At 45.9% G+C, this 142,847-nt stretch overlaps 6 protein-coding genes across 10 annotated transcripts in view; 2 read left to right on the forward strand and 4 right to left on the reverse strand.

The window, feature by feature from the left end:
* The first annotated feature begins 5,595 nt into the window (after positions 1–5,595).
* Positions 5,596–29,493, forward strand: LOC119813043 (testis development related protein). Of its 2 annotated transcripts, none has more exons than XM_042054996.1 (3): positions 5,596–5,777; positions 26,431–26,528; positions 27,231–29,493. In XM_042054996.1, the coding sequence occupies exons 1-3, from the start codon at positions 5,652–5,654 to the stop codon at positions 27,574–27,576; spliced, it is 570 nt and encodes a 189-aa protein (XP_041910930.1). In that variant the 5' UTR covers positions 5,596–5,651; the 3' UTR covers positions 27,577–29,493. The 2 variants fall into 2 exon arrangements, with proteins under 2 accessions (XP_041910930.1, XP_038184064.1); XM_038328136.1 differs by having other exon boundaries at positions 5,596–5,753.
* A 13,598-nt stretch (positions 29,494–43,091) lies between these two features.
* On the reverse strand, positions 43,092–70,111 carry Fbxo25 (F-box protein 25). The gene is made up of 10 exons (XM_038326552.1): positions 69,995–70,111; positions 65,346–65,486; positions 62,313–62,413; positions 61,139–61,188; positions 58,956–59,048; positions 55,878–55,971; positions 55,174–55,358; positions 53,029–53,211; positions 48,854–48,997; positions 43,092–44,034 (listed from the first exon to the last, which is right to left on the reverse strand). The coding sequence occupies exons 2-10, from the start codon at positions 65,477–65,479 to the stop codon at positions 43,945–43,947; spliced, it is 1,074 nt and encodes a 357-aa protein (XP_038182480.1). The 5' UTR covers positions 65,480–65,486; positions 69,995–70,111; the 3' UTR covers positions 43,092–43,944.
* Positions 70,112–83,814: 13,703 nt separating this feature from the next.
* Positions 83,815–89,387, forward strand: Coprs (coordinator of PRMT5 and differentiation stimulator). Its single transcript, XM_038327185.1, has 4 exons — positions 83,815–83,932; positions 86,494–86,560; positions 88,324–88,530; positions 88,961–89,387. The coding sequence occupies exons 1-4, from the start codon at positions 83,864–83,866 to the stop codon at positions 89,128–89,130; spliced, it is 513 nt and encodes a 170-aa protein (XP_038183113.1). The 5' UTR covers positions 83,815–83,863; the 3' UTR covers positions 89,131–89,387.
* A 2,131-nt stretch (positions 89,388–91,518) lies between these two features.
* On the reverse strand, positions 91,519–100,596 carry Champ1 (chromosome alignment maintaining phosphoprotein 1). 4 transcript variants are annotated; one of them, XM_038328606.1, is made up of 2 exons: positions 100,471–100,596; positions 91,519–95,091 (listed from the first exon to the last, which is right to left on the reverse strand). In XM_038328606.1, exon 2 carries the CDS (start codon positions 95,047–95,049, stop codon positions 92,674–92,676), a length of 2,376 nt encoding a protein of 791 aa, XP_038184534.1. In that variant the 5' UTR covers positions 95,050–95,091; positions 100,471–100,596; the 3' UTR covers positions 91,519–92,673. The 4 variants fall into 4 exon arrangements, with proteins under 4 accessions (XP_038184534.1, XP_038184533.1, XP_038184535.1 ...); XM_038328605.1 differs by having other exon boundaries at positions 100,448–100,574; XM_038328607.1 differs by having other exon boundaries at positions 91,519–95,094; positions 100,471–100,570.
* Positions 100,597–103,074: 2,478 nt separating this feature from the next.
* On the reverse strand, positions 103,075–119,899 carry Upf3a (UPF3A regulator of nonsense mediated mRNA decay). The gene is given in 12 exon segments (XM_042054930.1): positions 103,075–103,638; positions 105,336–105,469; positions 110,482–110,637; positions 110,726–110,781; positions 113,555–113,668; positions 113,794–113,889; positions 115,107–115,213; positions 116,305–116,411; positions 116,790–116,963; positions 116,965–117,018; positions 117,122–117,412; positions 119,810–119,899. Coding segments are annotated over 12 exon segments (1,386 nt in total). The 3' UTR covers positions 103,075–103,631.
* Positions 119,900–120,597: 698 nt separating this feature from the next.
* The window catches only part of Cdc16 (cell division cycle 16), a 23,057-nt gene continuing 807 nt past the window's right edge, over positions 120,598–142,847 (reverse strand). The window contains 18 exon segments of the mRNA XM_038326031.1: positions 120,598–120,897; positions 123,314–123,404; positions 125,117–125,252; positions 127,190–127,251; positions 129,516–129,579; positions 131,493–131,645; positions 132,561–132,655; positions 132,657–132,687; positions 133,427–133,500; positions 134,297–134,346; positions 135,508–135,587; positions 136,642–136,775; positions 137,481–137,572; positions 138,363–138,522; positions 140,159–140,299; positions 140,609–140,647; positions 142,102–142,199; positions 142,287–142,341. Of these exon segments, the coding sequence (XP_038181959.1) occupies positions 120,638–120,897; positions 123,314–123,404; positions 125,117–125,252; positions 127,190–127,251; positions 129,516–129,579; positions 131,493–131,645; positions 132,561–132,655; positions 132,657–132,687; positions 133,427–133,500; positions 134,297–134,346; positions 135,508–135,587; positions 136,642–136,775; positions 137,481–137,572; positions 138,363–138,522; positions 140,159–140,299; positions 140,609–140,647; positions 142,102–142,199; positions 142,287–142,341 (1,815 nt within the window). The 3' untranslated portion in view covers positions 120,598–120,637.

Here is a 142,847-nt window from a genome sequence, read left to right on the forward strand (position 1 = left end):
CTGGAGCACCCTTAGGTAGCCCTTGTCTCTTTTACTGAAAGTAACTCATTCTGGCTCACCACTTGAAGTTATAGTCTCCCTTAGTATACGACTCTCCCTAAAACTCCCACAGAGACACATAGACAAACCCAGAGGTCATACACTCCAGCTCTCTGGAATCCCCCACTCGGTCAAGTTGACAGCTAAAATTAACGTTTATAAGACCACACTGGACCCAGATGACATTTCCAGAACTGTAGCAGGGAAGAACTGTATCAAAGCTGGTAGCCAGAGACCATTACCCTGGAAGGAACTACCAGCAACAGGAAGGTTATGGTTTTGTCTGCACAGTTGATAGCTCTTTGAAGCTTTCTGCTAAGCTGCTACATTATTGTAAAAAAGAAACAAAGCATTGGTCTGTTCTCTCTTCCTGGTCCCTCCAACACTGGAGGAATTCCGGAGCAGTCTTCTGGTACCAGTACAGTGGCTTACTTGAATGCCCTGAGACTCCTGGAAAAGGACACAATTAGAAACACTATTATCAAGGCTTTGACTGGAATGGCTGTAGGAATGTGTCCACTGTGACTAGACCCTAAGGCTTTTGCAGTCCAGCTGAAGTTTTGGAGTGAATGTTTAAGCTGGTGTCTAAGGGGTAGGGTCTCAGAGCTGGGTGTGGCTCTCACTTCCCAGCAGGCAGGTTGAGGAAACTCAACCTTGGGAGACCTTGGGTCCAAGATAGGACAGGAATCCATCCCAAAGGCAAAGTCTGCTGCTGAATTCTTGACTTCATCTTGTAGTCCCAGGGAGCTTTCTGAAAGACAACTGAGTTTCCCTAGATATGTGGGGATGGGAAGTAAGGTTCCAACAAGCAAACTCAAAGCAGCTTTCTGATAAATTACTTCTCTTGCTGTGGTCTGAATGTTTTGTGTTATCCAGAAATTTATAAGTTGAAGATCTGATTCTCGAGGAGATGGTGTAAGGATGTACATATGGCCTTTGGTCACGGGATGGAGCCTCATAATGGCATTGGTGCCCTGAGATGGAAACACCAGAGAGCTGCCTGCCCTTTCCCACCCAGAACACGGAGAGGAGGCAACAGACTTTCCGACACCAGGGAGTCTGCTAGTCGCCAGAACTGTGGAAAAAAAAATAATGCATCAGTTCTCCTTTAGGCCACTCAGCAGAAGACGTTTCATGGTGGCGTCCTACACAGACCAAAGTACTACAGGCACCGTGTAAATGATTAGTCGAAATCTAACCAGAACGGGTTTATTCTGTGAAGGAAAAATAACCGAGACTGGGCAAGGATGCTGGGACGAATCTCAAAGTGCAGAGGTTGCTTTATTTTTGACCAACAAGGAGACTGCACAGAAAGATCTTGTTTCAGGGGAAAACTGCAGCACCCCACAGTGTGGAGTCTTGGTGTCCCCCAGTTCCACCACATCCACTGCAGCACCCCACAGTGTGGAATCTCTGTCCCCCATTGTCACCCACATCCACTGCAGCGCTGCAAACCAAAGCTTCCTTTTCCTACTTTACCCCCTCCTCACTTGGTGATTGCATGAAAGCTGCAGTTTCCCCAGAGTGGGGCCTGGATATAAACAGAATAGGCAAGCATTACAAGTTACCTTTAGACTACTCCGGTGTTCAGTACCAGGCCATGCAAACCCAATCTGAGATGCCCTATGGACTCAGATAGTACTTCACAACCACTAGTTGGATTTTTTTTTCTTTTACTTTTCTAGAAATCCCCTTCGTTAAATGCCTGATCACTGGGAAATGCCATATAATATCCCACACAACAATCTATCCCAGACAACAATGCCAAGGAGTGTCTAGTTGGTCCTTGGTAAACAAAAGTGGCCTGATGAGAAATATGTTCAGAAGGGACCTTGATGGTTCTACTTTGTCAAATGTGTCAGCATCTCTGAGCCCTTTGCTTCACGGATCAAACCCGTGAACTTGTTTCAAGCCTTTAGGGTCCCATATTAGCAAGAATCCTGTTTTAAAGCTTGCATGTTGGGGTGGGGAGGGTAATTGGGAGGTGCTCAGAGATAGGATTCTGTGTTTGCTACAGGCAAGGTGTTGGGTTCCATCCTCAACCCTGGAGTAAAGAATTCTGTTGATTCTCATCCAGAAGCCTCCTCATTCGGGAAGCCTGATCTGCTTCCTCATCCTTTACAGCCCCCAGGTGGTGTCTTCCCACCTTCCCTGCCTTCAGCAAGAATCCCATCTGGTCAGTTTAGCTAGAATGCCCTCCCACCGAGCCCCAGTCCCGCATCTGCTCTTAGTGATTTTATACATGTACGCATATATACACAAGCACATGCAGGCTCTCTGTGTCTAAATCCCTACTTGTTCTCACTGTATTGGGTTGGACCCACACCTTCCCTCTGGGAGAGCCCCCTGAGTGGTCCTATAAGCTATCGAGGTGGATCTGACTACAGCCATCCTCACTGCTTTCACAAGGGCCGTGAGCAATTTTTAACACCTTTAAAACGATGACGATTTTAAAAAAGGAATAAATATTACCCTCGGTAGTGAAGACCCGAGAGTGATTCATATAAGACACCAGACACAAAACGTGCTTTAAAAATAGCGTCTGCTAAGGAAGGGCAAATGTAGTTTCTATTCTTTTTGGTATTTTATTATAATCATATAATTTCCTGAGGAGGAAACGGAAAATAATGAAAAGGCCTTGGCCTTTGGCTGCTCTGGGAACATAAAGGGAGGTGGAGTTAAAGGAGGAAGAAGCCACTGGCCCTGGCTTGCTGGGGGGAGACCTTCAAAGGATGTGGGGGACTCTTCCCCTTTTGCAGACTGCTGGGATGAACGCTGCTCCAGCAGATGCTGCTCCAGTTAAGAATAAAGCAGTGCCCATCTCAAGTAATTAATGAGAGCAGAGGCCGGCTAAGGCCTCGGTGACTGCACCCCTGGGGTCATTGTTGCCTATGGGAAGTACGTTCCGGTTACCCTTGGAGGAAAATGACCTCTGTGCTTCATGCGATGGCTGTCTCCTCCTACCCATTACCCGTGAACACGGGTTCTCTGAAGGAGCTGTCTCCAACTTTTTTTTTTTCTGATAGATGGTTTCTCATAGCTTTAAAACCCACTCTGTAGACCAGGCTGACCTCGAACTCACTGAGATCGGCCTGCCTCTGCCTCCCCAGAGCTGGGATTAAAGGCGTGCGCCACCACCTCCTCCTGGCTGAGCTGTCTCCATCTTAAAGACCCTGCAACTGTTGCATAGAGTGTCCTGACTGTAGAAAGATGGAGTGTGTGGCAGGTTGAGAACCAACTTTATCCTGGGTTATTTTAGTCCTTTTAATAATCATTTACCTTTTGTATGAGACCTAACATTCCTGGGACTAGTAAGTAACTTTCTCAGATGTATCATTAAGCTGAGCAAACCTGTAGCCTCCTTCAACTTAACCCTAAAGCTAACAATGTTGACACCTAAGACTTTTAGAAGTAGCCCTTTACCTCACAACCCCGCCAATATCATTTAAAAAAACTGTATTGACTTATGATTTATTTTGTGACTATAAAAGTTTGTGTCACTTCTTCCACGGTGGGACAAATCAGCCAGCAACTTGAGTCTGTATCCTGAGCCATTTCCACTCATTTACCAGAAGTCCCTACTCTCTTTGGAGCAAGGGCTGTGTTGGACGAGTTCATTAATATCTCAGTCGGTGGAGCCTTGTGCATTTTGAATTCAGAGTGAGGCTTCACAATTGATATTTACTTAAGTCAAAAGAATTTCGACACCAGTGAATTCTATTTTATTCAATAAAGGCAACTCGGTCTACAGTTCACAGCTTCCTCCAACGGGGACGTTCAGGAAAGGATTGTTTAGCCAAGCTCTTTCTGGATCCCAAAATGAATTTGCATGTCTAAAGGTTGTTTTTATGATGCTGTATAATAATCCTCTTGCAAACTTGGACAACAGCAAGGCACACAGATGAGAGGATGATCAACCCAAATCAAGTTCGTGAAGCCTGAGAGAAGTCCTTCACAGGACCAACCAACCATGGCTACTTCCCTGCCTCTCCACTCCTAACCCGTCCTGCTTGTACACAAAGGAGCCTAGTGCCATTTAAAGTGTTCTAGACTTTAGCATTTCGGGTCTTATTTCTGAGTTCTTGGGGACAGTCCCGACCCTGACCACCTGCATTGTTTTTTTCCTTGCTTGCTGTTATTTACTGGAAAGTACCCTGTGTCTACTTGTTCCTTGTTGCTGCAAGCCCCAAGTTATCCTAGACAAGCCAGGCCCAAGCTGACTTGAAAAGGTTCTTATTGACTCTGTCTACTTTTAATGTTCTTGAGTACCCGAAGACCATGAAGAAGGAAGTTCTTAGTTTACCTGCAGTACTTGTTTTTTTTTTCTCACAAAAACATACAATTGTGGACAATTTTACTTATTTCTATTGTGTTTAGTGTACGGCTGAGTGTACGTGTAAGTGCAAATGTTTGAGAGGCCCGAAGTCAAACTGGTGTCTTTTACCCTTTCTGCTTTTTTTGGTGTGTGTTGTGGGGGGCGGGGGTTCAAGACAGGGTTTGGTTTCCCTGTGTAGCCCTGGATGTCCTAGAACTCACTCTGTAGATCAGGCTGGCCTCGAATTCACCACCCCCACCCCCCTGCTTCCACTTTAAAGATCTCTTGACCCAGAACACGAAGATTGACTACTCTGGCTGGATGTCAAGCTCTGGGTATTTCCTGTCTTCCACACCCCGCTGTGCCACTTCACTCAGATTTTTGTTTTGTTTTGTTTTGTTTTGCTGCTGGGGATCAGAACTCAGGCTGCAGCGGTCTGAGTGGCACCCTGAAAGACGACAATCTGTGCAAGAGGACCAGGGGAAGTCAAGGGTGAGGACCAAGTCCAACTGACACTGACAACTCACCAGCCTCATCTCTTCTGGGGCCCTGGACCCTTCCCTGGACTCTGGTTGACATCTGTCCATCACTGCATCCTAGTAGGCCCAGGACAGACCTCACGGCAACGGAAAGTGACCGTCTCCTATCCAGAAACAGTTTCTTTCCCTAGTAGCCACCCCAGGTGCCTCCCCTCCTCCGGTGGCCCATATCCATTAATATTTCATAGACCTTTTAGGATCAGCTTAGGACCCAGTCCCTTAGCCTCCGATCTGCAAAGCCCCGCCCTCGGCCCCCCGTAGCACAAACCGGGTGAGCATGCGTATTGTGCAGCCCCACCTCAGCGTTGCCTTGGTGATCCGAGATGAACCCCGCCCATCGGGCTGTGTGAGCGAAGGGCCGGGGGTCCAGGGGTCACTGGTGGGAAATGTCAAGTGCTTTTGGTGGGCCCGGGGTTCGTGGTCCCTGGGTAAAGGACCCGGCTGGCTGGGTTACCCTGGGGGACCTACTTAAGGAGGTTGGGGCGGTCCTGGGGAGGGAGGAGAGGTCAGAGACTGAGGGGGACACTGGCTGAGTGTCAGGGTGGAGGAGGGCCAGGGGGCAGGGGACTTGAGGGACTCAGCGAGCCGGCTGAAGGGCTGGAGGAGGGTCTGGGGGCGGGCCTGGGGGCGGGGAGGGGACGGCCACCCGCAACTGACCGCCCCTCCCCGCCCAGTCCTCCGCACTGTCCCAGAGCCGCGGGTCGAGCGTCCTCCCCCAGTCCGGGAGCGACGCTGAGTGGAGCCGCCGAACACACGAGATGTGGAAGCTGAGCCGGGGCCGGGTGCTTCTGGACGAGCCCCCCGAAGAGGAGGACGGGCTGCGCGGGGCACAGCCGGCTTCAGCAGCTGCCCCGGCGCCGGTGAGGGCACGCCTGGGGGCGCAGGTGCGGGCAGCGGGGTGCATCGGGGACGAGGTGCAGGTGCATGGGGGACCCGCGCCGAGTGCGGAGTTGGAAGGGACCCGACGCTTCTCGGGGCTATGAGGTGACTGGTCCCGCAGGGCTCCTCGGATTAGTGGCCCGTTCGTTGCAGGTCGCGGGCCCCAGAGCCAGTACGTGTGGATTACCGCGGGGCGCGCAACCGGGGTACTTTCCGTGCTGGCCGGCGGCACTACCCTTCGCTCAGCTGCCAAGGGCTCTAGGGTTCCCCCTGGGACTCCAGGGACGCGGGGTGACCGCTTCCAGGCCAGGTGTTTCTATTCCGGGGTGGGAGAAACAGAAGCCCTGAATCATGGTTCCCCGGGACGGCGGTTCGCTCGCCGGAAAAAGCTTTTGGTGACAGTAGCAAACGCAAAGTGTGCTAAATATTTATTTGCACCACACGTATTCCCTTTTTTTTAAAGCCTTTGATCCCCCCCCACACGCCGCCCCCTCCCCCGGAAGAAGAGATCAGAGTCCTTTGCACAGAAAAGGCTTTGACCCGACAAGTTTAGAGATATGCCTGGAATGTCTAGAATTTTTTAATTAAGGTGATCCCAGGTGGGTCTGTATGAATCTTCCCCACCCACTTTTTCAGTGCGGGTTTTCATTCCCTTTCATGTACTATGAAATTGAGGTCACAAAATAAGCCAATCTTAAAGTTCAGAGCTATTTTGTTACGTTTTTTGAAATACCTTGTGAAAACTGTGGATGATATAAATCTTTCTTTTGAGAACTTGGAAATAGTCCCGAAATTGCTTCTTCCCCTGTTGGAGCAAAATAACAGTTGTTAGGAATGAAGTTTCATTTAAAACATTTCTTGGGAATTTAGTAACATTGCCAACTCACAGACATTCGAGTTGATGACTGTAGGCATTTAATTATGGTTTCTATCTGGATCTACGCTTGAGAAGTTACCTTTTGGAGTTCCTAGTGCTTACCTACTTTTGATTAGCCTCCAAATTTTTATAGCTGAACGGCAACTCTTAAATGCAATAATGAACATCTGTTAGTGGTCTTTAAATGTTTGCTTATCTTCTAGCCAGTAATACGTGTTTAATATTCACAGTTCAATAGTACATTTATTTTGGGGTCTGAATAATATCCTGTTGTTTCTGCAGACCAGTTCCCCCATTTACCTGCAGGACGTCGCCATTGCTTTCAAACTTGACAGTTGGTACCGAAGCCTCTGTAAACGAGCAGGGTGGGCTTTCTGTAGAAACCATTTCAGCCCATTTAAGTTAACAAGAATGGGACTGATGGGCTGTCTGGCCAGAGTACATTTTGATCTGTTCTGTGTATGTGTGTATGATACATGTGTGGGTACGAGCAAGCATGCATGTGGAGGTCAAAGGACAGGCTTAGAGAGTTGGTTCTTGCTTCCCCCTTCTTGAGCAGGGCCTCTCCGTGTTTTTACCACCTCGGCCGCTTACTCCAGTCTAGCTGGCCAGAGGGGTTCAGAGCCATTCTCCTGCCTTTGCCCCCCATCTCCTATGGGAGTGCAGGAAGTACAGATGCACAGCTCCATGTCTGAAATTGACCTCTGGTCATCGGGCTTGCCCAGCAGGTACTTTCACCCACTACACCATCCCCCCTCACCCAGGTTCCTACGATCAGTGGGCGAGGAGCCACTGTTGTCCTGTCTTTGCCTGCTCTCAGTATTTCAGTGTTCCTGGATGTCAGACATTCTAGTCGGTGTATAATGGTATCTCACTGTGATTTTTAATCTTAACCCCCACCAAGATGTGGGGCATCTATTCTCATGTTTATTTGCCATCTGTGTGTCCTTTAAGGCGTTTGTCCCATTTTTACATCAGGTACTTTTTTGGATAAGGATCCCTTATCAGCTGCGTATCTTCAAACATTTCCTCCTCCTCCATGACTTATCTTCTCATGTTCTCCACAGTGTCTTTTTAAAAATATTTATTTATTATGTATACAATATTCTGTCTGTGTGTATGCCCGCAGGCCAAAAGAGGGCACCAGACCCCATTACAGATGGTTGTGAGCCACCATGTGGTTTCTGGGAATTGAACTCAGGACCTTTGGAAGAACAGACAATGCTCTTAACCTCTGAGCCATCTCTCCAGCCCTCCACAGTGTCTTTTTCAAAGTAGAAGTTTTTAATTTCAATGAAATCCAACTTGCCAGTTATTTCTTTCGTGGATATCACACCATTGATATGTCCAGCTTATCAGTTATCTTTTTCATGGCACGAGCCTTTGCTATGTCCAGCATCCATCTAAGTTAGTGCCTGTTATCGTCCAGTTGTGACCTGTGGCTTTGTTTGTTGCATTTTAAGGATGCCTATTCTATAATGTCGAACAGATGTTGCTGTAGAAAAATCGGTAGCTAGGCTGGGTGCTAAGCTATAATCTTGGCACTCCAGGGACAGAGGGAGGAGGATCACAAAATCAAGACCAACCTAGGTTATGCAGCCAAATGGGGGCAACTGACATTCTGAGATAGATTGGGAACTCAGGAGCATCAATCTAGACAAAGCCAACTTCTCTTAGAATGAAATTTTAAAAGCTATAACAAACCCATCATAAAACTGCTACCTACAAAATGTTTAAAGTGGAGAGAAATAGGAATTAATAATGGATAGGGTTGACGTTCATTTTCTCTCCTGTCTAAAAAACATTTTCTGATGTTCTGCTTTAGTCCTTTGACTCCTCCCTCCCCTTTAGAGAAAGTTTAGTGTTGGAGCATGCCCATGGGGAGCAGCATTCTGATTCTAGAAAGTGCTTGGTTTACAGCCCTGTTTGTCCTCTGCGTTCTCAAAAAGCAGGGTGTACAACTGAGGTCTGCTTCTGATGGTGTGTGTGTTTGCTCTGAAGAAAAAGTAGTGAGTAAGTGTGAAATGTGGACTCTCAGTGTAGTATACTGCTGTGCTCTGAGTAAGTGTGAAGTGTGGCACTCAGTGTAGTATACTGCTGTGTTCTGAGTGTGAACTGTGGACACTCAGTGTAGTATACTGCTGTGCTCTGAGTAAGTGTGAAGTGTGGACACTCAGTGTAGTATGCTGCTGTGCTCTGAGTAAGTGTGAAGTGTGGGGCACTTGGATTCACTACTACAGCTTGTTTTTACACGTGGGTACAAATCCTCTGCACTTCTTTAGGTTATCGGCTTTTTGTTTTTGTTGAAATAAACATCTCATGGGTAGCACTAATTGGACTTCAGTGGGTTGTCAAAACTATAAAGTTGGGAGGGACTGTGTTGGGGGTTATGAGTGTGAGTTAGAGGGGAAATGGGTGATATTGCATTTCATTGTTTACATGTACGAAATGTTAAAAAACAAAAATTGAAATAGAAAATATAAGATTAAAAAGAAAAGAAACATCTGTTTGCATTAAAGTATAACTCAATATAAATATGTAAGAAATACAATATAAAATTCAGTGAGGCTTATGAGGAGGATTGTGCATTGCAACCATTCCATACAGGGAGATATATTTTTTTAATATTTATTTATTTTTATTATGTATACAATATTCTGTTGATGTGTATGTCTGCAGGCCAGAAGAGGGCACCAAACCTCATTACAGATGGTTGTGAGCCACCATGTGGTTGCCTGGAATTGAACTCAGGACCTTTGGAAGAGCAGGCAATGCTCTTAACCACTGAGCCATCTCTCCAGCCTGGGGAGATATATTTTAATGAATCTAGTGTTTAGTTTAAAAATTAAAGTTGATGATGCATATAGTACAAGATTTCTGAATGTTGTCAGGCTGTCTCAACAGACGCATTATTAAGTTTTTTTGTATATCCATTAAACATGTATGCAGATCAGGAACATGCATTTACTTTTTGGCTGTAGACACTTAAGTGTGTCTTGAATTGCTCTCTCTCAGGATACCCAGACTCATGAAACACTTCCTGTTCTAGCACCACCAGCTGAAATCAGCTCAAGACTCGCCAGTATCTATTTATTTAATCAGGTCTCCCCTCAAAGATTGTGTGGTTTCTGAGTCAGTTTTTAAAACTCCTTTCCGTCCAGTTTTGTGGCAATACAGACAAGGGGATGTAGAAGCATCCAACATCAGCACCATTTCGACAAATGTCCTTACAAACAAGCTTTGGGGAAACTATGACACATTTCATGTTAATTCTTTGAAGGCTCAGGTATGCACACGTGCATTGAAACAAATCCGTCAACCAATCGAATATTTTAAAATCAGATCTGATGATGGGAAGAACCGACGTGACTTTGTCCAGATGGCACGCACCTTCCTTTCTGGGTGTCCAAGGGCTCTGCCGGAGGACGCTTGTTGGTGTGGATCTAGGATGGAAGGAGGATTGCAAACTGTAACATTGTGCTTGGCTTGACGTCTAAGTCTAGGAAGCCAATGCCGGGGTCCTTTCTGATGGAACAAAGTGAGTGTAGCCCTAAGATAGGATGCAGTCCTCCCTCTGTCCTGCCCCCGTGCCTCTGTAGCTAACCCTTCATTCCATTTCCCATGAGCTATTTTCATAAACCGAAGCAAATGCAAGTCCTTGCCAATGCAAGGTCAACCTGTGGATGCCAGGTGAAGATCTCTATCAGTGCCAAGTGCTTCTTCATTCTTCCGTCTGTTTCTGTTTTTGTGTTATATGATTGATTGTCTTGCCCCATCTGGGTGGCCTCAACCAAAAGATAAGCTGATAGCTTACACAGTGAGCACTTGTTTCCTGGGGTTCTAGAAGTCCCAAGTCCAAGATTGAAGTGTTATAGATTTTTCCTATTTATGTTGTATATGTCTTCATGTAAAAAGTTAGCAAGGCAAAATTATCCTTGTTCTCCTATAACCTGCTTTTCTCATTTAATATTGTTAAATAAATGTGCTGATATCTATTAGGAATCTTCTCGGGATTCTTGAGCTTACTGAGTTGGACTTTAAAATCGCTTTCTTTGCAGTTTTGTGTCAGTAAAAACAAGGAAATGTCGAGGAGGCCAGAGTGGCCTAAAACCGCATGTCCTGCAGGGCGGACTGGAACTCCCGCTTTCTGCATCCAGCCTCCCTTCCTCGGTGCTGGGATGACTAGCTCACACTGCCACACCAAGACTCTGTTTGGTAGTCTCCTTTCTAGACTTTGTGTGACTTCTGGAGCAAGAGCCTTTGGGGGTCTGGACCCCTTGGCATTTCAATTGCCTGCCTTTTAGAAGCACGACTGAGATAACATTTATATCACATTCTGCTTTACCATGAAATATGGCGGTGCCGTGGTTCTTAACGTGTTCACGGGTGCAGTCAGTCTGAGAACCTGAAAGAGTCCTGCCTTGCCTCTCCACCTCTCCACCCACAGTACAGGGAATTTCATGTACGTGGAATCATGCGATCCTGTGGGGTTTGTGGCTGACAGCCCCCCATCTGCTCTGCAGCTCAGGACTCCACTGGGCTTCCTTCATCCTTTATCCTCTGACAGGCGTTTGCATTATTTCTTCCTAACTGTCTGGAACACAGAGTGTTGGGATAACCGCTTGTGGACAAGATTTTTTGGTGACCTCTTCTCAGTTCTGGAGCCATGTTCCTATGCATGAAAAGGGCCCCATCTTAGTTATTGTCTCTGCTGCTGCGGTGAAACACCGCGACCAAAAAGCAGCTTGGGGAGAAAAGGGTTTGTTTGGCTCACACTCCCATATCACCACTGCTCATCATTGAAGGAAGTCAGGACAGGAACTCAAACAGGCAGGAGCCTGGCTGGAGGCAGGAGCTGATGCAGAGGCCATGGAGGGGTGCTGCTTACCTGCTTGCTCCCCATGGCTTGCTCAGCCTGCTTTCTTATGGAACCCAGGACCGCCAGCCCAGTGTGGCACCACCCACCGTGGGTGTAGCGCACCATGCCCGTTTGTGCTCTACAGCTCATGAACCGGGCAAGGGGCTGGAGATTGAAACACACAAAGACACACAGAGACACGGGTCAACCTTGAAAAAAGAATGCCCCCCCTTATTATGTACCAGAGCCACCTACATAGAGATCCTTAACTGATAGCCACGCTACAGCCAAACCCACCAGAAACCACTCCCCTGCCATCAGGAACTCCTGAGGGTCTCGTGCTCAGAGCAGCTGCAAGCATTACAAGTTGTTCACCAGAAATTCAGGACCCGAGGAGTTCACAGCTCCCAACACTAGGGCTAGGCCCACTTACCATCAGTCACTAATTAAGAAAATGCCCTACACTGGGATCCTATTGAAGCATTTTTCTCATTTGAGGTTCCCTCTTTCAGATAACTCTAGTTTGTGTGTCAAGTTGACATAAGACTAGCCAGCACAAGCCCTATGCTGATTCCCTGTTCGGTCACTGAGGAACTACCATCCTCTTTCCCAAAGGTTGGGCCAGTTTCCATCCCCACCAGCAGTGTGTGAGGATTCTGAAAGCCTTGTGGGGTTTTTTAATGTTTCCTTGATGACTCTTGAGACTTTCTATTTGGTCTTGACTCATTGAGAAGATGGAGTGACTCATATTTTTATTGTTGAACTATAAAGTTCTTGTACATTGTGGATGAAAGTCACCAGCCCTGCCTGTATCAAACTCTGCAGCCACTTCTCTCACGTTAGGCTGTCTCTCGATTCTCTTCATATTGTTTGAAGCACATTTTAAGTTGTTTTTGCTTCTGGTTTGAATATCTCTCCTGAGAATCACTTTCCAAATCCAGCACCATGGCCACCCTCATTGCTTGTCAGATTCTTTGTCCTTTCTTCTTTGCCCACGGTATGAAGTAAGGGTCTAACTGAGTTCCTTGGCATGGCGTCTACTTGTCACATTTGTGGAAAAGATGTTTCCATTTTTAATGACTTGTCATGGTACTGTTTTGAAAGTCAGTTGGCCACGTGCGTGCGTGCCACCTCTTCTGGACCTTCAGGGCACATGTGCCAGGACCTCAGTCTGATTACCACTTGTGCCGTAGCACGTCTTGAGATGAAAACCTTAGCTCTTATATATTCTTGTTTTTCTAGGCTGATTTTGCTGTTTGGAATGCTTTGTTATGCCATGTGCATTTGGAAGCAGCGGGTCACTGTTTGTAGAGAGAGGAGCTGATACCCCATAGGGACTGTATTGTCTGTAGATCAGCTTCTGGAACAATGCTGTTTAAGCATTGTTTTCAATCTTCTGATTCATAAAATATGAGATGAGATGAGTTTTTTCCATTTGTTTAGATCTCACAAAACTTGAAAATATTTTGTGATTTTCCTAGACTAAATATGAAATCTTGCCATCTTTATTTCTAGTTATATTATTTTAATGCAATCAGAAATAGCTTTAATTTGATTTTTACGTTCATTGCTGGTGTGTATAAGAGCAATATATTTTTATATCTTGATTGAATATCTGATGTCCTTACCTCTTTCATTAGTTGTAAAAAGATAATGCTTCTACACTTGAGGACAGTTTTACTTCTTTTGCAATCTAGTTGCCTAGTTTCTTTTTCTTGACTAATTGCCCTTTGGGGCCCTCTAGCTTACTGCTGAACAGGAATGGCAGGAGCCAGCCTTCTTTCTTGTTCCTGATCCTAGGGGAAGGCCTTCAGTATTTCACCACTGAGTGTGAAGCCAGCTGTGGTGTTTCTTAAATCTTCATTACAAGCTTAGAGCTGAGTATTTAATCATGAAAAGATGGTGGATTTTGTCATGGTTTTTTGTAATCTGGCCGTGTGAATTATGTTTCTTATTTTCTTGCTGTGGTATATAATTGGGTTCCAGATGTTTGCCCAACTTTATATTTCAGAATAGCCACTTGACCAAATGCATGATGCTTTTAATAATTTTTAGGTTTGGCTTACTAGGGTTTTATTTGGTTTTGTTTTTGAGACAGGGTCTTACTGTGTAGTCCTAGCTGGCACTGAACTCTCTATATAGACCAGGTGGCCTCAAACTCACAGAGATCCACCTGCCTCTGCCTCCCGAGTGCTGGGATTAAAGGTGTGCGCCGCCTCACTTGGCACTTCACTAGCATTTTGTTGAGGGCTTCTTGTGTCTATATTTATGACATATGGTCTATATTTGTCTTTTCCTGTGATCTCTTTGCTTTGGGTATCAACGTAATACTATCTTCACAGAATGAATTAGGAAATGTTCCTTTTTTATTTTTAGACTTTTTGAAGAATTACTGTTAATTCTTTACATAGTTGGTAGACCAATATTGAACAAGTCTGGCCTAGTGTTTTCTTTGGGGGCAGTTGTTTGTTTGTTTTTGTTTTTGTTTAGTCTTTACTAGTTCGCTCTCTTTGCTTGTTTTAGATCTGTTCAGATTTTCGATTTCTTGAGTCACGTTTGGTCCTTTGTGTGTGTGCAGGGTCTTCCCCATTTCGTCTTGTTATCTGTTAATGCTCTGTTACTTAATGTGTTCTGGAGTAACATTTCCTTTCTCATTCTTCATCTGAGCAATGTGAATCTTCCTCTCCTTAGTTTAATTTAATGTGTCCATTTTGTCGATACATTTTTGAGTCAGATTATCCATTTAGCCAGGCTGATCTTGAGTTTATAGGCTCAAATGATCCTCCTGCCTTAGCCTCCCAAGTAGCTGGGACCACAGGTGCAAGCCACTAGCATTCACACACATTTTTTTATTTCAATTTAGAAAAACGTTGGTCTTGCTGCTCCCTCTTGCATTGTTCTCTACCCATTCACGTCTGTGCTAATCTCTGTTTGTTCCATCCTGCCTGTTTTTGGTTTCATTTGCTCTTCTTTTTCCAGATCTTAAGGTAGAAGCTTAAGTTTCTGGTTTGAGGTCTTCTGTTTCCCTCAGTGTTTGCAGCTGTGTGTTTTCTGTGAGACGTCTTGGGCCCAGCTCTGACCCAGGGCTGGCATGCTTAGTCACCATTGGCTCTACAATAGTCTTCTTAAGAAGTGGAGATGGGGTTGCCATGGTTGCTGTACCTGTGTTGAGTGGTTCTCGAGGGCATGGAGGGTCGTCTAAAGATGTGTGATCATCCTGATTCCTCTGTTGTCTCATAAATGTGCACACCTTACTTTTTTGAGTTCATCTTGTAATAATAGGTTATTGCTGTGGTTTGTAAACATAAGCTACCTTTGGTCCGTGTTTTAGATATGATTTACCTTGCATTTTTATTCAACTGAATTCTTTGACTTACATTACAGTTAGGTTCATGTTCTAACTCTTTATAATATTGTTGCAAATAGTAAAAGTTTTAGTGTTATTGATTCCTAGTTTCATCTCTCACAGTAGCCACTGAGAATAGAACTTAGATTTTTTTTTTTCTTTTTTTGTAAGTGTACAGTTTGTGTTCTGAACTGGATTAATCTTGCACAAGGACACCTGGAGAAGAAGCACAGCCTGTGTTTGGTCTCTGCCATTTGCTGTGGGTGTCGAGTCCTGTAAGCGCCTTCCTCCTTCTGTTTGCAGCTCTAAGCTCTGTTCCTTTCCAGTCCCTGCCTGGGTGCCCTAGAGCGGGATGGAGCTTGGCTTTGCAGCAGGAAGCCCAGTGCGCCTGGCTCAGGCACTGCTGTCCCGGCCAAGCATATGAGCAGTGTTACTGCAGGAGGAAAGGAAGGATCCTGCCTAGGCAAAGTGAGCAGACTCTCGCCCCTGTCAGGGATAGATCACACAGACATGGTGAGTGAAGAAAGCGAGTTAATTTAGAAAACTGAAACTAAGTAACACTCTCCAGGCAACTTCAGGCAAAGGTGGAAAAAAGCTAGGAATACAGGACGATGGAATGAAGAGCTCAAAGGAGGCCGGGCCTCCTGCAAGTCAGCTCTGGCCCTGTCCGCAGCTCAGCTCTGCCGTGTGCAGCTCACTGTAGCTCTCCTACCAGAGTGGCAGGAGGTGGGCCCAGAGAACTGGAGCTCCACTCTGTAGGGAGCTCTGGTCATCATCAGTGCTGAAGGTGTGGGCTGGTCCTTACCGAAGGGTCTGGTGAAGTTTGCGCTATTGGTGGAAGTTTGGGGTCCTTCATTCTTTCCTACCTTCCCATTGTTGATATTGTTGCCTAATAATCTCTCCTTTGCCAGGCCTGTTTGGTCCCCAGATCTGCTCCCATTGGGTTTCCGTGCTCCTGTTTTGTTTTGTTTTGTTTTGTTGTTCTTTCTGCTTCCGCCTTACCTGGCACTGCAGTACCCTTTCCAGTTCATCCGACCCCACGCCCTCCAGCAGTTTCAATTTATTGTTTTAAGCCCAGGAAATCTGGATCCTTTTCCTCTCTCCTTTTATCTCCTAGTGAAATCAGCCAGACCTATTTACGTAATGCTTTGTTCAGAGAATATTTATGATCACTAGAAGCTCCCCAGCCAGCAGTGCTGGCCTTGCCTTGGCCCTAGGCAATGGGGGGCTGTGATGGACATCTGAGGGTTTCCCCTTCGGACTCGGTGTTGCTCATTCCTGAGTCCACTACTGTTTATCCTCTTCCTCCAGATGCCTGACTCCAGCTTCCAAGGCTGGCAGGTCTTCCTCTGATTGTGAAGCCTCATAACCTTCAGATCTCTGCCGTTTGACACTCGCCACATGCTACCAAAGGTGGCTGCCTTTCCTTGTGTGTGTCCCCGTGGTAGTTAATGTAGCGAAAAGCAGACAGTCCACAGTTTAAAGATCAAACACAACGAAGGTTTATTTCTTGCCTGGGGCACAGCCCTAGGAGGCCTTCTAGGTCTGGGGTACTCCTAGCTCCTTCTGACTTGCTTGCCAGACTGGTCTAGAGACCAGCCTCAGGAGAGCATGTGCTTCCTGGGCCGGGGTTTGGGCTTGCACATTCGCTCAAGAGGGCATGCAAGCTCCTGAAGCCTTGGCAGCTGTAAGGATGGGTGAGAGCTGTAGCTTCCTCCTAGTTATTTCCATGTTCTGAGTAATGAGAAGAATGACTGGGAAAAGCAGAGGGATGCTGGATCTGCCTAAATCTGTCTGTCTGTCTGTCCTTGGCACTCATGTGCATTCCTCTTCCATCTTACTTGGTCACTGTGCTACTGAACAATTTCCGTTTCCTTTCACAAAAGAAAGAGAAATCTAGAACACTGGTTTCTTGAAAAAGTAAGCCAGATGATGGTGGCACACACCTTTAACCCCAGCACTCGGGAGGCAGAAACAGACAGGCAGATCTCTGTGAGTTTGAGGCTAGCCTGGTCTACAGGGCGAGTTCCAGGACATGCTCCAAAGCTTCAGAGAGAAACCCTGTCTCAGAAAAACAAAAGTAGCAGCTAGTTTGAATCTTCTTTTTCCCCTGCCTGTAGGAGAACAGAAAGGACTTGTGACAGTGTCCTACTGGGAGGTTGGGGAATGGGCAGGAGGAAGACCAGAGTTCCCCCCCCCCACCCCAACAGAGGACTGTATGCTGGTGAAGGGCCTCCACATCCAGGAGCTGTCTGCTAGGAACTGTGTTTAGGAACTGGAGGTACCCCCTGAGCCTCAGGACAACCCTCTGATTCTGGGATGATGGTGGGTTTCTGTGACAGCCTGTGGGGCTGCTCCTGCTCCAGGCCACCTTGGAGATGCCCTGGAACAACCTGGGTTATTGATCTGAGGGTGTTTGCTCTAAGAATGGGGTTTCTATAAGCAACACCGAAGCCTGGGCTTCGAGAAGAGCCATTTTGTTGTCCCCAGTCTAAGCCTCCATGAAGTGCTGATTATCTCTTCCCATCCTGTTTCTGTTTAGTCTCTTAGCTGCAGGACGGGCTCCAGCAAATCCCCGCGCCTCTGTTCACCTTGAATAACTCAGTAGAAAGCAGTATCTCTCGTGGACTCTTTCTCTGCTCTAGAGCCTTGAGTAAATGCTTTCTGTGGGTAATGGCACTTGTCTACTTGTCTACTCACCCCCCACCCTGCACCTTCCCCCTAGACAGGGTTTCTCTGTGTAGGTCTGGCTGTCCTGAAGTTCCAGGACAACTCTGTAGACCAGGCTAGCCTCGACCTCACATAGATCTGCCCGCCTCTGCCTCCCGAGAGCTGGGGTTAAATAAAGGTGTGCACTGCCGCTGACATCTGCAGCGCCGCGTGTCTGCTTCCTTAGCTAGTTGTACTCTGTGGGTTACAAACATGGCTGCCATTGCTTGTTGTCTTTCTCTAACTCCCATGCTACCTGTGGTGTAGAATGCTGTTCCATGGACCAGTTCTGTCTGCTTGTGGAGGGTACTCACCTGACCAGCATAGCTCTCTGTGTACAGATGCCCCCCTCGCACCCTTGGGGTCTCGCCAGCACTGTACAGTATGGAGTCTGAAGACGCTTGCTATGACCTGGAGGCTACCCATGTCCACCTTCAACCATAAGTCATCTCACTGCTTCTAATGGAGCAAGACGTCCCTGAGATCTGCTCCAGGCTTTGTGGGTTATTATCAGACATCTGTGTATTTGGTCCTTTCCTGATCTGCTTTTCTGGCTGCATCTCTAACTGCATCTCATTGTTGCCTGTGTCCCTCTGTTCTCAGAGGAGAAGAAACTACCGCCGCTCCATCCTGCCCCTCTTGCCCATCCCTGCAGGTGCTCCTCCTGCCCCTCCCGCCCCTCCTGCCCCAGGCTGGCAGCAGTACGTCACCGTGAGTGAACACCCCGTGCCCGCAGCTAAAGTTTAGACATGGATGTATTTCAGCAGGTGCCTGTGCACTGGTGGTTTTGTATGTCAACCTGACACAAGCTAGAATCATTAGAGGAAGGAGCTTCAGCTGAAGACATGCTCAGTGAGCTCCAGCATCTTCTCGGTTAGTGATCAGTGGGGGAGGGTCCAGCCCATGGTGGGTGGTGCCATCCCTGGACTGCTGGTCCTGGAGTCTATAAGAAAGCAGGCTGAGCAACTCAATAAACTGCACCCTCCATGGCCTCTGCATCAGCTCCTGTCTGTAGGATCCTGTCCTGACTTCCTTCAGCGGTGAACAGCAATGCTGTAGTGTAAACCAAATCAGCCCTTCATCCCCAGCTTGCCTTCTGGTCATGCTGCTTTGTCCGGGCCATAGAAGCCCTCACTAGGACAGCCTGTCGCAGGGTCTGCCCTTAAAGAGCCAGTGCTCGCACATCTTTTTGTTGTTGGCCAATGAGGCCTCTGCTAACCAGTGCTGTAATTACTTTGTTTCCACACAATGGCCTGAGAGGTGATCTCCAGTCAGGCAAGGGTATCACATTGTCCCTCATTTCTGTTTTCCAGGCCCCCAGTTCTCTGCGGTTAGCCATCTTGTTGATTTCCCAGAGATATTGGCTGGCTGCCAATTCTCCCTTGCTCTCTCTTTCTCATAGTGTGTATCTGCCTGTCTTACACACACACACAACCATAAACACGAGAGCAGGAGACAGCACTCTCAGGTGCTTGCTCTGTTGAGCATCCTAACTGCAAGCCTCATATCCGAAGCCACAGCTCTTTCCCCTCTTGAGCTGCTCACACTGGCTGTGAGTCCATGACCCCAGGACGCGAGTATGTGCTTGTGTCTCAGTAGACGGGATCCTGGAAACTGCCTTCTCCACCTGGGATCCAGCACTACCTCTTGTTCTGACCCTAGCTCCGTGAGATCAGTCGTGGGACCATCCAACTCTGAGGCCCTCTCTTCTCAGATGTTCTGAGCTGGCCAAGGTCTCGTGAAAAGTCTCCGGTAGCCTGATACTCTGGTTCTGATAAAAAAGGCCTTGGGTTTCATTTCGCTGTTGACCTAGAATCCTAAGTTTCTCCAGAATACCCGTTTCTCACTAACTCGAGTCTTTGAGCCTAAGGCAATCTGATTTCCACATCCAGAACTTGGCCATCTCTCTTGCATCATGACCAAATAGCCTGACTGCGTAGGTGGCCTGGCCTGCCTGTGGTTTAACTATTGTTCCCACAGTGACAATCTTGTCCCCACTGATCATGGAGAAGAACAAGGGTGCTGGCAGCTCTTGACACCCAGGACAGTCTCAGGAAGGCTTGCTTCTACTCCCTCATGATCACCCCCTGGCATGGGGACTCTTCCTCTAAGGACATGTAAACAAACATCTACCTCCTTCTGATAGTGCACCACCCACAAGCCAAGGCACAATTCCATCAGAGTCCATCTTGGGGAGCCAGTATGTTTATTGAGCTCCCTTATAGGCATGGGTGACTCCAGAGAAGTCCCATCACAGCATGAATGATGACTCAGCGTGGCCGTCTGCCCAGATGGAGCCCCTCCTCAGGTAACTTTCCATACTATATATTTCAGCGTTTTCTGAGACCGTGAAGCTGGGAACAATTAGGGCAAAATCACATACAGCTGACTAGGAAATGCAGGAGGGAGAGACCAAAATCTCAAGTGGGAGTCCATCCAATGACTCCTTCTACGAGAAAGTGTCAACCTTCAACAGGCTCAATTCTGAGGGTCTCTTGCTCAGTCAGGGCTGCTTCCATGAAGATGATGGTGGTGTTCTTAGAGGCTAATGTTCCACATCCTCAGACAAACTGGTCTTAGTGCCCTAGAACAAGCTGCAAGGTGCATTTGTGTCCTCTCCTTGCAGACGTGATGCCAGACTATAGGTCTTGTATAGAAAAAGTTCTGGAGTTGAGAGGAGCATTGGCGGGGTGTAGTCTCAGGCAGCTTTAGCTCCATGGATGTCCGTGCCTACCTCGTGGAGATCAGTGCAAGGAAGTGTAGTAGCACAGGTATGACTGTGGGGGCAGCGCGTCCTCTGGAAGTTATGAGCAGTGATCCCTTCATACACCTGTCCCTGGGGGAGCGCCCAAGACCGCCAACAGGTGCCTGTGATAGGGTTTAACTGTTGCAGGGTATTTGTTTACACTGGATGAGGATGTGTCACTATGATTGCTTTAATAAAAAGCTAAATGGCCAGCAGCTGGCCGAAAAGGTTAAGCCAGACTTCCAGGCAGAGAGAGTAACTCGGGACGAATCTAGGGGTGGGGGAGATGCCAGCGAGACACTGAGGAAGTCAGACATACACTCAAGCCACATGGAAGAATATAGATTGACAGGTTAATTTAAGTCCTAAGAGCTAGTTGGGAGCAAACCTAAACTAAGGCCAAGCTTTCGTAATTAATAATAAGCCTTGTGTCATTATTTGGAGACTGGTGATCCCAAAGAAAGTCCAACAACAACTTACACATTGGGCACAGCAAGAGATTAGTATCAATTTATGTAATAAGTTGGCAGCACAACTACTGATGTCCTTTGGGCTTAGTGAAGTAGAACGGATTACTTGTATAATACCATGCTCTGTGTCAGCCTGATAACTGAGAATCTGACTGGTGGGTAATGCATACAGCATGGGTGTGCCGGAGAAATTGGTGATCCTATCCCGGGACTGGTGGGTAATGCATACAGCATGGGTGTGCCGGAGGAAGTGCTGATCCTATCCCCGGTGAGATGGATTGCAGCAGTTTGAGACTGCATTACTCTGCCTAGCATAGCTTAAAGCAATGACTGTATTTCTGGATTTCTACATGTAATTTGCATAGACCCCAGGGAACCTGTGGAAATCAGAACTTGAGATGAGAGAAGATTTCTGGGAGCCATTTGTGTCTGATGTCGTGGCTGTCCATGTTTCATAGTAACAACTGGGATGGTGAGGCTTAACAAGGACTTCCCAGCCGACCTCTGAACTTTAATATCTTAAAAATGTACTTATGTTAGGAACATTGGTGCATACCTGTTGAGTGAGTTGCTCAGAGGATGAGGCAGGAGAATTGCGAGTTTTAGGTCAGCCTGACCAACTTGGTGGAAATCTATCATAAAAAGGAAAAAAAATGTCTAGGGCTATAACTCATCAGCGGAGTGCTTGCCTCGCGTGAAAGGCCCAGATTCAAAGTGCACACACACCAGAGGATAAACATGAAGTTTTGTCGATAGTGTTGCTAGGCGTGAGAGAGGTTGTGTGGTACTCACGGGAAGACTAGAGCATCGTGTCTGTGTCCCGCTTGGACTTGTGATCATGTTCAGAGAGAGTGTCTACACAGCTGCCTTTATTCAGTGCAAGGCAGCGCTGTCTTGCCATCCTGACATAGTCTGCAGTGGGAGTTGATGCCGGGTACTCTGTGGACGGGCACCACATGGGCCTGTCGTGCTTGGTGGCACGGACTGCTAGCCACCCTCAGGTCTCAGGAAGGGGGCAACTTAGATCCCCCTGTGGCGGATGAAGCCTTCACATATGCTTCACTGAAATAGTGACCCCGTAAAACTGGAGTTTTGTATTTGCGGGAAAACAAAGAAATGCAATTGTTTTGGGCTTTGTAGTGGTGGCACTAGATATGATAAGTAGCACGACTTGGAAAACAAGTTTAGTAGTAGTGTTTTGCATTTGTGTGTGTGTGTGTCTGTGAGAGAGAGAGAGAGAGAGAGAGAGAGAGAGAGAGAGAGAGAGAGAGAGAGAGAGAGAGAGAGGAGACTGACTCACCTTGAGTCCTGGCTGGCTTTGTGCTTCTACCTAGCATTGGAACTCATTACTTCCCTTGGGGTCGGTTTTGAAACTTTCTTGGCTATTTCCCTGTGTCCTGTGTTCATGATGCACCCTTGGGCTTACAGGACTCTCCCTGGGTGCTTCTGCATCCTTGACAAGGCCCTCAGCTTCCCCTCTCCAGCAAGAGTCCCAGTGAGCTGAGTGTCCCTCCTTTCCCACATGTCAGGCCGACTACTCGGACTGAAGACTAGCTAGAAGAAACCAGCCTTCCCTTACCCTGATGGGACTCCCTCCCTTGTTTCTGGGGCCTTCCTTTCTTCTTGCCTTGCTGGCTGTCACTGCCACTGGTTTTGGTTGTCACTGATTTTCTGATTTGGAGGCTGCTTCTTAGGTTTGTCATGTCTTCCCTAAAGAGTAGCCAAAGGACAGATCTCAGAAGAGAATTTCTTAGTGGCCCACACAGTGGAGGGCATACACTTACCCCACCAAGGCCAGCTCTACCTCGTGTCCATGTCTTAAGCCCCTGAACATCTTCCCATACCAAAGGCCACCTGCTCTACCACATCTGTGGGATGTTCCTGTGAGGTTTTCCCTGCATGGAGCCCAGGGAAGGCTCCTCACAGAGGGGAGGTGTCTGGGTTTGGCATGTTCTTCCAGGGTCACCGGGGCAGTACAGACAGGTTCCACTAGCCTCATCAGGGACACTGCAACGTCATCTCTGCCCCCAGCAGTAGAAAGGGTCAAGATCCATCACCTCAGAAACCCTTCCGGCCTGTGTGTAGGCTGTGGAGGAGGAGGAGAATCACAGGACTGAAAGGTGCCTTGGTTGCTGAGTTGACTCACAGAACACGCAGTTGCTGTGGCAGGGCTGTGGGTACTGGGCCATTGATAGTCACCTACGCTGAGGGAGGACTCGTAGATCCAAGGGATGGGGTTGCCTGGAGCCCTTGAAGATGAGGGCTGCCCGCTCCCCCCAGCAGGTGACAGGTGAGAACGGTGCTATAGATGGAAATAGTCTGTGTCAGATGGAGGTCGGAGTGTGCTGTTTTAGAGCTCATGGCTTTTGAGGGATCCAGAAACTTCTGCACCACAGTAGTGGGGGAACTCAGAAGAAAGAAAGAGCTGTTCTCCCATATATCCCTCCACCCTCTGGAGAAGCTCGGGACCAGGGAGTCAGAAGCGTCGCCCTGCTCTGAAGAAATGCTGGGTACTGATGTGTGGTTAGAGCCATTCGCTCTTAACTCAGAGTGGAAAGTGTGTGGGCTAATGCTCCACTTCCAAAGCTATGATGGTGCTTTCATTGCCGCTGTGCCGTATAAAGTACTTAGCCTTCGGACTGGTGGCAGAATCCAGACTTTGCTCCTTGAGGGATGTGCCCTGCACAGGGACCAGAGAGCCTTGGTGCCTTGGTAACTTTGTATAAGTTCTTGTCTGGTATGTTTGATCATAGTGAGTTAATGTATATACCGATCTTCTCACGGGGCAGAGTAGTTATGGCCTGGCTGCAAGCTTCTGTCTGCTCCTTGTAGGATGCCCTCTGCTCCTGCTCCTGGGAGACTCTTTGTTGCCCAGTGTCCTCAGGTGTCTAGGACATGGATGGGGCTTGAGCCTCAGGGTCAGCTCTTCCCCAGAGTGTTCTCACTGACTAGTATCTGATCCTTGCTTGTGGTGTAGCTGTTGCCGGCTGCTATAGGGTCTCCAAAAAACAGAACTACCCCACAGGAAAAACATCAGCAGTGAGTCCTGGGGTCCCTTTTGGTCCAAATCCAGGAAAATGTATGACCTTAACAAACATGGATAACCCCTTCAGCCTGGGCAGACTTAACACCACACTGAGTGTGCCAGCTAGCAATCTTGGACAAGGTTCAGCGGCGAGGCAAGGGTGCCCCTCACTGAAAAGAGACTTAGAGAATGTCAAAGCCCAAATCCCTAAGACTTTGGGCATTTTGATTGAGAGTTGAGAAAACTATGACTGGGGGTTTTCTAATGTTTGTAGAGTTGATAAATAAGAATGCTAACGGGCCAGAGGAAGTGGGAGGAGACTTCTGGCCTTGAAACCAGCCCAGTGTGGCCTAAGCCATTCTGTTCTGCATGTAAATTCTGCTGCCCTTGGCATGGTGCATACTTAAAGTCACACCAGAGGGCTCTGGGAAGGTCCGCTGTCAGAAAACTTTAGCTGTTGAACAGGCAGGTGGACAGGAAACACCGCAGGCTCCCGCTGCCCCACAGCTGCCCCACAGCTGGCCACTGGCCTCCTTAACCTATCTGTATTCATTACAGCTGCGACCCCCTATTACTCCTCCAGTTCTCTGACCGTGGTTCGCTCTCCAGACTCTGGGGGACGAACATGGCTCGGCCTTCCTGAAGAGTGCCTTTTCCATTCGCTTGGTCTCTAGGAAATTTTCCTCTTTGGGTATATTTTCCCTGCATTTGTTCACTGTCCCTCATGGAGGCTTCTCGTTTAAAACCCATTGGCTGCAGGCTCCGTCCTAATAACGCCAATGCAAGCACACACTGGGTGGTAAGCAAAGCTCGTGAGGTCCCTCTCTTGCTTGGCTTGTCTTCCAATGCAGAGCAGCTCCCTGGCAACCATGGTCAGGGAGCAGTGGAATGTGCAGCCCCAGCTGGGGAGGGCCGAGCCAGTGAGTCAGCTGGCCTGGTCTGATGGAAGTTTGTGCTTCATGGGGTCCACAGGGGAGGGTCTGGGCTTGGTGAACATAATACCCCCAAAACTTGCTTCAGGCTCCCTGTGTGTCGTAGCTGCTGCTTCAGTCAAGTGACTTGAGGCCTCACGGTTCATGTCCTCACAGGGAGTCACAGTGTTTGTTTTGAGGCTCTCTGACTCGATTTCAGAGAGGTACTCTGGGGTCAGTTGGTGCTGGGCGCAGTGGATCAGGTCTGGACTCCATTCCTGATTCATGGAGACTAATGTAGCACCCTCACCCAGAGCTGAGGAGCGCAGGACACAACACCAGCCTCCTCAGCACTGTGTAACTTTTGCTGCTCGCTGGGTATCTACATAGGCACTTGGAATGGTTAACTGGTGTCCCGTGCCTAGGTTCTTTTCTGTTTTGTGCTGTAGTGGTTCCTTTGGCATGAGCACACCACTCAGGATCCTAACTCGACGGGTTTGGCGGAGGGTCTGACAGTTGGAGACAGACCCCTGCCAAGAGGGGATTCCTAAGGTCTAGACTAACAAGGGGCTGAGAGGGGAGTTGTGGTTCCCGGATACGTTTTGATGGTTTCCCACCTGTATGCCCTGAAGGGCTCACTGAAATATATTACATTGTCTCCTTCCAGAGGTCTCCACAGCCTCTCAGCTCCATTTTCATGATTCCCTTTTCTGTATTTTCTTCTTAACATTTCAAATTTTAAAGCCTACCGAGCCCTTTAACAGTTCCCTTTACTCAAACCAGCAGGGCTGATGATGTGGGGGCAACAGTTAGACTCCCAGGGAACACGGGCCTCTGCCTAGTAAGTTACTTAAGAAATAAATTTACAGTGATTTTCATTGTAAGACCCTGGTTTCATAAATGAAATGGTATAACAGGATATTTCCAGAACCAATAAAACATATTGTTTCTTTTCCAAAGCTTGTCTTTGTGGAGGTTGGGGCTGGTGACCCCCTGTAAATAGCCTTAGTCCCCTTCAGTGCCAGGCTACCTGATTCCTTCATGTGTTGTAATCTTCCTCAGGCCATAACTACGCTTCTTTAACACAACCTTCCTCAAGCAAAACATTATTATTGGCTAACACATTCCAGGATGTGGTTTCCTGGAACACGGATGCGCAGGTAGGATACAGTGTATGTAGCTGTGGAAGGGTCAGGGGCGTGCTTGGCCTCAGGCATTTCTGTCAACATGCCAATGAGATTGTAACAGGTCTGGAAATGCCCTTTGCCAGTAATGTCTCAGCCATGGTCACCAGCAAAACACATTCTTTCCATGTTGGTGGTGATGGTGTGAGCAACCACACGGCCAGTGCACTGTGGCAAAGCCCAGAATGCAGGTCCAGTCGTGTTTGGCACCTGACACAGGTGTTGCCCATTATCTCTTTACTGTGCTCAGGCCTTGTTTTTTAGTAGGATATGCACAGCCTTAGGGTACTAATCTAGGCTGTGTGTGTGTGTGTGTGTGTGCCATGTGGCCTAAGTGTGTCATAGGCTATACTGTTTAGGTGTGAGACAACCACTCTGTACTATTACCATGGTGATAAAGCCGCCTGGTGCAAGATCTTCCAAGCTGGATTGCCATCAGTGAGCCATAGACTGACCTGTGGGGGTCAGAAACTGAGATCTGTGGATTCATGGCTTCAGATGTGATGTGTGTCTTCACCTTTCCCCTATTCAGGGAGCAAGTCTCAGAGGCTGGAAAGAAGTAACTTCTCTGTTTAATAAAGATGACGAACAGCATCTGATCCAGACGTCCAAATCTCCCAAGTCCAAAGGGTGAGTCATGAGCAGCCATCTTGAGCGGGTAACCTTACCAGCAAAGAGAGTGCTGGGGAGTAGCTGTGTTTGCGGGCAGAGGACCCCCTGCAGCCGTGGGCAGCAGCTCTTCCTCACTGAGGCAGACACTGCAGTGCTGGGGCCGTGGTTTCCCAAAAGGTCCTCTTGGTCGTTCGGTGATGTGACGTTAGATCTCGGACCCCTGTGTCCTGAGTGATGCTGACATATAGTCAGTCAGGACACTGAGGTATTCTCCGTACCCGCCATTCCCTTTCCACAACAGAAGTCTTGAGCACTTCCTTTTCTTTAAATCGCTACTAAATGTCTGAGAGTAGCTTTCTCTGGGAGCAACCCTGCAGGAAACCCACTTAGTGAACAGAGTTCTTCTTATTTATAACCTAGACTGGTCCTCGGCTTTTCATGCCTGGTTTGCCTGTGTGCTCCCTCCTACAGCCTCCCAGAGCTGGTTCCCTGTTGCCTGTCTGGGAATCGGTCCTTTGCTCATGCAGCATGGAAAGTCGACGTGCGGCTTCTGTGAGCTTATGCTGGCTAAGTTTCCCATGATTTTTAATGTTCATATCAAGCTTAGGCCCAGGTTTCTATTGGCTTTCTGAGTAGTTTAAGGTTTTTAGAAAAGGACTTTATCAAAGTAACATTTTGATGAGATCACCGTGTGACCAAACCTGAACTTTTCACCTACAGAGGTAATCTACGACTAAAAGAAGAGTTAAAGGCAGAGAAGAAATCAGGATTTTGGGACACTTTGGTTCTGAAGCAGAATACCCAGCCTAAAAAACCAGACCAGATCGAAGGTTGGGAGCCCCCGAAACTTACTGCTGAGGACGTGGCAGCCGACGTCGAGGACGGGAGCAGCAGCTGCCCACCCTGGTCCGGCTGGGAGGATGATACCAAGGGCTCTACCAAGTACACCAGCCTGGCCAACTCGGCTAGCAGCTCCCGCTGGAGCCTCCGCTCAGCAGGGAAGCTAGTCAGCATCAGGCGACAGAGCAAGGGCCACCTCACAGACGCCTGTGAGGAGGTGGAATGAGCTAATGGACCTTCACTGTGACATCGTGTTGCTTCTAGGGTTCGCCAAGCCTTGGTGGCCTTCTCCTAGTGCGCCATTCATTTGTTGAGCCCTCTCATAGTCAAAGAAAGGGATCCACTGAGTCGCTTGTGTTCTGTGCTCCGTGACCCACGTGCGCCATGGCTTCCTGGGGACATCGGGCAGCCTGACTGCAGAAACACCCGCCCCCTGGGCGCGTGTCTGTTGAAAGGACATGTGCGTCGCTGGCGCTGTCCCGTGAGACAGAACAATGACTCGCAGCCTCCTCTAAGTTTCCCGCCAGCCTCAGTCATCTTGTCCCTGCATGTGACACGCGTGTGACACGCGTGTGATGACACGAGTGTGGGCGTGGCCTCAGTGGTACCTTCTCCCTTTGTCAGAACACAAGAGCATCTTCCGAAGGCGGCGACGGCCTTTCAGTTTAACAACAGGTTCATTTCTCCCTTGTTAAGACAGAAGCGAAACAGAATCTGGCTGCTGGAAGCGACTGAGGTGGCTTGAAGTAGAACGTCACAGCCGGCGTTGTGAGTGGCCCGCCTGCTGCTGGGGCGGAGTCACCTCCAGTGTGAGCTTGGGTGGCAACGGGTTCTCTTATGGAATTGTATTTTTGCTTTTGAACCTTTAAATACGGGATCTTTATTTTCTTCAAAACATGTTGATTTTCAAACTTAAAGATGAAAGAAATACTATGAGTGAATTCCAGTCACCCAATAATCTTAGCTTTGCCCCGAAAACACCAACCTGCTCGCTGTAGGGTTAAGACTGTGTATAACTTACTGAAGTGCCTCTTTTCTATGACTCTCAGATGTTTAGTTTTTCAAAACGAGATACTTTTATGATTGACGTTAAACCTGTAAGAAGTGTTACCCCCGAACCTGCTCTGCTTGTCTCACACTGCTGACTGTCCCTGCTTGTGGGCCTGTGGATTGGCAGGGTTGGTACCTCCGTAGGGGGCATTTAGCAACAGCTGGTGCACGTTGCTTTTGTTGTTCAGTTAACAGTGCTCTGACGGAGGTGGTGTATTTCTCTTCGTTTAGATTAAAAATGAACAGCCTCCCGTCACACTGCCCTTGAGTTTGTCCGTGTGAGCAGTGTTTCATGTACCTGGATGTCCCACTCAATGTTTCTTGTGGCACAGTGGAGTGGCCCAGTGCATACGTGGTGTCAGAGCATCTGTGTCTTTAATGGAACAAGTCTGCTAGGTATGCCCTTCTACATGTCTGTCCGCCGCCTCGCTAGCCAGCCACCTGTCACCATCCACCTGTCCACACATCAACTGAGCTGTGCATTTTCAAAAAAGTAGAATAAGTTTACCTAATGAGTTTTGAGAGGGCTTTACATGGTTTCAAATAAAAAAAAAATTGTTAACACCTAGAGACTGTGAACTTATGGAGATTTTGATTCATAATGCACAGTGTATAATTTCTACTGTAGCGTGTGAGCTAGACCATCTTGAAGTATTCTCAGGTAAACAGTTGAGGGCATGGGCTCTGACTCTCCTGTCTTCAAAAGGGGTAACCGCAGGTGAGGACAGAAGAGCAGCTCATGCTGACGCCCACAGCAGCAGCCCCTGGGTTGTTTGGCTGACTGCCTGTGGCCCAGGAATCCAAAGCCTTGAGAATGTAGGGAACGAGCTCTCGGACTCACAGCCTCTGCCTTCGCTGGGCCTGTGTCGAGGGCTAAGTGCCTGTAGCTCCCTGTGCCCGTGTACCTGGATGCAAGGGTGCATGTTGGCACAGGGACCTTTACACTGTTGCCTCTTGGAAGGTGAAGATGCACTGTACACCAGACTCGATGTTTTTTAATATAGAAAGATTAACTAAAGTGAACTCTTCTTCTGTTGTATCAAATTAAAATATCTTGTGTTTGAGATTTTTAGTGCAAATATTTATTGGTATGCTTTCAGGAGAAACTTTTTCAAGTAAAATTGCTCTATTCTGATGCAGTGTGCAATGCAGCTGCGATCTGGGCCGGTTCAGGAAAGGCACAGTCTCTACCTAGTATCTGTTCTGCTCTTTTTAACGGGGATGTGTTTGGCTCTCCGGGAGGGATAGAGTCTTCTTAAAGCTAAGGATTAAAGAAAAAACGAAAAGCTGCGTCCGTCTCCTTGATCTGCGAGAGCTGACAGTTGCTTCCCTGACCTTGTAATCCTCATCCTAAAATGTGGCCGTCCACCACTCCCAGCTGTGCTGTGCTGAAATTACATACATGGGTCTTTTCATATCGCTAACAATATGAGACTGTTACCTGGGGAGTGATGGGCACGGGGTGCCCTGGGCTGCGTCTGTTCTGCTGTCCTTAGTTAATGAGTTAAGTACTCCCTTAAGGAACTTGGTCTTCATCCAAGAAACATGAGCGTACCAGAGACAGCATGTTGCTCTTTACTTACCCACTCTTTTTAAAACATGACCGTTGGCCAGGCTGTGGTGGCGCACACCTTTAATCCCAGCACTCGGGAGGCAGAGGCAGGCAGATCTCAGTGAGTTCTAGGGCAGACTACTCTACACACTGAGTTCCAGGACAGTCAGAACTGTTACACACAGAAACCCTATCTCAAAAAACACTAAAACAAAAGAGACCATGCCTTGGATATTTTTTTCCAAACAGTGACCTTTATTAAGATTAATGGCAGCCAGGTGGTGATGGCGACGCCTCTAACCCCAGCACTCAGCAGAGACAGGCAGATCTCTGAGTTTAAGGCCAGCCTGGTCTACACAGTGAGTTTCAGGACAGCCAGAGCTACACAGAGAAATCCTGTCTTGAAAAAAAAAAATTAATGTCCATAGGGACTGGACCCCATGAAAGCTCCAGAAAGCCCGTGTCCCTTCTTGGCTATGGATGCTTTGGAGAAGTGGGGTACTGGGTTTCACCCCCTTTCTCCCAGCCCAGCACCTCTGCCATTCACCGCTTACCTGTGGCCAGGCTTGCACTCAGGGGTTGCCTCGGTGGCCCCAGGAGACTCCCAGCTGGCTTTGGGGACTAGCTCTCTGACTGTCTCGGCCATTCATCAACTGAGATTCAGTTGCCAGAATCAACCAATGCTGACAGGAAAGATGGCTTTTTTTTTTATTCTGATTAGTGTTTTAACACACTCAAAAACAATCCTTAGGTTTTGAGGAAGAACCCCAAGAATTCACTTTCATGTGCGGGTGTGAAGTGATGCGCACGCCTCGTGTGCCTTTTCCAGCAAGGTATGAGCCCCGACCCACCAGCCCACCGATTTGAACTCATTCCTCCCCAGGCTATTTCAGACTCAGCTCCAGTCGATTCCAGGGTTTAGGATTATAACCACAGAATGGAGACTACTGTAAGCGCTGGTCAGAAGTGTGCTTCATTCATTTCAGGTAAGTGGCTCCGGGACGGTAGTCCAGCAAATGGCCTCCTTATTTCAGTGATGGAGCTGCTGGCTCCTGTGTCTGGATTTCTGGGAGCGCCCAGGAGAAGATGAGCCCCTTCCTCTCCCTGGCCCAGTAACCATTAGGGAGGCTCACTCAGAGCCAGGCAAAGGCCTCATTCAAGTGGACATTCTACTCTGCAATTGTGCATGCTAACATTGTTACCTAATAGGGAAACAATATCATCTCCGGGTTGGTAGCTATGTTAATAAGTGCAAGGAAAGGAGCATGCCCTGGCCTGAGGGACACTTTCTCCAGAGCCCTGATGCTGAGGGACGCTTTCTCCAGAGCCCTGATGCTGAGGGACGCTTTCTCCAGAGCCCTGGCCTGAGGGACACTTTCTCCAGAGCCCTGATGCTGAGGGACGCTTTCTCCAGAGCCCTGATGCTGAGGGACGCTTTCTCCAGAGCCCTGGCCTGAGGGACACTTTCTCCAGAGCCCTGATGCTGAGGGACGCTTTCTCCAGAGCCCTGATACTGAGGGACGCTTTCTCCAGCCCTGGCCTGAGGTCCCAGAGCTGGGAAGAGGCCTATACAGGCCTGCGCGGAGGAAGTTAAACCTAAAGCTGGTGAAGCTGTGGATGTTTCCCAGATTTTGTCATAAAGAGCCAGGTGGTGGCGCACACCTTTAATTCCAGCACTCAGGAGGCAGGGGCAGGTGGATCTCTGTGAGTTCAAGGCCAGCCTGATCTATAGGGCCAGTGCCAGGACAGGCTCCAAAGCTACACTGAGAAATGCTGTGTTAAAAACCAAAAATAAATAATTTTATTTTATTAATATTGACTATAACCAATGGCTTTGTCCACTAAATATCAACTGCTAGGGCCAAGCCCTTGTGGAATGGGAGGATGCAGCCCACACCTGACAGCCTCCACTGTAATAACTAAGAACTCACTGGTTGAGTTTTGTTTGGCTTTTCACCTTGGATATTTATTTCCTCTGACACTGTGCTTTGGTAAGGGCGTGGGGAATCCTTGGTAGATGTCACAGCAGTGTGTGTTCAGTCTGTGGGCAGCCTGTCTGCATGACTTGTCTTCATTCCCATCATTCCTGGCTTCCACTGCTCTGGGTTTTTCCCCCCTGGGGACAGAAGGGACAGGCCTATAGGTACACTATCCTCAGGCTTCTAAAGAGAAGCCCAGAAATGTGGATGCTGGGGAAACACTCGCCAGGGAAGATCTGCCGCTGCGAGGTCATGGCCTGGCACCCCGGTGTGCCAGGAAGGTGTCTGGTGCTGAGCATCCCCTTGGGCATCACAGGGATCCCTTCCGGTTTAATCGCAGGGAGGAGTTGTGTCTTCTACTCTGCTATGGTTTTTCCAGTTCTGTTGGTAAAGGAGACATGAGCTATGTGGTTTGCCGCCAGCCATCACATTTACAGATGCAGCCCTGGGAGTACATCCCCCCGCCCCTGCCTGTGTCCACGACATCTTCAGCAGCCCCAGGTCCTCCCAATAGCTAACAGCCACCAAGGGCTGGTCCTGCCCTGGCTCTGATGAGGTGGATCATCAGCAGAAGATGGAGAGGAGCCACAGGGTCTAAGTAAGGATGACAGAGTCATCTGTAGGTGTCACCAGCCTATACTTCTCTGCTACACAGAGTCCTGAGAACATAATAAAAAAGGCTAGTGAGAAGTGACTTTAGTGATCTTACTGCAGCTTGATCCCATTGCAGCTAGCACACTGGTGTCTGGTGGGGTTTGATGGGGAAAAAAAAACGTTTTGCTTCTGCCTTCTTATGTACATTATGCTCTGACGTGGACACATCACAGTTGGAACCGAGAGCCCCCCCCCCACTTAGACCCACACGTGTTAAAACAACATGGCAAGTGACACATGAAGATAGGATCATGGGATGACTTTTTCCTGCTCTTTTGTTTTCTGGAATATGCTAACAGTGTCCTAGAAAGGAGCACAGAAAATATTAAGTGCAATGTGTTCATAACATGGGGTGTTTATTTAAATGTGACATTTGTCACTTAAACAATTAAGTGACTGAATGAAGCACGGGTTCCATGCGCTTCTAGAGACACGGCCCTACAGCCTGCTTATCACCTACAAAGATCAGTCCATACCCCAGCAGGCTTTGCACAGAGCTGGGTCCGTCTGGGCTGGCTGACTCTTCAGGGTCCACGCCTAACTTGCTCTGTGTTCTCACCATGGCTGTGCGTGGAAGCTGCATAGTGTTCCAACCTCCCCAGCAGTTCCCATTTGCCTCTGCTGAGCTCTGCATCCTACATGCAGTACTCCCTCCAGGCCAGAGTACAACAAGGCCACGTCCTGACCGCACCCTCTGGACTGACCCAGTGCAGAGAGACTGTTTTATTTCTTTAGATACACTGGTTTCTCTGGTACCCAGTAAAAATTATTCTGGAAGTTGGGAAATCTTGCCACATCCAGGGAAGGAGATCCTGGAAAGCGAATCACTCGGCTCTCACGCTGCAGAGACTCCACTGGCTACCATATCTGACGTCACCTTCCTCCAGCTGCTGCCGGGTGCAGAAGAGAGGTGCATCTGCACGAGGCACTGTGCCAAGCCACAGTGAGAGGTGGCATGTGGGCATTGGTGCAGGACATAATTGCTATGGATCTTGCTTAGGTTCAAGTTAAGCCAGCAGGTCAACCGCTGAGGTCGGTGTTCCCTTTGTGGCCTTGTGTGGAGATGCCAGCCATGAATGGGCATAGTGGAAGCAACCATAAGCCAGTCGTCCGGCAGGAAATCAGCAGCAGATCAGACACAGCCAGTCCTAAGCTTTTTGTGGATGTGGCAATTCCAGGGAGATTCCTCTCTAAGTGACTGGCTGGACTTGAGAGGCTGAGATGGAATTATGACCTCAAGGCCAGCCTGTACCACATAAAGCCTATCTGAAATACACAAACAAAAACCAAAGCCAAACAAAACCAAATAAGAAACACCAGTGATCCGTAAAATGATTGCTTAGGAGGCATCAAGTATGGGAAGGAGAGAAGGGTGCCCACTGCCAGCTTCCCGTGGATTGTTTCTCTGTCATCTGTATTGCATCTTTGGATGGGCAGAGTGTGGCAAATGTGGCTACAGACAGGGCCTGCTCTGTCCTCGGGACACTGGCGAGCGTTAAACGTGTACACTGCTGTCTATGATTTCACATGCCCGTTCTTCTCATACCATTAGACAGATAAGTGGTGTGTCCACTATGGGGAATAGAACTTTGCCTTGACCCTTTTCTCCCCGAGTCGGGGCTACTGATTTCCTAAGATTCACAGATGTTTTACATTTTATATGCAGAGCTCTGAAGCTCACTGGCCACTCCCTTGGAATTCGGCTTGGTGACCCCATGTGTTGTTGGGGGACCCTTATGTTCGCTTCCCTTTGGGTGTCTAGAGTCTCCCCAGATCTGGCTGGCTTTGCCTTGCCCAGTTTATGGTTGTGAGCCATCAGTCTGGAGGGGTGGGCTTGTGTACTTAGAAATCAATGTTTTAGCGTGATTTCAGTTGCAAATGAGATACCCTTAGTCATAAAAACGGGGGTGGAAGTTTAGCTCTCAAAACAAATGGTCGCATCTGTCCTTTTGGAATTGTTTAAGAGTCAATTTTCTCACCAAAGTCAGAATTAGTATTGAAGTTTTAGGGAGACACTTTTGTGATTTTAAAAATTAAACAATTTAAATATCAACTATTTTCAAGGAAACTAAAATTATATTAGTCAGGGTTCTCTATCAGAACAGGACCAATGTGACAGAAAAAAACATAAAATAATTTATTAAATCAGCCTATATTAAAATAGTAACAGCTGAATCACACCTGGAGGCTGAGGAAGCAGTAGTTGCTCAGTCTTTATAGCTTGGTGCCTTGGCAGCAGGGCTAACTCCCACGGCAGCTGTCTCTCATGGGGGTAACCCCATGGTTGCTCAATCCGCAAAGCTAGGTGCCTCAGCAGTCCCAATCTGGCCCCCAAAACCTGGAAGGTTCACTGGTTTTTAGTTCAGGACAGAAGCCTGGAAACACTCCTCTGTGAGTCAAGAGTCTCGGAACTTCGAGTCCCTGAGAAGTCCAAACAAAACAAAACAAACAAAGGAAAAACAAGCTACAGACTTCTGGTGTCTAATGGCACAGATGAAATACTCCCATTCTAAAAGGGAGGAATTGGGACATAGCAAGGAAAGTTTAGACCAAAACAAAAACAAAAGCCATTAGGGTAAACAGTAAACCCTGCAGCTTTCGGTCTGGCATCTGGGTTCGGAAAGGGCTAGGGGTCGGCATGCCTGCAGCAGCGTGGCCTCTCTCTTGGACTGGCTTCGTTCCTCCAGCTGTTGCCCCCTCCACTCTAGCACCCCTCTGCTTCCTAGGCTTCGCTGTCAGAGTCACACACAGTGCTGGGAATCCAACCTTGGCCTCAGCAGCTTTCTGAACCCTTGGTGAAAGCCCCATGATCCCATAACCCTAGACCTCAGTTGCAGCAACTGTTCTGAAGACTCTGGGCTAATCCAGGAAAAGCACTTCTCTATGGGACCCTCCTACAGCGGGGTGCCCTTGGAAGGGCTCAATGTCCAGTCACGCTTCTTTTCATTTTTCACTTTTTAAAATTATTTTTACTTTTATGTATATGAGTAGTTTCCCTGCATGTATGTCTAGTGCCCCGTTAGGTGCTTGGTAGAGACCTGTAGGGACCAGAAGAGGGCGTCAGATCCCTTGGAGCTGGAGCTACAGGCAGTTGTGGGAGTCCATGTGGGTTCTGGGAAGAAAACCCAGGTCCTCTGCCAAGGAGTTTCTGTTCTAGTATCCTGGAGCTCAATAGGCAGAGCTTTGCCTTCAAGGTGCCTGCCCTGTTGTCCTGTGCACTTGCGGGATTTCTCATCAACACTATCCATCTCTTCATCAGAGCTGCTTCATCGGCCCACACGTCTCTCGACCTCATCCCACTCCCTGGCCACTCCCCGTTTTTCACGTCTTCACCTTCCTCTTATGGTGAACCTACCTAAGAGCAGCGGCACAGCTTAGGGATAGTGCTGTGCTAAAAATTTCCTATGGAAAACTAAAATTTTAAATTTAGTCTCATCTTAAAAGTTCAGGCTATGAGCAGAATACAGACTCTTTGTCAGACTACAATAGGCATGGCCTCTAGCCTGACGCCTGACAGAGTCCCCATTTCCCCTCACTTCACACGAGCCTGGCCTCACTCTCCGTGTCTCTGGCAGCATTCATATCTTCTGCACAGCTACAAGGACAGCTCTTTAAGATCTGCTTACAGCATTCTGGGATTCCGGAGCCCGAGGTTCCACTCCTCCAGTCTTCTTGCAAACGAGATCCACAGACCACACGGTCACGCTTATCTCAGCAATACTCCCACTTCTTGGCATCAACGTATGTATCAGAGTTCTGTAGAGGAAAAGAACCAGTGTATGTGTGTGCGTGTGCGCATGTGTGTGCGCGTGTGTGCACGTGTGTGTGCACGTGTGCATGTGTGTGTGTTGGGGAATATTATCTTCAGGTGTGTGACTTTTGTTTATGCTACTTTTGATTAACTGTGAAGCTGTGTTTCTTTGCTTGTCTAAAACACCTGATGGTCCTAGTAAAGAGCTGAACGGCCGATAGCGAGGCAGGAGTGAGGATAAGCAAGGCTGGCAGGCAGAGAGAATAAGTAGAAGGAGAACCAAAAGCCAAGAAGTAGCAACGAGAGAACAAGGAAAGGAGGATATCAGGGCCCAGCCACCCAGCTACGCAGCAAGCCACGGAGAAAGAAAGAAATAAAGTTATGTGGAAAAAGAGAAAGCTCAAAGCCCAGAGGCAAAAGATAGTTAGGATAATTTAAGAAAAGATGGAAAGAAAGAAGCCAAGCTAAGGTCGGGCATTCATAAGTAATAATAAGCCTCTGTGTGATTTATTTGAAAGCTGGGCGGTGGCCCCCTCAAAAAGCTAACAGAGTAAAATATTACACTACGTGTGTGTGTGTGTGTGTGTGTGTGTGTTATACAAGTGGCTGTATAGACGGTTTATATGATAGGAGCTGAGTTGTCCAGCGATGGTTGTCTGCACACTGGAGAAGAAGAGAATAACTGCTGACTACAAAAGGCTGGATGTTTTAGCAGCTCCAAGTTTGGATGCTGCTATTGAATCAGCTTTTAGAAGGCCGAAGAAGCTGGAGTCTTACATCAGCAGAGGTTCCCAGCAGCAGTGACAGGCACACTCAATTAGACAATATGTCACCAGAGGGCAGTAGTGGTGCAGGCCTTAATCCTAGCTCTAGGGAAGCAGAGGCAAGCATGGTCTACATAGTCACAGGACAACCAGGGCTATACAGAGAAACCCTGCCTCAAAACAAAATAAAATTTACACACAGAGAAAGAGAGGGGGGGAAGAGAGTGAGAAAAAAGGAAAGAAAGAAAAAGAAAGGGAGGAGGGAGGAGGAAGAAAACGGCACAGCCCTTTATTCTCAGCCTTCTTCGGGTCATTCAATGGAATTCTCAGCTCACACTGAGGATGGGCCCTTCCCTTCTGATTCTCTCGGAGGATGCTCCACAGACACAGGTACACTCTTAATTAGTCCAGTGACGCTGACAGCCAAGACTGACCACCACACTCTATTTGTAAATAATACGGTTTAATATTTAAGAACCCAGAATTCACACAAAGCAAACAATTAAAGTATAAACAAATTTGCCGGATAAAAAAACCTGAAAAATTTAATTTCACTTTTTATGCAATAATCAGAAGATTCTTTTACAGTAATTAAAAAATGAAACACTTGAAATAGGTTGGAAGTCTTTGCCAAAATGTCCATTCTATCCAAAGCAATTTACAAATTTAATACGATCTGAATCAAAATTCCAGGGGCATATATTTTGCTGAAATAGAAAAATCTGTTCTGAAAACTTATGAAATCTTCGGACCACAAATAAGCAAAACAAAGCAATCTTGAACATAATCAAGTCTAGGTCTCTCACTTCCCTTCAGAACAAACTAAAATGCTAACGTCATCAAATCGTGATGCCGGCATGAGGACGGACTGGCCAGCTGAATGCAGACTACAAATAAACATGAGTGGCCAAGAGAGGGTCAGCAAAGGTGTCAAAGCTGTGAGGCACGGCCATCTTTCAAGGTGTGCCAGGGACACTGGCAGCCCACGTGCAAGGGATGACGTTGGAACATTTTTATACTATATGCAAAAGAAAAAATTCAAAACATATCAAAAACTTTTTTTAAAAAAATTGTGGGGTGTGTGTGTGTGTGTGTGTGCACATGCAGGTGTACATGTGGGTATGTACACTAGACCAGAGAGGCTGTTGGGTTCCCGGTTGTGAGCCAGCCACTGGACCTGAACCCACATCCTCTGCAAAAATGGTATGAACTCTTAACCACGGAGTCACCTCTCTGCCTCTAGAGCAAAGACTTGGCCTAAGCCCACAGAGCTGCTGAGATGGCCAAACTGGACTCAGCCACCCCACTAGGTTCGAGTCAAGTCCAGTTTGGTCAGAACTTCTCTCTTGTTTAGCATGTGCCACTGTGGGTACCACTTTCCACAGCTGGGGGTCTATTTCCTTTGTAGAAAAACAGTAAGTGGATCACGGAGTAGGCTTGTGGAGTAAAGACATAAGCAAGGATGCCCAGACAGGTGTGGGTAAAGTAGCAGCAGCCATGGGTTCCGAGACTCTGGGGCCATGAGATGGCCTTAATCCTGGCTTGTAAGTATCGGGTTGTGCATCCTAGAACCTGGGTCTGGCGTAGAATTAGTGAGATGAGTGTGCTTAGGCGTGACTGTACCAGTGGGGCCTGTAGTGGTAAGGAGGAGGCGGGAACGTGCCAGCGACAGCCCCTCCTTTGATAGTTAGGCCTTCATACTGAACGGAAGTCTTCATTACCCACCTGGAAGAGCAGACTCGCCCTCTTAAAGGGGAGCAGGACAAAATGGAATCGCCATGGGAAGGCTCTGACAGAACTGACAAGGGAAACAGCACCTCTTCGGGTAATTTTGACAAGAAAAAATATCAGGAATTATCCAAGTTCACACAACACACACACACACACACACACACACACAGTGGGGAGTGACAATTTCCAAGTTCATTCTTTCTTTCAAGGCTGTTTTTAACCTGATAACAAAGCCAGACAAAGACATCACAATAAAATAATGCTATAAGTGGTGGCACACACATTTAATCCCAGCACACAGGAGGCAGAGGGAGGCGGATCTCTGTGAGTTCAAGGCCAGCCTGGTCTAGAGCTAGTTCCATGACAGCCAGGGCCACACAGAGGAACCCTGTCTCTCAAAAACAAACAAACAAAACAAAACCAAAAACTATAAGACACTAGGGTAAAAAAAAAACCTAAACTTCACATAAAACCTCTTATGAACATATATGCAAAATGAGCACGCCAGCCAGCAAACTGAGTCTAAGCACTAATATGCAGCTTCAGAAATATGAAGTATGGGGTGGCCCAGCACCGTGAAATCCAGGGTGACAGCACTGGAAACCCAGAAAGTGCTTTGCCTACTGGTCCCAAGGGAAGTGTTTATTCCTCCTTGATTACGACAAAGAGCTTTGCTGGGTACAGTAGTCAGGGTTGGCAGTTACCTTTCAGAACCTGAAATGCATCTTCCCAGGCCCTCTCGGCTTTCGGTGCCTCAAGGACAAGTATCTTGTTATTCTTCCCATGGGCACATGTGACCTGGAGTTTCTTGGGCCACTTTCAATATGCTTGCTTTGCTTTGCATACTTAGTGTTTTAATGTTAGTATGAAGAGAGGCTCTCTTGGTGATCTCTTTGGTTTGGTGTCCTAAAATGCCTGTCTCTGGGATGGTACATTTCTCCTAACTCTGGGAAATGTGGCTATGGTCCTTTGGGAAATGCTTTCTGTGCCAAGGGAGCTTATTCTTGTGTGTTCATACAGCGTCGGTCTGACTTTTATAGCACTGTGTGTTCGTACAGCGTAGGTCTGACTTTTATAGCACTGTGTACTGTCTTGACATTCCCCCTATACCTAACCTTTGTTGTTGTTGCCTAGCGAGTCCCCTACTTCTCATTCAGGCTCGGCTATTCTAGTGCATCTTTGGCCCATTCTCCCGTTATGACTTCCCTTGGGGCTTTGATTTATTTTCACTTGCAGCATTTCAGACAGTCTTTCATCAGCAATCCTTCGTACTGAATTCCTCTTTCAAATCTTGTATCCTCTTCTTTACTTCATTCAGCTGTTTGTGTTCTCGGCTCATCTTTGCCAGGTATAGTACATGTTCATCTTTAATACCAACATTTGGAAGGGAGACAGGCGGATCTCTGTAAGTTGGAGGTCAGCCTGGCCTACATAGTGATTTCCAGATCAACCAGAGCTGCAATAGTGAGACCCTGTCTCAAAAACAAAATCTCTTCTTTAAACACAATTCATTACAACTATTTTTTTCAAGTTCTACCTGGAATATCATCTAACTCACTTTTACTGGATGCCATTATTATAGGCTGAGCAATTCCTGGAGGACTTATGTTGGCTTCTTACATGACAGCATTGGATTTAGATTTACACATCAGGGATTATTTCATGTTTATTTTACTGCTTAACCGACTACATTCTTCTAGTTGAAGTATTCACAAGATTCAAGTGGAACCTGGATGGAATATAGTTGGAAGTGTATACTTCAGAAAATGGAGTGAACACTCCTCAGTGTAGGAGCTCAGGGTGCCTAGTGAAGCCTGTATACTCCCTGAAGATTCCCTATCAGCCATGGCTGCCGGACAGTCCTACTATATAAATGCTGTGTTAGCCAACTTACAATAGTGGCACCTTGGACTTCAACAGCTGTTGGAATCCAAACAAGGACAGGGAGGGGTGGTTAGGAAGAGTTAATGAATGAACACAAGCAAAACATACATGAAACTCAAAACTCTTATTAAAGAATATGAAAGTTTATATTTATTTTGCCAAAAACCTGTTTTTTGATAAACCTTGTCTTATTCCTTTGCTGTGAAGAGACCATGACCAAGGCAACTTACAAAAGGAAGTGTTTAACTGGGGGCTTGCCTACAGTCTCACAGGGTTAGTCCATGATTACCCTGGCAGGGAGCATGGCAGCAGGCAGGCGGGCAGGCCCTGGAGCAGTGAGAGCTCTCATCTGACCCCAAGTTATAGGCAGAGTTGACGAGTATGGGCCTGGCAGAGGCTTTTGAAACCTCCAGTGACAAAGCTCCTCTAGAAGGCCACACCCACTCCAACACCTCCTGATCCTTCCCAAACAGTTCCACTCTCTGGGGACAAACATTCCCATATGTGAGCCTATGAGGGCCGTCATCAAAACGCCAGAGATCTGTATTTTCTAACTAGAAATTACAGATATAATTGAAAAGTGTATTTGGTTTTTTTTTCAATCTTTTGCATAAATTATACTGAAGTTTCCCAAAGGGTTGGGATTATAAAATGTTTTTTAAACACAGGGTAGATGCATGTTACATCCAAATCTGACAATCTATGTGCTTATGTACAAAGGTAATTTAATTTAAAACCAATTTTGTAGATATTTATAATGATACTGAATAAAATATACAATCCAAATCCTTGTGTGTGGCCTGTGTGTTCAACAGTTAAAATTTAGTACTAATAAGCAAGGACATTATATGAAATTATGCTAATGAAATACATGCTTCTTTGGTTTTAAATAGGCACACTGTATATTAATGTGGATATTTTTAACACTGATGCTTTTTAAATGCTGGCATAATATTTACTAAAGGAATAGGTGAAAGAGAGGAACACACAACTGGTCAAAATATAGAGAACAAGTGTCAGTGGAGAGCTCACCACAGGCGGACCCTGTTTCACGACCGTCACAGCAGAGGCAGAAGGGCCAGAGGTCGGGGAGGCCTGGCACCAAGGGCGTCTGAACAGGGCAGAAGAGAACCTGCACGCTGAACTCAGCCGCTGTGCTCTCCCACAAGATCAGGGACCTCGCCATCCCAGCACACAGTGGGAAGGGGTTCCTGAGCCTCTACCCCTAACTGAGGAACTATGGACAGGACATGGCTTGGGGGGGGGGGGAGTCAGTTTGCTTTAAGGCTGCAGCTCCTGGTAGGTTGGTCAAGCTCCAGTGAACAGCTCACCCCTGGGGGCACAGGAGCAGCACAAATGAAGAGTTGATGGGTGACTGACCATCAGAAAGAGTACACAAAGCTGGGGTGGTGTGGGGAGCTGGGGGTGGACCTGGAGGAGGACGGTGAATGGGATCAAGGTCCACGGATGGGATGCTCAGAGAACTGACATTTTCACAGAGAAATCAAGAGGCCATGGGCACTACTGTTCCCTGACTGCGAGATGTCTGCAGTCCCTGGCCTCAGGGGGACGAAACTATCACCCAAAGCCAGCCTTCCTTCCCTCATGTCATTTGTCATGCACACAGTCCCAGTCACAGGAGAAGTGACTAGTAATCCTCGTCGAGAAACTGGTATAGAGCCGGGCAGTGGGGGCGCACACCTTTAGTCCCAGCACTTGGAAGGCAGAGACAGGTGGGTTTCTGTGAGTTCCAGGACAGCCTGGGCTGTTACACAGACACAAAAATCCTGTCTCAAAAAGAAATACACACACACACACACACAGACCACATACATATATGACAAAGTCCCCAAAGAAAACAGAGAGGGTCACAAGAAACACATCCAAGAACTATGCAGAAGGTGCATTCTGTGGATGCTGCTTACAGAAAACCGGCCGCGCCCACCTGCTGTGTGAACGCTGCTGCTCCATTCACGTGGGTCTGTGAAATCGATGGAAACCAGGTTCTCAGACAGTACTGAATTCTCTGGTTATGAACGGCAGGCAGGATGTTGATGGTTTTAAAACATGCTCACTTTCGTGTGCATGAGACGGCTGGGCGTCGGTACTGTGCCAAAGCAACTAAGCTGGCAACTACAGACGTTGTTCTGGGCTGTGCTGTCAGCTGGGGGCAGTATGAGGCTGGAAAGGGAAATTTTCGATCCATATCTATAAAAATGCAGTTATGAATTTTAATGTCCTTGGAAAATGCTTTGGGCTCCCGACTCAACTGAAGATGAAAGTACACAGCAATGCACTATGGCCACCACTGCTGGGGGCAACCCTGCATATCCTTCTCAGCAAGCACAGTTATCTTCTGGGGAAAAACTATTCCACTTTCTTTCATATACCTTTATTTTCAAAAATTTTTAAAGTGCACATGCATTATTTTTAAAACAAAACAGCAATATTTTAGAGACAACACCATTCAGTTAGATGTAAATTTGATGAAGCTGAATCAGTAGATAAACATGGTTTATTACTTTACTCGTGAAAGTAATTCCTACATGTCGAGTTCAGGCCTCCCTAGGCTGTTTCCAGCTCCTTGGCAGAGGCCCTGTTCTGGTTTGGAGCCCACATCCCATGTATGGATGTATGATGGCCACAAGGCAGGGGTTCCCAGGAACACAGAGCCCGGTGCTAGCCATGGACAGCATGGGGTTCCCAGCCCTACCCACTGTAGTGAGACAGCATGCCAAGCAAGTTCCTCGGCTTATCTTGTGTTCAGTGAGGAATCATTTGGGCACAGCCACAGAGGTTGTGAAAATACATTTTAAGAAAAATAAATATTCTGCATAACGTATTTACAGGTTCAACTGTTCTGTCCCTCATCCCAATCACGAGACGACGGAAAACTCATCAGACAACTAAGAAGCACAACCCCGTGGTTCGTGTCAGTTCAGCACAGGATGTGGGGCTGAATATCCACAACTTTTTCTGATCCATATTTAAAAATATACAAAACTGCAAATGGCATTTGCTTGGAAGAGTTTCAAGAAAGAAGTACAAATGGCTTGTGGTCTCCACCTCACCGGTGCCGCACGACCACCAGAGTGTCTTCCGTGTCCTCGCAGAGGCACAGCCGGCCACAGCCCTGTCACCCTGTGTCACAGAACACGCACACCAACTACAAGACACACAAAAAGCACAAGGGACAACTGTGGATGAGGGTCCAGGGCTGAGGGCACCATTAAAACTTGAAGAGGTCAATGAAGTGCTGAGGGGACACGGGCGTAAAGCAGCTGTCGGGGTCAGCCGCGGTGCAGGGGTGTCCCGAGTCCTAGGAGAGGAGGAAGAGGAGGAGGAGGAGGGTCAGGACACACCATCACACTTTCACAGAGCCAGCGTCTGGATTTTGTTAAGTGGATCCCAGTCCCTCTCAATGCTACACAAATGGCTTAGCCGGGAATCAGTACCCGGGTGGCCCCAGGGAAGGCCAACAACAGGTGGCAATGCTTCATCTCTGTGGTCACCCTGTAAGACCTCAGCCTCCCCTGCCCATCCCTCCACATCCTGCCTCCCAGTTCCTTCTTCCCTTTGCAGGCTTCCAGGATGGTTGAGTAGTCTCCCCACAGAAAGGATGGGACGCCACAAGCACTGTCCCAAGGGTAGGGGTGCAGAGTTGGTACAATTATTTTAGTAGAAGCAACGAGAGAAATTTAAGATGTGCAGAAAACTAGCACCATCTGGAAAGGCTCAGTGTGGTTGGAGCTGCCGCTCTGGCCTCCAGCAGACCACGCTGAGGTGCAGGATGGTTTGTCAGTCAGCTTTCTGACATAAGTCTAACTGTGGTTAGCGAGAGCTGAACCTTATTAACGCTGCCACCCGACAGGGCAAGGACAGTACAAAGATGGACCAGCACACCGCCACAGGAAGTACCTTCAACAACCAAGCAAGTTGGTAGTCCTTGACACCGTGAAGAGCCAGCAAGGGAGCAGCAGAGGGAGGAAAAGAAGAGTCAGGGTTAGACGGAGCAAGGAGCCACCAGGCATTCAGGCTTGAAGCATATATTGTGAAAATAACTGAGACACTTGTGAGTAAATCTGATCACTATTAAACAGTATGAAAGGACAGCATCGCATTTACACAAGTGAGAGAACCTAGGACAAGGCCAGGCAGGGCGGCCAGTGCCTTTAATCCCGGCACTCGGGTAGTCGAGGCAGGTTGATCTTTTTGCGAATTAGAGGTCTATATGAAGACTTTCAGGCCGGCCAGGGCCACAGAGTGAAAAATATGTTTCAAAAAATAAAAAAGGAAGGAAGGAAGGAAGGAAGGAAGGAAGGAAGGAAGGAAGGAAGGAAAAAGGAGGGAAGAAGGAGGAGGAAGAGGGAAGAAGGGAAGGAAGGAAGGATAGGAGAAAGGAGGAGGAAGAGAGAAGGATGGAGGAAGGAAAAGGATGGGAAGGACGGGAAGGGGTAGGAGGGGGAGGAAGGAAGGAAGGAAAAGAATGGAAGGACAAGGGAAGGAAGAACAATAAGGCAAGGAAGGAAGGAAGGAAGGAAGGAAGGGAAAGGAAGGAAGGAAAGAAGGAAGGAAGGAAGGGAAAAAGGGAAGTAAGGAAGGAAGGAGGAAGGAAAAGAAGGAATGAAGAAGGAGGAAGGAAGGAGGAAGGAAAGAAGGAAGAAGGAGGAAGGAAGGAGGGGGAAGGGAGGAGTGGAAGGAAGGAAGAGGAAGGAAGGAGGAAGGAGAAAGGAGAGGAAGGACGGAGAAGGAAGAAGGAAGGAAGGAGGAAGGAGGAAGGAGGAAGGGAGGAGGAAGGAAGGAAGGAGGAGAAAGGAGGAAGGAAGGAGGAAGGAAGGAAGGAAGGAAAAAGGGAAGGAAGGAAGAAGGAAGGAAGGAAGGAAGGAAGGAAGAAAGGAAAAAGGGAAGGAAGGAAGGAAAAAGGGAAGGAAGGAAGAAGGAAAGAGGAAGGGAGGGAGCCTAAGGTAAGAGAAACCATTCCATTTCCCTTTAAGTTTTCCAAACTGACAATCTGGAAGGCCATACCACTTTTTAAAAAAATGAATAAAGCAGTCTCATATTTCCATGAAAAATATAAGATTCTGGGGGGAAAGCCCCTCATCTTTTTTATTGTTCTGGGGTCTGCTCTGTGAATAACTATGGAGCCAACTGTGCCAGTGTGAGGAACTCCATCTACCTCTGACACCTCATGTCTTACAGTCCACGAGCACCGGCTGGAGCTTCTGTGTGGCCAGCAGCCCTGAGCTAGTGGCTGCTCCTGTGCTAACTGGACCGTCCTTCTCTGCCCAGCTTAGGAGCAGGGTGGCCTTTCAGCTGTGCTCACGTGGGGGCAGTTCACAAAGACGGCCAATAGGGAGGGTCTGGGAACTCTGCCTCAACACTGGTTCTGGTCATCTAGCTTCTACTGCCTTCAGAGACCTCAGGGTCACTGCTAAGTGTCTAGCCCTCTCTTGGCTACTGAAATAACGAGACCAAAAAGGAGCAGAGAAAGGCCAAGTCCCCAGGCTGGCCCCCAGCCCTCTCTCGGGGCCCACAGTTTCTGACAGGCTTCCCTGTCAGGAAACCACGTAGTGACGGAGAGATACATGCACACACTGAATGGCCTTCTAAGGGTACTGGTAACCAGGCTGGGAACAACCGACTGGGTCTTGAGCAGTAGTTGGAATAATTAACAAGAATCACTCCAGTGTAGTGAACTAGAACTGATGGAAAACCAGCTAGGGAGGAGGTGCAGGGTCCCCACGGGGACAGGTGGCCACGGTGGAACATGCCAGGTACAAGACAAGGAGCAGCTCAGCCATAGTGCGGCTCTTGTCCATGCCCAGGTCCAGGTGAGGACGACCCATGCCTCTTCACACTCCCAATGGTCTTGAGGTTCTCTTAGTGTCCCAGTCAACAGTGCTTCCCAGGAAGCTGAGGCAGACACCACTAACATCAGGCACCATTTTCAAAGCCACAACACATTTCCATAGGTCAGGCTGCACATTGCCACACCTGCAGCACACTGGTCACCTGGGCCTCCCTGACCGCACGCCCATGCCCTCCCCAGGAGGATGCTGTTCTGGAGTGGCATCCTCGGGGATTAAGAAAGGCGGTCCTCCTGACATTTTTACAGGAACATTGGGAAACAGACCCTCCACGCAGCAGGGCCTCTGGAAGGACGGCAGGTGGGGAAGCTGTGCTAATATGAATGGCTTCCTGAAGCCTCAGACATCCTGCTGGGCTGGTGCCACCCTCCACCAACTTGTCTCTCAGAAAGGCAAAGACCAGCAGGGGTCTGCCCTTTAATGGCCTGGTCTGACTTTTCATAGCGAGATCACTATGGCAGGAGAGGCCAGTTCTTTGGAAAACTAAGTCATCTTTCAGGTAAAAATAACCAGAACTTGGACATTCCAGGGAAGCTGAGCAGCGCATTCTTACACTGCCCAACAACAGAGATGGCGCAGAGAGAGCAAATGTTCTTTGTGCTGTTTTCTTCAGTGGACAGGAAAAGTGCCAAATATCCTTAGATACTAGTCCAAGAAAAACACCAACTATCTCATGCAAGTCTTCAATCCCATGATCAGTACCTTCCCTCAGCAAGTATCCATACATTTAATACCTCTATAGTATAAAATACTCTCGGGAGGACACGAGAAGCCAGTTTCTAAGTGATGTATTGATTCAGAGAACATTACCAGCCTCACCCGCTCTGACTGACAGACTGTCTTCATCTTCTCAGAGCAGCAGAGAAGGAAGTGTCACCCGCTCTGACAGACTGTCATCTTCTCAGAACAACAGAGAAGGAAGTGTCACCCGCTCTGACTGACACAGACTGTCGTCAGAGCAGCAGAGAGGGAAGTGTCGCCCGCTCTGACTGACACAGACTGTCCTCATCTCAGAGCAGCAGAGATACAGATATGCTATAACCAGGATCCTACACTCGAGGCTGTCTGTCTGTATGCACAAAGTCACCAAGGAACTGAGGACAAACTGAACACAGAACCCTATTCTCAAGAGAGAATCTTCTAGAGAGGAGACTGCCTGCTGCGGAGACAACCGCAACTGCCTGTGGGGGGGACAACCTCCTTAGCTGTCCTGCTGAGGATGCCAACAACTACTGCTCAACGCCTGTCAGACAGCCCACAGTGACCTCAGCATCTTTACCCCTCTGCTCAGCTCTGAACCATCACAATAGAAGGTTATGCAGTTATAAATGGAGTTTGAACTGAAAAAAAATTAAAAATCTGTCAACAATTTGGAGCTTCTAACAAATTTAGATGGGTATGAAGCAAAATCTCTAAGCACATTTCTGCCTCTACCAGGGGGAAAAAGTGACACACAGGGCCCTCCTGTGGCGAGGGAAACAAGCTACTATAACCAGGACAAGATGGGCGGGGCGATCTTGAAACGGGCAGTGGACTGGAGGAGGGGCTCCTGATTTGCTGTTCGGCTATGAAAACTGCTGCTGATAGGGCCATCTGAGTTTCTCACTAAAGGGCAGTCTTGCCGGGCAGTGGTGGCGCACACCTTTAATCCCACCACTCGGGAGGCAGAGGCAGGTGGATCTCTGTGAGTTCGAGGCCAACCTGGTCTACAAGAGCTAGCTCCAGGACAGGCTCCAAAACTACAGAGAAACCTTGTCTCAAAAACCAAATAATTAAAAAAAAAAAAAAAAGAAAAAGAAAAAGAAAAAGAAAAATTACGGTCTTAGGTTTGCACATTTTGTTTGAAGCCTGTGCTTCCTGTGCCCACACTGCCTAACCTAAGAACTCAGCTTTGTGGGACGAGGCAGGAGGCTGGCCCTGACCCTCTGCAGAGTGGGCCTGCCTCCCAGGAAGACAAATGCAGGTTCCTCAGGCTAGACAGGAGCGCAAAGCCCCAGTCAAGATCGGATACTCAGGAGCCTTTTCTGCTCCATCAGACCTCCTAGACCTCTATCAGCAGCAAGGACAAGCATGTCAGGAGCTTTTAATAGTGATGGCATCACAACACAAGCGTGCCCTCCTGTGGATGCCCCACCCCTCCCCGGGGATAGTGGGATGCATTCCTAATGCTCCCATCACGAGCATCACTTCCCGTTCTTTCCTCACCTTTCTGTTTAAGACACAGACGGACAGTTTGCCCTCGCGTCCCCAGAGCACACGTGGAACCCTTACCTTCCAGAAGAGAATGCTGCAGTGGCGACAGAAATGGAGGGTGTCCCCGTACTGCTCTTTAGTGGGGTAGTACTTCTGCAGGGTGAAGTACATCAACTTCCACTCGATGTGACCTTTCTCTGAAAGGATCAAGTGCCTACAAAACTGAAACAGAAAACTCTGTTCAGAATATCAGATGATTTCTAAAACAAGCATTAAGTATGTATATATACATGTGTATATATATATATATATATATATATATATATATATATGGCAGAGCAATACATGAAACACTTTATGATCTGATATTAAACTCACTTGGATTAAATCAGTGAGGAACAAGTCAAGCAAACCATGGTGTCCCACACAGAGACAGACGGACGGCAGCTCTGGAACGAGGTCTGCGATGCTGTAGATGTCATGTATTTGCTAAGAGACTTGCACGCAGGATAAATAAAGAGCACCGCCTACTCAGTATGGATTATGGGCTTGAAAAAGCACTTCTACTGCCAAGACACACGAATGGTCAATGTCCTTATGACGAGATGCCAACCACCTGAGGTACCACCTGGTAGTTAGACCCAGGCAACAGCAGGTGCTGGGGAGGTGTGGGCAATCAGAGGCCTGGTTCTTCTGGTGGGAACGTAAAATGGTGTGGCCACTGTGAGAAAGAGTGCGGCCTCCCCAGGACTAACTAGAGCAACAGAACTGTGATTCCACTACTCAGAAATTAGTTTAGAGAAATGAAAAAAAAACCATGTCTACACACAAACTCAGTAATGGACGTCCACAGCAACAATCATACTAGCCACAAGGTGGAAGGAAAACCAGGCCCAGGACCAGATGAATGGGTAAACAAAACATGGTGTATCCAAGAAATGGAATCTTTAGTCCCCAAAGGAATGAGGCTTTGATTCCTACCATGGATACATCCTGAAGGGCATTATGCTGAGGGAAGGAGGCAGTCACAGGGCCTGACCGCTGCATAGTCTGCTCACACCACACACCCAGAATAGGAAGCCCCAGCAGACACAGGTTGCTTAGGGCTGGATGGGGCTGAGATGATGGCTGAGGGTACCAGGCTCCTTCTGAGACAACAATGATGTCCGGGAGGGGCCGTAGCGATGGCGACACAAACTGGATAGCATCTTAATGAAGGTGTTACCAAAAAAGTTTGAGCCATATAATTTGGGTCATGAGAAAATAAAGCACACGGCCAGGGCAGTTCTATGTGTGTGCTGTGTACATAGAGAGAACTGTGTGCTTGACAGGCCTTGTCCTTGCTCATTTATGCAAAGATGCCCTTGTCTAAGTTTGTTTCTGTTTTTGAGTGTTTTGCTTTTTATAACTAAAAATAATAACTTACACAACATGTAACCAGCCACACTTTTTAGGGGCTCTGCTTGGAAATGATAATGGAGCCAATGAGGGTATCTTATTTCTACCACAATTTGAAAAGCAAAAGGGGACCAATTAGAGGCCTGGCCATAGCAATCTCTGTGCCCTTTAAGCACCACAGAAACATCAGCTTCTAGAGACAAAACACCTCTGCCTTGTCTTCTCTCCCTGTTCACTGTTCATGCCCCACCAGTGTTCACAGGAGGGACACCCACATTCCTGTTCACAGGAGGGACACCCACATTCCTGTATGCTTCTCTCTGACCTACGGTGCCGGGTCTTTTTGTTACTCAAGTCTCACATTCACACAAGTGCTTACGTTAAAGGTGTCTTACCAATGGCCTCTTCTGATGTCACTACGTCAGTCAGTTAGGCCTACACAGCCTTCAGCTCCCGCTGAGGTGCTTCCTAACCTATACTGTTGGTTTGAAGGTAACTCTGACCTACGCTAGTCCTGAGAAATCAGGGTGCTATTGTTAGTCACTTATGAAGAACTAATAACAGCATCTTAGAGATTCAGTTTTGTGGTTCGATCAAGGAAATATGCACCAGAAGATGCACACGTAGGTGCTAAGCACAGATTCTAACCTAACTTCTTATGGAACGTAAATACTGGTGCAGCCAGACCCATAACCTCTTTAAAGCATCCTGTCAAGGAGCTCGGGGCTCACAACAGTCAGCAGACATCCTAAACATGTATTTCTATAAACACCGACCAGGAGCTCTGGTAGCCCAGCCTGAACAGAGGATGCAGGTTGCTAGGAGCCCTGGCCCCTCTCCCTGTGGGTATCCTTCGATGTAGGCTCCAGAGCAACTGAGTGATACGCAAGGCCCATCCCAGACATACTTTCATCCATCGTTTGTCCATGGTTCTATATCTTCCCTTCAAAGGATTATTCAGCCTCTCCCGAATTCCTGATGCCAACCCAAACCCAGTTTCAAAGAGGAGAGGGCAGAATCAAGTTGCCAGCCGAGAAAGTGGGAAAGACGGGAGTATGGAGAGACAGGATGGCTGATAATTCAGGGGTGCAGTGGACGTTCCCTCCTGCTCAGATGAACAGCCCAGCCCTCTTGCTTCTCCCAAATACCCCGCCCACAGTTCTCAGGCGCAGCCTCTGCAAACTCCCAGGCAATGTACCATCTGTCGTCCTCATCCGTCTTCCTTACTGGACTGCTCCCTGTCAGGATCCAGAGCTTTCTAAGCTCTCTCAGACCTGCGTGAGGTCCCTGTAGGCATTTCCTCACTCAGGGCTTTGTTTAGGCCTCTCCTGCTCAGACCTTGTAGTGGTATTTCATTTGTATTTTAATAAACAAAGTTTGCCTGAAGATCAGAAAAGCAAAGTAGCCAAGCCACTAGAGAGCTCTTACCTCTATGAAATCTTCAGACTGAAAGAGAGCGAGTTCCTGTCTCATTCCGCCTTATATTCCTCTCTAGTTTTGGGATTAAAGGTGTGCACCACTGCCGCCCAGTCTTTATGGCTAACTAGTGTGGCTGCTAGGATTAAAGGTGTGTGCCACCACTGCCTGGCCTGTATGGCTGACTAGTGTGGCTGTTTTGCATTCTGATCTTCAGGCAAGCTTTATTTATTAAAATATAAATAAACATCATTACAGACCTTCCCTGGGAAGAGCCAGCTGCCTCACCTAGGACCCTGGTTGGACATATACATATCCCTGACCACCGCCTTTGCCTCTCTAGTCTTTTAATTGGCCTCCTTATGACCACACAATGTTTCTTTCCAGAAAGATCCAGAGGGTCATTTAAAAGGTGCCATGTGGCGCACTCCTTTAATTCAAGCACTCGGGAGGCAGAGGTAGGTGGATCTCTGTGAATTCAAAGCCAGCCTGCTCTACAAGAGCTAGTTCCAAGACAGGCACCAAAGCTACACAGAGAAGCCCTGTCTCAAATAAACAACAACAACAACAGCAAAAGGTGCCATGTGTTCCAGATCATTCACTGGATTTTCTAAGCTAACTGGATGGAGTGTGGCTAAGACTCTTGATTCTTTCTTCAGATGGGACTGCTTTCTATGCTTGCCATGAAACAGGCACAATTTTACCCCCAACCTCACAATGCTCCTCTATCTTAGTCATGTCCAATCTACAAGATATACAACATAATGCCTGCCTGCCCTTCCTATCCCTGTATCGAATGGGCACTGTTCTACACAATAGGCCAGGGGTGTTAGTCTAGAGAAGAGAGTCAACTAGCAAGACACTGAGGACCTTAGCCAGTGCTACCAAGTGGGAAGCACAGGCCATACAAGACACGGAGGACCTCGAGACGGTGCCACCAAATGGGCAATATTAGAGCTACAAGACACGGAGAACCTCAGTATGGTGCTACCAAGTGGGAAACATGGGAGTTACAAGACATGGAGGACTGTGCCACCAAGCAGGCACCAAGTGGGAAGCGTGAAGCTACAAGGACCCGCTGACTCTTGCAGGACAACAGGCTGACAAGAGGCAGAGCTAGAATATGATTTATTAGGTGGAAAGAAGACCATGACCTTTGACCAGTAAATGTGATATAGTTCAGGTAATTATTCGGTACTAGGCCATTTTTAGAATCATAATTCCTTTTCAATATGACACATGAATCTTGTAATTGGTAGAAGAGAATTCAGAAGCAACTTCAGTCTACTCTAGTACTATCAAGTCTCTGGGTATGGAATACATATTCTCCCAAGATCACTGGAGCACCAGAGACCTGGATGGGACCAGCCGACCTGACTCACCAGGGACCTGGACGGGACCAGCCGACCTGACTCAAGGGCACCGCAGCACACACTCACCTGCTTCTCGGCAAAGTGGTACTGACATAGCTTCTTCCACAGCCGCCTATCTTCACTGAGCATGTACAGGGTCGGTGTCACCTGGCCCAGGGTGACAATGTCCCAGCCGTCTGAGAAACGGTACAGGATGTTGTTCAGCATGTGCAAGGGCAGGTCACTGAGTGTGAGGCCAGAATTCACCTGCTAAAAGGAAACACAACAGTGTCAAACAGGAGAGAACACAGTGGCTTCCTTCAACAAGAAATAATGGCCATGCTAGGCTGACACTGTCTGTCCTGTAACACTCACTTCAGTGTTACCCCACTACTGTGATTGGTGGTCTCAGAGGGCTGACACGTGCAGTTTCGTACTCACGAAGATGAACCCTTGGACATAGCCCAGCTCTTTCATAATTAGACAAATACCCAGAAAATGGCAGCTCTGAAATGAGGACTATAGCTGACAGCAGCCATGCTTTATGACAGCAATGGAAACAAGGGTCATAGAGTGGGCCACCATGCTGCATCCCACGACAGACACCATGTCTACAAGGTCCCCCGGCTTTATATGCACCAACCTTTTTCCTTTTTCTTTTTTTTTTTTTCTTTTTTTTTTTTTTTGGTTTTTCGAGACAGGGATTCTCTGTAGCTTTGGAGCCTGTCCTGGAACTAGCTCTTGTAGACCAGGCTGGCCTTGAACTCACAGATCCTGCCTCTGCCTCCTGAGTGCTAGGATTAAACGCATGCGCCACCACTGCCCGACTATTTGCATTCACCTTTAAATCTGAATTTTCTCTTCACTGACAGTTTAACATATGTTTATGATACATAATGTGGTGTCTGATTAACATAAAATAAATAAGCTTCTGTATCCCAAAAGAAAGTAGAGATGGAAAGGACACCCAACATGGAAGAGATTGCCTGCCGGTTATTCAGCTGACAGGGGTTAATTTACAAATGCTAGGAAATCACAGGACTCAATGATGAAGGACCCCAATAGATCCTATTTAAAAACGGATGAGTTAATAATAACATGTCTCAAGAGGATACACAAATAGTCAACAAGTATATGCAAACACTCAAAATTACTAATCATCGGAGAAATGCCAATCAAAATCATAATGAGGTACCTGCCTACACCAGTTAGAATGGCAATTCTTAAAACAGCAAAATAAATGCTGGTGACTGAGAGAAAGGGGAATTCTCATAGACTGTTGACAGAAATGTAAATTAGCAAAGAGAAGAGCAACCCTGAGGTTCCTGAAAAAAATAGAAACAGAATTACCATATGACCCAGCAAGGCTGCTAATGCATATACATCCAAAGGAACTGAAATCACTGTTTTAGAAGTGGGATTCACAGTAACTGAGACATGGAATCACCCTAGTGTCTACTGACACATGACTTATATGTTTTATATGTTTATATGAATGCAAATATGTTATATATGATTCAGCAACAAAACTAATGAAACACTATCATTTTCAGCAATAAGGATGGAACCATAGGTTATGCAAAAGAAGGCAAAAATAGTAAGACAAAATCATGTTCTAAATTACATGAAATGAAAAGGCAGAAGCCAGGTGGTGGTGGCGCACGCCTTTAATCCCAGCACTCGGGAGGCAGAGGCAGGTGGATCTCTGTGAGGTCGAGGCCAACCTGGTCTACAAGAGCTAGTTCCAGGACAGGCGCCAAAGCTACAGAAAACCCTGTCTTGAGAAACCAAAAGAAAGAAAAGAAAAGGTGGGTCTCAGTAAAGAAGCAGACCGAGAAGAGGGTCCGAGAATATACGACTATGGGTCCAGGAAGACAGCTGGAAAGGAGGGGGAACTTTTATTGCTCATAGCACAGTGGTAACCATGGTTGACAACAATTCATCGAAAATCTCAGAGAACAGGCGAACGTCTGAGGTAATGGTCACCAAGTCCCCTTACATCACAGATACATAAAGTATCACACAGCACTTCTTAAGTACATATGAATACTGTGTCAATTAAAAATAAATTTAACCAGATGTGGTGGCACTCACCTTTAATCCCAGTGCTGTACAGGCAGAGGCAGGCAGATCTCTGTGAGTTCAAAACCAGCCTGGTCTACAAAGCCAGACAGAGCTACTAGTAAGATCCTGTCTCAAAAAACAAAAACAGGAAAACAAAGAGAAATCTACCTTCGTCATCTGAAGATTCTGCAGCTGCTGCTGCCAGTTGAGAACCGTTTCCAAGCGGCAGATCCAAATGTTGATGTTTCCCACTAACACTGACTTCCCCACCCCTCGGACGAGGATGCAGAGGGTAGAACTCAAGTCCTGGAGAAGGTCTTTGATGAGGCGAGGGTTCTGATGGTCATCAAGAACTGAAATAAATAACAAGCCACAGATTGACAGAGCAAAGACCTCTTCTCACAGTGTCTATCAACTGAAGATCCCTACACTGGGACACCACTCAACCTAGACAAGGAAGGAAACTCTGACCTGTCCCATGTGGAGGAGCCTTGCAGGGGCCAACCTGGAAGGAGCCAACTACAGAAGGATGAACAGTATAATCCGCATGCAAGTCTCTGGAGTCTGCAGACGAAGATGCAGTGATGGGACAGGAGGATGGGGCTGGCAAGTGGGGAGCTTGTGTTTGAGGGGTGCAGTGTGTTAGGGCAGCAGCTCTAGAGACGGCAGTTACGGACGCACAATGGACAAGCACACAGTGCCTTGAACAGTGTACTGAGAATTGATGAAATAATAAATTTTATGTCGTATGTATTTTTATCCCATTAAAAACCAATGCTGTGTAAACGGCCTAGTTGTATACTATGTGACTTTTTTTTATCAATAAAGATTTTATTTAAAAAGATACAACAAATGTTGAGAAATAACCTTACCCTTTTGGACAATCTTATCCAAAATGTTGAAGTAGTTCTTCTGCGCCACTCCGCTCAGGGAGGTTAGCTGGGACTTGGCAATCAGCTGCAGCAGCTTCAAGATAAGAAGGGAAGGCTAAGCTGTGAGTCCGTTTCGGACGGAAACGCCACGGTCACAGACTGGAGCAGGGTGAGATGGGCTGACATGTGGCGCTAGATAAGGCGGCTGCAGGCCAGTGAGATGACTAAACACTCAGCCTCCTAACCTTGTACCTTACATCAGCAGGGAGCTGCAGAGCATCCTGGTCACCAACAGACTTTCCTCACCCTCCTTCATGCTCTGATCCACTCTCTAAAGCCGACAGACAGTCAAAAAATCAACAGGCCCTTCCTTCCATGTAGAAAGTTAAAAAGATCAACACGTAATCTCTTAAAACACAATTCAAACACAGTGTAGAAAACCTAGGAACCAAGAGCAATCACTGCACTGGAATCTAAGCGATGCCAACCTTGCTGATAGAGATGGAGGCTCATCCTGACGCCTGGCCTCCCTCAGCCCTGCTACAGACTGGCCCCTGTTGGCATTGCTGAGGACTCTGTCCCTCCATGCCTCTTGTTCCTCTCGGTTTGGTATATTTTGCTCTATCTTTCCCATCCTTCCATTCCCAAGTGCAGATCTCTACATCCGGGTACTAAGTGTATATAACCTGAAGTTTGGCTGTGCTCTCTGACCCAACAGAGAAGCATTTACTGACGTAATAAAGGTTTGCTCTTAATTCTAACATGTTTTTATAACTAAACAAGGACAACATAACTCCTCGCTCTTTCCTGATAGTTCCTTCAGAACTTAGGTGGGCTTACATTCTTCTGCCCCAATACTTTTGTAACTGGGGCTCTACATCACTCTCTCGCCCTCTCAGGCCTCAGAGGAGACATCCACCTGTCAGTGCCCTATTCTAAGTCATGATAAACCCGCCAACTCCTTTTCTCCCCTCCTTTCCACAGCTCCATTTTAGGGAACAACATTTGCAATTACAGGTAGAGCAGTCAGTTCACGGTCTCTCCTCCCCACTCCCTGGTGCAGCTGCCCACACTACTTCTCTATCCCTAGGGTCGAGGACACTCAGCCCATTCTGCTTGGCCACCCTGGTCCACAGTTTGCTATCATCTTAGACCAAGACTGAATCCTGAAGAAACAGAACCTCAACAGACGTGCAATGGGCAGCAAGACTGAAGCCGTGACGAAGGTGCTCATCAATGAAAATCCCAGGGCCAAACTGCTTCGCTGCTGAATTCCACCAAACACTTAGACAACCCATTTCTTCTCAAAGTGTTCCAAGAAGGGGAAGGAATTCTTCCCAATGCACACCATGGGGCTATCAATACCAAGAGCAAATCAGGACACCGCAACAAAGGACAAAATCCACGATTTGAAAAACAAAAAGCAGATGCTAAAATCTGTTTGCTTGCCCAGTTCCAGGAAACAGAAACCAACTGCACATCAAGATAACTCACCAGCACGTGAGAGTCATTTCAAGACAGTTCAACACAGGCCAACCCGTAAGCCTTACAGGCATCAACAGTGGAGGAAACCGGCCTATCATCTCAAGGAACATGAAAGAACATTTGCTCAAAACCAACCTCTTATGATAACAAATGCAGAAGGGACAAACGGAGTAAAGTTGGACACAGAAGCAAGCCCAGGGCTGCCACCACAGTGAACAGGAAATGCAGAAGCTCACTGCGCTCTGAAACAAGACACTTCACCTTTCTATTCCAAACAGAGTCTCCTTCCTTATGCCGCTTCTGCCAGAGGACTTCATCAGAGCGACAGGAAACTTCACCTGGCCGGCAGGGCTAGGCTAGTCATATTTTGGACAAGTGTAAGTACCAACTTTATTAAGAAAGCTTGTTGTTTAGAAACAGAGGAAGTCACTTCTACTTTGTAAAAAAGATTCTTTACAGAAGTATTTGAGAGCTGGTAGAAACAGTTCTGTTAGAACTGGCCTGTGTCTTCTCTGGATGCCAAAGTCAACACTTGAACAAGCCAGAGTGAATCTCGGTTCCATCACCAGAGCAGGGTCACCCAGGCAGATGCTGTCAAGAGCTCAGGAAATAGTACCCAATGTCTACTGGGCACAAGAGGAACTGTGACTGCTTCTCCTGCCATCTGCCAGCTGCCTAGAATCCTATCATACATCACGCCAGCTGCCTAGAATCCTATCATACATCACGCCAGCTGAGGCCAAGGGCAATTCATCTCTGTGCTTTGTGTCAACACCTTGAAACACCTAGAAGGCAGTAAGGGTCTCTGAGCACCACTAGAAGGAGGGCGTGCAGGTGTTGTGAAGACCCTACTCGTGTGTTACATAAGCAGGGCTAGCAGATGTGAAGACCCCACTTGTCCTTTACGTAAGCAGGGCTAGCAGGTGTGGAGACCCCACTTGTCCTTTACGTAAGCAGGGCTAGCAGGTGTGAAGACCCCACTTGTCCTTTATGTAAGCATGGCTAGCAGGTGTGAAGCCCCCACTTGTCCTTTATGTAAGCAGGGCTAGCAGGTGTGAAGCCCCCACTTGTACTTTACATACAATGCAGAGAAGTGAATGAGCCACAAAAGCAAACTCTATACAGCAACAATCTTTTCCTTCCAAACATATCCCAAAACAGAAACTTCTGACAAATATCAGTAACGCAGCAAGACTCTTGCGGACCTCTACTCTGTGTAAATTCCTCTTGTCTGTTAGCTGGTTGTTCCTTTGTATCTAACAAGGCCCATTTTAAGTGAATGCGTGCAGTAGAGAACACAGATGGAGTCATCGGGGGTCCTCTTGAGCTCAACTATCTGAGGTGTTCCCCAGAAAGAGGCTCTGGAACACCCTAGTTCCCACAACCTCTGGGCAGGAAGGTCTCACCAAGCCTGAGACTTGCAACTGAGACCTCGGTGTTGTAAGCCCCACGTCTTCTACCACGCTTGTCCCTTCCCTTTTCACAGGAAACAGGAGAACCTCCGCGCAGCGGCCACAGCACCGGGCCTACCTCACATCTGGAACCTGCAGGACAGTTATTCAACAGAACGCTGCTTCTGAAACAACCACTTACTTTGACCACGTAAGTGAACCTCCTAATATCTTGGATTGCACTTGAGAAGTCTAGCCGGTTGAAGGCTTCTCCCAGGGTACAGTAGCCATGCCTCTAGAAAAAAAAAGACAAGCAGTGAGCTCAACCAGATGAGCAAAATGGGCTAACAGGTGATGTCGGCTAGGGAGCATAGACGGCAGTGTATTGGTTCTAAAGATTTACGTCAGATATAAATGAGAATAAGGTACAGCAATGCTGAATTGAAGCCAATTGTGTGCAACTGAGACGCGAGGCATTGACACTTTGCTCACACTGCTGGTATAACGACAAAGAGAAGTTCAAGAAACGCCATTCTGCTTTCTGCTGCTGGGGACAAGGTGGGGTGAACACGAGGCCTCAGGATGCTGGTGTTGGACACCAGCAGTGTGTCTCCACATGGAGTTCTGACAGCTCTGGGGGAAGTGATCTCAACCACCAACAAGTGGCCTTAGAGAGGCAGCTCTGAGAAACAGCTATGCAGATGCCTGGGATTCCATGACCCAAGTCTGACAATGGCTGGTTTCCAGACTGGCATCATGGGAGCGGAGCAGCCAAAAAGCCAACTGCTACAATGAGATGCACAGATCTGGAAACCAAAAAGGAGACGTAATTTCTCCTCAGGGTCATAAATATTGCTGCTCTGTCTGAGAGGTCTTCTGTCTTCTGTATCAGTCTGTACAGACTTGAACTCGGGTTGGGAAAGATCTTAAGCCCTACCTTCTGCATGTGAAACACCTAAATCTATGCGTGGATTTTCAGCTCAGAGTCACAGGGCAGATAAACTAGAAGACAGTAAGGAACCACAAGATTCCTCGTGACAAGTGACTTTGAGTTCGAAACAGGTTAGTGGGGCTGTGGAAGAGCAGCAGACACAGCAATGTCTGCTGGCCCCGTGGGGAAACTACACAACTCTTACAGTCCTAACGTGTACAACCCAATTACACATTCACACAGAACATCAATATCCATGCTTTCTAAGCATATCTACATGTAAAACACCGCTGTGAGCTGTAAGGAAGCAAAGCTCACACACACACGCTCTCTCTCTCTCTCTCTCTCTCTCTCTCTCTCTCTCTCTCACACACACACACACACACACACACACACACACACGCACTGAATAAATAATAGTGGTAAATTAAAAAAAAATAACACTAACATTTCTGGAACACTTAACTAACCCTAACCTCATAATTATGTAATATGGAATTGCACCATTAGTTTCTTTTTCCCAACAGCTGTAAAATAAAACTAATGCAGATGTTCTAGATCTATAAAAGGAACTAGATTTACTTAAAACTAAGTAGAGAAACAAGAAACACAGTGTAGCCAACTGGTTTGTGGGATGACTCAGAAGAAAGTTTCGGTCAGCTTGGCAATCAGCAGAGAAAACGTCCACAGTGCCCTGCAGAGCCGACCTGAGTGGTTTCCTAGGAGCCGCTATGCATTTTGCAAGGAGGGGCTCATGGGCATCTTATTCCCCAAGCACACAAGGTAAAGGAAAAACTTCACCTGCAGCTGCAGTCCACACTGCCAGAACATGGATCAAACACACAGGGATGTATGCTTGGTTTTAATAACCCTTGCTGATTTAGAGATGCATGGGGATCAAAAGTACACACACATCCAAACTCATGGACCATACATACTACAAACACCACAATCACACACGTGTGTGGCACACACAGTCTATGCACAAACACATCACAAACATACACATTACATAAACATGCCATATACATACACATGCATTATATTGCAAACACATTCCATATATGCTACATATACAAATATACAACATAGCACTCACATGTACACAGCATATGCCATGTATATATGCACACACCATACACATGCACATATCATATATATCCATCATATTACACAAACACCACACAGATCATATAACACAAACATACTACATGCACTATATACCACAAATACATATGCTTATACCACACATACCCAGTGCACGGTCATGCACATATCAATGAGTACATACATGTACATGTACATAATTATAGTCACTGATTCAAAAAGCTGTCACATACATATTCATCTGTTCGAATGTAAGTTATAGACTCACTATAGCATTACCAAAGAACTAAACTAATGGACATATTCAGCACAAACAATACAGCAACACTCTTCTAAAGCATACTTACTTCTTTTGTGCTTTCTTTATGAACATAGATCCATTTCTCACGATAAAAACCTAGAACAAAGATGAAAGGTCCTTGAAATCTGGCAAATCCTTTCAACCTCAAGATGTTAAGGAAACTGGAAGGCAGGACAGACTAACAAGATGACCTCACTGCTCCAGCCAAGAGGTGCGTCTGCTTGGTGAGTGTAAGCAGTACGCTTTGTTCCCTAGCATCACCTTGTTGGGGACTGCAGACCACCAGACCCTGAATTTCCTGTAAACAACTTGTTTTCCTCTGCTCTGAGCAGCCTGCAGCTGCTCTGAGCACGAGACCCTGACGGCAGGGGAGTGGGTTCTGGTGGGCCTGCCCCTGAAAGATCCCGAGAGCTGGGGCGTGGCCAGAGCATTATATTGGCTGACAATAATGGGGGCATTCTTGTTTCAAGGATGACCCGTGTCTCTGTGTGTTTAAATCTCCAGGCCCCTTTCCAAGCTCATGAATCATAGTAGCACATAACACGTAGAGTGAAGGGCAGGCGCTACATCCCCTAAGTGCTCAGACATTCTACATGAAAAAAAAATGGTAGTAACGTATCTTATTAACTTAGAAGAAAAGTGTTATATCAAATATACATGCTTATAAAATCCTGTAATATTATCTCTATATCATGATACACCTAACAGAAGGTTCTGGTCTTTTATTAGCTGTATGGCCACACATGGCACACATAACTAAGATCATGAAGCCTCTCCTTGTGTCTGCCTTCTTCACATCCTAGCAGGTATTCACAGCATGGGCCATGGTGGGCAGGGCTGTGACAGAACCCAGACTCCTCACACCCTCCACCTGCACATCATTGCCCCTCGCCCTAGCTCTGCCCACTTCTGGCTCCTGTCCACACACCCCAATAGCCCCATATCTAAACCATCCCTCCCAGAGGCCTTTCTGTCTAGGAGGCGCTCAGTTTGGGGCAGCATCCTCAGATTCAGAGGCGGGCTTCAGGCTTGCCATCTTTGATTGTCTAGACCTTACCAACAGCGAGCTGAGTGATAGGCAGTCTGCTCACCAGACCGACGGACAGCACTGGGCGCAGAGCTTGTCGGCACACCTCGTTAGAGAGCACTGCCAAGCAATCCATTATGACAACATCAATATCCCACAAATAAGATGATAAAACCAGAGAAAGCACTCTTACTGCGAGTGGCGGTGTCGTTTCCGAAATGCTCCTTCTTCCTCTTCTTGGCTGCATACTCACACTCGTTGTTGAATATTTCTTCTTCGCCATTATTTAAGATACTGAAATAAAGATAGTTCATTAAACTGGGGGGTGGTGGCACACACCTTTAATCCCAGCACTCAGGAGGCAGGCGGATCTCTGTGAGTTTGAGGCCAGCCTGGTCTACAAGAGCTAGTTCCAGGACAGGCTCCAAAGCTACAGAGAAACCCTGTCTCAGAAAACAAAACTAAACAAATGAACAACAACAACAAAAAAAAAAAAAACAGACAGTTCATTAAAGTAAATTTTTCAGGAAGAACTTTATTTTGCTTTTCTTTTGTAAGAAAGTAAGTATTCGCTTGGTAATCTGGGGATCAAAATAAAGACCCTGTTAAATCCTGGTGAGGACTGGCTACATTTCAGGGAGGAATGAACTGGACACTCAAGGGCAATAGCTACATTCTCTTTTCATTCTGAAGGAACTAAGATTTATTTTTTTCTTTTAAAACCGTTCCTCCAGAAAGCCAGCCGTGCTTTAAACTTTCCAAACATCAAAATAGTTTAAAGCCTCAACATTATAAACAAAACCACAAAAGCACTGAACCCTAGTAGCAATATGACTACGGGGCTGAAACTTGCTGTGTTCCTCATCAAAGCTGAGCAAACATAACGCTCCTGTTTATCACCTACATTTTCCAGATGTTTGGCTCTAGCTCACTCTTGCTGCACTGTGCCTTTTCTTAATAAGCTTCTAGCAAATATGCTGAAGAACCAGCAAGTGAAAGCTACATTTGTAATATTTAAACACATTTAAAGTATTTTAGTATTTTTTTTTCATTTTTATGAGACAAGGAATTCATATCAAGCAATAGCAACTCAAGCATCTTTTTTTTTCCTCTTTGTAATAAAAACTATTCCAGCCTGGTCTACGGGGTTGAGTCTGGACAACCAGGGCTTCACAGAGACACCCTGCCTCAAAACAAATCAAACAAAGACAGAAAGAAAAGAAGAGAAAATAAAAGAAAAAGAAAGACAGAAAGAAAGAAAAGAAAAAGTATAAAAAGCAATCCACAACCTAAACACTAAATATGCTTTTGTTTGTTGGGTTTTTTGTTTGTTTTTGGGGGCACACTTAAAAGCTAGTTTTCAGCCCATTACTGATTTTATTAAAGGGTTTTGAATTTTTAATTTATTCATTTTTATTTTATGTGCATTGGTGCTTTGCCGTGGGTGTCGAGACCCCTGGAACTGGAGTTACAGACAGCTGTGAGTTGAACCCAGGTTCTCTGGAAGAGGAATTAGCGCTCTTAACCACTGAGCCATCTCTCCAGCTCCCCATCACTATTCTTTGATGAGAAAATTGTGTAAAAACCGCTTTTATCTGCCACTAGTGTGCACTTTTCATAAAAGAGCTGAGTTTACCGCAGAGGTTGGCTCACAGCTGCCACAGTTAAACAGCACAGGCACTGCAGTAAATCCTCCAGGCAGCCAGAGGGCATCCAAGTCTCGCGGGCACCTAATGACCCAACTCCCGAACACAGATCCCTGACTCTTAGAATCCCATAGTCACTCTTATCCTAGCCTGTGATCACTGACTCAGACACTAGATGGAGACACTTCTGAATCAGAAAAAAAAAAACTTTAGCTAAAATCACAAATTATCAAAGGAAAAATGATCTGTCTATACCTCCTGCCTAGGTACTGGCCATTTACCTTCTTAGTAAACCAATCACAATGACATATCTTCATACAGTGTAATCAAATACCTCACAACAGCAAATTATCAACTAGCTGCTATTTTTATGAGGTATTTTAAGGTAGGAAGGTCATACTTTGGGCTAATAATTTTTATACTGCCAGATATACAAAAATGTAAAACTGGTGGGAAAAAAATGCTTCCAGGATTAAGATTTAACATATGCGAATTTAATAAAAGCATTAATATTATACAAACCTTTCCATGTTTCATGCAAATAAACTTGGTCAACTGCATTTCAGAGCAAACACTTCCTATTTTATGACCTTTGGTCTTATGAGCAATACAAATATTCCTTATCCTTCTTGAAAAACAAAAGAATCTTCTATAATAAATCCCCCAAAGAAGAGGCAGAGAACTTTAACTTGTGCAAGGAAGAAGTGCAAACGGGCTAACGACATATGAAAATGTGTGCAACCTCATTAATTCTTGGGGAAATGCAAGCAAAAACTGTCCTAAGACTTCACACTCCTTAACATGGCTGCCGTCCAAAAGTGCAGGAAGTAAGTGTTGGCGAGGATGTAGAAAACGAGGACCTTCAAGCACTGGTGGTGGAAATATAAAACAGTGCAGCCAGCGAGGAAGGGAGTAGTAAACCCTTAAATACTGAGTAGAAAGAACTGAAAGCGGGTCTAAAGAGACGCCCACGCTCCTGCATCCGTGACAGCCCCAGTCACAACAGTGACGTGCCTAGGCAATCCCCACGTCTATCAACACCTGCACACATAAACAAAGCACAACAATCCAGACAACAAAACAGTCAGGCTTAAAAAAACTAAGGGGCTTTACCAGTGCATGCTGAACACACCCGGATCTGAGGACATTATGATAAAACAGATAGTCTCGTCACGAAAGGGCAAACAGGGATCACGAGAGGTATTAAGAGTTTGAGGACAGGGATGGAGATACTGTTTACTGGGGACAGGGCATGCAGGTATGTTTCAGATGCGAGCCTGGGGCTGGAGAGATGGCTCAGTGGCTAAGAGCACTTGCTATGCAAGCAGAGAGGCCTGAGTTCAAATCCTCAGCACCATCTGAAAGCCCGGTATGGCTGAATGTCCCTTGTCCCTGTAATCACGACTGCTGATGGAGACAGAAGTCTGCTCGCCACAGTTAAACATCACAGGAGCAGTCTGGACAGCAGGCCTAGCCAAAATCGTGAGCACAACTGTAAGCGACAGAGCTCAGCAGTGACCCTGACAACCACATGAGGCCGGCGCAGGTGGCGGCAGCGACTCTTCCTCACTGAGACGTACATGCTGTGGTTGAGGGTGTACTGGTTACTCTCGTTTCGGAGCTCTTGGCTACAGGAGTCACATCTTTTCCACCCATCCTCAGTTTTAATCCAGCTCCATCCAGGGGATCTCCAGTCCTGACCCAGAAATGGCATAGTTCTCCTGTTTAAAAAAAAAAAAAAAAAGGTTACATTAAAGGTACATATACACATAATGAACACAAATTTCTTCTCGCTGGGTGGTGGTGATGCACTTGGGAGCCAGAGGCAGGCAGATCTCTGAGTTTGAGGCCAGCCTGGTCTACAGGGTGAGTTCCAGGACTGCCAGACCTACACAAAGAGACCCTGTCACAAAAAAAGGAAAACAAAAAAATATAAATTTCTTCTCATACATAACCAGTTTTATTTAACATGTAAATTACATGTATCGCTTACTACTGCTAGCCATGGTAACCACACAGTGACGATTATATAGCACTCTGGTTGTACTAAAGCGATAACCAGGTTAAGCACAGGTGGGTCTTACTGCACAAGAATGTGTGGTGAAAGGTTTTCCCCAGACGACACCTGCGTTTGAATCTGAAGAAGCAAGCAAGCTGAGGAGCCACTCCAAACAGCTCTCCCCACTTTCCACCGATTCCAGAAGCAGGAGGCGATGTAACTAAGCCACAGTCCCACCTGACTCCAGAGAGAGAGAGGATGATGACCGGATGAAGAAAGGGGTTGGGCTTTGTCCTAAGAACAACCAGGAGCCAAGAAACCAAGAGGCAAACGATTTGATCAGACTGCGGCATTCCAGGCAGTGGACCTTCAGAGGACTGGAGGTGCAGCCACAGCAGCACTGAAGCTGGAAGGCAAAATGCTGCCATGCAGGTGGTGCCGGCAACCAAACCTGGGTCTTTGGTGAGAGCAGCGAGTACTCTTAGCACAGAGCGAGCGCTAAGGAGGTACCAGCAGAACAGCAGTGTTGGGAGGGGCAAGGGAAGGGATGCTGGGTCCAAAGGTGAGCCTCACACACAGCGAATGCTAAGAGCAGCTCCAGATAATTGTGTTTACAAAGTCAAATTGCCACCTCCTACAAAGGCTCCATGCAAACAGCTCCCTTCTGACCTCTCCACCCCATGAACCAGTCTCTGCCACCGTCCAGTATCTGAAATTACTTATGTATTCAACATTATTTTTCCTGTAAGATAATCACAATGTCTTATTCTGTGTTATAGTTGCATTACCCAGTCTAGAAAGATAACTTTCTAGGGTCTGTATCGTAAAATTAAAAGGGAGAACAGAAAAAGAAAAGTAACTCCCGAACCTACAGTTCCTCATCCATGTCCTCAGCTAACAAGTATCCTAAGCCTGATAAGATGCAAACCCTGCACGAACCTAGGAAGCCACTCCCCGCTAGGTGTATGTATTTATCTTTCATCTTAAAAAATTTAATAGCATTTATAAGAAGAGCCGTTGTGGCATTTCGGTTGTTGTCAACCCTATGTGTATTGTGACTCACTGACAGAACTATGGTGAGAAAACAGTTTGGTATGATATAAATAACCCTTTCAAGCTGAGGCTCGGTAGCAACAGAAATATGAAAATAAAACCCTTACGTCCCAGATTTTACAACCTAGAGGAAAATTTTTGTTTCAAGATTTATTTCAGACTTGACAGGGCACGGTCTTGGGATTGCTGTCTTAGTCCACTGTTCCAAAGCAGAATCTACATAGTTCATAAACTAAGGCACGGGTTCTAGAAGCGATTTATTGGTAAACAGCAACAAAGGGCCACTAGGATATAGGTCAGTAGTACAACACCTACCTAGCGCTCATGAGGCCCTGGGTTCAATTCCAAGCACCACTTTAAAACAAAAGCCACTGGGGGGCTAGGTATGGTGGCATATACCTGTCCACCTGTCTGCCTGTCTGCCTGTCCACCTGTCTTCCTATCCACCTGTAATCCTAGCACTCGAGTATCTGAGGTAAGAATTCAAGACCAACCTGGGCTCCAGAGCAAAACCCTTCTCATAAAACAGAAGACAATCTGCAGTTTAAAAGGTCATATATCATTAAATTCAATGTGAAACATCTGGTTTTGTGTACTAGAAAATAATGTTACTAAAAGATTTTAAACAATGGCAACCCACTTTTGTTTTGTTTTGTATAGCCTTGGCTGTCCTGGAACTCACTCTATAGATCAGGTGACAACCCACTTTTTACAGGAATTTATCTACTTGGTTAAAACACATGAATTCCTAGAATTTCATTAATATATTTAAAATTAAAATTACCTTTATTTTGAGACTTTGCAAATGCTAAAGGAAGTCTAGTTTCTTTTCTGTTTTCTGGTAAAACATGTAGGTAGGAAAGGGTTTGTTTCATCCCGGGGTGGCAGGGGAGAAACTCAGCAGAAATCACAGAAGAATCCTGTGCCTTTGCAACCTGTGCCTTGCTAAGACAGCTGTTTTCAGACAGCCCAGTCCCACCTGCCAAGGGCTGTACAACCCCACAGCACACTGGGCCATCCCACAGCAAGTAGCAACCGAGAAAATAGCCAACCTCGTGGCGTTAATCCTCAGCCGAGGCTCCCTCTTCTCAGGTGTGCCAAGCCGACACAAAGATTAGCCAGCACATAAAGTAAAAACCATAAATCAGTTCTGAAAAATTAACATATGTGTATGAGTAACGTCTCAAAGTCTACTCAGCCGTGACACAGCTTGTATAACCTGCACGTATTTTTTTAATATATTTACTTTCATTTTATGTGTGTGTGTGTGAGTGTCTTCCCTGTATGCACGGAAGTAAGTGCACTGCGCTCTGCAGTCCCCGGGAAAGGTCAAACAGAGGTGTCATTTTCTCTTGTAACTGGAGCTATACAACAGTTGGGAGCCACCTTGTGGGTGCTGGGAACCTAACCGGGTCCTCTGCTAGAGCAGCAAGCGCTCTTGACGGCTGAGCCATTCATCCAGTCCCCATCTGCACTAGAATTTAAGCACAGTAATTGCTAACTAACGCCAGAAAGCACTTGGGTTGCACACCTTTGTCTGTTCTGGGTTTCTATTTCACGTGGCAGAACAGGAAGGTGGGATACTGCAGGGGAACAGGACGACTTCTTCACATTCATTCCCTAGTAGAGTCTGTCAGGACCAAAGAGCCTGAACTAAGCAAAAAGATATGGCTGCTGCTGCTGCTTCAACAAGCACGGCGCTCCTAATGAATGAACCACAACTCAGAATGGGCTCGGCACTAACTGAACGAGTCACGCGAATGACACCCAGTTTGGTCCGGGAATACCCTCATTTTACAGACTTAATTCTCCATTTCAAGGCTCAGTGGTTGAGCGCTTGCCTAGCACACCCGAGGCCCCGTGTTCACCCACCATATCACAACAAAAACTATTTTATACATGAGAGTACAGAAGCAAAGAATTCAATAGGGCAGGATTCAAAATTATGGACTCTGATTCCACAGTCCATGCTCTTGGCCACTATATTTATAGGAATCCTAACAGCCTAGTAAAACAGAGTCCAGGAAATTACAGGTTTGGGTGTTTGTTGTTGTTTGTATTTTGGTTTTTTTTTTTTACTTTACATGTGTGATGCTCTATTTGCAAATTACAAGAAAAAATAATTAGACCATACATCATCAGTTACGTTTTTCTTCAAAACAAGAGCGTTGAGTGTGTGGCAAGGACACTACAATAAAACAAGTCATAACAAAAACAGAAAGGCGAGAAAAGCTTCGCTTTAAAGTTTCATTTTAAAATCTGAGAAAGATAATCTCCATTTAAGAATGGATGGATGGTCTGGGGCTGGAGAGACGGATCAGCAGCTAGGAGCACCCGCTAACTGCTCTTACAGAGGACCCCAGGTTTGGCTCCCAGCAATCAAATCAGGCGGCTCACAACTGTTTGTAACTCCAGTCCAACAGGTCCGAGGCCTCTGTTCTTCTTGGGCACTGGTGCACATGCCACACATGGAATTAACAACTGAAACCCTTTTAAACTAGAATGAATAGTCGTCAAGCTAATAAGCTTTTGGTTTTGCCGCTGGTCAGGTTTTCTTATAAAATTTTTAAGTAATTTAAATTAAAAGAGCTGGGATCAAATGTGAAGTCTGTAAATGTGGGTAAATTTGATTGTGAAAGATGGTAAACAAACACACTGCATATTTCAGGCCGAGTGTCAGAAGTCGGGTTTACCCCCAAGGAGTCCGGGGAGATCATCACAGATGTGGTAGGGACAGCATGCCCCGGAGCAAAGGAAAATGGAATGAGAACGGTGGGAAATTAAGCCTCGGCGCTGCATGCAGGGCAGAAGGACCCTTCACAGGGACAGCTCTCCAGATGTGCGGTCAGGGGTGTTTGAACAGGCCCAAGGATGGAGATGGAACGCCACTGGAAGACAGGCAGAAATGAGCTGAGGATAAAGACACCAATCTCTTGTGTCTGGCAGCGAATGCACGCGCAGGCCTGAAGGATGCTGCCCTGCCAGGTGTGCTCGGGAGGAGGCAAGGACCGGCAGATGACAGGCCGGCGGGGGTGGGGGGCGGGCGCCTGGACCCCCGGGAGGTGGGCGAGCGCACAGCCTGCACAGGCCAGCGGGCTGCACAGCGGCCAGCGACGCGTGGGCCGGAAGCGCCCGGCCTGACAGCCCCTCCCCAGCCCATCCCGAGTCCCTTCTCACCTGCTGGTCCCTTTCTGACAAGGCAGCAACCAACCTCACCGAGCTGCTGCGTCCAATTATTGCCGGAAGTCGTCCGTCCGCCTCCCGCCGAGGTGCACCGCTGGACGCCCCGCCTCGGGGTGCCGTTGATTGGCCGGGGTCGAGCCACGTGATCGTGTTGCTACCCGAGCTCGGAGGCCTCCGGAGCGCGTGCGCAGTGAACGCAAGCCCCACCCACCCATCCTTGTCGCCTGTGGGCCCGTGGTGGGACTTTTTGACTCGCCCTGCTGGCGTTGCCCGAATCGTCTGGCGGAAACCGGTTGGTTAGCCACGGTCTGTGGACGCCCTCTCCGGATCCACAGACCGCCGGCCTGATGCTAGCAGGGACACCGACCTGTATACACTCAGACCCCTCACCTCCCTGCCCATTTTCCAGCCTGCCTAGCGAGGCCTGGCTTGGGCACCCCCATCTCCTACATGCCAGTATCTTCTTGCATGTGGCCCTGGGGCTCAAAGAAGGTCTTGCTGACCTGCCGCCTAGAAGACCTTTCAATTCCTAGAAAGCTGGGAAGACCTAGAAAAGCAGTGCCAACGGGCGCGATGTTTTCCAAACAGGTAGTGTGGGGTCTGTAGGAAGAAGAGAGCAAGTGGACCGTGGAGGATTAGAGGGGAGGGAAGCTAGAGCTTCTAAACCAGGATTGCTGCCCAGGAAGGGTTGCTGGGAAAGGTCTCAGCCACCTGTGCGCACCCTTGATAGCAAAGAGAACTAGGAATGGTTCTTACCCGAGTAAATAAACGCAAAGTATTTAAAAGGGCCTGGTGTGTAGTAAGCAAGCATCATGTTCAGTTTTAGTCTTTTGAATGATGTGGGTACTCATATTTGGGAAATACTTATGTAAATCACTTCTAATGTGCTTATTCTAGTAGTGGTTTTTCATTACACATTTTTAAAAATAATAGACCAATTACAGGTGGAAGTCGGCATTATTCCATCCTCAACACCTAATCTAGGCACCTGGTTCTCACTTCTAAACCGTGCCCAGTGGCTCTGTGTTTTTGTTGACTGAACTTGTGGAGGTGTATTTGCAAACAAAGGATAACCATAATTCAGACTGTATGGAGTTTCTGTTGATGTTGCCAAGCCAAGATACTGCCAGAACAGAGGCAATAAGATATAGCTGCTCAACTTCCAATAGGGTTCATCCGGATAAGCCATACAAAGTAAAAATACTAAGTCAAAAATGTATTTAATAAACCCAACAGCAGTATAGGTTATGTTGTACCTAGCCTATCATAAACACTCTCAGAACACATACAAACCTATGATCAGGCAAAATTACCTAATGAGAGCTGTTTAAAACTGAATTTAGAACTTGTGAGGTGGCTCAGCTGGTAATGGCACTTACTTTGCAAGCCTGATGACCTCAGTTTCAATGCTGGAATCCTGGGATTGATGGAAGGAGAGCACTGGCTACCAAAAGTTGGTCTTTGTGCACCGTGACCCATATTTACACAGCGTGCGCGCACACACAGAGAGAGAGAGAGAGAGAGAGAGAGAGAGAGAGAGAGAGAGAGAGAGAGAAATTAAAAGGCTAGTTTTTTAAAGTGTGTTGATTATATTCTGTAGCTAGCTAGTTCCTCCAGATTGAAATCTTCCCTCCTAGAAAGGGGAATAGAGCACCCAACACTCAGAGGCACGGGATACTTAAAGGGCTGGGGAAGCCCCTGAGAGAAGATTCACAAAATCCCTACTTGCCCAGTGAACAGACGCAATGTCAGGGAGCTCCAGAGATGAGTTCTCAGCCATGCTGGTGTGAGCTTTTCAGTGACGTACGGGCCTTTGAGTCACCCATGCTCCTGCAACCCCAGTAAAGAAACTCACTGGCTCACTAAGCTAAATGGGGGTGAAATAATTTCTTTGGTCAGATTTCAATGTCATGAGTATTTGATTGCATATCTCCAGGAAAAAATATGCAACAGATTCCTCATCTATTTATTGAATAATGTGCTGAAAGTGAAAAATAGGTTGGTGGTAATAAAATGCTTTCCGAGACCAGACGGATAGGGCGCGTTCGGGGTGGTATGGCCATAGACGAAAATGATTTCACACTATAGAAAAGTTAAATATCTTAAGTTGAATCCTTGTAACTCAGAGAACATCTGTATTAATTTGGCCAAATTTAGTTGCACCCACATGATTCCTTTAAAAATAATTTTACCAGTTGTATTAAGAGTCAAGTGATTGCAGGAACCCATAAAGAAGAGCCCATAAGACAGCCAGGCAGTGGTGGCTCGCACCTTTAATTCCAGTTCTCAGGAGGCAGAGGTAGGTGAGTCTCTGTGAGTTTGAAGTCAACCTGGTGTACAAGAGCTAGTTCCAGGACAGCTAGGGCTGTTACACAGAGAAAGAAATCCTGTCTCGGGAAGAAGAAGGAAGGAAGGAAGGAAGGAAGGAAGGAAGGAAGGAAGGAAGGGAAAGGAAAGAAAAAGAACAGAAAAAAAAGAGCAGAGCCTATAGAGCAACCCTGAAAACTCACAGGTTAATTTGAGAACCCACAAAACAATAGCAGCCCACAGTAATGCAGAGTAACAATAGACACCCATGCTAGCAGAAATGGGCAGAGTAACAGCATGTCCATTACAGTCCAGAGGATCATCTACAACAGCCGTGTGTTTGGTTTCAAATGAGCAACTTTATTAAATACGTAGAAAACAAAAAGAACAAGTATTAGGAAGTTTCAGATAGATAGAAGCAACAGATATATAACAAAATACCATATCTGGTGCTCCTAACATCCCGCGGTGGTTCTCAACTTCCTTAATGCAGCAACTCTTTGATACAGTTCCTCATGTTGTGGGAACCCTCAACCAAAAAACTTATTTTATTGCTACTTCATACCTGTAATGTTGCTATTGTTACGAATCTTTTTAATAGATGATTTTTTTATTTTATGTGCATTGATGCTTTGCCTGCATTTATTTCTGTGTGACAATCCAAATGTAAAATCCAGCGCATATAAGCAATACAGTCCAGCATTGAAGGCATCACTACTGAAGGTCCAGTGTGTCGGGCTAGAGAAGGACAAATATGAAGTGGTGGCTTCTGTTAGAACATTCCAGAATTTTCCCACTCAGTCAGCTGTTCTTGGACCATGCTACTGATGTGGCCTATTCAGCCACTATATGCCTGTCTTTCTATTTTCCTGTCTGCACATCCATTCATCCATCCATCCATCCATCCATCCATCCGTCCACCCATCCACCGATCCATAGATCTATCTGTCCATTCATTGTCTGTCCATCCATCCATCCATCCATCCATCCTTCTATTCAACCACCTACTCATTGATTTGCCCATCTGCCCATTCATCACCTGTCCATCCATCCACCCGTCCATATGTCTGCTCCATCATCTGTCCAATCATCTGTCTATTCATCCACCAATCCATCTATCTGCCTCTGTCCATTCATTGTCTATCCATCCATCCATCCATCCATCCATCTATCCATCCATCTATCCATCCTTCTGTTTGTACATTCATTTGGTCTGGGTCCTTCCCTTTGATCTCTACAGCTCTGCTTCTGGAGAAGCCTGGAGACTCCACAGCAGCAGCTTCTTTGCCGCAGCTGGCGTGTTTTATTTTATTATCCAAACAGACTATTCAGTCCACTCCTGAAACCACTCGAAACTTTGCAGGAACCTTCTTAACCTTTGGCATACATTGTATAAGCCGCCCCCTACCCCACCCCACCCCACACATATGTACAGATGCATTTGCTGTGTGGTATGCGATATGAGAGTTAACACGGAGTGGAATGAAAGAACACGCAGTAGTGCTGAAAGATTACCAAGGGAAGCAGGCGGAAGCGGCAAACCGGTGCCACTAAACTGCTGCACCTTGTGAATGTCTCGTCACCCAACAAATTCCAACCTTGTTGAACGACGGGATGTTAGTCTATGTTTCTGACATAGCACACTCTCAACAGGAGCATGAAGTAACAGCTGCTGTTGTTGACTGCCTAATTTTCGTGCTTAGTGCACCCAAAGCCATTTGCATATCTGATTAGCTTCTGACTGAGGTGGCAGTTCCCTCTAGCCATGAGGAAGGAGAAATATGTACCAAGATTTAGCTACAAGATCTCTTCAGTTTCTTGGGTTTTATTCCCGCATGATTTTGAGAATTAAGCCATACTTACTCATGTTTAAGGAGAGAAAATGTATATGACTGGATCTGCTCAGGGCGCCGATGTCACAGCATACTCTGTTCCCTGACCATCTGCAGAGCAGTGAGGACATCTTAGGCTCTCCTAATGGCCACCGTGAAGTGGGCAGACGTACACCATGACGGCTCCACACGGATGTGGGGATTTTCTCTAAGTATCCCCACAATATTAAAAGACACACGTCCAAAGAGAGTTGGATTTTCTCCAGCGGGACTCCAGATGAGAACTCCTTGGTATCAGGACTGGCTTCTGAATGCCCCAGTTCCACCTAAGTGCTGGGAGCAGCCCTACGCCTCCTATGCTGGGAGGGGACTTAATGGAAATGCCAAAGTCCAGGACCGAAGAGAGCACGTCAGGTGCGATGAGGAAATGGATCCGGGAGTGCTGAGTTCCTGGGCATGAGTTTGCTTCCTCCTGTTGACTTATTCCTGGCTGGGAAGCTTAAGGAATGAAACATTACCCCTTTCCCGTGGCTTTTCACCTCTCTGAGGTGTCTACCTCTCATAGTAGTGTGGCCACTGTCTCAGTGAGAGCCATGCCGTGTGGTTAGAAGCAGAAGAAAAAAAACAAGAAGGAAGACAAATATTTCCAGATGTGATCTTGCCTTGCTAAAAGAAAATTGCACAGACAGAAAACACTCAGCTTCTAGTATGCCTCAGAGGTCCACAGAGGAAACAGCACATCTATATTTAAATCAAGAGAAGATAAATAACATACTTTGTAACGATGTTTCTCCTTTGAGTGAAGGGCAATCGGGCTGTACTTTGAAAGGGCATTTATAAGAAAGAATCACAGCTGTTTGTGTTCCTGTTATTACAAGCGACTGATCCTCCTGAGTTGCTACCCATTATCCTGCCACAGAGGAAAACTCAGCAGCAGGCTGGCAGACTCCAGCAGAGAAACGCTGGGCTTCCAGCGGAGGCTGGTGTGAGCACAGTCCTTTCTTGTCTCCGTTTCGTCTTTTTAATTTTATCGTGGAAGTTAAGACGACGCCTCCCCAGGCTATTCTAACTCAACCCCTCCTGCCTTAGTCTCCAGGGTGCTAGGAGTTCAGGTGTGCACTAGCACGCCTGGCTCATCCTGGCCTCTTTTTAAGTCATGAACTTTGTTCCAATGTCTAAGCTTTCAACTGACTTATAAAGAGAACAAACAATCACTCTAAAGGGGACTGGAAAGATGCACATTGGTTAAGAGTGCTCATTGCTCTGCAAAGAATCCAAGTTCAGTTGCCAGCCACTTGAGACAGTGAACAATTACCTATAACTACAGCTCCAGAGGATCCAAAGTTCCCTGCGGGCACCTGCACTCCTATGAACATACCCCCCACCACACACACACACTTAAAAATCTGGGGCTGGAGAGGTGGCTTAGCAGTTAAGAGCACTGACTGCTGTTCCAGAGGACTCAGGTTCAATTCCCAGAGCCAATATGGCAGCTCCCAACTACCCGTCACTCCAAGATCTGACACTCTTACACAGATATACATGCAGGCAGAACACCAATGTACAACCTGGCTTTATTTTTCTTTTAATGAACAGTGACAGCCATTCATTTCCGTTGTTGTCAGAGGGGTAACTAAGAATTCATTGTTGGCCATCACTTTAATCCCATCGAGGAGAAAAGCGCTGTTTAGCCATCTTGAGATGTGTCTTATGGTTGAGATCACACCATAATCACAACTGTGAACACTGCATTTGGGAATGAGCGTGTGGGCGTCCTTCTCCCTGTTCAGGAACAAATCTGATGAGTGCTTACGGTTGCCATGTTGGCTCACACTTGTGACTCCTGCATTAGTGAGGTTTAGGCAGGAGGATTTTCTGTGAGTTCAAGGCCAGCCTGAGCTACATACAGAGTGGGCTACTATAACAAAAATAAACCAACAGTCACTCATTGAACATAGTCACAAGGCATCACATAGTGACACACACCTTCAGTCTCAGATGCCGCTGCTTGGCAGACAGCAGAAGGATTGTTGGAATCCAGGAGTTTGAGAAAGCTTGGTTGATACTGTGAGACACTGTCTCAAACAACCACAGCCGTGTGCTATAACATGTGTGAATGCATCATGATTTCTTTGTGCACACTAAGTGGAATACTATTTGTTCGTGTTGGAAATTGGCCCCTTAGAATATATTCTCAGATCCTGGCACTCTAAGGCAGAGGCAGGCTGATCTCTGAGTTGGAGGTCAGCCTGGTCTACAAGAGCTAGTTCCAAGACAGGCTCCAAAGATACTGAGAAATCCTGTCTCAAAAAAACAAAAACAGAATATATTCTTAGAAATGGAATTATTGGTCTCCAAAATACCCTGAAATATAATTGGATTAAGATTCTAAACATGAGCTAAAGGGATGGCTCAGAGGTTAAGAGCACTGGCTGCTCTTCCAGAGATCCTGAGTTCAATTCCCAGCAATCACATGGTGGCTCACAACCATCAGGCATACACGCAGGCAGAGCACTGTATACATAATAAATAAAGCTTTGTAGAAAAAAAAAAGATTCTAAACACGAGCCAGGAGGTGGTGGTGCATGCTTTTAATCCCAACACTTGGGAGACAAAGGCAAGAGGATCTCTGAGTTTGAGGCCAGCCTGATCTACAGTGTAAGTTCCAGGACAGCCAGGGCTACACAGAGAAACCCTGTGTCCAAAAACCAAACCAAAGAGGGAAAAATATTGTAAACATGACCAAGAAGAAAAGAGGAAGAGAAGTGAAGAGCACACTTCAGGGGTGGCTAAGGTCACTAAACATTGAGTGCACTAATTTGCAGTGGGGTCCTCATTAAACTATCTGCTACAGAGGCAGAGGTGTGGGTGTTTGCTTATATATATACAAATATATATATATATATATATATATATATGAGATAGGAAAGGCTTTCTGTCCTGGTAGAAGAAAACATTTCATCCTTTTTAGTTTATCGGAAAACTGCCCATCTTTAGTCTTTTTGTCTTTTTCAGGAAAATTACATTGTTCAAAAAGGAGCAAGTAAGTGACCTAGGCCTTTCTTTCCAGGCAAATGGATCCGGAGTTTCTACATTACGGCAGTGCTTATTTTTAAACCTCATTGTAATTCAGTGTGGATGTCCGCTTCGAGCAGAGTGTGATGGCTCACACTTGGAATCCCTGCACTTGGAAAAGACACAGACAGGAAGGTCGAGATTTCTAAGTGAACATGGGCTAAGCAGCCAGACTCCGTTCTTAAAGTAAAGTAAAAGTGGCTACCTTAGTCCAGTCCTCTCCCTGTAGAGCCGCTTAGGAATGGTGACCTTGAAGAGGGGGAGCAAGGATCTCCTTGGGGGACCGGTGACTCAGTGTCTCCTGTCCCAGGGCCTTTCTTGCCAGACTGAGTAACGTGCTGCTGTCCCGGCACCTTCACCGGCCTGTTTTTTCAGGTCTCCTCTGCTGACAGAGGCAAATGGGCCCTCAGTTACTGTTTCTGTTTAGATTTTGTCTTTAAGATTTATTTATTGTCTGGCTACAACACATATATGGTGCCTTCAGAAGCCAGAATCCCCTGGAACTGGAGTTACAAACAGTTGTGAGCCACCATGTGGGTGCTGGATATCGAACCATCATTCTCTGGAAGAGCAGCCAGTGCTCTCAGCGACCAAGTCATCTCTCAAGCCCATTTCTGTTTCTATAATCAGAATCTGAAATCTATGGGGAAGGTGGATTGGGATGACCTAGATAGAAACTAGTGCACAAAAATCCAAATGCAGGGGGGCTTGGGGTCGCAGCTTCAGGGCAGACTGCTTGACCGACACACAGGGACGGTTGATTTCGAGGACTGAATAAAATCGGTACAGTGGTTACTGAATAAAAGCAGTACAGCACCTGCATGCAACCCCAGTAGTAGGGGGTGAGGACAGGAGGGTTAGAAATTTTTAGGATATCTGGAAAAAGCAAATGTGTTTGTAATCCCACCACACTCTGATACAACCAACCATACTGTAATTTAATTTTATGGTTGTGTATGGTTTTATACTGCCATATTTTTGTCTTGTCTTGAGATAGGGCCTCGGGTAGCCAAGGCTGACCTTCAGCACGCTAGGTAGTCAAGGATGCCCTGGAACCTCTGATCATCCTCCCCCCTCCCTTCTAAATGCTGGGATTACAGGTGTGTTCCACCACAGCCAGTTTAGGTGGCCCTAGGGATCTCACCCCGAGCTTCATGCATGCCAGGCAGATATGCTACCAACTGACCAAGTCACCTCCAGAGCCCCACGTAGACTTACATGTTTAACTTTGGCATCGTGTGTGCGTTACCATGTGCGTATATGGGGTAGACGGTCCTTTTGTTTATATGTTGCTTTCATTGGTTAATCAATAAAGAAACTGCTTGGCCTGATAGGGCAGAATTTAGGTAGGCGGAAAAGACAGAACTAAATTCTGGGAGGAAGGAAGTAGAATGAGAGAGAGCCACCATGGAACTGCCAGGTCAGACATGCTGACTCCCAGTAAGCCAAGACCTCGTGGTGACATACAGATTAATAGAAATGGGTTAAATCAAGATGTGAGAGTTAGCCAACAAGAGGCTAGAGATAATGGGTCAGGCAGTGATTTAATTAATACAATTTCTGTGTGGTTTTTTCGGGTGTAAGCTAGCCGGGAGGCCGGGACAAACAAAGGGCTGCCCTCCTCTTGCAACATGTATAGTAGTATATTATTTGTGTTTTAATAAATAAAGCTTGCCTGAAGATCTGAGATAGGTCCTGTTTTACACAGGGTATCAGAGAGAAAACATTAGGGAGTTGTATCTTAGGAATCTCAAATAAATTTTAATAGCTAAGCTTGTTTAATAAGTCTGTGTCGACTTCAAAAGAACGGTACTCAACTTCATATGGAAAAGCAAAAATCCCAGGATAGCCAAAACATCCTGTACAATAAAAGAACTTCTGGGGGCATCACAATGGCTGACTTCAAACTCTACGACAGAGCTACAGTACTGAAAACAGCCTGGTATTAGCATAAAAACAGACAAGAGGACCAATGGAACCAAATTGAAGACCCAGATATAAATCCGCACACTTTCGAACACCTGATTTTTGACAAAAAAGTAAAAAATATCAAATGGAAAAAAGAAAGCATATTTAACAAATGTTACTGGCATAACGGTTTATCTACATGTATAAGAATGAAAATAGACCCATATCTATCACCATGCATAAAACTCAAGTCCAAATGGATCAAAGACCTTAACATAAAACCAGCCACTCTGAACCTCATAGAAGAGAAAGTGGGAAGTACACTTGAACGCATTGACACAGGGCACCACTTCCTAATAACCCCAGTAGCACAGACACTGAGACAAATCATTAATAAATGGGATCTCCTAAAATTGAAATGCTTCTGTAAAGCAAAGGATATGGTCAACAAGACAAAATGACAGCCTACAGAATGGGAAAAGATCTTCACTAACCCCACATCAAACAGAGGGCTGATTTTCAAAATATACAAAATATACTCGAGAAATTGGTCATTAAAGAACAAATAATCCAATAAAAAATGGAGTCCAGACCTAAACAGAGAACTCTCAACAGAGAAATCTAAAATGGCTGAAAGACAAGAAAATGCTCAACATCCTTAGTCATCAGAGAAATACAAATCAAAACAACTCTGAGATTCCATCTTATACCTGAAAGAATGGCCAAGATCAAAAACACTGATGACAACTTATGCTGGAGAGGATGTAGGGTAAAGGGAACACCCCTGCATTGATGGTGGGAGTGCAAGCTGGTACAGCCCCTTTGGATGTCAGTGTGGCGATTTCTCAGAAAATTAGGAAACAACCTTCCTCAAGACCCAGCAATACCACTTTTGGGTATATATACAAAGGATGCTCAATTGTGCCACAAGGACATATGCCCAACTATGTTCATAGCAGCATTGTTTGTCATAGCCAGAACCTGGAAACAACCTAAATGTTCCTCGACTGAAGAGTGGATAAGGAAAATGTGGTACATTTACACAATGGAGTACTTTACAGCAGAAAAAAATAATGACATTTGCAGGCAAATGGATAGAACTAGAAAACATCATTTTGAGTGAGGTAATCCAGACCTAGAAAGACAATTATAATATGTACTCACTCATAAGTGTTTTTTAAACATAAAGCAAAGAAAACCAGCCTACATGGATCTAATCTTCATGGGAAGTAGAAAAAGACAAGATCTCCTGAGTAAATTGGGAGTACAGGAACCCTGGGAAAGGGTTGAAAGGGAGGGAAGAGGCAGGGAGGGGAGCAGAGAAAAATGTAGAGCTCAATAAAAGTCAATAAGAAAAAATAAGCAATTGATAAGTATGTTTTATAAAATATTTAGGGCCTACTTATACTAAAATATACTTGTTTATCTGAAATTAAAAAAATAAGTCTGTGTCAGAGATCTAATTTTGTTTATAGTAAACTCTGGTTGCTTTTAAAGAGCTTTGCGTGGATTACACAAAGGAGTTGAACTCCTTCCCTGGCACCCACAGAACCGCTAATAGATCTACCAATGAGCCATGACAGTGTTGTCAGAGCAACGAGAGTCGAGCAATTGGTAAACAGGCTATGTGCATCAGGAGTATAAGCAATTTTGTGCACAGTTGCTTAGCAGGCCCTCTGTGTGAGTTGTTCAGAAATGGCAGGCAGGACGGCTGATGGATGATAGAGACACTTTTAACTCTATGCTAATGTGTTCACCGGTAGTTCCAGAAAAGAGAACTGCTCATAGAGTGTGTGCCTGTCAAACCAGACCTGCAGCTTTTAGCTCTGGGCTTCTTTGTTGCTGGTTTGGTTTGGTTTTTGAGGTAAAGTCTCAAGAAGCCCAGGCTAGTCTTGAATTCCGGATCCCAATCCTCCTGCTTCAGCCTTCCAAGTGTTGATATTTTGGGCAATCACATGGTGGCTCACAACCATCCATGAGATCTGGTGCCCTCTTCTGGTACCACCATAGCTAGTCATATCATAGTTCCTAAATGTTTCTCAAAACACATGGAAGTCATACAACTGATTTTCATTTTTTGACCCACATTGTGCCTATGTGTGTATACATATACATATCATAAATCTCTGATATAAACATGGTATGGTGGAGTCAGTTAAAACAGATGAGACAGTATACTTGTCTCTGATCTCTCCCTATTATAAACATACGTGACATGCGTTCAAATACAGAGGAACAAAATAGCTCTACCTAGAGATGAACTCAGCCGTTTGATTTCTTTATTCAGAATTGGAGAGGTACTTTTAGATCATTCAATCATTCAAGAAATAGCTGGCTGAGTTTTCATCACGTACAGAAAAGTCGGGAACATCAAGGGGTGGGAGTTGGGAATTGGTAAGACAGCTAAATATCCCGAGAGAGTTGGTTCAAACCGTAGGATGGAGGTGCTGGGGAGCATCCTTGGAGAAGGCGTAGACAGTGGAAACTGTGTTTTATTTATCCCAAGGGCTGATAAGCAAAGGACTTTTTACATTTAAAGGTTCGGCACTAAGAGAAGAGCACCATGAGAGGAGTAGATGGGGACAGTAGAGAAGGGGCTCAGTGGGGAAGCTCAGAGAAGGGCATTCTGCTGGCACGGAGGAGACATTCGTCAGTGGGAATTACATCCTTTAACTTAACATCGTGCTGTCACCGCGGAAACATTCGATACAGTTTTACTTAGTATGGTTTCACTTAGCGGGGCTGGAGAGATGACTTGGGTTATGAGCACTGGCTGAGGTCCTGAGTTCAATTCCCAGCAACCACATGGTGGCTCACAACCCTCTATGAGATCTGCTGCCCTCTTCTGGCCTGCATGCAGACCCGCAGGCAGAACACAGTATACATAATAAATCTTTAAAAGAAAGGTTTCACTTAACAATATGTGGTTTCTCTGTATTAATGAAGAATCTTAGGGGCTAGGGAGATGGCTCAGCAAACAAATGTTTACCATACAAGAATAAAAACTGAGCTTGGATCACCAGGGAAACACCGGGCAAACCTGTAACAGAGCATTGGAGAGACAGAGACAGGAGGGTCCCGGAGGCTTGCTAGACAGCTAGTCTTGCCTAATCAACGAACTCCAGATTCTGTGAGAGATGCTGTCATACATTTAAGGCGGAGAGCAACAGAGATCCTGTGGTGGTCTGAATAAGATGGTCCCCATAGGATCACGTATTTGAACTAAGGAGTGGAACTCTTCGATAGGATTAGAAAGATCAGGAGGTCTGCCCTGATGGAAGAAGTGTGTCACTTCGGGTAGGCTCTGAGGTTTCAAAAGCCCATGCCAGGCCCAATGTATCTCTCTTTCCGCTTGCAGATCCGGATGCAGCCCTCCTCAGCACCGTGCTTACCATGCCTGCAGACATGCTTCCTGCCATGATGGTAATGGACTGAACCTCTGTAACTGAAAGCAAGCCCCCAGTTGAATGTTTTCTAAGAGTTGCCTTGGTTATTGTGTCTCTTCACAGCAGTAGAACAGTGACTGAGACAGACACCTATTGTGACCTCCAGCCTCTTCATACATGCACACATGTGCATATGCACACGCACACATATATTAAAAACAGTAAATGTTGGGGTGAAGAGATGGCTCAGCAGCTAAGAGCACTGGCTGCTCTTCCAGAAGACCTGGGTTCAGTTCCAGCACCCACATGGCAGCTCACAACTGTCTGTAACTCCAGTTCTAGGGGATCTAACACCTTCAAAGCAATGAACATAAAATAAATTTTAAAAAGCATTAAATGCCTTCTAAACAAAACATTCCATTAGAAAAGTAAGCAGTGACTTATTCATCCTCTGTGGCTGGACCTTGCCATTTTTAATTTTCTGTTAACAGCGTCTTGGTGAAGATTCTTGTTGATCTTTGATCACTTTCATTGTTGCTTTCTTAGAAAACTCATATTTCACAGACTTTCTAGACCACAAAGAATATTGATCCATACACACACACACACATCCACACACGTGCACTCTGTCTGCAGCTTGCTGCTGACGTGTGTCTTTGAAGCAACAGGGAAATAACCAGATTGGAGACTTTGTCCATGAAAGATAGAGGTTTGTTCAACTTCTACTGCCCAACTGTTACTGAACTCCGTGACCCAAATCAGGTCCAGCCAACCATATCCAATAAGCCAATAAAAATACCAAACTAACTGTGGAAAAAAGAAAATGGGAGACTTATGCAATGGAGTCACATTACTGACTTGGAGAACAGGTTGTGACTTCCAAGTTCGATAACACAGCCATAGAGTATTTCCGGATGGCGCGTTGTTTGGGGAGTTTATCTTGATTCCCGATGGACTGACTTCAAAAATGATCATTAAGCCAAGGTGGCAAGTCTCCAGGCTGCTGAGTTATCTGGAAAACCCTTTGATGGTGTGAAGGGAAAAGAGATGGAGCAGCGGTGACTTTAACTGTGACGAAGCCTGGGCTTTCTAAGCTATCGGGTTGACTCTGGTCATTTAAACCTGCCATGGGGAAGACCCAGTGCCCGGTCCGGCCTAAGGCTCTAAACCAGGGATGTCAGGACGAGCTTGGGAGCCTGTGGTCCCCACACAACGCAGGTGGGCGTGTCGTCCGGCGCCGCTGCCCCTGCGCCGCCCCGCCCTTCGGTAGCAGCGCCGCGCCGATTGGCCGCGCGGCAGCCTGTCGGCCGTCACGTGCCGGAGCGTCCCGGGAGCCTGGCTCTGGGCGGCGGGGCATGGACCCTCTGGCGGCCCCCGGTCAGGGGTCCGGAGAGCCCAGTGCGCGGGAGGCCCCCAGCGCGGAGGTGAGCGCCGCGGGGTGGGGGACCCGGGCTGGAAGCCGCGGGACTCGCGCGCTGCCGTCCGGCCGCTCACCCGGGAAACGCCGGGGCCCCGCGAGCGCGGGCAGTCCGGCCGGTAACGGCGGGAGCGAGCGCGCGCGCACGCGGACCCGAGCCCGGGGTGGTAGCGGGCGCCGGAGGGAGAGGAAAACCGGGGAAACCGGGAGAGCTGGGGGCCGGGGTCAGGTGGGAGCGTCGAGGAAACGGGTTTTTCTTTTCTTTTTCTTTCTTTTCTTTTTTCTTTCTTTTCTTTTTTTCTTTTTTTTTTACCTTGAGAATCTCTGGCCGTTGGTGGGGATGTGCAACTGACTTTGGACGCCAGATGTCACCGGTGCTTTATTTTTTCCCGTTTCGTGAAACGGAAAGGCCCCTTGTGACACGGGTTTCCAGAAACTTCTTTTGGAGTGGGTGCAATACCGCCTTTTCCTATGACCCGCCCTTATTCAGCGGCCACCTCTACAGTGAGCTTGACCGTAGGCATCCTATTTACCAGAAGCCACGCCTTGTGCCTGACACAACGTGTATGCTAATTGGGTCTATGAACGGAATGCTTTCCTTGAGCCTCAGAGATGCTACTTGCAGCAACCGTAGCAAAAGATTCGCCAAGAAAATTGGCTTTGCAGAATAGGACAGCACTCATTTTGTCAGGGTGGCGCAGGGGTGTTCTTAGATGAGAGGGCAGTGGCCCAACAAGGTCAGGAGGTCGGAAATGGAGCAAATGACCCCGAAGCTTGGATCCTAGAGCAGGCCTGGTCCAGGATGAGGTCAGTGGTTCAGCGAGTTGCCATTCGGAGAACGTGCGAGCAATATGAATGGCATTGGAGGTCTGTGATGGCAGTGGAGGGCCCACGAAGGTTTTGAGAAGAGTAGTGATTGCCCTTTCTAAGACTGAGCAGGAGTGGAGAGATGGCCCAACACCTTGCGGGGGTTGGGGGGGGGGGGGTTGTTAGCAGTGAGCTCTGGTTATGGGTTATCGCTGATCACAGGAGGAAGGATCATTAAAAGTCCAGGCATGAATGGATAATGAATGCAAATTAGTGTGTGCTAAGTGCAGGTGTATGATGGAACGTTCATTTAAGACTGGGGAGAGAGCACGGTGTTGGTCCTAGAGAGTTTGGTTCCCAGCACCCACAGTAGGTGACTCACAGCCATCTGCAACTCCCTGTCCAGGGGATTTGGTACATGCACACTTGCAAATATATGTAAATATAGAAATAAATAAAAGCTTAAAAACAAAGTGAATATAAGGCCAAGAAATGTTACTTGTCTGTAATTTAACAACAGGTGGTTTTGTTACTGTTGTTGCCTTTATTGTATTTCTTGAGACAGGGTCTCATGTAGCCCAGGAGCTCACTCTGTGACCAAGACTGACCTTGAACTTCTTATCCTCCTGCCCCCACATCTCATATGCTGGGATTAAGGGTATGTGCCACCATACCTGGCTTTCTGTAGTGCTGGAAAACCAACCTGGGGCATTGAGCACACTAGGCAAACACTCTACCAACTGAGACATCTCCAGCCTGTGCTAGGTGTTTTCATAAATGTTACATCAACATAGGACCCCTGCAAGGTCAGAATAACCACCCCAGGTCACACCCTGGGTGCGTGACAGGGCTAAGATTGGAATCTGGCCTAATCAGTCTGTGGGCATAACTGGTTCCACTGGAGAGAGGAACTTGGGGACAGTAAAATTTGGGGCACTCTGAAGTAATGGGGAATAAAATGACCTGGTTGTCAGTAGGGATTTAAGTATTCCGTTCACTGTTTAGAAACTAAAACTCTAGGTCCCCACATACCACTGGGGAGACACTGTCAGAAGGATTAGGGGCTGGAGAGGTGGCTCTGCAATTGGGAGCGCTAGCTGCTCTTTTGCAATACTCAGGTTTGGTTCCCAGCACCCACATGGCAGCTCACAGCTGTCCTGTGACTCCAGTTCCAGGGCTTCCAGCATCCTCATACAGACAAACATGCCGCACCATACATACATACATACGTACATACATACATATACATACATACATACACACACATAAACCAGTGTAAGAAGGAGTTGTTAGATGTAAGGTTAAGTAACTAAAAAAAAAGGTTTGCAGAGAAGTAGCAGGTGCAGGAAACAGCTACCAATCCCGGCCAGGAAAATGAGATGAAGGCAGAGCTGCTCAAGTGACAGAGGAAAGGATTTACAGACAGACCTGGAATTACAAACCCCGAGACCCAGGAGCTGGCCAGATTAGCTCTAGAGTGTCTGAGTGTGAAGTCCGGTACCCAGACTCCTGAAGAGGGACCAGGGATGAGAGCAAAACTGGCCACTGTCAGTTGGCCACCGCAAGGAGGCTTTCCCAGTGGTGTAGGTGGAGAAGCATTGCTGGATGATGCCTACAGGCCTGGTCTCTCTAGCCTTGCTGGGAGCAGGAGCAGGTGCAAACCCAACAGTGTGAAGAGCACTATGGGAGAGTGGGCTCAGAGCATCGGGTAGTGACGTCCCAGATACCCAAGTTCCTGGGTAATGATTTCTTCTTCCACAGGCTGGCTTTGCTGCAGCTGACCTCTCTGGTCAGGAGACAGAGACTGAGATGGCCATGGATCGACTAGGCAAGTAGACGGCAGAGACCTGGGGTGGATGTTGGAAGAGATGGAGGGAAAAAAAAGCATAGTCCCTTAGCCTTATGCACTTTTTCTTGCTAGCCAGTCCTCTCTGTCAGTGAGTTACCTTCTTTGCCCAGTGTTTCGGTGGAACCCTTCATTTGGAGGCTTCAAGGAAGTACTCGACATGGTTTGGATTCAGACCCTCATTTCACTGGGAGGAATAACTGAAAAGCACACAGAATATGTAGGCAGAACATTGTTTCAGTTCCAGGTCCAGGTTATAGTCCTTGAAGGGCTTACATTTTTAATCCGTAGGTAAGTCACTTAGCCTTTCTGTATCTGCAAAATGGGCTGATGATACCTCCTAGGGTTGGTTTTAGGGTTGCATGAGAAGATAACACACTAGCCACTGTGTAATCATAGCTAAGTAAGAAATTCAGTCGTTCCCCCCCCCCTTTTTTTTACCATGCTTAGTGAACACGGGAAGAAAGTTCTAATGGGTAGTGCTGGTCTACAGATGAAGCCAGGATGGGTGTAATTGTAGCAGCTGGCAGGTGCTAAGCACTCACTGTATTCCAGGCACAGCTCCCAGTGTTTCCTCTTTGCCTAAATAAACTCACAACAGCCTGGTTACTGTTTAAGGCACATAATAAAGTCTTAAAATGTGGCAAAAGATTTATACTATAAATTTACCATTTCGCTGTATTAAAGCGTACGGTCTGGTGGTGTTCAGCCCGGTGACTGTTGTATGGTTGTCACCTCTAGTTGTGGGGTATTTCCCTGACCCTAATAGGAAATCCTGTACCTGTGAGTAAACACTCTCCACTCTCTAGTTCCTGAGCCCCTAACTACTGATAAGCTTTTTTCCCTGCCTAATGATTACCTGGTGTGAACAAATGCGTATGTACAGTAAATGAAATTACACAATATATCGTCTCTTGTGTCGGCACACTTCCGGGGTCTTTCCATGGGGCAGCACCCACCACTCATCCGGTCACCAGCCCCAGCAGCGTGCAGACTGATGTGACGGTGAACAGTGCTGCAGGGGACTTTTTTTTTTCTTGTCTGAACTGTTTTTAGTTCTCTTGGGTTTAAGAATTGTTGGGGCTTGTGGCAATTCCAGGTATCAGCTATTATGAATCAGTTAAACATCAGTCCAGTGGCACATTTAGTATTTGGCAGGGCAGATCTGAACTCAGGTCATCTGTCTCTAGATTCCCTGCTCCTCGCGCATTGTGTATGAGACGTAGTGACAGCTGTAACACCACTGCTGTTTAAGGCCAGTTACTCCTTCTCTCAGCCCTGTTATCACCACAGGACGCCTGGCCTTGAAGGTCCATTGTCCTTCCCCAAGTTCAGGAAGAGGAGTGTGGGGACTGGCAGGCCCTGTTCTCTGCTGCCCTTTGTACTAGCACTCACTCTGACGAGCTTTGAAGAGGAAAGTGTGACACCAGCTTGACTGGAAAAGTACATCATTTGCCAGAGGCCTCTGGGTTCACTGGTGAATAAACTACCTGAAAATATCCCTGTACAAGACCCTCTGTACTCAATGGCCTTGTCTAAGACAAGCATCTTATTGGGAGAAAATGATCAACCCTATTTTGAAAACACAATTGTTAAGTGTATTTTGTAAGTGTAAGTACTCTGGTAACTAAAGACTGTGTAGATTTTTACTCCCTCTTGGAAGAAGGCTACCGGAAAATGTCTAACCATATGAGCAGAACTCCTGCGGTTTTATCAATTTTAAAACCTTTTTGTTGACTTCATAGCCAGAGGAGCCCAGAGCATCCCTAATGACAGCCTTGCCCATGCTGAGGGCCCAAGTGCGGAAGAGGATGGCTTTGCTGTGGAGAAGGAAGCTGATGGGGAACTGTATGCCTGGGAGCTGGCAGAAGATCCGCCCATGGAACAGGCTGCTGATCTCTTTAGTGAGGACTGGGACTTGGAGCTGAAAGCAGACCAAGGCAATCCTTACGGTAGGCAGGGCGTGTCTGGGGGCTGAGCCACAGCTGCTCAGACCTTCTTACCACTTCCCCTAAAAGCAGATGGTTTAGGAATGGGATCATATACATGAACTCGGCCTCATTTTGGTCCAGGTCTGGAATTTTGCTTTTCTATATTAAAAACAAATTGTACCAACTCAACGTGTCGATTTGTTTTCTCCGAAAGTCTTTAAGCTGAGCTGTGCAAACAGCAGTGGTCTGTGATCCATTTGTTTTCCTTTTTGCTTCAGAGAACATTGAGGATAGATGAATTGTTGAGAATGCCTTTCTTCAGGAGAGGAGGGGTGTGTGTGTGTGACTGTTATTAAAATAATTGCAAGTCTTCCCTCTAAACTTTCTCTTCTTGTGCAATCCAGTTTCATTTCCCTCCTTCCTTTAACCTGTCTGTTGCAACTGTCTGCAGATGCCGATGACATCCAGGGGAGCATTTCTCAAGAGATTAAACCTTGGGTGTGCTGTGCCCCGCAAGGAGACATGATATATGACCCCAGCTGGCACCATCCCCCTCCACTGATACCACATTATTCTAAGATGGTCTTTGAAACAGGACAGTTTGATGATGCCGAAGACTAACTCGTCACTTTCTGCCTCGTGGGAGCTCGTGTTCTCCAGACCAAGGGTCGTTTCCTGTGTTCCCAGTGAGATGGCCTACGCAGGTGTCGTTCCCAGTGTTCCTCAGCATGGGCCACAGGCGGCTATTGACTGGGCCTGCCGCTCTCCATTTTGTTGCTGTTAGTTATGTTGTTGTTAATGGGCACTTTGGTGTGTATTGGCATTTTTGTTTGTGTCAAGAGTTGTGTTCTTTATAAATAAAGGAAAAAATAACTCAGTGTTCTTTGCATTTCTTCCAATAGACCCAAAGGGGCAATAAGAATTGGAATTTAGGGCTGGAGAGATGGCTCAGCAGTTAAGAGCATTGCCTGCTCTTCCAAAGGTCCTGAGTTCAATTCCCAGCAACCACATGGTGGCTCACAACCATCTATAATGAGGTCTGGTGCCCTCTTCTGGCCTGCAGGCATACACACAGACAGAATATTGTATACATAATAAGTAAATAAATATTTTTTTAAAAAAAGAATTGGAATTTATTTTGTCCTAGGCAAACTGGGATTAACTTGAGGGCACATCAGCCATTACCATCAGTCTACGTAGTGGGAAACGCTCTAGACCTGTAAGGGCAAAGAACCCACACCACAGACGAGGATACTGCGAAATAAGACGATACTGTACACCTGTTGTGCTATAGGAAAACACTGAGTTGAAAACTCATTAGAAATAGTCTTACACCAGGCGGTGGTGGCGCACACCTTTAATCCCACAACTCGGGAGGCAAAGGCAGGCAAGAGAGATCTCTGTGAGTTCAAGGCCAGCCTGGCCTAAAGAGTTGAGTTCCAGCACAGCCAAAGCTACATGGAGAAACCCTGTCTCAGAAAACCAAACCAAACCATCTTTTTGGTTTTTTTTTTTGTTTTTTGAGAGAGGGTTTCTCTGTGTAGCTCTGACTGTCCTGGAACTAGCTCTTGTAGACCAGGCTGGCCTCGAATTCAGAGATCCGCCTGCCTCTGCCTCTGCCTCCTAGTGCTGGGATTAAAGGCGTGCACCACTACTACCTGGCCCAAACCAAATAGTTTTACAGATGAAGAAAATAAAAATTCATTAAACTAGTCAGTCATATTAAGAAGCTATTGTGGCCAGGTGGTGATGGCGCATGCCTTTAATCCCAGTACTCAAGAGGCAGAGGCAGGCAGATCTCTGAGCTCAAGACTAGCCTGGTCTGCAGTGAGTTCCAGGACAGCCAAAGCTACACTGAGAAACCCTGTTTTGAAAAACCAAGAGACTATTGTGAGACCGGAGAGACAGCTTAGTGGTTAACAACAATGGCTGCTCTTCCAGAGGATCCAGGTTCAATTCCCAGCACCCACTTGACAGCTCACAACCTTATACTCCAGTTCCAGGGGATACAACACCCTCGCTCGCAGTATATACAGACAAAACACCAGTGCACATTAAATAAACAAAGAGATAAGTAAATAATCTTTTTTAAAAGAGGCTATTGTACAGGAAGCAGCCATTACATTGTATCACACACAATAAGCTGTAAAACCAGAGTGGGTGAGGCAAGAATAGTTTACATTTAAGATGGTTCTCAACCTTCCAAATGATGAGTCCCTTTAATACAGTTCCTCACATTGTGATAAGCCAACCATAAATTTCGCTGCTACTCCCTAACTGTAATTTTGCTACTGTTATGAGTTGTAATGTAAATATCTGATATGCAACCCCAGTTGCGACCCACATGCTGAGAAACCCTGGTTTAAAACAAGCAGGGTTAAGGCTTGGAACCCAATGAGCTAAACCTAGCTGTGCAGCAGACAACATCACCGCCCCACACAACACTGTTAAGATGAGGCAGCTAAGACTGGCAACCACTGAAACCACACAAACTTTAATACACCAGTGCGCATGAGATTTCCAATGGAGCACTCAGACACTGTGGCTCCTAATTTAGAACTAAGGGAAAAGATGGCTTAGAATGTGCTGCTCAACACAAGAAACCCAGTCTCTTAGTGGACGGAGATGCTCTCGGCATTAGTGAAGCACACCTAGTGTACTTGAAGGCATTTTCAGGGGTGGGTCATAAAGGCTCTGCTCCAGCCAAACCACTAGCAGACTAAAAGCCGAATGTACTATTGGGGTGGTGCACACTCGGCGGAAGGTTCGTCCCTGGGTTGTACCTTGGCCCAGGTCTTTCCCCTTTCCTTTTCTCTTCTCCTGGATGTCATGAGGTGAGCAGTATTCCTCTGCCACGCCCTTCCTCCTTGCCACGGGACTACAAGCCACTGAAACTCCCCAACCCATGAGCCAAAACAAGACTTTCCTAAACTATTTCCTCAGATAATCTGTCACAATGACAGAAGTCTGACTATAATGCAATTATTTAAAAAAGCACCCATGAAGCTATTAACATGAAAGTCTTTTTTTAATTTGGTTGATACACATTTAACAAAATATGTTAGAATAACAATCTATGATGAGAAACGAGGTATTTACAATAAGAAAATTGTGTGAGACAAAATCAAGATGATCTCCAGGAACGCTTTCCGAGACAGGGTTTCACTGTGCTGCCCAGGCTGGGCTCAAGTGATCCCGACCTCAGCCTCTCATGTAACTGAGGCTAGCTTGTCTACTACCTCACTAGCTCTATTCATTAATTCTTAACCGAATCTGGAAGACTTTCAGCTCCTTACTCATTACCCAGATCTTGAGCCCCAGTGGGGGGGGGGGGGCACAGAAGGCCCAGGAACAGGAGGTATAAACTCTTAACACGTTTGGCAATTAAGGATCATCTGTTAATGTGAACTGGCAGGGACACCACAAGGAAGACTCCAATGGAAATAACTACAGATAAGCGTAACCTCAGTCACTTGGCCTTTTCAGTCTTTGCAGAAACTATCAAAACTGCCTTAAATACCCACTCAACTGTCCTTTCAGCAGAACACTGTGACCTGAAGGACTCCAGCTCTAGACAACATAAAAGTTAATGAACACCAAGAAAAGTTTTGAAGATTCTTAAACTAATTTTACATGAAAAAAAGGATATAAAAGTCATTCAAAAGTACACTTAAGGCTAACAAAAATTTTCTCAGATTTACTTTTCATGCTCAACTCTCAAACAATCTTTTTTTTTTTTTTTTTTTTTAAGTTACTGGGGATTGAGCCCTGGGGCAGTTAGTATGCAAAACATGCTAGGTAAGTGCTCTACCACTGAGCCCTCTACCTAATAATTTTTATGATCTGAAATCAATTACACACACGGGGTGGGGGGAGGTTTTATAGGTTTAAATTCTCTTGCCTACCTCCCCCAATCCTTGTATTGTGACTCAAATAAGCTTAAGGATAATGCGCTATATCCATCCATCTGGAATACATTAACAGAAATGCATTGACTTAGAAAACAGCCAGCCACATAATGAGGTCACATGAAAAAATAACCAAGTACTTACTCTTTGTAACACTATTAAGACCAACAGGACACTACACATACACCATCTACTAGCCCACTCGACAAGCTGTGAGTTTGGCAAACATCGCAGAGCAAGTATTGTTGCTTGAAAATCACATCTGTGGCTCTTCCAATGGCGACTCAAGAGCTTCCATCAGCCTCTTATTTGCCTCTTCATTATACCGGCTTTGACAATGAGTTAAATGTTTCTTAAAGCCTCTTGGGAAATTTGATTCAAAATTACAGCGTGGACATTTAAGTAAACTTTGCCCATGGGCTGCGACGTGATTTTTAAGGAGAGACTCCAAGAGAAACGCCTTCCCACAAATTGTGCACTTGTACGGACTGTGCACATTGTGCTTATTAACCAGGTGATGCAAAACGGCACCTTTCTTCATGGCACGGCAGCAGCAAATTTTGCAGTAGTATTTCCCCTTCCCACGCTTCATGTACTTTGCGATCTCCTCCTCAGAGATGAAGGCTTCTTTCTCTTCGGTGAACTGAAGCACATTTTTGGACTGTTCTGGACTACTCATCTCCATTTTGTTCTCTTTGCCAAAGTCAATAGACTCAACATCCACCTGCTCTTGGTCGCTACTGGACTCCTGGCCCTTGATGTCTATGGCATCTAAATCTGTTCTCAGGTACTCACTACTACTGAGCTCAGCATCCGAGTTCTCTTGACTGTCTTTCTTGAGCTTCTTTGAAGGAGGAAACAGAGCATCCTCTAACAGTTTCTTAGGTGCATCCAGAAGCCCTTCCTGGACCAGACTATCACATTTTGCAGCATCATCTACAGCTTCCAGCTGTAGCTCATCACCAAGCTCAGTGGCCTTCTGAGCGTTGGAGATCACAGCAGATTTGGGGAGCTCAGGGAAAAGTACATGCTTCCGGGGCTCTGGGAAAAGTGCACGTTTCCGTTGCTCTGGAGAAGCAGGAAGGACTGCTTTGGTGGGCTCAGGAAACAGTGTGGACTTCCTAGCCTCAGCATCTAGAGAGAGGACAGGCTTCCATATGTCTGAGGCCACCTTTGGGGGCTCAGATGAGCCAGAAGGATGTTTCCGTGTCTCAGGGAAGATGCTAGGCTTCTGAGATTCTGTAATGAAGGAGGACTTCCAGACGTCAGGAGACCCTTGAGAACTTTTCTGGGGCTCGGGGAAATCCAGTGAAGCAGGAGAACTTTTCCGCTGGTCAGGAGAAGGCTTCCTGAGCTCCGGAGATCCTGCTGGACTTCGGATCTCAGGAGAGAGTGGTGGGGCCGGTCTGCGAAGCTCAGGAGACACAGGGGGCACTGCCTTCCAGTGCTCGGGTGACAAAGTGAGAGCTGTCTTTCTGAGCTCAGGGGGACCAGACTTCCATGACTCTGGAGATGTGGGGGGCGTTTTCCATGAACCAGATGAGACTGAAGACTTCCAGGATGCAGTGGACACAGATGGAGCTGGCTTCCAAGGCCCAGGAGATACAGAAGGTATTGGCTTCCAAGGTCCAGGAGACAAAGATGGAGCCGGTTTAGATGATTTCCAAGGTCCTGAGGTTGCCGAAGGACTGGATTTCCAAGGCCGAGGAGAACCAGGTGGCCCTGGCTTCCAGGAACCTGGTGATACTGCTGGGGTTGGTCTCCGAGGTTCTGAAGTGATGGCAGGGAATGGCTTCCAAAGTTCAGGAGACTCTGATGGGGATGGCTTCCTTGGCTCAGGGGAGGCAGTCTGTGCAGGCTTCCTAGACTCTGGAGATGCAGTTAGGGATGGCCCCCAAGGCTCAGGCGATGTGGCCAGAACTGGTGACTCTGGAGACAAGGTGGAAGGGGGAGCCCCTGTATCGGCAAAAGGAGAGTGCTTCTGGGGTTTGGAGCTCACAGGAGCGGACTTGATGGACTCAGGGGAAGCAGGAGCAGGCTTCTGCAACTCAGACACCATGCTGGCTGGGTCGACACATTCAGGGGAAGAAACAGAAGCAGTTTTTGAGGCCTCAGCAGGAAGACAAGGGGCCTGTAGCTCAGGAGAAACAACAGGGCCAGAGTCCTCAGGCTCCAGAGCAGGAGGAACAGACTTTTGTGGCTCTGGAGACAAACTCGGACCAATTTTCTGTGTTTCCATGGGGACAGCTGGAGTGGGCCTCACTTCTGCTGGGTCCAAGGCTGTACTCTGGTGTTCAGGAAGGGAAGGGCTTTCCACAGCCTCGGTCTCTTTGCTCAGCTGGTCCTTTGGTTTGTCCCCCCACTTCTCCGAGGCTGCGTGTTTGGCTGTGATGTGGTAGTACACATTGGAGTACATCTTGCTGGTAAAGAAGCACTGGTGGCAGTGGAAGAGCTTTGCGCTCCTCTGGTAAAATATCATCTTGCCGAGTCCTCCAGCATCCATATCATCACAGAACTCCGGATGGATGGAGCCCATGTGGATCTGCACGTTCTCATAATCGGTGCCTCTGAAACCACAGTGGTCACAGTCCAGGCTCAGCGATGGTTTGTGAGGCTCCTGACACACTTCCATCTTCGGTCAACGCAAACGGCTGGCCCTTAAAGGCTTTCTACCCTGCTGCGACACACACAGAGAGAGGTTACTGCTGAGGACACTGGGGTGAGTTTCAAGTCCAGACAGCAGATATTGCTGCAGACACTGCTCCACAAGACCGCTAAGGGAGACTGAGTCTACGGACCATCTCACCACCTGGTTGGCCTCAAGTTCTTGATCTGCCTGCCATGTTTCCCACATGCTTGGATTACAAACACGCATCACCACACTTGGCTAAGTTATGCTTTCTTACCCTATTATTTTTTAATCATTTAGTATTTTTCTAATTTCAATCATTTCATTCTTCTTTTTAACATTTGTATCATTTGGTTTGCTGTTTTTCATTTTTATTTAAAATTTTTAAGCTGGGCGGTGGTGGCACACACCTTTAATCCTAGCACTCGGAGGCAGAGGCAGGCTGATCTCTGTAGTTCGAGGTCAGTCTGGCCTACAAAGAGAGTTCCAGGACAGTCACAACTAAACAGTGAAACCCTGTCTTGAAAAATTAACACACACACACACACACACACGAAGATGGAAATTTTTAATAAGAAAGAAAAAAAAGACAAAAAAAGAAAAAAATAAAGAAGTAAAAAAAAAAACAACAAACAACAACAACAAAAAAACAAACCCAGGGTTTCTCTGTAGCTTTGGTGCCTGTCCTGGAACTTACTCTGTAGACCAGGCTGGCTTCAAACTCACAGGGATCAGCCTGTCTCTGCCTCCTAAGTGCTAGGATTAAAGGCCTGTACCACCACTGCCTGGTCAGTTTTTGCTTTTATTTTTTTAAAGACAGGATCAAGCTCACATCAATTCTTATACCTCAGCCTTCTGACTGTGGGGTTTACAGGTATGCAACACCCTGCCTGGATGCAGAAGTCAGAAACATAAAAGACAAACAGCAAATGCACATGAGCACTAGCAGAATAGCATCTTTAAATCTTCAACAAATGTTTTCAGGGTTCAAAAGAAAACAGAGCTGCAGCTTTTCCTGCTAGAGAGTTATGTGCTTTCTGACTAAGTCACAGAAAACAGCCTATACTCTGCTAAGATAAACAGAGATGAAGCACAATTAATAAAAACTCAGAGAGAGAAATTGTAGTTCAACCTGAAGACCAGAAAACTGCCAGCCACTGGCTCTTACCTCAACCTCAGTCTGAAAATTCTGCCTCTGAAAAACTCAGAATGAGACTGGTAGTGTGAGCCATCCCCTCCCGTTTTATATTCCTCTCTAGGGCTGGCATTAAAAGCCCGCACCAATGGAATTAAAGGTATGCACCGCCCAGTTTCTATGGCAAACTAATGTGGCTACTGGGATTAAAGGTGTGTGTTATTGCTGCCCGGCTTATAAGGCTGATCTTCAGGCAGCTTTACTTATTAAAATACAAGTGAAGTGCCACTACACAGAGAAGTTAAACCTGGATAGAAAAAAGGTAATCTAAATTGTATCTTTATAATAATCCTGACCCCAGTATCAGATTCCTGTGTCCTTCATTCATAGAGAAAACTCCTCCAACAATATCGGATCAAATCCAGCACAACTAGACACTTATTTTACAGACACAGACCCCAAGCCTGTGGAAGACACCACTTTCATTCTGCAGCCCTGCCCCGCTTCCCAACCCAGCTGCCATATACCTCCAAGTCACCTCCCAAACTCAAAAGCCCAATGAATGTAAACTGCCTGCTTACAATTCCTTGTGTCTCCTAGACATACTTGGTATAAATCTGAACATGTCACAAGTCGTCCTTTATTCTAATTCCTGCTTATTCTTAAGTGCGTAATTCCCTTACTCTTCAAACTTCTGCTCTTTCCCTAAGGCTTTTCTTTTCCTTAACCGTCCACCTTGTTACCTACCAAACAGGCGAATCCACTCATCCTTAGAGAGACCACCTTAAAGCGCAGGCACATTTCCCACTCTGACTCAATTCTCCTTCAGCCCCAGTCAGATGCGTATTTCCCAGACCAGAACCACCTGTCACCTCAGCTTGACTCCATGCCAGGCCACAGCTCTTAGAGAGCCAGGCCAAGCCATCCATTTGTTCACTTCCATAACCCTTCACATCCCCAGCAGTGTATGCTCAGAAAGCACTGGAGCGGTCATAGCAAAGTCCCGTGAAGACTGGGAACTTCCCAACTAGGGAAGACCTGAGTGCCCAGTTCAAGAATCAAGAGCTTTAAGGAGGATCCGAAGCTCAAAGTCACCCATAGCTGCATACTGTGTTCTAGGCCTGGGATATACAGACCCTGTCTTGAAAGTAAAAAAGTATCAACAACTCCAATACACAGTTGAGGAAACTTAACCCTAACATTAAATGCCCTATTCAGCATTAGGCAAACCAGAACCTGACAAAGGACAAGGTCTCCTAATACACCACAATCAAACTAGCACAGAAAAGCCAGTGCACTCAGGCTTTGGAATCCATGTATCAACAGCAAAAACATAGGTCAGTCTGCAGTTCTAGACAAGCATCCCCACCCCAAGACAGGGTTTCTCTGTGTACCCTGGCTGGCCTGGAACTGAGATTCTCCTGACTCTGCCTCCTGAATGCTGGAATTAAAGATGTGCAAGAATACTTTTAAGAGTCTCTAATAGGGGTGAGGGGTGTGGCTAATGGACCAGTAATTGCCTAGAATGTGTAAGGCCATAGGTTTGATTCAGTCATGAGCAATGGAAATAAGGGGTATGGGGGTGGATCTTGGCTAATATGCAAACACAGCAGGTTGGCAAGCTGTATTTTAAAAATCACTCATGGACCAGGTGGTGGTGGCACACGCCTTTAATTTCAGCACTCTGGAGGCGGAGGCAGGTGGATCTCTGTGAGTTCGAGGACAAAAAAAAAAAATCACTTATAAATAAAGACATGTAATGTCACTAAGGAAAACTTATGGATAATATAGAAAAGTTTTATTTTTCTAAAAATTTATATATTTGAACATTTTGCTTACATTTATGTCTGTGCTCTCCATGTGTACCTGGTACCCACAGAGGTCAGAAGAGAGCATCAGATCCCCTGGAACTAGGGCTGAAGACAGTTGTGAGCAACCCTGTGGGAGATGAGAATCAACCTAGGTTCTCTGCAAGAACAAGTTTCTTTTTTCTTTTCTTTTTTTTTTTTTTTGTTTTGTTTTTAGAGACAGGGTTTCTCTGCAGCTTTAGAGCCTGTCCTGGAGCTAGCTCTTGTAGACCAGGCTGGTCTCGAACTCACAGAGATCCGCCTGCCTCTGCTGGGATTAAAGGCGTGCGCCACCACCGCCCGGCTTAAGAACAAGTTTCTTAACCACTGAGCCAGCTCTACAGTCCCAGATAGGTTTTATAAAATGCTTTATCATGAATTGGAAGTGCTTTGTCAAGTAGACCCACAAAGAAATTAGTAATTGATACAGGATCAAAATAGCCTACAGGACTTGGGCCCAACCTCTCCATTTTACAATGGAGAAAAAAAAAACTGAGATTAAGTCTCCATCTTTCTTAACTTTGTTAGCACTCTTTTCTATTGGGGGAGGGGTGAGACAGGGTTTCTTTGTGTAGCTCTGGCTGTCCTGGAACTCGCTCGGGAGACCAGGCTGGCCTCGAACTCAGAATCCACCTGCCTCTGCCTCTCGAGTGCTGGCATGAAAGGTGTGCTAGCATTCTTAAGGGATTTTTAAATGAAAGCAATTGTTTTTTTTTTTTTATACAATATATTCTGATGACGATCTGCCTCCCCCACAACTCCTCCCAGACCCGCCCCACCAACCCAACTCCATACCCTCCCTTTCTTGAGAGGAAGTAAAGAGGCCTGATTCCAAATCTTTGCTAACAATGCACACAGACTTCAGTCTGGAGTCCAGCACTCCTAACACTAACTGTAAAAAGCTAGCTACTGGCGCTGCTGGTCGGCTGACCACACGGCATTCTTCAAACACAGCGGTACACTATAAGGCACCCATCGTACAGCTGCTCCCACCCATTTTCTTCCTTGAGACCTAATACTATTGACAGAGACAAGGTCTCTCTGCATAGCTCTGGCTGCCCTGGAACTCACTATGCACACCAGGCTGGTCTCCAACTGGGGGCCACCTAAACCTGCTTCCCAAGCATGCCACCGCGCCCAGCCTTACCTACAGTCCTTTAAAAATACATTTGGCTGTACATTTTGATATCATTATTCAACACAGAACACATGTAAGCTAACTGGCTATGGAAGCTATACTCACTGTCAACTTGACATACTGGGGAAAGGGAGCAACTGAAGAACTGTCTCTGACTGGTTCATGGGCGTGTCTGTAGGGCATTTCCTTGATTTCTCGTGACATAGAAGAGACCATCCCTAGACATGCTGGCTTTGCTGTATCTGAAAGCCCACGTGTTTGCTGCTTGAGTTCCTGCCCTCAATTCCCTTAGCAGGGCTGGAACCTGTAAGATGAACCCTTTCCTCCCTCAAATTACTTCTCATTACAGCAGCAGAAAGCAGACCAGGACACCGGTTCTATCAGTCTGCACACACTACCCAACAGTGTTCTGTATGAATAGCGGGTTGTTGTTTTGTTGTTGTTGATTTTCAAGGTTATAAATTTCGACTGGTTTTGTGATTAAAGAAAACAGAAACCACAAAGAACTCCCACGTTTCCCCATATTTTCCGATTCTATTAACAATCAGCGTTAATTAGTGGGGCAATTTGTGAGGACTGATATTTTGTTCTCCTGTGCCAGGATGGAACCCAACTCTTGCTTAAGGCTCACTACGGAGCCACAACCCCATCCTAACTTAGGGCATCCATAGTTCAGGGGAGAGGTCGCTCTGGATGCTGCAGCGCTGAACATCACCTGTGCACCTTCAGGGTCCTTAGAGCAACTTACTGCTGCTCTCCGAGTTCCCTAAGTTCTTGACAAGCTCAATCTGTTTACCTGGGGGTAGAACTGATGGGCACCGGGCGACCTAAGTACAAACGGGAGGCAACGCTAGACTGGTACCAATTTACACTCCACGGCAAAGTGCCAAAGCGCTGGCCTTTACTTGGAAACACCGGGCTCGGTTGCTGCCGTCTGAAAGCCCCCCTGGACAAGGCTAACCCCGTGCGCGGTCCACGTGGGGGATGTGGCGTCTGCTGTGGGCCGCCGATCCTTGGGGACTCTGGAGAGCAGCCCTACATCCACTTCGAGACCGACATTGATCCGTCTCATCCCGCGAGCCGCCAGGCGACACCGGCAGAAGCAAGTGGGGGTGGGGGTCGCGAAGACCGGCCACCGAGGCGGAGAGCAGGAGGAGCCCACGGCACGCTCCGGCCTCCAGGCCGCGCCAAGCGCGCCAAGGCTCCCGCCCGCCCGCCCTCACCCACTCCCCACCAAGGCACCCGCCCGCCCGCCCGCTAGCTGCACCCCGCAGCCCGTACCGAGGCGCCCGCCAGCTCCTCACCCTCCGGCGAGGTGTCCTAAAGTGAAGAGGAGGAAACACCCACAGGAAAAGCCGGGCGGCCGCACGGCCTCGGGAATGGCGGCTGGACGCAAGACCAGCCGGGAAGTATCGCGCGCCCGCACCGGAAGTGCCTTCGCGTGCCTCCGGGTCTCCCCCTCCCCCGGCCCCCAAGGTTCCCAGCTGAGCCAGGCTTGGGGAGGCAGCAGGCCAACCCCTGGCGTGGGCTACGATCTCCACACGTCGTCTTTCGTTTGTTTTCCTTTTGTCTTTTGTTTTGTTCCTTCTGATGAAGGACGCATACTGTCCATAATAGAAATACAAGGCAAATACAAAGCTTTTAGAAGACAGTGAACAGGTTTCATGTCTCCAAACTCAAACCCCAGAAATCGTCTTCAATTGCGGTGCACTCGCCTTTCATTTTAATATTAGTCTGTCTGAAAGACTGTGAACTGACCTGGTTTACATTACTTAGTACGCCTATGTAATTTCTGAAGTCTTCGCCTTTTTGTTGTTGTTTTGGTTTCTTATAGTTTTGGTTTTGGATGCTGAGCGAAATGAACCCAGGGCTTCCTCCTTTAAGCATCTCATGCTGTCTGATACATTAAACATTCATGATTTTTGATTGGTTGGCTTGCTTTAAGACAGGTTCTTGCCCTCTGTAGCCTGAGATTCACCTGCCTCCGCCTCCCAGGTGCTGGGATCAAAAGCACGTGCCACCACACTAGTCTCTAAACCACTTTCAAGAATCCACTGCTGTCTGCTTATCCAAGGGTCAGCTCCCTTCTTAGGGCTCCTCTTCACTTTCTGGTGCGACTCTCTCCATGTTTGAAATCAGCTCTAGTCAATCATTGGGATTGGGAGATCCTGGAGACCCTCCAGGTAGAGTCCCGAAGCCTATTGAGTAGAGAAGCAGGGCTACCTGGTAGCTCAGGGAAGTGAGTTCTGGGGTGGGGCAGAGCAGGGTCTCTCAGAAAGAGAAGCAAGATTTGGGAGACCTACGAGGTGCAAAGGAGCTGAGTCTACCTGGTGGTACTGTATATCGTTCCTTGTTAGGATAAAGAAATGCAACTGATTTTGTGACCTTATATCCTACTACTTTGCTAATGTATTTTATTAGCTCCTGAGAGTTGTGTGTATGCATGTCTGGAATCTTCAGGGACATATAAAACTCATATAACCTAAAAGCAGAGGCTTTTAAAATTTGAATTTAATGTTCCTTGATGTCCTGGTTTGCTTCTTCATTGTTCCAAAAACCCTAACCAAAAAAAAAAAAAAAACAAAAACAACCCCCCCCCCAAAACAAAAAAAAAAAAAAAAACCAAGCTGGAGGAAGAAGGGTTTATAAGATACCGAGGAAAGCCAAGGGAAGAACCTTGAGTAAGCTGAGACCACCGGAAAATTCCTAGCTTGTTTCCCCTGGATTACTCCACTGCCTTCCTTAAACAACTCAGGCCCAAACGCCCAGGTACAGAACAGCCCACAGTAGGAGGGGCTCTCTCCACTTCAGTTAGCCATCAATAAAATGCTCCACAAACATGCCCATAAGACAATCTGATGCAGAAAATTTCTGGGTTGAGGCTTCCTCTTTTTTTTTTTTTCCGAGCTCTACATTTTTTTCTGCTCCCCTTCCTGTTTCTCCCCTCCCTGCTTCAATCCTCCCCCAAGGTCCCCATGCTCCCAATTTACTCAGGATATCTTGTCTTTTTCTACTTTCTACTTCCCATGTAGATTAGATCTATGTAAGTCTCTCTTAGTGTCCCCATTGTTGTCTAAATTCTCTGGGATTGTGGTTTGTAGGCTGGCTTTCTTTGCTTTATGTTTAAAAACCACCCATGAATGAGTACATGTGATAATTGTCTTTCTGTGTCTGGGTTACCTCACTCAAAATAATGTTTTCTAGCTCCATCCATTTTCCTGCAAAATTCAAGCTGTAGTTACCTTTTTTTCTGCTGTGTAGTACTCCATTGTGTAAATGTACCACATTTTCCTTATCCATTCTTCCATAAAGGGGCATTTAGGTTGTTTCCAGGTTCTGGCTATGACAAACAAAGCTGCTATGAACATAATTGAGCACATGTCCTTGTAGCACGATTGAGCATCCTTTGGATATATACCCAAAAGTGGTATTACTGGGTCTTGAAGAAGGTTGTTTCCTAATTTTCTGAGAAATCGCCACACTGACATCCAAAGGGGCTGTACCAGTTTGCATTCCCACCATCGAAGAAATGTTCCCTTTTCCCCACATCCTCTCCAGCTTAAGTTGTCATCAGTGTTTTTGATCTTGGCCATTCTTATAGGTGTAAGATGGAATCTGAGTTGTTTTGATTTGCATTTCTCTGATGACTAAGGATGTTGAGCATTTCCTTAAGTGTCTTTCAGCTTGAGATGTGCCTATCTCAAACCCCCTACCCCACTCCCTCACCCCCCACCAACTGGTCATCTAGCTCAGGTCACTGTGCCCATTTAACTTGTACATGGGTGCTAGGAATCAGAACACCCACTGTGCCGAGAGTCACCTCCTCAGCCCTCCTGTCCTTTTTATTTCTCTGTGTGGACCTGTGACATAAGGCATCGTGTGCACAGAGGCACCCAGCGAGAATGCACTTAAGGGCAGCAGTGATGTATTTAAAGAGCCGCTTTTAGGGGCGGCAGAGCTCCACAACCTGAGGACACCACCGACTCATTACATGGTCAAGGATGCTTCAGGGAGCCGGGAGGTGGTGGCGACGCCTTTAATCCCAGCACAGGGAGGCAGAGGCGGGTGGATCTCTGTGAGTTTGAGACCAGCCTGGTCTATAAGAACTAGTTCCAGGACAGCCAGGGCTGTTACACAGAGAAACCCTGTCTCGAAAAACAACAACAACAAAATAAAAACAAAGAATACCTTTGTGAGCACACAAAGGTGCACAGCTTTTAAAATCCTGAGTTTTGAGTCATTCCTTTTTTTAAGGAGCAGGTGGGAATGCTGGCTGGTCACAATCTATTGTCTGTCTTTCTCTGATATTTAAGGAAAATACACAGAGAATTTTCTATAAAAAAAGGTTTTGGTTATTCTTTGAAGCCGAGACAGGGAAAATTGGACTTCTTCCTTCAAATGCCTGGGTGGCCACATAATCATACGGAGAGTCTCTCTTCTTCATTCTGTTGATGTTAGACAGCTGTCAAAACCTGTAAGAAATTCCCAAAGGAAAGTCCTTAAATTTTTTTTCCTTGCTGAATTATCATACAGAATAAATATCAAGGAGGAAGGGGATGATGTAAGAAATCTTTGCTTCCGGGTAGAGATGGCGCTCAGTGGTGATGTATTGTTTTTAACATATACAGTGATTGTAGGTTCAATGTCCAGCATCAAAAATACATTTAAAAAGCCAGGCATGGTGGTGCAACTCTTTAATACTAGCCCTAAGAAAGCAGAGGCAAGAGCTGGAGAGATGGCTCAGTGGTTAAAAACCCTGACTGCTCTTCCAGAGGTCCTGAGTTCAGTTCCCAGCAACTATACAGTGCTCACAACCATCCATAATGAGATCCGGTGCCCTCTTCTGGCCTGCAGGCAAACATACAGACAGAACACTGTCTGTACAATAAGTAGATAAATCTTTTTCTAAAAAAAAAGCAGAAGCAGGCAGATCTCTGGAAATTCAAGGCCAGCCTGGTTTACACAGTGAGTTCCAGGACAGCCAGGGCTACATGGAGAGATCCTGTCTCAAAAAATGGACAAGTATTATCTGGCACTGTATCTGAATGACAAGTATTCAATGACTTCATGCTGAGGTGTGTAAAAACACTGTCCTAACTCTTCCCAAGTAAATGTGATTCCCCATTTATAGCTTAACTAAGTGAGCGACACCCGTGTCCCAGACATGTGACGCAGCCCCAACAGCTTTACTCTGCCCTAAGCACCGCCAAACAAACTGAGATCGGATACTGCCAGGGACTAACTTATTCATACCCAAAGCTTAAATGAACAGTGAGTAAGCACATGGCTACTGTTTGCTTTGGTTCTTGAAGTCTCTGCCTCCTTGAACCATGGGTACAAGCCCCCGCCATATTCCCTCATGCACCTCCCACATGGAAAGACTGTATGACAACACTCAACAAAAACAGGTGCCGCTGTCCCATCAGTAATGACACTAAAATACAGCAACACATCAAAGTATAAAGATTACAAAGTCGATAATCCAACAAGTGGTAGAAACCCAAGGCTGGGCCAGTCTGGGTGTGTGTGCAGATATAATACAGGGCACGGGGCTATGCCTGCCGGCTTCACAGCTGAGCTCTTCCCATGAAGCCATGTCATGAGCAGGTAGAAAAAGAGGCAAGACCAATACAGGACAGAACTAATGAGAGGAATTACAATACTTAAGTCCTATTATTCCACCACAAAAATAAAACAAAAACTCCCCCCAAAACTTAGCCAGCCCTAAAAGATGGGACTCTAAAATTTGCAGTTGTAGGTAACTGAAATTTAATCACCAATAAATTGCAGGGGAGGTGGAATAAAAATGTGTGGGAAATTTCAAACCACAAAGGAAAGCAACGAACAGGTAAAAATCACACAGAAAGAAAAACTCGAAGGGCAGATCCTGGGGAACTACGTCCAGGAAGGAAGTTTTACGGAAGAAGGAAGATGCTCAGAAGTAACAGTTAAGGAAGCAACAGGAAATGTCCCTGGTTTGAAGAGCTACTTGAGACTGCTGACTCAATGTTTACTACCCTCTGGGCATGGTCAACAGAAACAAAAGTGCTAGCATATAACAGCAGAACTTTCAGATGCCAATGGCAGTGTGAGAAGTACACAGCTTCCACGGATGCTGTGACTCCACACTGGGGGCAGGAGGTAGTCATGGAAACAAGAGCACGCTCACCTCTCCCCAGGCATCTCTGGCAGGCTTTCCACTGGCCGGGCTTCCTGCTTTTCGTCTCCAGGACCAACTGAGTCACTTCTTTCTTTGTGCTTCTCTGTGGCTGCTTCTTCCCCTGTTTCCAGTTTTTTGAGAAGCTGAGAAATCGTAACATTAATAAAATATTACTCAACACTACATCATAAAAGAAATTGTTAATTAAAAGTATATACTAATATTGAGCTCAAATGTTTAAAAAATAGAGGAGTGGTTGTAGGCCCAAAAATCAAAACCAAAAACAGCCCCCAACCCACCCATTGATAGTACATATGACACTATCAATGAAATCTTACAATTATGAAGATGATAATAGGACTGTTAGAATAATGGCATCTGGGATGGAGAAGATGATTCAGCGGTTAAGAACACTGGCTGTTCAACCAGAGGACCTGGGTTCAATTCCCAGTACCCACATGGCAGCTTACAACTGTCTGTAACTCCAGTTCCAGGGGATCTGACATCTTCACACCAATACACGAAAAATTAATTTAAATACATTATAAAGAAATAATCCCATCCAATTTAACAAAAGAACACTATAAAACAATTGTGTACTATAATCCAATTTTGATTTTCATGATAGTATACACATACCCTGCTAACAGAGCCAAACGCTGAGAAACACCTTAGGTGGTTTTGTCCTTGTGCCAATATTAAAGCACCCTTACATAAAGTCATAATACAAGTTTATCTAAAAGTCATTGTTACAGTTTGAGTATTAAATTTCCCTCAAAATCTCATGTATTAAATCCTTGGCCTCCAGCCAGAGGCACTATTTCAGAAACAGGTCACCAGAAGCGCACCCTTGGGAGCTCTTTCGTGCCTCTAATTCCTGGCTATGTGGTAGTGAACGGCCTCCAACACACAAGCCCACACCCGACGTCCTGGCCTCGAACTCACAGAGATCCATCTACCTCTGCCTCCCGAGTGCTGGGATTAAAGGCCTGTGCCACCACCGCCCGGCTCAGATTAGCACTCTTAAATCAAGGGGTTGGGTGTAGTAGTGCTTTAATATCAGCACTCAAAAGGCAGAGGCAGGCAAATGTTTGTGCGTTCGAGTTCAGCCTGGTCTACAAAGCAAGTTCCAGGATACCCAGGGATATTGTCGCCCCGCCCCTGCTGAAAAAAAAAAAAAAAAGCTGGTGAAAGAGCTAAGTGAGTAAAGGTGATTGCTGCCAGCCTGGTGACTTGAGCCTGACTCCCAGGACTTACATGGTGGAAGCAGGGAATAGATCCCTGCAAACTGCTGACTTCCATACGCATGAACATAAACATACAAAATAAACAATAGTCAGGCACGGTGGTACACGCCTTTAATTCCAGTACTTGGGAGGCAGAGGCAGGTGGATCTCTGAGTTCCAGGCCAGCCTGATCTACAAAGTTAGTCCTAGGACAGCTAGTAGAAACACAGAGAAACCCTGTTTTGTAAAACCAAAAATACATTAATTAATTAAAAAAAAAAATACTTTGCATCAGGATGGTAGGAAAGCTACCTTAAGAGTATCCCAAGAACTGGCTGGTCCCCAACCATCCTAGGATAGAGATATATCCTATCCTAGGGCTCAGTGCATTTGGAGAACTAAACATTGAGAGAGCGTCCAGGGATACAGAGGGCTATGGAGAGAAGAGCCTTCTCAGGTTTATCGCCTAAACAAGGCAGCCATTCAGGCTGTGTTCCAAGGGGGCCACCTGAGCTACCGGCAGACTGTGGTTTGTCCACATGGCTGCTGTTTTTATGGGCACGCAGATATGTGGTCATGGAGGCTCCTGCCCACATTTCAAAGGAAAGCCTGGAAGGCCAAAGAAAGGTCAGAGTCCTTGTAAACCACAGCTCCTGGGTGACAATACAGGGTGATGGGAGAAGGAACCCCTGGAAATGCCAGGAACACGGAGCACATGCTGAGGAGCCACAGAGGATGCAGAGCAGAACCCCAGGGGAGCAGTGCCACTCACACTCTAGGGGCTCACAGGACAGGGCACACAGGACGCAGATCTACAGTGCAGACTGTCCTTGCTTTGGTCTGTTCTTCCCATGCTTCTCTCTGCTTCCTCCCTTTTGGAATGGGAATGTTTACTTATACAACTGCATCTTTTAAAAATATTTAAAATGTTATTTCTTAGTGTGTGTATATGGTGTATATATGTGCTGGAGGTTGGAGTCACAGTGTGGATGTAGAAGCCAGAGGACAACTTTGTGGAGCAGCTCTGTCCCTCCACTTTTACATGGGTTTTAGGAGTTGAACTCAGGTTCTCCCAGGCTGGTGTGACAAGTGACTTTCCCTGAGGAGCCATCTTTAGCCATCAGTATCCTGAAGGCATGCCACTTGCTTTTTAGTTTACTGAAGCTAAGAATTAGCCTGGAGTCCTATATAAAATTTTGCATTTTTGACTTCTGGATGTTGCTGTTGCAAATGTTAACAGTTTGGAGATTTTTAGAGATGGAGGAAATGAATTTTATATTATGAGATGACTTGAGTCATTGGGGTGCAGGGGCAGATGGTACAGCTTTAATACGCAAAGTCTCCTGTAGATTAGCTTGTTGAATGTCTGGTCCCTAGCTGGTTGTACCATGGCATGTGTACTCACACATGAGCATGCACACACACCAAATAAATAAATAAATTTAAATTAATTTACTTATGTTGAAGCAGACAATGTAAGAAAGGCACCGGGAGTTATTATTAGATGTGTGTGCCATGTCTCCACCCATGTGAAATTATGACTTTGAATATCTCCTTTTATGTAAGTGCAGGACTAACCAACAGAAAAAAACACCTGCGGCAAGCTAGGCTTTGAGGATTAACAGGGCTCAGGGCACTGACATCCTAACCGAGCCCTCCTGTGCTTCCATGAGTTTAACAGCCTGGAAACACCACTGCGCTGGTTCTTGGGAGGGAGATTGGCTACTAATTTAGACTCCGGTCCCTCTTGGACACTGGGATTGAGGCTTAACCCTGTAAACTCACTAAGGTCTTTCTGGTGCCAAGTCTGCAGCCTGAGCTGTCTATGGCCTTAGCCCCTCATGGCAGAGTCTGAGACCCTAGTTGTGGGGCCGTGTCAGCGACTGCAGACTAGGTGTGGTGACTAGAGCAGGGCTCCGAGACAGACACACCCTCCATGGCATCTGAGTCCCGGCTCTAATAACTCACCGCCTCTAGATCCTTAGGCTGTGGGTGCAAGTTCTCCTAGCATTTTTATTTTTCATGCATTTAAAAAGTTACATTCTGAGGATGATCTAAATATATATGATGTTCCATCAGTTGATCTGAGTACTACGTGGCCATGCTGTCAGAAGAGGAAGCCTAAGGGTTTCTTTCTCTAGGTCTGACCAGACCAACTCTTCCTCTTGTGGGCTTTATGTTTACATCTCTTTTTTCTATCGAAAGAATTCTGGACTTATTTCAATTGACTTAAATACATAGTTTTTGGCTTTGGAGTCTAATTGTGTACTAAAAAAATGCAAAATGCTATATCCTAAATACTTAAGATAAACTTTAAATTATAACTAAGTTATAAGGTCCACATTTCACACAGTTGAGTTGGGGGTCCTTCTTCCATATTATTTTAAGATTTTATTTTATTTTATGTATGTCGGTGTTTGCCTACATGTTTGTATCTGTACCTCTATATGCCACAGAGGCCAAAAGAGAGAATCAGATCCTCTAGAACTGGAGTTACAGATGGTTGTGAGCTGTGATGTGTGTGCTGGGAACCAAACTCAGGTCCTTTGCAAAAGCAGCCAGTACTTCTAACCTCTGAGCATCTCCCCAGTGCTCCTAACTGACCACTGAGCATCTCCCCAGTGCTCCTAACTGACCACTGAGCATCTCCCCAGTGCTCCTAACTGACCACTGAGCATCTCCCCAGTGCTCCTAACTGACCACTGAGCATCTCCCCAGTGCTCCTAACTGACCACTGAGCATCTCCCCAGTCTTCCTAACTGACCACTGAGCATCTCCCCAGTGCTCCTAACTGCTGAGCATCTCCCCAGTCTTCCTAACTGACCACTGAGCATCTCTCCAGCCCTGGCCTTTTGTATACTTGAGACAAGTTCTTGCTATCGAATCCAGCCCAACCTTGAATTGTTGAGCTTCCTGTCTGTCTCTTCTTCACTGCTGGCAACACAGGCTTATGCTAAAACACTCAGCTTATTTGGCACTGGGACTCAACACCACAGCTTATCTCATTCTAGGTAAGTACTCTACCGACTGAGTTATATCTCCAGCCCTTGTGAGTAGCTTTTTGAAGATTATCCCTGCTCATTAGCCTTCTGCTCCTACAGCTTTGGTCAGATTCCCTGACTTCACTGCTACTAAAATAGTATGCAATTTTAAAACAACAGAGACCATGGAGCTGGTGATAAGGCTCAGTGATTCAGAGCATGTGCTGCTCCCGAAGAGGACCTGGATTAGGTTCTAACACCCACAGGGTGGCTCACCACCATCACTGACTCTAGCTTCTGGGGACTAGATGTTCTCTTCTGGCTTCTACAGGTCTCAGGCACTATGTGGTACATACATACAGTCTTTGCTAACCATAGACATGTTCCTTATTATTAAAAGTAATACTAATGACAGCCAATACTTTCTTTATATTGTATGGTTCTGCAGAATCTCAGTAAGATCCTTAAGTCTTCCATGGAGTAAGGCAAAACCATGCTGGGCGAAATCTCAGTTTAAAAAGACCAATATCAAGGAGAGAAATCTCTTCGATCCATGTGAATGAGTGCACCATTCCTGGGGAAACTGGACATGATGGTGAAACCTATGGTGCTGCCTAGTGCCAAGTCTCAGATGTGAGTCTGAGCTCTGAGGCGCTGAGGCGGGACACAGAGAAGCCAGGCAGGTAGTTCTCAGGAACGTGTTTTTACTCAGGAAAATGTAAGGCAGGGACCCTTTGGGTGCTGTGACCCATTCCACACTGGGGGCCAGGGCCTCATGCCTTCCACCACCTCAGCACACCCAGGTTTTATAAGGATGCCTGAGCTTAGGGGGACCGTCTGAGACCACTGTTGTAGAATGGATATAAAGAACTGATAAACGAAAGGCTGGGTTAATTGAAAATGTTTTATGATTGGGGGAAAAGAAAAAAATGTTTCCTCCCAAATTACCTTAATCTTCACCTCCTTCTCAGTTCTCTTCTGCTTATCCGCCTCCTTCCTTCTCCACCTCTCTTCTTCCCTCCTTTTCCTTTTCTCTTCTTCCCGGAAACGCTTCTTTTCCAGCTCCCTCCTCCTTCGCTCTTCGCGTTTTTCTTCTCGAATTCTCTGAAAGTATAGCCAAATACAGACGTAAATTGTATGGAGAGAAACGGCAGGCACAGGATAGATATTCACCAGGCAAAACGTTACCTACCTGCTTTTCTAGTTTTCTAGTTTTAATATATTCTAAAAGAGGTGTGGTTCTTCTGGCTAAAAAAACAAAAATTGAAATGCATTACATATCATTTATAAATTAAGATTTTTTTAAAATACTTGTTTCCAATTTAATATTTAAAAAATTAGGGGAAGAGGGCTGGAAAGATGGGTCAGAGGTTAAGAGCACTGGCTGATCTTCCAGAGGTCATGAGTTCAATTCCCAGCAACCATATGGTGGTTCACAACCACCTATGACAAGATATGTTGCTCTCTTCTGGTGTGCAGTCAAACATGCAGATAGAACACTGTATTCATAATAAATAGATAAACAAACAAACAAATCTTTTTTTAAAAAAACTAGGGGAAGAATATTATTTCTAAAATTTATGAGTATGCTCTGTACCCGGGGCATTCTTATTCAATTATTGCAAATCCAAGTAATTTGGAGGTACTAATAATTTTGCATACAGTAGGCATGCCTTTTTAAAGCTTTTTATTAGCATATATCAATTATACACGATAATGCGTCAATATGACATTTTCATTCATGCCTATAATTTTGATCACATTTACACTCTCCATGACCCACCCTTGACCTCTCCTGCCCCTCAGACCCCTTTCTCTTCCTAGCTACCCCTCCTGTTTCCATGGTCTACCTTCCCTGTTGCTGTCTGGTGACCCAGAGAGTTTAATTAGGGCTGATTAGGGTTCCAGGTGAGTGGCTGTGGCAGGAACACAGGTGACAGTGGAGACAAGGCACATGACTCTTTTTTTCTAAAGTCACCAGAGAATATTGCTCCCATTCGTGTGCACGTGATATCTTCTCAAATGGTACTGATATCTTTTCAGGCTTTTGATGAATCATAACATTTACATATTTACTTTGATGTCATGCAAATTGTCAGAATTTTTTGCTTTTCCACTTTTTAGTGTTTTTTTTAAGTTTATTTAGTTTTACTTTATCAGTATAAATGTTTTGTCTGCATGTATGTCTATGCACCATGTTCATGCCCAGTGCCTGCGGAGGTCAAAACAGGGTGTCAGATAGCGGGCTGCCATGTGGCTGCTGGGAACTGCTCAGGTCCTCTACAGAAGCAACAAGTGCTTTAACCACAGAACCATTTCTCCAATCCCAATAATACAAGGTCTTGAATACATGCCAATCTAATCCTAAAATCCAAAATCTAAAATGCCTTCAACCAGTTTTGAGCACTACCATACTGTCAGAATGGGAAAGTCTACACGGGATTTTATGGGATAGTCAGACAGAGATGTATACAAGTGTCCTATAAAACTGCCTTTGGGCTGTGTGTAAAATACACAAGAAAACACATTGTATCTTTTTTTAAAAGATTTTTTAAAATATTTATTTATTATGTATATTCTGTCTGTGTGTATGCCTGCAGGTCAGAAGAGGGCACCAGACCTCATTACAGATGGTTGTGAGCCCCATGTGGTTGCTGGGAAGTGAACTCAGGACCTTTGGAAGAGCAGGCAATCCTCTTAACTGCTGAGCCATCTCTCCAGCCCCACAAATTTTATCTTTAGATTTGTGTTCCATCTCAATGTTTTATTACATATATACAAATATTCCAAAGCCCCAAACAGAACATTTCTGGTCCTTATCATTTCAGATATTCAATTTCCTTTATACTCAGTAAAACCAGAATAATGTGACATTAACTCTAAGGTTTAGAAAATGATTCCATTCGATCCTGCTGACCGAAAAGCAGCCATTCCACTGTCTAAGAGCACACCCAGCTTCTACCCTTGACGTCACCTCTCCTGCTCCTCAGCCCTGACATCTGATTGGGGATGACAGGTGCCCCAGAATGCTCCAGGCCTACAGGCGTCAAGGGAGGAGCTCCACAGGGAGGCGCTGCATGGCCTCCAAATGTAGGACATGGTGAGAAGCCAGGAATCGTCTGGGTCTGCCTACAGCTCTCTTAAGATCTTACACTGAATGGGCTGAGAAGAATCCTTGGACACTCCTGAGAGCTGACAAGACATTTCCAGAACTGTGAGGTTCAGGAACTAGTAGAAGTTCGAGAAAGCGCCTGGACATGGTCCTTAAATTCAAACCAGGGACCTCTGATAACCCTGACCTGACAGATCAAATGGTTCTCAGCCTTAAATGGAGTGGACATGGTCAGATGCCCCACATTTTATGGGCAGCTGCTGTGGCCATGGATGGAATCAATCTGGCAGAAATGAATTTATTTTAAAGAGATCCTTTGGCTATCAGACTAACAAAACAATGGACACACGTCCCTCCTCCTTCCCTAATTACTGTATCACAAAATTTTACAAGGCTCAAGGAGGTGATGAGGTTTGCTGAGGCTGCGAAGAGCCGCATCTCAGACCTAATCCTAGGTCTGTCCATTCCAAGACCCTGCTTACTCAACACCAGCACTTCTGCCGGCGTGGGCTATCAGGATTTCGTTCAAACCTTGTTTGTTAGGCTTGCTCATGAGACTCCATGGAAGGTTAGAAGCTGGCAACTGCCATCAGCTGCATGGTGAAGACTCAGACTTCACAGGAGAAGCAGCAAGTACAGAGGTGGGCTCCACAGTCCACAGCTGGGATGAGCGTGCCACACGCGTGGGGACGACGAGTGAGTCCCTGGTACTTGTGTCAACAGGCAAGCACCTCTGGCAATATGATGAGATGACAGGGACAGAGGCCTAGCACTCTTTGGTCAAAGGAACAGAATACTGTTTCTATCAAGCCTGTATCAAAAATAAATTTTACCCTCATCTGGAAGAAAGGAGAATTAAATACATACTCCATTAGTAAGAATCTCAATAAAGAAACAAGAAGAACGGACCCAGGAGCTCTCTCGTCTTCACTTCTATCTCTCCCAGAAGCGTCTCAGGACTGGCACCGGCTTTTTCTTCCTCCAAGCTGTATGTTTCCAGAAACTGTTTATATTCTGGGGTCTGTAAATTTAAAACAGAATAAATGAGTGAACGGCTACATCTCCCTCTCCAACTACAGGCAATGTTTGATCAGCACGTTTAATCTGTGGGCTTAGAATTCAGTCTTTGAAAAGGAAGGTCTCACCATCTTCAATGCTTCCAGTCTTGGTGTCCTTTTTCTTCAGCTTCTTCTTGGCAATCTTCTGGAACGGAGCAAACTCCACCACCGCAGGGTACTCCAGGCCTTTTATGGAGACATGTGCCAAACATCATTATGAAACTGCACCGTACTCACTGAGGACAACAATTATCACACTTCCATGGGGATGAAGCATGACAAGTGACTGCTTTGGGAAGAGCAGGCGGCAAAGAAGCAAGTCTTTACTACGGGACATGGCTCCGAGGGGCCATTCCATAGCCTCAAACTGCTCACTAGAAAAGGGAAGAAACTCAGCTACTCCACATTACTTCCAAGTAAATTATGGAATATCATCAGTTAGTTTTGTTTCATTATTGATGGTTCTGTTTTTCAACTGCAACTCCAGTTCTGGGGAATCTGATGCCCTCTTCCAGCTTCTGAGGATACCTGTACACACATGGTATACACACATTCATTCAGGCATATACACATAAATAAAAATAAAATTTTAAAAAGAATTAATGTTAAGATGTCAATTCAACTACAGCACTGTTATCCAGACTCCAGGAAATCACTCCACTTAAAAGAGGCACGGGCTAAAGGGTCTGGAGACTTCAAGACGTGTGCTACGTTTATATAAGGTTTGTTTCAAACCAAGGTGAACATATAAAGAAATGTTCTCTGTTAACAGACTTTAACCAGCACAGGGAACACTTTACCTCAGAAGTAAACCACTGAACAGTATCATTTTAAATCTAGTCAGTAACACAACTCTGAATCTATAACTTGAGCCTACTTGGAATACATGTTGTGCTAACCTTAACTTTGCAGAAAGAAGACAAGAACAAGAAGGAGCTGGAGCTGGCAAGAGGGCTTAGCAGGTGATAGTACTTCCTGCTAAACCTTATGACCTAAGTTAGATCCCTGGGACCCATGCAGTGAAAGGAGAGAACTGACTTTGACAAGCTGCCCTCTGATCTCCACAATTACAACACAACACAGAAGTGTATACACACACATGCATGGATACACAAGTGTATCACACACAGAGGATTATTCACACAGGAGTGTACAAACACACAGAGGAGTGTATCCACAGACAGGAGCGTATACACACACAGTGGAGTGTTCATACACACAGAGGAGTATACACACAGGAGTGTATACACACAGGAATATATACACACACAGGAGTGTACACACACAGAGGAATATATACACACACAGGAGTGTACACACACACATAGAAGCATTATACATACACATAGGAGTGTATATACAGACAAGTGTACACACACGAGTGTATACACACAGGATCTAACCTTTATTGCCAATGAAGATATATCCATCAAAGCGATCTCTGAACAGAAGGATGTCATCAGGGTTCCGGAAGTTAATGTATGCTCGTGAGTAGAGATGAGGATAGAGACTGAGACGTGAAGGACAGTGTTAGTCAAACTGCAGGGAGCCCTTAGTTCTGTCTTTCTTATCTTTTATTAAGACAGCACATACTTTTTATGCCAAAAATCACTTCTCAGCTAATTACAACAATCTGGATATTCTTTAGCAAAAAAACCCAAACAAACAAACAACAACAACAACAAAAAAAAACCCAGAAAACCCCAACCATTAACTGAAGTCTTGATTGCTCAGGAGTGTCCCTAAAGTACACAACCAAGATTAAAATACTAGACTTCAGCCAGGTAGTGGTGGCACACACCTTTAATCCCTGCACAGGGAGGCAGAGGCAGGCGGATTTCTGTGAGTTGGGTCAGCCTGGTCTACAGAGCGAGGTCCAGCCGGGGCTACACAGAGAAACTCTGTCTCGAAAAATAAACAAATACTAGAAGACAGAAGTCACCCAAAGGTCACAGATATTTTTAGTCACTGGGACATCAAGAACAAGACCGTCCTGGCTTGTTCATGGGTGAGAATGCTGTACTGTGAGGTTCTTTTTGGAAGGTAGACCAGTTTCAGGTGTGTGCTGGTACTTAAGGAAAATGCAACCGTTCTCCCTGGCTCAGCTACACTCTTCTCACAGGTAGGAACTCTTCAGTTCCAGTTCACGGAGACTATTAAAGGTCAGGGAAGAGTGTTCATAGGAAGGTGCAAGGTACAAGGAGGGGTTGGGATTGTAGCCCTGTGTTGCTCCCATCACCTCAGGCACCACCTGTCTGACTGGGTGGCGGTGCTGACAAGTGCCGGGTGGCAACTGCGAGGTCTGCGATTCCAATTCTCCGGACTCAGTCACTGGTCCGTCACTAGCGAAAACACTCCAGACTCACGTGTGTAAGGGATGCACTTTGCTGTATCTCATCAAACAATTTATTAAACGCTACGTGTGGAGGAAGGCCTGGAAACGCAAAGGGCCAAAAGCGCGGTGCCACCGGCGCACCAAGGTTCTGATAGAGGGACGCGGCGACTCGCCCATCATAACGTGGGTGTGCCCTGACATCTGGAAGGGGTCCTCAGTCCACCCTTCACCTGTGCCCTGCCTGTGGCCCGCAGCAGCAACTCACCCTGAGGTCTGCAGCTACCACCTCGAAGTAGTCGTGCGCAGGCAGGGGGCGCAGTTGCTCCTCCAGCTGCTCTTTGGTGAGGCCGGGGGGCAGACGCCGGAGAACCACCTGGGGTGAGCATGGCTAGTCAATTAGGTGCTGCCGCCCGCTCCGCTCCGCCCACCCAGGCCGTAAGCTCGGCTGCTTCCCGACTCTCGTGCGCCGAGCCGGAGCCACCGCTGCTCTCCCACCCTCGTGCGCCGAGCCGGGTGCCAACCGCTGCTCCCAGACTCTAGCCCGCCGAGCCAGAGCCACTGATTGCTCCCCGACCCCCGCCTACTGAAGAGGAAGTGGCGGCTAGCGTCACCACGGCAACGTCGCGTTCCCGGACCCGCCCCTTTGGGCTTCAAGGCCTCTTCTCGCGAGAATGCCTGACACCACCCCCCCCCACGCCTCCAGTGCGCAAGCCCAGTCGCCCCACGGAGGATTGTGAGGCCCCACGCCCACCTTGCTCAGCGCCGTCCTCTTCTCCTCGCGAGGCTTGCCTGCCCCGCTCTCATTGAAGGACGGGGCCGGTGCTAGCGCGGACTCCCTCCGAGGCGACTCGCGGCGGAATTGGGCCTCCGGGGCCGTCAGTTTCTCCCTCCAGCTGGGGCCCCGCGCAGACAGGGCGGCGCCCGGGGCCTCCAGCCCCCTCTTCCGAGCCGCATCCCCACCGGCCGCCCGCCGCCGCCGCCTCCTCCGCGACAACGAAGCCTCGCGAGGACTAGGCAGCCCCTCCCTTGGCATTCGATGGTCCAGCGTCCCCTCCCCGGCCCTGACGGGGGAAGGGGCGGTACCAGTGCTGCCCAGCGCCGGTCAGGGGCATCCCGGACAGCTCTGACTGCTGCTGGAGGGGCCCCAAGTTCACGCGTGTGCTGAATCCAGCCTTTTCCAAAACAACCCTCATCATACAACAGCAGCGACGACAGGAGATCAATACTGTCACTGTGCACGGAAAAAACAGATGCACGCTCCGGACATCCTGTGGGCTGCTGAGCTGCGATGGTGGATGGCGTCCCTGATAGTCTGCGACTGGAGGCCCCCAGGAGCCCAGAGCAGTTTCTGGCCCACTCAGGGATGTACCGAAACTAAAACATTTTTTTCTGCAGACATACAAGCAACACAGTCTCCTATGTGCTCAAATTTTACTTACTCACCGTTGCCTGTAGCTTTTCGTTATAGCCCCTTTTTCCTGAGAGAATGAGAAAATTTCAGAAATGTCGAGATTTACTTTAAGTGTATCCAGGCTTCACAGTGACGTCCTGTATTGATATTGACAGTCTTGAAATGTGAAATTTTAAATAGGCCAAAGACATCAGCGTTCCCTAAAACTCTGGAGCTGGAGCAGTTTCCAGTACTTCACCTTCCAAGGAAGCCTAGGTTGCAGAGCCCACTGTTTGAACCAGTTAACTTGAGAATAGCCAGTTACGCTGACGGAAAGCTATGCTGGCCTGTTAACCTCATTAGGGGTAAAAATGCATTTTTGAGATTCTGATAAAAATGTGGAAGCGAGTTGTCAGAAAAAAAAACACACCCCACACATCCAGATGTTAGAGTGTACAAGGCTGATGAATAGTAAATGAAGAAAGTTGGATTATCAATTCAGAGCCAAAATTATCAGGCTAGCCTTAGCCCCCTTAATATAACCATTGATTGCCCATCTGTGTGTCTGACCTAACACCCAACTGTCAAGTAGACTGGGCTGGTTAGTTGATGTCAACTTGACTCAAACTAGTCACTTGGGAAGAAAGAAGATCAGTTGAGCCAATCCTTTCATCTTACTGGCCTATGGGTCAGTTTGACTAATGGCTGATGAGGGAGGGTCCCCCAACTGTGGGCAGTTCCCCCCCAGAGCAGGTCGTTGTTGGTTGTAATAAGAAAGCCAATAAGCAGCATTTTTCTGTGGTTTCTTCTACACTTCTTGCCTCCAGGTTCCTATTTGATTTTCTGCCCTGACTTCCCTCAGTGATGGATTGTGGCCTAAGAGTTGTAAGAGGAAATAAATCTTTCTCTCCCAGAATTGCTCTTGGTCAGTATTTTATCACAGAAACAGAAAAGGAGGATAGAAATTGGTACTAGGAAGTGGGCTATTGCTGAGAGGCCTGACCCATGCTGTTTTGGGAGCTTTGGGGCTGGAGAAGTCACTGAGTGCTCAGAGCTGAATGAGTTGTGGGAACATGAAGATACCACAGAGAGAAATACAGGCAACAGAGGTTCTTATGAAGTATCACAGGGACATAAAGACAATCAGGGACATTCTTGTGATATTTTGGATTAAGAATCTAAGGAAGTGAAACCTTTCCTGGGATAAATAATGATGATTAAGAGATGAATTAGTTGTAATAAATAAGACCCACATCACTGAGGTGCAATTCTGAATGTATTCCCTAAGGGTCAGCACATGGAAGTTATTGTCCAGATGTGGCCAAGGCTGCATCTCAAGGAGGAAGCCAGACTTGGTAATGTGTACACAGAGTGGTACTGGTTGTGTAGGCATGAAAGCCACAAGATTTTAGGGTCACAGAAATCAGCTGAGACTTGGGCACTGTGAGGAGCCAGGAGAGGCCGCTGGTGAAGGTGGAGACGCAGCATGCTGGTGATGCCAGGATCACAGAACAGTGGCAGGTGTGGAGCCTACCAAGCAAGCTATGTGTGCTGTGGATGGAAGAGCTGGAGAAATGAAGCTGCCCAAGTCCCCTGGAGCCCAAAAGATCATGAGGAAGTTCCAGACATTGGACAATGAACTATTTACATTGTGGGATTTTGCTTTTGTTTTGATCCAGTTGTATGTTCTGGTTCTTCTCTCTTGGAATAACTAACTTGTTTCTGATATTATAGGAGTTTAAGAGACTGGGTATTTTTTTCGTGGTCACTGAAATTTATTAAAATTTAACTTCTTTGTTAAACTTTGGGAGTTTCACATTATGCATCCCAATTCTGCTCACTCCCAGTCCTCCATAGTCTCCCTTCACCCCTGCAGCCTCCCCCAAGAAAATTTTAAAAAATCAAACCAAAATAAAGCAAAGCAAGGAAGGAAGCAAGGAAGCAAACAAAAATAAGAACAAACCAAACCATAAACAAAAAACCTCTTCGCATCTCCTCCTTTCCCACATCAGTGTGTCATGTAGAATATCCCTTTGTCCAGTCAGCTTTACTAATGAATGTTCATAACAGGGAGTCACTGGTCTGGTTCAAGGCCTCTGGATTCTGGCACATCATCATCACTGGATCCTAACCGAACTCCTCTGGGATATCCCGAGGCTACCGTGAGTCTTGGAGATTCTGTGGGAATTGTTCCAAAGGACCAGTTCCTTCATGAACACTAGTAGGTCCTAGGTGGGGTGGATGTTAGGGTAGGCCAACCCAAGTAGTAGGGGTGGATGTTAGGGTAAGCCTGGGTGGCAGCCGAGCTGGTCAGTCAAGAGTGGTCCACCTGCCTCAGGCGAGGGGGCTGAGGTATTTACCCTAAGCCCATGCTCTCAGACTGGCCCACCCTTGCCTGTGGTGAGGGGTGGAGCTCTCTCCTGAGGAGGGTTGGGGCCAGCGCTCCTGCTGCAGTGTCCAGATGTTGTCATCATTACGGAGGAAACGTGTCACTGGGGCAGGCTTCAAGAGTACTTATCCTCGGTCTACTTCTAGTTTGCTGTTTCATGCCTGCAGTTGGGATGTGATTCGCTTCCCCATCCAGGTGGCTCCCATGCCTGCCTGCTGCCATGCTTCCCCAGCACAATGAAACTCATCCCTCTGAAACTGAAAGAAATGAACTCTTCCTCCAGTAAGTAGCTTTGATCATAGCATTCTATTACAGCAACAAAAAGGTAACTGATACACTCTACTGTCTTGGAAACATTTCTCAAAAATTATTTCAAAGTCTTTATTGTCTTTATTGAAAAAGAGACACAATGAACAAATTTCCATCTTTATTCCACTACGTATAACTACTTGGTAGGTTCAGAAGACCAGAAAACATCTGCTGCCAAGGTGTGCTATCCCATCTCTCAATTCAGGCCACTGGTCCTCAACATAGAGAAGTAGTCTGGTTTCACATCAGAGTAGGAAATTCCGAAGACTATCAAGGATGCAAGGAAATACTGAGCTACACTAGCACGCGGGTGGGGTGGGGTCCTGGACCAGCGTCTCGAGTTAAGCACTGTGGTCTGACATAGACGTCTCTAACATCATGTCACTAGCACGCAGATGGAGCGGGGTCCTGGACCAGCGTCTTGAGTTAAGCGCTGTGGTCTGACATAGACGTCTCTAACATCATGTCACTAGCACGCGGGTGGGGTGGGGTCCTGGACCAGCGTCTTGAGTTAAGCGCTGTGGTCTGACATAGACGTCTCTAACATCATGTCACTCTCATTCATTTCAATTTCAAAAGTTTCTTCCAAGGAAGGTCTGGACTCTGGAGTTTTATTGGCGTTTTCCAAAGGTGCAAGCCCTGCTTCCTCTGTGCTTGGTTTTTCTGCTTCAAAGTCCCTGAAATCCCACGGAGGTGAGATTATGTTCTTTAGTGTCTTCATTGTATGCACGTCAAAGTCATAACACTTTAATTTGTCTTTAATGTCTGCTCCTAAAAAGAAACACCATCATCAGAAAACATGAAATTCCATCATTAATAGTTATGCCACTGCCACTGCCATTTAAGTCCAACTACACTTTAAAGAACATGAACACACGTCAAAAGGAGATGCCATTCTCTTCTTTCCTTTTGTTCTCTACCTTCCACCATTCTCAAAGGAGATGCTGAGAAGTTCCCAAAGCATGGGCCATCATGGTTCCTTCATGGCTTCACAGCCAACTGTTCTCAAAGCTTGATCAATTCCTCCTTACACTATGTTGGGTGCAGTCACTAATCTACTGCTCACAGAAATAAAGCATATTTTCAAACTATATCAAAGCATATAAAACATTAGGATTAATATATATTTGGGCCAATCAGATAGATTTCTGACATAACTGACAGCATCACATATTTCATTCTATATAGCATTCAAGACTGGGTACTTTGGCAGAGGATGACATACACATCCTAAAAATAAAAACAGTAAGTAGTAAATTATAACTTGGAACTTGAATGTGCTGAGAACTACCTCAGTGACGTGTAAAGCACACTTGAGGTGCATCTGTAAGACAGGTTCAGAAGGAATAATTTAAGAGGGGAGGACACGCCCTGAATGTGAGCAGTAAAACCCCTAAGCTTGGGGCCCAGATGGGAGAAAAGGGAGAAAAGCAGAAAGGCAGCACACAGCATTTTCTCCCTGGCGTCCTGGCTGCCATGAAGTAATCCCCTCTGTCCCCGTGCCGAGACTGGAGCTCCTGAAACTGTGCATCAAAACAAACCTTTTCCGCCTCGTCCTATCAAGACACTGCAACACAGTAACAGCAAGTCTGAAGAAGCTGGAGCTCAGATGCCTCCAAAGTCACAGGGAATGCTACTATTGGTGGTAAGCTTTTTACCTTGGGTCTTCAGGGTGTGTGTGTGTGTGTGTGTGTGTGTGTGTGTGTGTGTGTGTGTGTGTGGATGTATACAGCTCAGCATCCTTGACCTAAGCCAAGCTTTCCTCCAACAGTGACGGCGTTTAACTATGTGACTTGTTTTGATAAACAGGATATGATGAATTTGATGCGCAACTTTCAAGGTCTTGAAGTTTTGTTCCTCGTCTAGATCTGAGAGCACATATACAACTTAGTAGCCTTGGACGAAAATCTCAGGACTTGGCTGTCTCAGCTGAGGTCCTCTGCCCACTGGTGAGCTCATTACAGAGTCAGTCATACATCAGCTGACCACAGCCACATGAATGAACCACAGGGCCCAGGAGAAGGGCATGCAAGTGACCACAGAACTCAATCATTCATCACTGTTGACTAAACCACCAAGTTTGAGTTACTCAGTAATGTCTGATGGTAGCTCTGGTAATACACGGGTAGGTTTCCAGATTTCACTCATTTCCAGCTCCACCATAAACAACCAAGACCACAGAAATGCCCGTTATCCCACATCATCATCAGCACTGGTTGGGGCTGTTGAGATGGCTCAATTGTTAGGAGCACTAGCTGCTTGGAAAATGCACGGTGCCCTCTTATGCCAACACCAGCTCCATTCCCAGGTGAGAGATGTTGCTACATGCCACTCTTCCAGTGTTTGCCCCTTCTCGTGGGCAGGACACACGCACACAGTGGAATTTGAGACTATAAACATGTGCGCATGCGCACACACACACACACACACACACACACACACACACACACACACACACACGCAGAGTGAAATTTGAGACTGTAAATATAACTCAAGCTGCAGGGATCCAGGTGGTAAGATTCTAGACATGTACTACCAGTTAAAGCATCTTTACCCATCTTTAATGCGTTTTTTGAGTATTTTTGTCTTACTCCAGACACGACTTTCCTGATGTGCTGTGTTGTGAGTCGCAGCATGCATTTTATCCTTGTAATGTTCAGTTCTTCACTGTATTAAAGCTCAGCTCATCGTCGCCCTCTCTCTGTGGTTTCCCTCTTTACAGCCTCTTAAAGAAATCTTTACCTACCCCTCAGGTCCAGACCCTAACATTTAACTCAATGAGCTCTCCTGATCTCACAATACTTGTTCCTAAAGAAATGCCAAGTATAGCAATTTTATTTAAAATTATCCTATTGTTTATCATTATAAAAGTCTTTTAAAGTATTAAAAATCACTATTACATAAATGAAAGGCATCTTAAAGATCCATTAAAATACAGATTATTATGTTACGTTGTGTATTATAAAACAAGGGGGACAGAGTCATTTATTTCCTCTTCCAACATGCAGCAAGCCCAACTCTGGTACTACCATGTTCTACATACAGCAAGGACTCAACTTGAAATGAGTCACTAACTTGTACTGCAATATTCTGACAAATTAAATAAGCTTCTTGAATCCCAAACATTGGCTGAAGTTTCAAGAGAGGCAACAGAGAACACACTGTCAGGAGAATGATTTAATCTTACCGATATAAGCTTCAGAATCCCCAATGTACATTTCAATGCAGTGACCCAGCATCGTCACAGAAAATGTGTCATCTCTCCTGAGGCCGAGAGCCTGCCAAAAACCAGAGCATGGTTATTAAAACATTACTCCTTTCCTTTGTTAAAAAAGACCCATCAAGTATTCTATGGGGTCCAGGGTTGAGCAGACAGGTACTGATGAGCACCTCTCCAAGAGTGGGATGGGCTGGTACCTGCTACCAGCAGGTGAGGGTCAGGGGTGTTCATCATACTATTCCACTCTTGTCCCTAAAGTCTACCCCCAAGACATCAGAAAACTGTCTTCAGAGTTCCGTGAACCTTGTGCATTAGCTGAATGAAAGATCAACTACTGGGCTGCAGAGATGGCTCAGGGGTTAAGGGCACTGGCTGCTCTCTTCCAGAGGTCCAGAGTTCAACTCTCACAACCATCTAGAATGAGATCTGGTGCCCTCTTCTGGCCTGCAGGTATATATACAGGTATAACACTATATATATAATAAATAAATCTTAAAACTTCCTGAGGTTAAGCTAACCAGCTCAATAGTCTTATAAACCATAGGACTATCTTTAGGACTGCCTGTAGCCTGAAAATTGCTAATTGATCCTTGAGGACCAGCTCTGAACTTATTACACCAATGAATCTATCTATGAAATATTGCAGCTGGTGCACACCTTTAATTCCAGCACTTGGGAGACAGAGGCAGGTGGATCTCTGTGAGCTCAGGGCTAGCCTGGCCTACAGAGTGAGTTCCAGGACAGCCAGGGATACACAGAGAAACCCTGTCTCAAAAACTAAAAATATTGCATTGCCTTACATATTATCTGTCTCTCCAAATATCTTTAGTGGATTGAGCCTAAGGCCCACATGTTCTCAAATTCCGATGACTTTAAACCTGTGGTGTCTTAGAGCTGAGTTCCCCGCTGCTGCTGTGACCAGAGACTGCTGTAACATGGGTGCCCTGCCTGGGAAAGGAGTACCTCGTGATCAGGGGGAAACGACCACAGGAAGACTGTGTGCAGGTAATTAGGAACTGTGCGGATGTCTAAAGCCTGTTGACAAGTTGGCATCTGAGAGTTTTATAAGTTATACAGCAGTATCTGCAGCTTGTAAAACCTAGACTCAAGAACAGCCAAGTGTGCTGCCTCCAGGACACCATATAAGGAAGAAGCACTGGCTGCCTAAGCTGAAGACTGAAACCACTCACACACACATTTTAATGCATATACTGCAGCCAATACAAAATGACATGTAGGTACAGAAGAGCACAGAAACATGATAGGAGAGGATTATGAGTTTCCCTCCCTTTGTGCTCATTGTCCTTATTTATTGAAGCTCATTTATCACTGCCCGTTTTTTATGGACCTTCAGAACACCTACCTCAAGCTTCAGATGGCTCATGAAACAAGGTATGTGAACTAAGAAAGATTCTTTGTTATGGTAACTATGTGCACTGTTTTGTTCATCAACAAAGGGCACACGGAGTTAATGGTACAAGTTCTAAGGAAGTAAGGCTCTCCCTGAATATGGGAATTTCTGCTCGTCTTGCTTGGACAAAATCCACACGGGACTGAACGATAAATATCTCAGGCCTATGCTGGATCAGTCTACTGTTTACTTCTAATCCAATGAGTACAGACAGCATGCAGCACACTGTCTCTGCAGAGGAAGAATACTCACAGGTCACTACAGAAGTTTAAACCTGTAAATAAGATGCTGGCTAGTTGCTGGTCTTCTAAACAAGGAGCACATATTAACCGCAGTTAGAGTAAACTAATAAGACATACTGTGTGGAAATAGTCCACAGCGTTTTCGAAGTTGCCCATCAGACTGTGGATGTAGCCTATAGCAGAGTAGGTGGACGCGTTCTGAGGGATGAGCACCAGGGCCTGCCTGTGGTAATCCAACGCCTCAGCGTATTTTCTGTTGAAATAAGACACGGGGAGAGGGGGGGGGAAGACAATTACTGGGTACAATAAAAGTGCTAATTAAAACAACAAAACAAAATGTTTACTGACTGATTCATTTCCTGGAACATCCCTTAGCTGGATGGGGAACTACAGCATGAAGTGGCTGTGCTCTGTTCCACCTGAGAGACACCAGTCACAAAGTTCCTGACTCCCAGGCTCAGCTTCACTTCACGCCAATTTATCCTGATATATAACCCTTCCATACCTAGGGCAATTAAAAGCATCCAGAAGACTTTTGCTTTATGTCTTAGTTTTTCTATTGCTCTGAAGAGACACCACGACCCTGGCAACTCTTAAAAAGAAAACATTTTACTGAGGCTGGCTTAGTTTCAGAGGTTCAGCCCATTACCGTCATGGTGTGGAGCAAGGCAGTGTGCAGGCAGACTGGTGCTAGAGGACTTGAGAGTTCTTACATCTTGATTCAGAAAGCAACAGGAAGTGGTGTGTGAGACACTGGAGTGGCTTGACCATATGAGATCTTAAAGCCTGCCTCCACAGTGACACACTTCCTCTAAGGCCCTATCTACTCCAACAAAGCCACACCTCCTAATAGGGCCACCCTCTATGAGTTTATGGGGGCAATTACATTCAAACTACTACATTCTAACATATAAATTACTTGGAATAGAATTTTCCAAGTTGTTGGAATATTTGCTCTGTACAAGTCTTTTGTGAAAAGGTTTCACACTCAGTCAAGTCTGGGAAATGTTAGAACATCAACTCCGGCCAATGCATTTCAGTTTCTTTTTCAGAAATATTTTTTTATTGAGCTATATATTTTTCTCTGCTCCCTTTCCTTCCTACCCTCTCTCATGATCCCTATGCTCCCTATTTACTCAGGAGAGCTTGTCTTTTTCTATTTCCCATGTAGATTAGAGTATTTCAGTTTTTTTGTTTGCTTGTTTTTTGTTTTGTTTTGTTTTCGAGACAGGGTTTCTCTGTAGCTTTGGAGCCTGTCCTGGAACTAGCTCTTGTAGACCAGGCTGGCCTCAAACTTAACAGAGATCTGCCTGCCTCTTTCCCCAAGTGCTGGGATTAATGGCGTGCACCACCACCCAGGGTATTTCAGTTATTTTTAAACTGCAAGACTATCTTGTATTATATAAGGATATTTAGGGGTATTCCCTACTCAAGCATTTTTTTTTAAAGTACTTTCATTTGTTTGTGTGTTTTTTTAAGACAGTGTTACTCTAGAGCCCAGGCTGACCCTTAAACTTGCAGCAATCATCCTGTCTCACCCCAACTCCTGTGTTTAGGTCTGTGTTGGCACACCTAGCAAACTTACTAACTTTTGAATAATCTTAAGAGTTCCTAAGACTTACTTCGATCAAAACAGCCCCCCACCCCCAGGTCTCATGTATGGTAGGCTGGCCCCCAGCTCACAATGTAGCCTTGATGACCTTGAGCTTTTGATCTGCCTGTCTCTACCTACCAAAACCTACACACGGCACCATGCCTGGTCTTCCGCAGTGCAGGGAAGCAAACCAGGACTTGTCGAATGCTAGGCAAGCACTCTATCAACTGAAGATCATCTCCAGGCAAAGAGCCCATTTTAAACTGTCATCTGTTTATTACATCATGAAACTTATAGGGAAACAAAGCCAAAATATGGGTATGGTTTAAAATAGACTTATTGTCCAGGTGCTTCCAAGTTAATTTTGAATACTCAAGTTTTTTAATGTAAGGGAAGGAAAAAAAGGACATGACTATACTTCTCAATGTTTCTAAAATAAAAGTATACCAACTGAAGTGGAAAAAAGGAATGTTGGTGCTTGTTCTAATTGAGCAGCCAAGTATGGGGACTGGAGGATATCATGAAATAAAAACACATTCAAAATAAACAAACTTTTGATCACAAAGAAATAACCAAAAACGCTCTACTTCACTTACTTGAGTTTTCTGCAGACATGCCCCAAGTTGTTCAACAGAGGCTCCCATTTGTCAACTGTTACCTAAAACATAGCAACATCAGCTCCATGTCACTGCTCAGCCTGCTTTCACATCCTGCAAGCCACAAGCTGGGCTCTTTCCCTGAAAGCGGCCTCCTCCACTGCAGAGGCAGGACGACTGCTTCATCCAGTTCTCTTCACCGTTCTGAGCTTTCCTGAGAACTTTACTGTAACGAGCACAATTCTGCCCCAGAGTCCTCCATGCCAAAGAAGTTTTAATTAAGTTACTTGCCGCCCAGAGTTTCGGTTTGAAACACTGGATCTTTATAGCACCTGCCTACTAAATACTTCTACATAGAAAACCTTACAGCACCTTCAATTCAGTATGCCATATCAGTTATCTTCTTCCCTAGTCATTCTAGCTCATCCCAAACGTTCAAACCAGCCCTCAACGGGACAGGACACCCTGGCCATTCTAAGACTCCAGAGACTGTTCAGTTCACTTAGCACGCACAGTTCCAGCTCTGTAACCTGGCTTCCCAGTATCAGAAGGCTGGCCTGAGCACCAAGCCTACAAACTTAGCTATAATGTTTTCTTTGAAGCTTCTCATTTTCCCTTTCCCAGGGTAATCTGCCAACTCCCTAACACCATTTTCAAGGTCTTTAATAAGCCACTTAACCTTCCTGCCCCATTCTTGGTATCTTCTGAAATGTCAAATCCAAAACAAAATGAACCAGCTAGATTTTTTTCGCATGCCATTTCTGCCTCTGAAATACCTTGATCCTTGTTTCTGTCTAGCTGATGTCTGCTTACTAAAATGGGGTCTAACCCATCCTGGCCACGGTCATACTGGGGTGAGCAACCCTTGCACGCGGTTATCTTCATACTGTCGATGTACCGCATCACTGCGGATTACCCGCTTGTCTTTTCCGGTGGCTCTGGGGGCAGGAAACGTGGATATAGCTAGTATTGTATCTGACGCTCAGTTCCACGCTCATGACTGGCACTTATGAAACACATACTAAGCAAATAAACAAAAGAACTTGGGTCACCTTTTCCTACTTTGAGGATGAGATTTAGGAGCTCAGCCTGTCAAACAAAGACTCCTGAGATTCTTAGGCATGATGCTTCTCTTTAGCCAGCTTGGCATCTACAGTAGTTCCTTACTAAAGTGAAATAGAATTTTCTTTTCCTACAGCTTTTAACTGGCATGCTGGCTGGCACTTCAACTGTAGCATGCTTTCATACTTAAGTCCCTGTAAGATTGCAAACTGCTTAGGAATGAAAGAATATTTTAGGAGTGGCTCAGGAATGTTCTTCTCAAACTTCCCTGTGCATGAGCTCTCAGAGTGCTGCCATAACTGCAGCTTTTCTTAACAGGTCCTAGGACTGGCTTGTCAGCCGTCTCTTCCAGGGGCTGCTGCTGCTGGGCCACTGGACAGCAAGATACTTAACTGTCTCAAGATGGGATGCGGTGAGTGGCAAACCCACTTCAACAAGAACACTAGTATTATTCAGAATTACCCAAGACTCAGCTGAGGAAAAATATGCCTTATAGTTATACATGTGGGACACACAGAAATACGTTTGCAAGTTCAAATGATAAACATAAAAGACCAAAGCAAGTGGAGCTCAATCTACGGCGACAGGCAGACTGTCCTTGGTGGAGCCCAGCGAGATTGTGTCTCTCAAAGAGATAGACACAAACACAAAAGAAGAACCCAAGAGCACCAATGTACAAAGTAAAACCAGAGTGTGGAACTCAGAACAGGGTAGACTAGAAAGATCAGTTAAAGAAAGTAGAAATCAAAAGAGCAGTCACATGCAAATCTCTTAGCTATACATGCTTATGTGTAAAATTACTATTTATGAATACCAATGTGTATATAGCCTTGCCATTTGAAAGGTTAATTCACAAGGACAACAAAAGGTCTGAATGTGAGTGACAACTAGTTCTATAGAGGTGGGTCTGCTGCCAAACTGCACCCTTCACTGAACCAGAGACGAGGCTCTCTGAAGGTCTAGAGAAGCAAAGTCAATAAATGACTAATACTTCCATCAACCACCAGAAATTCTTTATCATTAAAAAAGAAACAACCCACGATTGCTGCCCCATGTCACACCCAATAACTGCTCTTTAATCAGGACTGAGCTCATGTTTTCGGTGGCATAAAAGTCAACTGATAAGCACATCACTGCCAAGTTCCTTGTTATATCAAATATTAGGTTACTCTCTTCTAGGAGAAACTGTCTACATTTCCTACATCCAACAGTGACTGTGCCCAGGGGTGTCTATGTGTGTGTGTGCAGATATTACATACAATACCTCATTTCCAATTGCTTTAATTTTTTCCAAAGCATCGAGAAACCACTTTTCTGCTGTTTTCCATCTGAAACAGAGGAGGAGAGGTTAGCAGTTATTTAAAGTTTGTAAGGGTAGACATCGAGGAAAATGTGATTATCTCTAGTAGAACCAAAATGGCAGGGAAACTGCTGATAATTGATCCCAATTACACCGTGAATAAAAACAACGTATAGTGACACAATCACATGAAAGTGTCGTAATGGAACTCATCACTTTGTATGAGAACTCAAAAAAATTTAATGCAAAAAAAAAAAAAACAAAACAAAACAAGAAAGAAAAAAACTGAGCCAGACAAACAGGTAGTCTTAATAATATACAGAGTCAGAGCTGGGCAGTGGTGGCGCACGCCTTTAATCCCAGCACTCGGGAGGCAGAGGCAGGCGGATCTCTGAGTTCGAGGCCAGCCTGGTCTACAAGAGCTAGTTCTAGGACAGGCTCTAAAGCTGCAGAGAAACACTTTCTCAAATAAACAAAACAAAACAAATATATATATATATATATATACAGAGTCAGGATTTAGGAGAGTCAATTCTCGTGATCAGTGGTTTCGTCAACTGAACAATGACTGTCCTTCCTCACCCAGCGTCAGTTCTCTACACCGAGCCTACAACAGCACGATGGCTCACCTAGCGTTCAGCTAGCCCACACTCCCTTGCAGGCACGTGATGGCTACTTATGATTCACCCAGAGGCAGCAGTACGTTTGGAGATTATTTTAGATAGTAAAGTTACTGACAAAAAGTACAAATATTATGAAAACCACAGCACTAAACTGTCTATGAGAAAAAAAAACCCAGCACAGTTTGGTGTGAGATTAGCCAGGAACATCCCAATGTAAAGATTAAAATCACTCTGGGTATTGGTTTTGGGGAACAAGTGTAGGCCAATTCACAGAAAAAATGTCTGCAAGTTTTGAGGAACTACATTAAGACACTATCTGCTTCTAAAGTACCATGGGCTGGAGATTTCCTCAGCAGTTAAGGGCCTTTATTTCTACTGTAGAGATCCAGGTTCAATTTCCAGGACCCACAAGATGACTCACAACCATCTTGTACCCTCTAGCCTCTGCAGATAACAGGCACACACATGATATACAAACATTCACACAACACACTCAGACATATAAAGTAATAATCCTTTTTTTTAAAAAAAAGTTATAAACACTCTTTATAATACCTATATAACCTAACTGAAACTGTGTAAAGATTTAATGTGTCTGTTTTGCCTGAATGTATGTAAGTGCTCCATGCGTGTCCCTGGTGCCTTCAGAAGTCAGAAGACGGCATTTGGTCCCCTGGAACTGGAGTTACAAATGGTTCCTAGCCACCACGTGGGTGCTCGGAACTGAACCCTGGTCCTATGCAAAGGCAATAAGTGTTCTTATCTGCTGAGTCATCTCTCATAGAACTCCATAACCTAAATTTTAGAATAAACAATGAAGCTCATATATTACATTTATATATAATATAATGCAACATATAGTTTTCTCTTTGAGTATAACTACAAATTGCTTATTATATAAATATTCAAACTAAAGAAAAGCTACTATCAGAAAACTAAAGACTGGATTACTCTAAATGGTTTAAATTTTTGTCCTAACAATAATTAATCACAGGACATTTTTATCTCAAAATATGAAAAATTTTCTCAAACGTGTGAATCTAACATCTAGTTGACAAAGACGACTAAAGATTCTCGGGGCCTCCAGGCCTCACAGTGGGAATTTGTTGCAGCTCACATTAAAGGAGGACCAGAGCATGGCTCAGAGTTCGAAGGGACTCCAAGAAGAGAATTCCTTCTTTTGAATTTATCCCTGCCTCATAAAGCAATACATCTGAAAACAAAAACCCACGGAGGAGCAAGTCTAGGCAGTGAAGGTCCAGGGGCCAAGGCCCCACTCACAAAGAGCCGACGCAAGGCTGCAGCCTCGACCACTTACTCTCCGTTCTGGAAGGCCACCACTCCAACCTCATGGATGACAAAGGGGTCTTCCGGAGCGATGCTCAGAGCTTGGCCAAAGAATCGTTCTGCCAGCTTAGAGTTATTGGTCAAACCATATTCCAGTCCAATATACAGCATTGGCAAGTGACATCTGAAAATATTTTAAAGTTTCACATATTCAATACCCAAAACTTTGTAATGCAACAGAAACTTGTCAGATTTAGATCCTATCATGTCTTCTAATTCTAAAGTACGGTCCAAACAGAAAAAGCAAGCGTTCAAGCAGATGAGTTACTAGGCTTAAAAGACAATGCTTTAAGACAGGCTAGCCGAATATCCAAAGACTTAATTATGCTTATAAAATTATGGTGCAAATTAATGAAAAGTATAAGAACAATGCCCCATCAGAGGATAGCAATAAAAAAAAAATAATTTTATGTGTCTACGACTGTGTGTGTATGTGTGTGTGTGTGTTGTGTGTGTGTACAAGAGCCCATGAAGGCCAAAAGCAGACATCGGATTCTGCAAAACTGGAGTTACAGACAACTATGAGCTGCTGTATGGGTGCTGGAAACTGAACTTGGGTCTCTGTAAGAGACATTAAGTGCTCTTAACTGCTGAGCCATCTCTTCAGAGCCCTCAAAATGGAAACTGAAAGAGAGAACCAATAGAAGTTTGGAATTGAAAAGCACAACAAATGAAATAAAAACGTTCACTAAAAGGGTTTACAGGCACATTTACATAGGTAGAGGGAGCCATGAGAACAAGGTGTAACAGAGAGAATCCATCACTAGTAGATCTACTGAAGAAACTAAAGCAAGTCCCATAGGTTACTATAAGAACACTGATAGTAACTGCTATTTCCGACCGGAAGAAAATCACATCTACTTTTTTTCTCTCCACAGCCACAGCTATTTTATAAATACAAACTATTGCCTTAGAGACAAGGTTGACAGTTTTGCTTAATTCAGGAACCAAATGGCACTAAGATCCCTAAGGGAATTCACTTCATCTTGCAAGCAGAAACCCCTTCTCTCCTGGCATTCATCAGGCCGCCGTGCCCTACCCTTTCATCAGCTGCGCTGCTGTGAAGTAAGCAGCCATGGCCTGGTCATGCTCACTCTCCACAGCGAAGGAATGCCCATAGGCTATCCACGCCGGGTCCATAGGTCTTCTCCAATGTGGTAGCTTTGCTGAAACAAAAGCAATATTCAAGTAATGTATTTATTCTTCAACTTTCAGTTTTTTAAGTACATGGTGTCAAAACAATAACATCAAGTAAACAAACTAACAAACTTGGACAGCTATTAATGCAGCTAAACTAAGACAATGTACACATTTTAGGAAACTTAGATAGAGTTACATAGCTGAACTCATTAGGATACTGTATGCAGCTTACAACTGCTGCTCACACAGCAGCCCTATCTGTGACCCGGGGATGACACCGGTGGCACAAACGGCCACATGACCTGGGCCTGTCTGAGCCGGGTACAGTATTGGCACCCTAGGTGCAAGATAACCTAAAACCACAGCTACTTCCAGGAACCTATTTACTCAACGGTCCCACAGAGTTACCCCTATCTCATTTAGGGTTTAGTGTGTTTTTACTATTAGCAAAAGCTAAGGCTGACAGTGTAAATGAAAACAGCCCTTTCAAACTACATCCTTCTGTTTCCTGTTCTCATTCACAAATAAGACAGCATAATCTAAGCTCTTGGAGTACAAGGCCTATACCACTACATTATCCCCCATACAGCATCCTAATGAACAGCTACACAAATAAACGATGCACAGGAAGAGAACTGGCCTGATCAAGTCTGTATTCATTCACGCTACTTTCAGCAAACCTCCCACTTACTACATGAACGCTTATGAGCAAGAGTTCCCTTCTCAGAGGCTCACTACACAGAAAGGAAGAAAACAAATTCATACCTGAGATATCTTCTGGCATGCTCATTTTTATGACCAACCATGAGATAGTAACATCCCACTGCAAACCAAGATACCTAAAAAGTTCAATATTTACTATAACCAAAGACACTTAACTCGAACTTGAATCTAACAAGGTAGGATAGACAGAGGGTGGGTTAGACGCTCCAGGTCATATATTTTAGTCTGAATTAGGGATTCTCTGAGATCACACATTTACTGAGGTCCTGTATAAGAACAGATATTCCAGTTTCCTCAAGGTGGCTTCCACTAAGGACAAAGCTCGTAAGCACACCTGCCTATGAGCTCTGGTTTGACCCTGGCTCTCTCTTGCTAGCTAGGCTCTCATTTTTAGTTAGCTGGATTCCCCTACACTGGTTTCAGCTGAGCTAGAGACATTCTTGTCTGAGACTCAGTCTCTGCTTGCTGGCTTTTGTCTACAAGCACAGTTCCTGACTCTATTTCCAGTCCTAGCTTTTCATCCTGACACTAGAGGTGTGGAAACTATACCTCAAAAAGGCCAGCGGTGACTTACACACGCACACAGAAGGGTATGGAACAATGACATCCTCAAGAGGGAACACGTGACTACCTCAGAATGCTGTGCATCTGCAGAGCATTATTAGGGGACTGTGTAGACTTCTAGAGTCAGAGAACAAAGGTTTTATTCACAGCTACGGCTTCAGTGTAAGTAAAGACGGTTTTATGGGCCAGACATTAAAGCTGCTTATAGTACCTCCAGCAGTATAAGATTCCACCTCGATGCTTTAACATAAACATTATTTGCTTGAACTTAAAAACAGAAATTGCTGTCTACACATTAGCAAAATATTTTCTTAAAAGTTCATGTAAGAAAAAAATTGTTTTACTTACCGGATTACTTGGATATAAGTCCACCAATTTGTGAGAAAGATAGAAAAGTTCTGTTTTAGGAAAAAGGGAAAAAATGCAATTTGCTATGAGTAATTTAAATTTCAGATGTGGTCTTCCACCCATAAAACCATTCTCACACGGCAACTTCACAGCTTCCTCCCCTCCGGTACAAACCCAGCTGTTCTATACCCGCCTCAGTCCCAATGCAGGGAATTAAGGGCACACGGCGGCCACATGAGCACAGCCACCCCAGTGGAGCACTTTAGGTCAGTCTAAAACGCCCATCAGAGACACCCATGTATCTCATGCCACAGGCTGCGAGCGAGCGACAGCATCGTCGATCAAACTGTTTTTCAGGTTTATCACAGAAGCGAGAGGATTTCCTCTCAAGAAACGTGTTTGTCTTAGCATCTCATGATGGCATATCCTATATATACATTCTGGATTCAGTATTCTAGGGGGCAGGAAGTTGCATCTTTGCTTCCAGGGGATGTGATGTTACAGACCCCCAGGACACAGAGCTTGGCAAGCTTTGAGTTGGAGCTTTTCTGTTTTTTTTCCCCTCCTCCTTGACAAAACTCCAGGGTAAATATACTGCACAACAAAGTGTTTCTCAAAAAACAAACAAAACCCATGGGAAACACAAGCAAAATATCTAATCCCTTTCAATTTCTAAATATTAACTTATCTGTTTTTCTATGATAATTTTATACTAAAAAAAAAGAAGAAAAATGTAGGAGTCAGGCAGCAGCGGTTTTAACCCTAGCACCTGGCAGATCTCTGGGGCTACAACCTCCTGGTCTACAGAGTGAGTTCCGGGATAGCCAGGGCTACACAGAGAAATTCTGTCACAAAAACAAAACAAAAAAAGACAGGAGAGAAAACAGTCAAATTTGACAATAAAGCTATAAAGCTGACATACTCTGAACTACAGGTTACATCTGAGAAAAGGAAGCAGGGAGATGGGAAATACTGTGTTCTGCCAGGAACCAGAGATCCAGAGTCACTCTGACGGTGGTGTTACTCCTGTGGGGCTCTGCCATGCTGCATCTTAAGTAGCCAGGATTTGTAACGCAAAGTTTCAATAGTTTAGAATGCTCTTTTTTCCCTATAATTACGGCCTGATGGTACATGCCTACGATGCCATGAGGGGCAGAGACAGAGGACAGGAGTCCCCGGTCAGTCTAGCTAGTGAGGTTACAGGTGCTCACCGTTTGCTTTGTTCAGCTCCACCAGAGTTCCTATGTGCACAGGTAAACAATTGGCATGGAAAGGATCCTTTTCCATCACTCTGAAAGTGAAAGCAGCACATGACTACACTCATCACTCACCGTGCTCAGTCGCTGCACATCACACGGTGCTGCGACACCTCGGGCAGAGCAATGCTTAGGTTAGAAAGGAAAGGGAAGCCAGGCCTCACAGTGCATACCTATATTACCAGCTACTCAAGAGGCTGAGGAAGAAGAATGACAAGTTCAAAGTCAGCCTGAGCAACTCAGTAAGATCCCGTATCAAAATAAAGGGTTGGGGCTCAGGGGCAGAACACTTGCCAAGAATGTACAAATCCTAGGTTGATTTTCCACTATCACAAAATAAAATAAAAATAAATAGAAAACTAGTTTAGTTGGAAATAAAAATAAACTTTAGCCTTTTCATTTACTTTAGAATCAACAGGATGTTAATACGTAGTCTAACTAGTCAAAAGGGATACATAATATACACTTTTAAATAGATCACAAAGTATTTACTGATGAATATTTTTTGTGATTTCAAAAATTAAAACAAAACAAACACTCCAAAGCTCCACAAAGTCTATAAACCGCAATTTAGCTAGATGCCTGAAGAGGAAAGGGAAAACTGGCAAGTGGAGGAGGAGATGGTTCAGTCAGGAACAGGCAAGACAGAGCTCCTGGGGCAGAGGCCTGCTAGGTCCAATGGCAATAAGTGGGGAGTTTCTCAAGACTGTGGGCCAAATGGTATTCCAAACTACCACCTATTGGCAGCATGAACTGATTCTACCTTTTGCTTTGCTACTGGTCATTTATGTACAAATGTCTACGTTTCAGTACAGTAAGCCCAGGGACACTGTCATTCCCGAGTCAGTAGATGGCTTCGGAAGACAGACATGCATGTTCTTCCCAAGTAACTATAGCAAGCCTACGATAGCAATAACTTTGTGTGTGTAACCTGCTCTTTTCTAATGCAGCAACCTGTTCAGTACTCTACAATGGAAACCGTAAATGAAACCATCAACAGCTAAGGTGAGACCGTCAGAGAGCACATCTATGAATTAGACAGCTGTTGAGCGAACCACACACTGTTACATAGAAACAGAGTATACTTACGCAGAAGTAAGCTTGTAGCACATCTTAAAATCACAGTTATAATAATGTCTCTCAGCTAAAGACACTACCACATCCAGGTTCTCTTGCAAGCCATTTACTGACCCCGGAATGACAGTTTCACTGGGCTTATTATACTGAAACAGAGAAATTTATACATAAATGAACAATAGCCAAGCAAAAGGCAGAATCAACACACGCTTTACCTAAGATGTTAAGACACTGCATGAGATGCACAAGTCCCTGAGATCACTGGTGACTTGGGGTTTACTAGTTCTCCGCTCAGTAAGTTCACCTTTTCAGTTTCATCACAGAGCTCCACAGGAGCAGCTATCTCACATGGGAGTTTAGATGGCAGATACTCAGGAACTATTTTCATATACTTAAATAATCTAACTATTTCGGCACATGCTACATTAATAAGCATCTTTAAAAACTTGACCAGGCTGGGCACAACATACTCGCTGTGCAATCATGAGGCCTGTGTTCCCATTCCCAGCATGCGTAAAAGGTCACATGGTCACAGGCCTGCAATCCCAGCACTCCCAGCACACATGTAAAGCTGTACATGGTCACAGGCCTGCAATCCCAGCACTAAGCAACAAGTGTTGGAGGCTCAATGCCAGCTACTCTAGCCAAATAGCCAGGTTCAATGAGAGAATTTGTGGAAAAGTGACGAGGAAAACATCCCGACATCAGCTCAGGTCTACATACACCCACTGCATGTGTGGGCACGAGCACATACATACACACACATGCACATACACAAACTTAAAGAAGAAAAAGGTCCATGTTAAGGAAGATATTTACATAAAGGAATTGGCAGCTCAGGTTTTCCTTACCTTTTTTAATTTGTTCTCAAATACAAATCGTAGCAATTCTTGTTCTTCAGCACAGAGCTTGCTAAGAGGCAGTGAGTCAAGAAGTTCTTTTTCTTTAAAATGGTAAGAAAAAAATAACAAAGTCTTCAAAATATTCATAGGAAAAACAGCAAACTGAAAACAAATAGTTCGCAATCTACGTCAATCAACTCAGGAGAAAAAGGAAAGCAAAGTACAGCTGAGAGGCTCACGCTGGAAGGGTTGGGCCAGGAGCCCCTAGACGGTTCTCTTCACCAACAATACTGACACCATGGCCTGCTCCCTCTGAAAGGCATTCTGAGCACAGCAGGGGGACATCAGGATCTACTAGAGACCAGCAGACAATTTCCTAATTCCACCCTGTCCAGTGGTTTAAAAACCACTATTCTGGCTATGTCTGGGTTAAGTCCCATCACCACACAACTCTGTCTTTTCTGTTCTCTTGATGACCTGCAGCACATCCCGATCAGGGGCTCTTATTCCTTGAGGTAAGTCAAGAGTCACCAGCAGCTTTAAATGGACTGCTTTCAGAGACCCAACTCTACAAACTGTTGATTTAATTGCTCTGAAGTTGGGACTTAGAAACAAAGGGATTTAAAGCATGGCTAGGATGAAAATAGCTGAATCTTGGTTTACAGCTCCCCCTCAAAATACTCCTCAAAAAAGACTTTATGACACCACAACCCCCAAAGACTATCAGCAAAAGATACCACATTACGCTGTGTTTTTGTGACGCGCTTTGGCATTAAGGAAGTTAGCAGGTCTATTTATATACCCTGCTCTCAGTAACACAGACTTCAGAAAAGAAGGCGAACTAAACAGTATTAATCATTCTACACAACAACAACCACAGAGTTCCCAAACCTTCTTGTGCTGTCAGCATGTGATGTGATGTTAAAAGATCAAATGCTTCAAAGCAGTAGACATCAAGCTTCAAAGCCTCTTTATAACTGTAGGTAGCCAGGGTGCGATTATCTAGAGCATCATAGATTTTCCCTCGGAGAAGACAAATCGAACTCTTTATCTGTTGGCAAAATACAGTTATACACTAAGACTAATTTTTGACCAAGACATATACACTAGTAGAACACCAAAGTTTTTACTATGCCCATAGCACCATCTGACTGCCAGAGCAGAGTCTAAATCAACACATACAACAGCAATTGGGAAACTGAGGAAGGAGGATTGCAAGTTCAAGTCTAACCTGGGCTACACAGTAAGTCTGAGGCTAGACTAAAGCTTTCCTGGTCTGTTTTCTCTGGGCACTGATCACTGATGGCTTTACTGCAGTGAAGCTCCGATGACTTCGGGAGAGCAGCTTCTAGGCTTCCCTTGATGTGTGTTAAGAACAAGAAGAGAATGTATAAAATCAGAATGAAAGACAAAGTCTGACAAGAAGGCCCTAGAGAATACCAGACCCGGCAGCTAGAGCGCTCCTGGTCATGGTCAGGAGCGGCCTGGGAGAGCCCAGGGACTGAGTTCAAACCCTGGCCCTGACAGGTATATGTGCTCCTGTGTGCTGATCTACTGCCCTGGACTCTGTTTCCCTTCCTCACTTGTGAAAAAGGGGGAACACACCCTAATTATGGAACTCTGTAAGGACTGGAGATGTGGGTACCTCTGTAGCCCTGGTCATCTTGCTCCCTACAACCAACAGAATGTAGAATCTGACTCAATCAAGACCTCAAACATTACGAAACACACTAACTGAAAACAATGATGATTCACAGATGGGCAACTAAAATCCAAGAGGCAAAAACTCATAAATCATTATTTTAAATAGAATGGCCTTTGAAAAACAATCTTAAGACTTAGGCAGTTTTCTCTCAGGTTTTTTTCTTTTAAGCTCATAAGATAAGCAATGTATTACAAGTATGCCATGCATTCCCAGCAGGCGAGCTGACGGATAAGAGGTCCAAAAACAATGAGCCCAAGGTAGGAAATAGATGCATTTGCTAGCAGAAAACTAACATTCTTCTAAGCACATTATTAATAAAGGAAGAGAGAGAAGAGAGATACCTAGACATGTACTACCCCTGCACTGTCCTAGTGAGAAGCAGAGTAGCCAATCCCAGGTCCCTCGTAACTATGCTACAGGTAGATCTAAGGAAGTAGTATGGCTCTCTCTGAAGGGCAAGAGGGCCCTAAGTTGCTAGAGGTAAGGCTGGCACAGATGTACCACATGAGAAGCCATGGGGCTGAGCCCTTTCCATGGGTGAACTGTATCTCAATAAACCTTTAAAAAGAGTAACAAGCCAAGACAACGATCTGAGAATGAGATTAATTGTTACTATAAGTCTCTGTTTCAATTTTGTGGAATTATGAATAATACAAACTCACACACAGCAAATGACCTATTATGTGCTATCAAGTAAATAACGAATTCTTCCCTGTAAACAATAGAAGCTAATTAAGACTTCCCTGTGTATGTCCAAGACACAGGAAGGAGAGGAAAGTTTCTGCCCACTGTGTGCAGCTCCAGGCAGGCATCTGTGAAGCCACAGCTTCAAACCGGCGTTCATTCAGAACTGTCTCAGTCTTCTGTTAGTTGGCACAAGCAGATAACCATAATTTTTTATATACCATACACATTTAGAATTTTTTCACTGATGTGGGCACTTTCCACTGCTACTGGTAAAACATCTAATTATATTACTCACCGAGGACTGTGACATTTCCCAGTCACTGGACGGGTCTTTCAAGCTACTTTCATCTTTTGAGCACTTCTCGAAGAGCCTTCTGTTAATTGGCTCCTCCATGTCCAGGATGTCCAGAGCCTGCTGGTGCTCTTTTGCTGCATACTATGAAGAAAACACAATTATCATTCGTCACTCATGTCTTCTAGGTTTGTAAAGGGCAATAAATACTACATCCATTCTTTAAAATAAGTGCCTAAGCTACAACTTTCTTCATGCATATCAGCTTTTTATGAATTAAGAATCAATATTTTATAGAAAATAACCCCAAAGAAGAGGAGAGTCTTTATGAAATGTTATGCTAAGTCACTGAGCTTCAGTCTCTGGAACACAAATGGCCACACATCCATGAAGGATGCATACTGTTCACACAAGTCAAGACTTCACCAAATACAACAAACTAAGCACACTTACATGGCATCTAGCTGCAAGGTATCGGCACGCTTCATACATCTAGAAAAGAAGTAAGTCACATGTACAACACTGGCATGTAATGTGTAAAGTAACACACACCTGCACTTTAAAAGAACATTATAAGCATGAACTAGAGAGCTTTATTTTTCCTTTACAGCTTAAAAACAAACGCCTCATACTTTTTAGCCCATATTCATCAAAAAGATGTTAATGGTGCAGGGGATCCAAGGAGTATGTACTTGTAATCCCAGCTATGCAGGAGGCTGAGGCAGGTGAACTGCCCTGAGCCCAGGAATTGAAAACCAGACTAAGCAAAAACAGTGATACTCGATCTCAAAACAAGCAAACAGGGCTATCAGGACAGCTCAGGAGGTAAAGGTGTTTGCCTCAGGACCAAGGACCAGAGTCTGATCCCGAGACCCACATGGAAGAAGGACAAACTCCCACAGGTGGTCCAGGTGCCTATATGTGTATGTCTGCACACAAAGACACAGACACACAAACAAAGAGAGAGAGGGACAGACAGATGGACTATATAAACAAGAATTATATTTACAAGCAAAAATTTAAATCAAACTAACAAAAACACAATATTGACAACTTAGAGATTAGATAGCATTGGGCAAGTAAGGGAAAACAATTGATTGAGAGAAGCTTTCTCTTGGGCTGGAGAGATGGCTCAGCAGAGTTCTTGCTGCTCTTCCAAAGGGCCCAAGTTTGGCTCCCATCACCCACAAAAGGCAGCTCACAACCACCTGGAACTTCAGTTCCAAGGAATCTAAAGTCCTCTTCTAGTTTTTGGAGGCACCCACACTCACACAACACACACACACACACACACAAATAAAAACAAAAAATATTTAAAAAATATCTCTTCACATTAAAAACAAACTCGATTTCTTTTAAATGTTAACTCAAAAACAGAACATACACCTAAATAAGAACCTAACGAGTATGTAAAGTAAATGAAAAAAATTAATAAAACAAAACAAAACAACCCAGCTGACCTGAGCTCTTGGGAGCTCACAGACTCTGAACCAACAGCTAGGGAGCCTGCATAGGACCGATCTAGGTCCTCTGCATGTGGGTGACAGCTGTTTAGCTTGGTCTGTTTGTGGGGCTTCTAGCAGTGGGATCAGGACATGTCCCTAGTGCTGGAGCTGGCTTTTGGGAACCTACTCCCCACGCTGTGATGGCTTGCTCTGCCTCAATCCAGCGAGAGCTTGGTCCTGCCTCAACCTGATATACCAGGCTTTGTTGACTACCACAGGGGGCCTGCCCCTTTCTGGTTGGAGAGAGACAGAGGAGGAGTGGATCGGGTGGGGGTGGGTACAGGGTACACAGGAGGTGGGGAGAGGGAACTGGAGGAGAGGAGGGAGGGGAAAGTGTGGTTGGTATGTAAAAGAAAAGAAAAAATTTAATAACTGAAACAAAGAACATAACACGTCCCTGTCGAGTTGGGAAAGTCTGGCGTCCTCAGCCTCAGTTCTTACCTTGTCCAGCTTGCGTGACCGGAGCGCATGGGCTGCTCTGTGATACTGTGCTGTGAGGTAAAGGCACTGAGCCAACCAATAAACATCCTGGGGCTCCTCTAAGGGGCAGAATTACACAAGTGGTCAGAGGTTCATGGAGAGATTTCTAATCATTAGTTAGGGGGGAAAAAAATCACGTCACTCACCATGAGAGAGTGAGGCTACCTTGTCTGCCCAAAACAGAGCACTTTGATACTGTTGCTGCACACAAAAAGCAAACACAGGGTGATTGCCACTGCTCCCATGCTTCTGAACCGATCCCTACTATTATCAACCCATAAAACAAAACCAACAACTCACTACAGTAAGCTCTTAAATGTAGCAAGGGGCCCATCAATCATCTGTATCTTATGGCTCAGCCAGTGAGAATTTTAGTTCACACTGTGAAGATCTTTATAAATGCAATCCAGGAGAGCAGTTTAACTCACACGCTACCAAGAAAAATATATCAGCTAATACCTAAAACAGTAAATAATGTGCGATAATTGTGCGGTCATCTACTCGCTAGGGTACTGACATTTACATAGCAACACTTTTGATAAGCTAAAGTGAATCCCAAAGTAGAATTTAGTAGAGCACTAGATTCAAATATTACAAATTAAAACCCTAACATATTAATAGTCGCTGACCCTGGGCAAAGACATCCCCTATAGCCAACTCTAAAAAAACAATATGACAGCGGAAAGACACTCATGAATTTGTCGTGG

Source organism: Arvicola amphibius, chromosome 4, assembly GCF_903992535.2.
Source record: "Arvicola amphibius chromosome 4, mArvAmp1.2, whole genome shotgun sequence".
NCBI lineage: Eukaryota > Metazoa > Chordata > Mammalia > Rodentia > Cricetidae > Arvicola > Arvicola amphibius.

Excerpts from the sequence above, each read along its gene's own strand:
- LOC119813043 (XM_042054996.1), top strand. The coding sequence starts at position 5,652 with ATGTGGAAGCTGAGCCGGGGCCGGGTGCTTCTGGACGAGCCCCCCGAA. Across the intron at positions 5,778-26,430 it reads GGGCACGCCTGGGGGCGCAG|GGAGCAAGTCTCAGAGGCTG; the intron begins GTGCGGGCAGCG and ends TCCCCTATTCAG. Across the intron at positions 26,529-27,230 it reads AAATCTCCCAAGTCCAAAGG|AGGTAATCTACGACTAAAAG; the intron begins GTGAGTCATGAG and ends TTTCACCTACAG.
- Coprs (XM_038327185.1), top strand. The coding sequence starts at position 83,864 with ATGGACCCTCTGGCGGCCCCCGGTCAGGGGTCCGGAGAGCCCAGTGCG. Across the intron at positions 83,933-86,493 it reads GGGAGGCCCCCAGCGCGGAG|GCTGGCTTTGCTGCAGCTGA; the intron begins GTGAGCGCCGCG and ends CTTCTTCCACAG. Across the intron at positions 88,531-88,960 it reads AGACCAAGGCAATCCTTACG|ATGCCGATGACATCCAGGGG; the intron begins GTAGGCAGGGCG and ends AACTGTCTGCAG.
- Fbxo25 (XM_038326552.1), bottom strand. The coding sequence starts at position 65,479 with ATGCCATTTCTGGGTCAGGACTGGAGATCCCCTGGATGGAGCTGGATT. Across the intron at positions 61,189-62,312 it reads AAACGACACCGCCACTCGCA|GTTTTTATCGTGAGAAATGG; the intron begins GTAAGAGTGCTT and ends TCTTTGTTCTAG. Across the intron at positions 44,035-48,853 it reads GCAGCATTCTCTTCTGGAAG|GACTCGGGACACCCCTGCAC; the intron begins GTAAGGGTTCCA and ends CTCCTCTCCTAG.
- Champ1 (XM_038328606.1), bottom strand. The coding sequence starts at position 95,049 with ATGGAAGTGTGTCAGGAGCCTCACAAACCATCGCTGAGCCTGGACTGT.